This window comes from Phalacrocorax carbo, chromosome 2 (genome assembly GCF_963921805.1).
Source record: "Phalacrocorax carbo chromosome 2, bPhaCar2.1, whole genome shotgun sequence".
Classification (NCBI taxonomy): Eukaryota; Metazoa; Chordata; class Aves; order Suliformes; family Phalacrocoracidae; genus Phalacrocorax; species Phalacrocorax carbo.
In genome coordinates this window covers 91,931,338-92,075,516 of record NC_087514.1, presented here as the reverse complement: position 1 = coordinate 92,075,516, position 144,179 = coordinate 91,931,338, and the positions used below count along the sequence as shown (strand labels likewise).

The 144,179-nt window shown below is 41.4% G+C and overlaps 3 protein-coding genes across 4 annotated transcripts in view; 1 reads left to right on the top strand and 2 right to left on the bottom strand.

The window, feature by feature from the left end:
• Window positions 1-32,171: 32,171 nt before the first annotated feature.
• Window positions 32,172-104,813, bottom strand: MYLK4 (myosin light chain kinase family member 4). Its single transcript, XM_064443489.1, has 15 exons — window positions 104,438-104,813; window positions 100,660-100,918; window positions 54,279-54,345; window positions 53,330-53,795; window positions 52,461-52,480; window positions 49,600-49,705; window positions 48,665-48,758; window positions 47,409-47,518; window positions 46,147-46,288; window positions 43,700-43,770; window positions 42,826-42,954; window positions 42,148-42,300; window positions 41,235-41,307; window positions 39,569-39,638; window positions 32,172-37,293 (listed from the first exon to the last, which is right to left on the bottom strand). Exons 2-14 carry the CDS (start codon window positions 100,822-100,824, stop codon window positions 39,597-39,599), a joined length of 1,638 nt encoding a protein of 545 aa, XP_064299559.1. The 5' UTR covers window positions 100,825-100,918; window positions 104,438-104,813; the 3' UTR covers window positions 32,172-37,293; window positions 39,569-39,596.
• On the top strand, window positions 104,610-131,946 carry WRNIP1 (WRN helicase interacting protein 1). Its single transcript, XM_064443488.1, has 7 exons — window positions 104,610-105,417; window positions 114,667-114,858; window positions 115,839-116,083; window positions 122,822-123,051; window positions 128,146-128,301; window positions 130,613-130,692; window positions 131,168-131,946. The coding sequence occupies exons 1-7, from the start codon at window positions 104,665-104,667 to the stop codon at window positions 131,441-131,443; spliced, it is 1,932 nt and encodes a 643-aa protein (XP_064299558.1). The 5' UTR covers window positions 104,610-104,664; the 3' UTR covers window positions 131,444-131,946.
• Window positions 131,947-141,132: 9,186 nt separating this feature from the next.
• LOC104051524 (leukocyte elastase inhibitor) overlaps window positions 141,133-144,179 on the bottom strand; it is an 8,160-nt gene continuing 5,113 nt past the window's right edge. For both annotated transcript variants that reach the window (XM_064443484.1, XM_064443485.1), the window contains exons 5-7: window positions 143,638-143,780; window positions 142,737-142,904; window positions 141,133-141,980 (exon numbers count right to left, since the gene is read on the bottom strand). In XM_064443484.1, the coding sequence (XP_064299554.1) occupies window positions 141,579-141,980; window positions 142,737-142,904; window positions 143,638-143,780 (713 nt within the window). In that variant the 3' untranslated portion in view covers window positions 141,133-141,578. The remainder of the gene's footprint in view (window positions 141,981-142,736; window positions 142,905-143,637; window positions 143,781-144,179) is intronic.

The window sequence follows — 144,179 nt, the reverse complement described above, 5'->3', positions numbered from 1 at the left end:
CAACAGCCACAGTCTAACAATAAAAGCAAAATATTTAAAGTACCCAGGAAAAAAATCAGATTTAAGCTGGTTGCAATAGATCACAGCCACAGAAAGCACATAGAAGCAGCAAGAATGTCAAAACTGCAGAAGAAACTTACTTTAAAAACAAAGGAGATGAACAAAACAGGTTGGAATAAGTAAAGTCTTTTTTTAGAGGTCCTGGTTTCTAAGCTTTCTTTCTACAAAATCTTGTGGTTTTTGTCTTTTGCTCGTTATAAATCACACAATTCTTATGTGTAATTCTGTAAATTCAGAGCTATAAATATGTATTTTATATTTTGCATAAAATTTTTTGTTTAATAAAATTAAAAATAGATAAAGAAAAAATCTGTTTTAATTTAGTATGTTAGAAAGATGCTGGAAATGGCAGGGTATAGGATAAGAGCAGAAAAAAAAGGCAAACATACTTCTTTATTCTGTGGAGAGATACATGCAGTCAGTAGTATTATCCTGATATTTTTTTAATAGTTTTAATTCCAGGAAGTGCTTAGAAAATTTACTTAAATTTTTTCCCCCAGAAATCCACAGAGGTTTTACTTTTCTTCATTTTTTAAATAGATCTTTACAGTTAACCACAAGCATACTTACTTTTTGAAATAGGATTAGTGTTCAAGTGATTTACAATATTTAAAAGGTGTGAAGTAAATCAAAAGTGAGTTTTGGGAAGAAATGACCCATTTGTACAACACTAGATATATAAAGAGTCAGAATGGAATTGACCTGTGTTTGCCATTCATCTCTTTCTATAGCAAAAGGGCAAGGGATATTTAATATTTCTATATTAGAAAATGATATTACAACAGAAAGTACTCTATTACAAAGCCAACATGTTTTAAGTTATGAAAAAGAACAAAAGGTAGAACGAAATGGATTTGAAAATGTATTTTGTTTCTTTAAGGATGGATATTCTTGGTGCAATCTTGTGGTCTTAGGAATTTCAGGATCTCTCTTTCTCTTTCAGTTTATTGAATTTTCTATTTCCTTTTCTCAGCCCATATAGAATCCATACACAAACTGTGATTCAGTGTGTATTTTGTTTACTGATTGCAGTAGAAAATACCATCCTGTCACTTCTAGAGACATTTATTATAGTGTAGATCCCTCTTTCTTCAAAAGCAGTTGATCTTCACAAATATTTGATTTTCTCCACTGACTTGGATAAGCCGCAAAACCAAACAGCAGTCTTGGTCTCCCGGTTATGTGGGAACATGCTCAGAAACAGTTATTTTGCTGTAGAGCTCCATGAAACAATTCTGCAGACTATCAATAATTTATCTGCTTTATCTCTACGAATAAACTAAATCAGACTACGTTTGGGTGACATTCTGAGCTATTTATGTCCACTTTGCAGGATGGGAAAGACCCACATCTATAACCACCTGAGACACACACCAGGAACCAGAGCATCCCAACCTCACCTATGTTCTTTGTGAAAGGCATGGAAAAGATGTGCAATGAATGTACAATTTTTATTCAGTTCCTAACCATTACCCATGCTTCAGTCCATTCTTCCTGTTGCTTTGACTTAAAAAAATATATGTTGGGTTTTTTTCCTTGCCCTTTTCTTTGCATCCCCTCTCTTCTACCTGTGCTGAAGTTTTACATGAAAGCACCAACCAAAACCGTAGGCTTTCTCTTTGAGTACTGCCAGCTTACCTGGAGTTAACTGGGTATCGGGTGAGAGATTTTTTTTCTACGCTCAGGGACATGTATCATTCAGAGAAGCTGTCGAGGAACACCTATATATTTATCCTGTAAGCTACACCTAAAAGTTTCATTAGTTAGCCTTGGGGCTCTGATTCATGAAGGGCTGGCACAGCTGTTGCAGAAAATAGTCCCTGCATGTTTTCCCTGTCCAATGTATGGGGATGGTTCATGTGAGCAAACCCCTGGCTTGCTGCAATTTTTAGAGAGGCATTAAGAGGCAAAGAGTGATGGTTTACCTTAAAATACCATGTAGTAAAGCACAGCTGTTCAGCAGCTCCCCCACAAGCAGTTTAGCCATCTGCACGGTAAAGGGTGAGCAGGGGTTGCAGCCTCTCCCAGTCCACGTTGTGAGTCAGGGCACAGGCACGTTTATAGATCACAGGTTTTAAAGCCAGAAGCGAACACCGTTGCCATTTGAGCCTGACCCTCTATGTGTGTTATAAGGCACCCTGACTTGCCAGTCTTATTACAGTTAAACAATTACTTTTTTCATTACATTTTGAACCCTTTCCCCCGTAGAAGAAAGTTAAGCAGATCGGGAAAGCTGCTGTTCCCACAAGCGCTTACAGTGAGTTCACAGAGTGAGGCATAGTGCAGGCTGGAGCAGGTCACAGGTGCCGGAGTTTCTTATCATTCCTGAATTCAAACAAAAAAATATTTGCTGATGCTTTTTCATGGCAGTGAGATTTTTCTACTGTTATTTTTGCTTTGTCAAAATGCTACAAAAATTAAGCATATGCAGACCCACAGGGAAAATAATCTGTGAGGTACACAATTTGAAGGAATAAAGAGCCCCTTAAGTTGGGGCCAGTTGTGTCCTGAGTATGGCCAAAGGCACAGCATTTGAGGGGTTAAGGTTGAAAACTGGGATCCTAAGAAGGTTTGGAAGATTTTAAATCCAAACCGGTTCCAGCCAGATACCCACTAACCAGTTTTTTCGAGAGGTGTACAAGAATCTGACTATCATTTTGGGGCAGCCGGAAGAGAAGTAGTGGAATAGTATAACTTGTGCACTATAAACCTGTCTGGGTATTTCTGGCATTATTGTTAAATTAAAGTTATATTAAAATGAAACACTTCACTATTTAGCTTTCTGTCTGCCTGGCAGGTTTTGCTACATAAATCTAGTTAGAGAAAATTGGCCCATTTGAATTGGACATTGGATATGGCATTTCTGCACCATCAAGAAAATGGCTGCACATTTTTTTAATTGTTTCCCTTGCATATAATTTTAAAACAGTCTTACAAAAATGTTTTCCTTGTTTCACTCCCCACTGAATTAAGAATGCACATGAATAGTTGCCAGTTGGCCTAGGCGATAGTCATTCCAGCAGGCAGCAATGAGAAAGTATGAAGTGGTTTTTGAAGAACTACCTTTCTTTGCAAAGGTAGAGTTTGCATAGCTTGAAAGAGATGCTTTTTATTCCCTGCAGACCACTTCTTTCAGCTTGAAAAGAAAGAAGAATTTACTAACCGGTGAACGTAAAGGATAAACATAAGAAGTTTTGCATGTATTACTTCAGATCTGCTTTGCAAGTAAACAAACTTTTGCTCTTTTGTTGAAATTTAAGTGACTTTTATTCTCCAAAGATCTCGACTGTGCATTAAGATAGAAGTCTCTTGTTGCTGTAGGCATGTAAGGTATTTAATTCTTTCCTTGTCCCCTCCATACTCTGCCTTTCTTACAAATACACACGTGCATAAACATTCCCATTATCATACTGATGAATGCCATGTAGTTGCTTGGCTATAGTCCTTTTTCAGGGGGCTGGGGGGTAGTCGCAGTTTCCTGGAAAACATCATCACACTGACATATAAAACGACATTTGAAATATATGGTAAGTAAGGACAACAACCAAAATATTTTATGCTGCCAGCTCATCAGACAAAAGCTGTATGAAAAGGTGAATGTGGCACTTCTGTTCTGTTGCTGGAAGAGAGAGAGGGGGAGTAAATTCCTACTAGGGCTGCATTCACCACTGATGTCTCTAGAGCTGTTCAAAGTGAACTGATAAAGAGACAGCTATTTTATTTCACTGTATCAAAAACAAAAGTCAGTTTTCAAAAGCAAAGTCAAAAAAAGGCTTGTCAGATGGAAAAAAAATTAGGATGACTAGAAGCGGACGCAGTCAGGGTGGTTACATGGTGTGACCGAAGGCACTGGTTTTAGGCTGGGCTGCAGGAGCTCCCTGCCCTGCTCCACCAACCCCCTGCCTGGGGGGCACAGAAGCTCCCTGGAGCCCCTGGGGCCACCGAACAATCACTGGTTTGTTGCAGGGCCTGACTGCCCAGGGCTACCAGGCCCAGCTGGAACAACACTCCTGACTCCCAGAGTGGCCTGGGGAGCTCCTCCACAGGGTAGCGCCGGGCAAACCTACAGGAAGCGTGAATAATTGAAGGTTTTTAGCAAAAAAAAAAAAAAAAAGAAAAGCTTCACAACTAATTTTCCCCTCTGGTGCTCGCTTGACACTTTCAGTTCTAGGGTAGCCCTGAAAGATATCTACACCCTGGGACCAAAGCCTGATCCTGACACCAGCAGAAGAGCAGGGACTTCGGGTAGACTTTTACGAGTCCACATAGGGATATCTCCCTGCTCTGCCCAGCTCCTCACCTGCTGAAGCTGATTTATTTGTAAGCACCGTGATGGGGCACGTGCAGCACCCACAGGGGACACACACCTCTGCCCCAGGGCTCTGTCTTGAGCAAATCAGGGGGTTTGCTCAGGAGCTCCCAGCCTGTGATAGAGGCACCATCGGTTTGGTCCATCTTTCATGAAGCCCCACATGGTAGTTGCAAGAGCTCCCAAATAAATGCCAGGGAAACCTAGAAAAGACACCTTTTATAAGAATCTTTTCACATTTCTACTTTTGAGGATTTGGTTTCTTTCAGCATGCTCTGGACTGTATCATCTGGCAAGAGCTGGCTTTATCTAGATCTAATTGTTTTCTCAATTAAGCCTAGAGAGAGAGATTTTCCCTCTTGGATTACTAAGCTCATTTTAAGAAGATAATTTAGTGGCTTAATTTAGTGACTTTAAAATTAAATTTTAACTTCATTTCTTCCCCCCTTGCTGAGGCACGTAATGAATAAGTTGCCTCCTGGGAGGGGTAAATTTCGCTCCTGTTTTTCCTTAGTGGAGAAGACACTGGGGAGGAAGGAAGTAAGAGGTGAGTTGAAAAAAATTGGTCTTTTTATGTTTGCTTCCTAATTCAGAGAATTAAGACTAGGCTAAGAAAAATACAGGTTAATTTTGACACCCCAGCATGTAATCAAAAGTAAGATTATCCTGCTGCCACCAGGCTTTTCTACCCAAATCAAACTGTGAGGAATAAAAGAAATGGAGAAGGTACCTTTTATTATTCTTGGAAACATAGCACCTGTGCCCACTTTTAACATTAAATTGGGTAGACTGAGGTGTGGGTAGCAAGTTTCTCTTTCCTGGCTTTGCTTGTGAAGGCAGAGGGGATATGAAGGGCCAGGTGAAGGGGCCGATTTGCTTGTTCCCAGCCACACCAGTGGCCTCCAAATGCAGAATAACAACACTGGCTAGCTGTCTCAGGCTGTTTAGTTTTACCTCTCCCCTCTTTAGGTCCTGACTCCTGTTCCCCCCACACTGAACCCTTCCTCCATCCCTTTCCACCACCCTCAGCACTGCCAGCTGCCCAGCAAGCCCCCGTACAGCAGCCAACAGAGAGGTCCCGACCACATCATCCCCACCAGTGCAGAGTCGTCCCATGGGCTGTCCTCATATAAATTCTGCTTCTCCAGACAAGCCTAGTCTGTAGTCATTCAAAGTTAATAATTTCACTGGGATTTGCACAATGTCATGGCAGTTTCCAGTCTGGAGATGCTGCTAAGTGCCCAAATCTTGTGCTAATCTCCTCTGCGACAGATGGTTTTTAATGTTTCTGAAAATCAGGATTGGGGGGGGGGGCACAGGTCTGGAGGAGCAAGCAAAGAGAGCAGCAGGGCCGTCCATCCGCCACTTCTTCACAGAAGGAGTGAAGTTTTAAGGAGATTTATACTACTATAAGTTACTTTTCTGGATCCTATTCAGATCACCTTTCTTATGCTTTACACAGAAAAATCTGTTGACTGCAGCTGAGATCAATGTGAACTTTGTCTTACGGGATGTTAGAAATATTGAATAGGGCCTTTTGTTCCCATATTCATTTTTATTTTTCATACAGTGACACTTCATAAGCAAATGACAATACAGTTTAAGAAAAAACTGATGAAGGATTAACATGCAAAAAAATCTGTCAACATCTGTTAAAGAATGGCAATTAAATTAAGAAAACTAGCACCTGAGGGTTGAAATGAAGTGATGTGGTTCTACTAGTACTGCTGTCAAAGGACTGGAAAACACTTAAGTGGCAGCTATATTGTAAAGCATGTATATTGACCTCCAAATTTGTAATCTAGAAGATATATGTTTGTTGCGCAATGATAATTTTTTTGGTAATGTTATTCAGAAAGTGCAGATGATATATTTTTTTCCTTACCTGAATCTCTATACGTATTTTTAAAACATTAAGACTACTAATATTGCCTGCCTTACAGAATTATTAGCAATTACGTCTTCCTAAGAAACTTTACCTTTTAAAGACATGCCTCATCACATATCCATTTATTTCTCTCTCTCCATCGTACACAAAAGTTACTTTTCACATCCTTTTCATCCCTCCCATGCACAACCCCTCACTTGTACCTCACACATCGAGGTAAAGAACAACAGAGAAACAGCAAAGCAGACTTTTTCCTGATGTCAAGAGTAAAAAGCATTTTTAAAACTGTCTCTAAGGAATGTAATTGAATTTATCATTTAATGTCCTAATATTTTAGAAATAAAGGCATTAAAATTACTCATATTTAAACACAAACATTATTTCACATTTGAGTACCAACTGAAATTATTTATGTTTTCTAGAGACCTTTTCCTGAAAACCTGGGTAATTCACAATTAAACCTTTCAGTAGTTAATAAATTTTTTTTTTACTAAGAAAAAAAAGTAATTGCCCCAACAAAAATCTGTGCAACTGTTCCTTCATAATTCTGTTTGTCAGTCTTGCCTGATCCTAGTGAGGACCAGTTGTACTTTATGCCTAGGCGTGCTTCTACAAATGACACCTGTAAACACAAAAGATGATAGGCTTTAAAATTGAAAGTCTAATGCTCTGTGCTAATTCATTGTTTAAGCTGAGCCTGTTTGCGCACAGAAAAAAGCAGGCAAAGAAAACACATCTCTGGTGTAACTCTGCAAAAGAGCCCCCAAGATAATTCTGCCCCGTAAGTACGGCCGTTGAGCCAGTAGTGGTGGGTTCAGAGGCGCAGTGAGGCCGCTGAAATGCTTTTCAAATATTTTTACAAGAAAGGGAGAGATTTGTCCTTGAGAATTCTACATGCCTTGTGGAGGGCTCATAAATAAACAGCTTTCAGGATAATGTTTCACACTTCAGCTAACTCGAGAAAGGAGAATATGTTACTCCAACAACATCTAAGGAAAAGAGTTCTTCACAGAGCCTCGTAAAATACAGAAGTGATTTCTGTCAAGCTTTGCCTCCATATGACCGTGTTTCCTTCGGTGTGAATTAATTACCTGTATGCTTCGGTCTCTCCCTAGTCACATACAAACCTATGATTTTATCCCTGAGTTTTCAGTATTTGCTGGTTCCACCCTCACCCCCCTCCCAGAGTTTTTCTCAAAATCCTCAACGCTTCTTTTCTGTTTTTTGTGCTTGGTTTGGTTTTTGTTGGTTTTAGAGGTTTGTGTTTTTTTAAACATTTCCTGTTTCTCTTGATTTTGAATTCGCAGCTCCATCAGAATAAGAGAATATGCACCGTAGTCACAGATCGCACATACATCTGTTCCCACGGGGCATGAACAATAATATAAGGATCAAAAAGGTCCTTGCTCATTAACTTATAGTTTAAGCAGTAGTTTACAGGGAACAGTACAGAAAATACCTACTGCGAAAATTGCCAATTGCCTGCTTAGGTTTTAATTTTGTCCAAGGTATTTAGTCTATTCTGTTACAACAGAAAAAGGTTTTTTGTCTCACCTTGCTATATAATTTAAGAAACTGCTGTGCCGCAGGTGACGATCCCTTTCAGTGTACTGTGGGTCTCTGCTCAGGGGTCTGAGCTACAACTTCTGAGTGACTTCTATCAACTTTATCAGATTTTAAATCAGGTTTAAATTATGAGCGCTGTGTTTTTCTTTGCTGCATACTGCTGCTTCTAGTGGGGTTTCTTGACAGCTTCTCAGCTCCTAATTCAGGCTACTTGTGAAACACAGAGGAGTGTGCTGTAGGGATCAACCGGCCGTTCTTTTCCCGAAAGATGAGAATCAACAAAAACCATGAATATTTCTTACCAAAACCAAATGTTTCGTCTAAGAGCAAGAGAAGTCCGCAGCAAATAAATGTGACAACATGTTGTTTTGTCTTGCTGCTTCTGTTCTGCTGCTTCTAGTTTTACCTTCCGGAATTTAAAATCTGTTCAAACTGTGCTGTTCCTTTCCTGTGCCTGTGTTGTAGGATGATAACTGCATATTACAAACAGCTGCTCACTTCTTTACATTAAGTTATAAATTGTTGATTCATATCTGTGTTAGTGCAGATATAGAAATCCTAATTAACATGTAGCCATAAAGCTATTTGATTTTTCACGTCATTGGTAAAAACTGAATAATTTTTTCATCATTTTCACCTTATCCTGCAAATAATATTTTTCCACCCTATTGAGATCAAAATTTCAATGTGAACCAAATATTTTATTCAAGGCATTTCAGGTGCTGGATTGCCTTGCCAATTAAAATTTAATTTCAGTAAATCATATATTGAAATTTTATTTTCAGAAGTAAAACTGAGCAGTTTTAGTTTGAGAGTGTCAAATCAGTATTGTGAAGCTCTCTCACATTCTGTGGAAGAGCTTTTTTTTTCCCCAGTCAAGATCCTTCACCAAAATCAGGAAACAGACCAAACGGGATCTGGACCATGGCCACAGCAAGTACTTTTAAGCTGTGGTTAAACCTTCCTGCAGGATTTTTTGCACACCCACCCCTATAATTTTGAGTGCTGGTGACCTGAAAGAGGGATATTTGATGGAAAAAAATGTGTTAAATTGAAGAATAAAATTGATTAAACCAGTGGCAACTCACAGGGACAGAGCAGGGCTTCACAGCGATGACCCCAATGACAGTGAAGTTTAAAAAGAGAATTGGGGCTTTTCAGTAACTTGTCACTAGCAGCATGCCTGGCTGTTTTCTAAATGAGGGCTATATATCCAAATGCCATTTTAGAGCAGGGATAAGGTTGCTTACGAGCATGAGTCTGCAGGAAATTTTGGAAAGCCTGCCTGAAGCTCCTTTTCTCCCTTAACCCATGGCCGGAATGCAGAGGAGGGAGAGGGGTGATGGGGGGCTGTTGCAGTGGCGGATGCTGCTGTCCTTTACCTCAAGGTAGGGCGAAGGACCGCCGGTGTGGTGGTGGCCTCGGCTGGCTGGCTGACCTCCCCCTGACTTGGGGCAGGCAGAAACAGAAAGATTTTGTGCTCCGGCAGAGCTGGGCCTTCCCGTGACCCAGGCAAAACCCTCCAGCCGCTTTCCCACAACGCCGCGCCGAAGCCTGGCTGCAGCTCTCCGTTTATTTTTTCAGGTGAGTAGAGGCTGTATCAAGTACTGGTTTCTCAGTTGCTTTTAATTAGGCTTCTGGAAGCCGCTCTTTCATCTCGGGTGAAGCCTGCGTCACTTCGCTCCAGCTATTTTCGGTCCTAAAGCCGTGGGTTTGCTTTCATGCGGCTAATTGAAGGCACACGGGAAAGCAGAAAAGGGCTAATCCCAACGATTTGAGATATTTTACGGTCAGGATAAAACCACACGTTTTTTAGCTGCAGAGAACCACTTTCTAAATTTTAACCTCCCAACCACTTCCCTGAGGGGAGAGGGGGCGGTTCATGGGAGAAACTGGCTGTAATGACACGAGATCCCCACGGGGTCCCGCATGCTGCACAGGAAGGTCGAGCAGGTGATGGAGACCTGATGAGATATAATAGCCTTTGTTTCTAAACTCCTGCCCTTCTCATCAGGTCCTCCTTATCTCCCAGGTACGCAGGTGAAGAAAGCTGGGGGAAGTCCAACAAATTGCTAACTAAACTTTCAAGGTGCTGTGCAGGGGTGTTCAAGGCGTGTGACTGCCATTAACATCAGCTGGACTCCTGCGATGGGAATTACCTTTGTGGGTTTGAAAATGAAGTGATAAAAGGTATTTCTCCAGCTTACAGGAGACATTCATACTTACTGTCCAAGTTTACAGCTACAACAGCTGTGTCATGTGTGGCCATGGCATCCATTAACCTGTCCTGCTCAAATCTGCTGTATGACCACATTGCCTTGGCACGCAACAGGACTTCAGCCCTCTGTGGCTGCTGTGTGGTGTGGTGTGTTGCTCTCTGTGTGTGTGGCTTGCTGGCACTCCCACGTGCACACCCAGCTGCTCCCTCAGACTGCATCCATGCTGCAGCTCCCGGGGACTCCTCTGCTGCTGAAGAGCTGCATGTAGCACACTTTTGTGGACAGCCATCATTAACAAGACACCTTATCATCTCTGCGTTTCTGAACACTTGAAGAAATAAATCACTGTAATGACAGCTTTGGAGCTATGCTTATAGACACATATGCTTTAGAGGCAACAGGGTGAAAGCTGGTACAAATTTGCTTAAATGCATGGACTGTGTATGAGTTTATATCTGTTGTGAACCCAGCCCAGTCTGATACACCTGACATACCTTCTTACACCAACAACCATTTACAATCAGAGTCTGTTACCCCACGCTCATTTTCTCAATAGTGCCACTGAACTATATAAGGGCTTTTGACAAGTGTTTCTTCTATAACATCAGTGTCTGACACTTAATAACTGGCATTTTTTATTATACGTCGAGGCAGATAACCCACAGCAATATTCTCATACTGATTTTAAAACATATATATTTAATGTACATATACACACACACACATATAAAAAAAATATGCATACCAGTTTGCAATCATCTGTTCCTGAACATGTAGCAATATGTTTTGTGTAGTGGTTGGATGACCAGCACAAGCAATTACAAGCAGAAATCCCTCCATCCCAAAAGATGACAGTGCTACAAATTGCCACAAAAGGTTGAAGAAACAGCCATTTTCTGCCCTGGCTGTTCCACAGCTCTTTGCTGGCTTTTGTCTTTCATATTGCTGGATTCATGTTTTCCTTTTCTGGCTAGCTGGTGCGTTGACAACAGATCAAGCATGTAAGCAGCATTGAGGAAGTGTGATGAGGAAGTACATGAAAGATCATGTACTGCTATGCTGGGCTGTGTGAAGGGCTCCAAGTCTGGGCACTTTTCTTCCTCTGACACTTCATAGACCTATAGGAAATCAGGAAATAGTCAAGCTTATGTTCACTGAACCTTGATTAAGTTATCTAGATTAATGGACAAAGTTTTGCTGCACCCCGTATGTTCCATAGGACAAACTTTTCCTCTCCAGAATATGTGTGCAGCCTCTTGACTCATGGTGCTCTATGCCTGTACCTGGGGGGGAGAACACAGTTCTCTGCTTGGGCGTTGGTGGTGGGAATACCCGCAGAGTGATGGCTGTGCTCCAGGTTAACAAAACCAGCACAACCCCAAAGGCTTGTGATCCAAAGGATGCAAACAGGTGGAAGGTGCTGGGTAGAAAGATAGCAAGAAGGCAGAAGGGTTAGAGTAATAGCAGCACAGTGCTCTCCTTTTGGTCTCTTTTTTCTTCTTTTGAACAATAAATTACCTAAAAAATGCATTTGTGGGACAGGCTTTTTGCAAATTTGGAACAAAAAATAACATGCTTACAGGAAGATTTTAAATTGCTGAAGGAATGTTTCTTGGTAGTCTTCTAAAGCAATAACTTTTGGGAAGCCAAACCTCTCTGAAGCCTGAAGTGATACTATGACTTCTCATTCTGAAGTGACATTTTTCACTTCACAGGCAAGCTGCAGCTTCTAAAGCATTTTAAAAGGATTAAGTAATTTGAAACAGAAAATAAATAATTCCTGTCTTTTTGCATTTCAAGAAAATATTAAAAAATCTGCTTTGGTTTAACCAAATGTTTTTTCGTCTGATACTTCTGCTCAGCAACTGAACTGAAAACTCACTATTCATCCAGTCCCTATACAGGCAATTGCAGTTTGAAAATGGGAAAGGTTACATAAATTATGCTCAACAGTCCTTCTACTTAATTATTTGCTGGCTATTTTCTTGTAGCTTCGAAGCATAAGTGGCTCTCAAAGCAGGATTTGAATGACATGAAGGTATAGGGCTAGCTTACAGTGGTTATGGGCTCATATTTTGCATATGGAGCCATTATTCCAACTAATAGATCACCACCAAGAGAAGCCATTTAAAATATCTTTATGGCCTATATCCTGACAGGGAAGGAGTTGTAAAAAGGTCATAAACTGTGCCAAGAAGCATAAAAAGAAGGTGGTGTTCTGCATTACAAGAAATGCAAGATAAGGTACTTGCACGTTCCAGGCATGGTGGGTGGGTGGGCAGGGGGCCTAACAATATCCAGATGGGCCCCAGAGCACAGGCTGGAGGTAGGCTCTGTGGAGCCAACCCTTTTTGTCTGCCGTTTCTTATCCACATCACTACCTCCTCGTCCCTGAGTTTCAGTCTTTGCCTTTCGTAGCCTGCCTTCTCTTTAGCCCTTGCTGGGCTTGCTGCCGTGTGTCCCTGCAACCTCCTTCCTTCAGTGCCTGGGCTTCTCCTTTGCCTTTCCCAACTAGCCAGGAGGTTGTACCCTATAAGGCTTTGCTCCGCTGGCCATGCTATGCTACAAAAGAGATCACAAACCCCCTCTTCAGCCCCATCAGAGCAGGTGCCTGCTATCTCAGGGGTTGCTTCAGGGGTGGCACAGGGGTAGAGAAAGCCAAACAGGTGGGCTGGTTCTGCAGGAGTTTCCAGCTGTTGGTCTTGTCCCCTGACAGCAGAGAGGTTGGGGTTTTGGTAACTGTCTAAGTCCTGTACCTATGCCCTCTCCCAGTTCCCCCATGGAGCTTCCAATGAAAACAGTGTGGCAGCTGGTTCCTGAGTGGGGTTTGTCTGCTTTTGCACCACTACAGATTTCCAGGCAGGACACACTTATGTCCCCACAGGACTTAGCCCTTGTGCATAATGCCTCGTGCATTCCTGCTTTGAATTTTGCTCTATCTCTTTCAAGAAGAATCTCAATTTTGAGTTTCTAAGCTGACTAGTATTTGGACATTTTGAGAAAGCTTCAGTGCCCTTAAAATTATTTCTTTCTTTTCCTGAAAGAATATGCTTTTTCCAGTCTTCTTAACTAAATCTACCTATGGAAACTGCAAAGGGACAGATCCCCATTTATGCTGCGACTTTTTTACCTGATGCTGCCAGTTTAGACAGACCGTATGCTGAGTAAGTTGGGTCCCAGGCTCTTTTGAGATATTACAACCGTGCAAAAGAACATTAGTGTAAATAAGAAACAGGCTGTTATGAGCAAATGTTTGGGTATTAATTCAGTCTTTACTTTGGCAAAAATCTCCCATTGCCTTCAATGAGAATTTCCGTACATGAGAACGGAGCAAATGCTATAAGCTAGTTTTTATAACCTTTGTACGTATTTGTGAGCACTTATGCAGATGCTTAGTCACACTGGGATGAATGCTGTGAGTAACTGCTCACCTATCTTGCTGTAGCTTGCACAGTCCACTTCTGAATAAATCCCATGAAGACCTTTGACTCAGAAGGAATGATATGTCCATGCTTGGAAGGCTCGGGGCTTCCCTGTCAAATTCAGTCTTCTATAGATAGTAACAGCAGATCTCTGATTGTAGCTGTGCTTGCATAACTCCTGCAACTGAGATTCACTGAATCCAAAGTGGCAGAGTCAGTGTTATGCCATGATTTGCCGGCATATCACATGTTAACCCTCTCCTGGGGGAGTCACAAAGCTGCTGGTGTTAAATAATCACTCCCTTTCAGTCTCTTCACTTGCATCGCTTCTTGCCAGACTCCAGTAGAGATGACTTATCCAGCACTGAACTCTGCAGGAGAGCATGGGTCTCAATACCTACATTTGTTTCTGACAGACCTCAGCCAATGTGCCCCTCTTTTCAAGCAAGAGGGAAAAACATACTTTACAATTTCTAGCTCTGCTCCCTGCTATGCCATCTTATGAGCTCTTTGTCTGACCTATATATTATATAGCTATCATACTTATGTAATGACTTTACTGAAGCCAGGGACAGAGGAAGCTAATCCAGGGATTTAGGTTCCTTACGGTAAGGGATCACCTGGAGCCTCTCCTTCCACTTGCAGCAGAGGTGGCCAGAAAACTCCCTCACTCCTGTAAAGGTGGGCATTGCAGCCAGAGTGGGACTGGAGATGAGGATGGGTTCATTTTGGCCACTACTGGAATTGTTGCTGGCACTGAGGATTTCGCTTTGCATGATAAGGCCCCTGGTGAAGTCCTGGGACTCAATCTCCTAAGGCTCTGCCTGAGGAAAACACACTGGTTTCAATTTCAGTAGGCTCCAGAGGCTTAAATAACCCAAGAGTGCCTAAAGCCCTTGCTCAGCTACCCTCTAATTCTAGAGGTGTGTGAAGTCCTTTGTCATGTGTTTACAACACTGTCATCTTCTAGCCACCCAAAGCTGAGGCTTTTAGACAGTCTCAGCATTGTTTACCTCTCTCATTTACCATTCTGGGTTGCAAAGCAAGTCCTCCACACCTGGGGTTTGCCATCATGCACAGAAAACTTGTCCCTTGCCCGTTTCACTTGTGAAGTTGATCTTGGACACTCCAGCTGGGTTGGTGCCTACAGAAAACACAGCCAAGGAAGGTGGTACCCCCTCACCGTCTTCCCCCAAAAAGGATGGAAAGGTTAAAGCACTCACTGTGGATCTGGGAGACCCTGGTTCAGATCTTTCCTCTCTCTGCAGTAATTTGAACCTGCATAAATAGCCAGTGTGCCAGAGAGAAAGAGAGTGATAATGTCACAGGCCACACACAAAGCCTCCCCTTGGGATGAATGATGCAGATCTCCATATTCCCACATAAATGCCCTGACTTCCAGACGTCACCTTCTCAAGTCTGGTGAAGAGTTATTACCAACAAAGTGAAACATCTTCAGTGGTGGGAAAGGCCCAACCTGGGATACCATATACAGCCTGGTCATGGCTCACATGCACCTACACTGGAAGTAGATGTGCATTCAGACGCCCTCAAACAGAAATAAGAATTAAGCCAAGATCTGACACACTCCAGAGTACTTTTCAGTGATCCCATCAGTGCCTCAAGGCCATGGCTGGGTAATTTATCACAACATTTAGTGTTAAAGATGCCTGTAAAAGCCTTGTAACAAATGCCATAACACCCTACAGACAAGAGTGCTTACTGGCCATTGACTACCTAAAAAGCAAGTAGGGACTACCACCCTTACCAGCTGTAAGAAAGGCCTGGCTTAGGTGATTATGGCCAGAGCTATAAATCTCAAACTGATGCACATGGTCTCCTAAAATTGCATGAAACATAAATGTCACTGTCCTGAACACTATGGCAAGGAAATAGTTTGGGGGATTTTTTTGAGGGTCCTTGGGGTGTGCTGGGATAAAAGAGGCAAAAACAATTTCTGCAGTGTCCTCTTATAGGAGCGGAATGATGAAGCAGAAAGGTAGAGCCATGCACATTTCTGATCCTCTTCAAATTTTCCTCTTTTGTAAATACGATGCCAGAGTCACCATTACCGCAGTTTGAGTCTGCTGGGCATGCCTATGCAGAGGTCCTCACACAGGCTGTTTGTGTCCCATGTAGATACATCTAGCTATATCCATTTTGTGTGAGCATCCAGCATCTCCCGGTGAGGGTCAGATATAAATGCAGCTATAATCCTTCTTAGTTATGTGGAAAACCCTGGAGTTCAAGGGGGTTTGTGCAGTAATGAAGGGTATGTATGTGTGTATACAAAACCCTTTTAAAGGTATAATCCTTTCGCAAATGGGCATTTTCCAGTAAGTGTGTTGTGAGGGTAGGCAATGCTCAAGTGATGCTAAAGAGGACAATCTCATTTTTATTTTTGGACCTTGGTATGATAGATTTCAACCTCCTTAATGCTTAAAATACAGAGTGTAGTTTTTTAGTATGACATAATTTCACAGATTAATGCAAAATGACAACCAAACCCCCATGACAGAAAAGCTAACCAAGGGGTGAACTTCCCCAAACTGAAATCCTAAGGCTTGGGATTTTTCACATGTAATATTACTTCTAAAGAGCTTTTGTGTTTTCTCTGTTCACTGCCTCTGGTAAGTTAGGCAGCTCACAGCAAGCAAGAAAGGTTCTTGGCTTCTCTGGACTAATTACCAGCTGCGAGTTTTAACCTCAGAATCCTTTAATTTTCTTTAACTGTCGTGGCTTAAGCCCAGCCAGCAACTAAGCACCACACAGCCACTCACTCACTGCCCTGCCTCACTGGGATGGGGGAGGGAATCAGAAGAGTAAAAGTGAGAGAACTTGTGGGTTGAGATAAAGGCAGTTTAACAGGTAAAGCAAAATCTGTGTGCACAAGCAAAGCAAAGCAAGGAATTCATTCACTCCTTCCCATGGGCAGGCAGGTGTTCAGCCATCTCCAGGAAAGCAGGGCTCCATCACACGTGACAATTACCTGGGAAGAAAAATGCCATCACCCCTTTCTTCTTCCCCCAGCTTTATATGCTAAGCATGATGTCATATGGTATGGAATATCCCTCTGGTCAGCTGGGGTCAGCTGTCCCAGTGGTGTCCCCTCCCAGCTTCCTGTGCACCCCCATCTGGCTCACCGCTGGGTGGGGTGAGAAGCAGAAAAGGCCTTGACTCTGTGTAAGCCCTGCTCAGCAGCAACTAAAACATCCCTGTGTTATCAACACTGTTTCCAGGTAAAATCCAAAACAAAATCCTATTCTAGCTACTATGAAGACAATCTGCCCCAGCTAAAACTAGCACATAACCATGGTATCTTCAGAGCAAGAAGACTGTGTCAACAAGGGAAGAATTGAGATTTTATTTACTTTTCATGCCATGTCCACTTACCCAGCTTTCTAAAGATCTTACTTTTAGACAAGACTCCCTGGAACACGGCCTGAGGGACTTCAGTCAATGAAAAGAGGGATCAAGCAAATGTTGAGAATGACCTTCAGGACTGATCCACTGAGTCACAAGACATAGTTGCATCGGTGACTACATTTGCGCTCTCCAGATAGAAGTATACTCCTTTACAACAAGATATGGGAGGGAACAAAGGAAGCAAGTCTTTGTCCCTGCCTTCATACACGCACATGATTCTTGAAGAGGGTCCTTGTGTCAAATAGATATATGTATAAAACAGCACCCTAGCATACAGTATTGCCAAGGCAATGCAATCAGAGGCCCTGCAAAGTTAGATTGTGGATGAGCAGTAAACAGTATGTTACATTGCTTGGACATGGAGAGTTAATCTAATGACTCATCAATAATTTGTGCCTACTTTTTATTCCTGATAACATTTCTAAGATGTCATACAGCTCCAGAAGAATGACGTGGTCTCTTCAGGGTCTTAAATCACCAACAGGGGTTCTAGGTTCAGGCTAGAAGACCAAACTGCTGCTTCAGTTATATCCGGAACTGGAGGAAGTGGCAGCGAACAGAGGGCAGAATTTGATTTTTCAGAATCGTTGTTATTAATAATATCTCAGAAGCCAGCAACAGCTTAGTTTGTTTTTTTTTTTAGATCCAACATTGAAGCTAGAGCAGATCTTCTATTTGTTAAACAGTAAAATTAATGTCATGTTTATTTCAGTTTTCAGAGTACAAAGGCAGAGTACAGTTGTGCTGTCCAAATTCTTAGAAATGTGTTTTTTCTTTTACTGTCACCCCAGTCCATTAAGTAATAGTTTTCAGGCAGATAGCATTCTGTTCTGCTAAATACTTTGGTCATTATCTCAGCTCTAAGAGCAGCATTGGCTTCAACCTTTGGTTATAGACTGCTCTTTACTGCTTACGTGTTGTAGAAATATAATTTGCTCTGTTCCCTTGATAAATAGTTTTCTGTAGTTTTGTCCCCTTGCATTTTAACGTTTTGCTACAGAGTTAGCAGAAATGACTGAGGAAGGAACATTTCTTCAGAGCTTCTTATGTGATGATTGGGAAAATAAGCATTCACACATTGCCAAGTTTGGAAGGTAAGGAGAGAAAGGGCATGTTTTGGGCAAGCTCCTTTGGCAGGATGGGGATGTTTTGTGGTAAACTGTCATTCTAATCTGAGGTATTTTAGACCAGACAACTACAGCTGCTGTCAAAAAGAAAAGCTCCTCATTTCTGCTGATCTTGCAACTTTGGATAACGTGTGTATTTGCTGCTGCCAGTAAAGCAAAGGGTTCTTCCAGAGGGCACTGCTGATCTAAAGGGCAAAGCTATATATAATATTTTTTGGTATACCATGATATGTTGGTCCTAAGGGAACTCAAGCATCCAGGAAAGATTGAAGTTAGAAACGTGGGTGGAAGCTTTGCAGCCCACAGATATTTCTAAATCCAAACGACATCCTGAGGAAGTGAGTCTGGAAAGGGACTTTCTCAGGCTGTATTCTTTCCCAGCTATTAACAGTGTTATGTGCTTCACAGCACCATTCATGCACCAGAAACACAACTGCTTATCAGAGACGAATACTATTTAATCTATTAAGGAATTCAGCCTTTGGATTAATGCATGGCATGCTGCTGATACTCCCTCTCCAAACATAATGTATTGCAGCCATAAATGGTGAAATTAGGCATGACAGATTGAGACTTGCCCTCTAACTGCCTGCCAGACAGGTTTGAGTTTTGCGTAGCCACCCACACCGAAAAGAGTGTCCTTGGCCCCTCAGACGTTTTAAGTCCAGTTGGAGCAGACACATCTTTAAAGATGATGTCTATTTGCAAGAGGTACTGGTCAAATCCGGGCACTTGTAATGAGATACGTAAATATATAAGGAAGATGTTTTTGCAGTGTCCTGTGTGAGCACTTTATGCACTTATTTTCTGAAATTTTGACCCAAGCCTATGTTACTAGAAATTGGGCAGCCCCAAATACATGACAATAAGCTAGTTGGAGTAATAACATTTCCTTCATTTGACACTTAGGTGAAAATTTCTTTGGGACTCTCTTTCTTTAGACCTCCCCAGTCTGTCCACATTACAACATCTCTGGTTTTGTTCCAGATATCCTAAAAGCAAGGCCATTTACTGTTTCTGTACATTACTGTTTCATCTCTCTTCCCACCAGGGAGACAATTGAATAGGTGAAAGAAATAAAATGAGGGAAAAGGCAAAAAATAGTAGCTGCAGCAAAATGAGTGATGAAACATAAATACTGTTTTTTAAAAATGCTTTGTCAGAAAAGGCTTTATAGCAATGCAGTTCAAGCCTGCAAAGGGCTGGACTGCTGGGGAGGTCATGGCTTTGTAATCTGATGGCAGTTCTGTCATGGGAGACCTCCTAGTGAAGAGGTACCAGCACCATACAGACCTACAGGCATGCATGCATGCACACATGTATACACACACATCCTGCGACTCAGCTGGCATTACCCGGCACCATGGGAACACCTCGGCTGGCGTGCATTTTACCTGGAAGTCTTGCAATGATTTCTTATTGCCATTTCTTGAGTTTATGGCACCCTTATGGCACAGAATTAGTTCTGTTTTACAGATTAAGAGATACAGAGCCAGTAGGCCTCATGAATTAGGGTCAGGTTAGAATAAAAGGGCTAGGTTGATAGGGCCAAATATAGAGAGGTACTCAGGCAACTACTGAGAAGTTGAGTATTTTTGGAGCCTAGATAACATCTAACTGTCATAATTTACTGTTGACAGCCTCATCAAACAGGCTAAAGACTTAAGAAATGTGAAAAAGAAACTGTTCTTCCCCCATTTTAGAGATCTCCAAAGCTGAGGTGAAGCCCCTCGGAAGGGCAGGTGCTTATACTGCTATGTGTACTTTATTAAGATTTTTTCAGTACTGATATTTTTCACAACAGGGATGTATCTTCAAAGAGAGGACCACCAACTATCTGCAAATGACTTAGTGGCCTGTACAAAAAAAAAAAAAAGTATTTCAGAAACTCTTACAGGTACGGTACAGTTTTTCTGATATTGCAAAGAGAAACGCTGCTATGGAACAATGTCTTGTCATTACAGATCCTATATGACATGCTGCTTACTTGGCTGCTACAGATTTCAAATTTTTCTGTGCACTCTATCGTGTATCTTTTCTAAGGTTATCTGGTTCATTAACCCTTTGCATTCCTTTAGTTGCGTTATTATCCTGCCTGTTGTGGTCCTTCTCCATCTTCCTGTTGTGCTATGGTAACATCTGCTGGTGGAAAAGTTTCTATTACAGTAAATGACCCTCAAATGCCCAACAACAACTAAGCAACTTCTAGAGTCAGTTTAGCAAGCTTCTTTAAAAAAAAGTTCTAGGAAATGCTTTTAGGTGGTGTAGATTTCAAATAAGAAATTAGTTTAGATCATACAAATAAACAAAAGGGGAGGAAGGTCAGTGTGTTCCAGCAGAGGAGCAGAATTTATTTCCTCAGCCTCAAAGTTACAATAATATTCAGGGTTCCAGAGATTTTTCTGATCAAATATTAAAACTCTGCTTTCTACAAAGCAGGGTTGGCAAGTGTTTGTATTTTGCACAGGAGCAAGGCCAGAGAGCTGGGAGAAAGGAGAGTGACATGGTAATGCTGGAGTTGGGTAGCGGGAAAAGAAAATTAATTTATATTGGGATACCTGATTTTCTCTTTCTTACAAATGTGCTGTTGTAGAATGGGATGCTCACAGAAACCAGCTTCTGGATTTCTTACACCTAAAATTCAGAAGTCTGTCTGGTTTAGGACTCAAAGGGCAGCACCTGTGGGAAAGCTTAACATCAATGGATATGTTAAATTATGTAAAAATGGAGGGATCATGACGCTTCCTTCACCAGACCTTATTCCAAGAAAATGACTGCCCTTAGGGACAAACCCATATGGAGAAGTGATTTCTGGCCATTATGCAGACCCCTTCATTAGGCATGGGGTGGCTGGGCTGGAGACCTGCCTCTCCCACCTGTCTTTGCTCAGGCTTCTCTGTCAGCAAGACTGATGTGATGTCACATGGCTCCTTCATACGTCAGCACCTGGGACTCATAATGCAATGAGGATTACTTACTTTCTTCCCTTCTGGATCAGACCCCCCATGCCTCTGGTGCATCTTGAAGTCCCCAGTGGATTATTTCCCACTGTCTCCCTACAAGCTTTGAATGAGACAGAAGAAGAAGGAAACCAGTTTTCTATGTTGCAGAAATGACAAAGGAAACAGCTTTCATATGTGCCATAGGGCTCAGATTGTGAAGACTGATTTGGTGCTATCTCCCAGTCTCAGGTGTGGGTGTTTTTTTAGCAGAGAGGTGAGTTGGGGGAACTCAACAAACTAATCTGAGTTTTCTTTAGTTCAAGCATTTCTTGTCAGGACTTACTGAGAAAAAAATATTAAAAGAGCAAAAGCAGGAAAGGGCCATTTGGCTTATCTTGTTCACTTCCTGAAATCCAAACAAACTTTCAGAAAAATCTGTATCACACCCTATTCATTCACCCTGTTTCCCTGCACTGAGGATGGGAGAGTCTAGACAAATCTGGGCTTTGGGAAACCTTTGGAACTTTTTCTGAAAATACGTTCCAAATATTTTGTTAAAGGCTTCGAACGCGTTGGAAAACACTAGCTGGGGGGTTGAGGGAGGATTTTTGGTTTTATTTATTTGTTTTCACTCTAAGCACCATTGCCAAGAGCACAGGAGAGACAGGCTGGGAGGTCTGTGCCAGCGAGCAATTACTCACACAGGGCAGTCTCGGTGACTTCCTTGGGTCATCATTTGCCAGCAATGACTCAGCCAGTATCACCCAAAGCTAAGAGCCAGCCCCAGATGGATGTGACAGCCCCCCTGGCCCTGCCACACCAGGTGCCTCGGGAGAGCTCCTGCCTTTATACCTCTCACTCCAGGTGCAGGAGCATGTTTTTCCAGGGGCTACCCACCTGGCCTTCCTCTGGCTGTGCCCCGTGGCTCCTCATTCGCTGTGCAGTCCAGTGTGCGGCTCCTCTTTTTGGCAGGAGATTTCTGGCCCCCGGGGTGAGAATCAGCAGCCGCTCCCCAGCTCTCGCAGGTAGTTCATTTCAAATGAGGTGCCTAAAAGCCTGCGTGCATCTGGGCGTATTTAACTAGTGGCTGGCAGTTTCTAGACTAGTGAAAATCCAATTCTTCTTTACAAGTCAGATTAAACAAGAAAGCAGAAGGAAAGGAGCAGCAGAGATATCCACCGCAATACTGGAGAGAGGAATTTCCTCAGAGCATAAGCCCACCTTGTTTCCCTGCTCACTCCTCCAGCCTTCTGCTATGGTTGCCAGCTAATAAATGTATTCCCTTTCTTGAATCCCACCCTTTGCAAGTATTCTGCTGTTTCTCATGTCCTGATGAAAGGAATGCTCCAGAAATGGACCAGCCTCTCTGGGCATCCTGGAAAACACATGGCTGCTAACTTTCTGCCATAAAATAGAAGGAAGAGGGGCAGTTGCTTCATTCCATGGAGATTTAATTGACAATTCACTGAGTGAAGTGATGAAAGTCGGAAGCCTTCGTCATAGATTTGACTTCTTAATGTCTTAAGCCTTTCTTGTAAGAACCAGGGAATAGGCATGTTCAATTTGTAGCTGGTTTCATTGCTTTATCTGATCAAACTATTTGCTGAAACACAACAAAAATATATCGGAGGATTTCAGAACACTTTTACTACTTGTATCAACTTTTTAGTTTTATTTTAAACAGTCTGCAAATTCTGATGCTGTAGAACGTTTTTGACCAGCTCCATAAGGCAATAGCAACCTTAGAAAAGCTGTCAGAAAAAATCATGGGGCAATGCTTCTGGAGGACAACTAAGGATTTAAGGGGAAGTGTTACCAAAAAGATAACATGAAGGAAGTTTTGACCGTCTCCCAGCTAATACGAAAATCAACAACCATAACACTACATTGTGAGATCCTGAAGTAGCCTGACTCCTTCTTTTATGTTATTTAGCGGAGGCTGGATGGCTTTGGGAAAAAGTTAGCTCACATGTTCCCCTGGAATACAGGCTGGGCTTTGGGAAAGTGTGGGAAATGCATGTAAATGTAATTCACACACTTCAGCATATCTTACGTTTAGAAGTGGAATAAGAGAGAGTGAAACCAGGGGGGTGAATAGGTTTTGGTGGATCCGTGCTTCTCAGATATCCAAAACCAAGACATCCTGGAGAATTTGTAAGGAATCTCTTTCTCCAATGAAACAAGGACCAATTTCCAGTTTGGCCATGCAAAGTAATAAATTTGGCTAATTGCCTGAAAGTTTTACTTTTTTTATTTTAATGAAAATAACAGATTAAACTGTTAATCAATTAAGCCTCAGGGGCAGCCAAAATTCACATATTGCTGCTAAAATTTGTATTTGATTGAAAAATCCTGTGGTTTGAAGGAGAAAGGAATTTTGTGCCAGTTTTGTGCTGTTCTTTGGATCAGCACTTAATTGTCTCTTCAGGAGAGGCTCTTCTGTGACCTGCCCTATGCCGGGGCAGAGTGGAAGGGGGAGCACAGACCTCCCTGTGTCCCCCCCAGCCCCTCTCCTGGCTCACACCCCACCACTTTTTTCATTAGCAAGCTACAGGGCCCTAGTGGACCATGCCTCATTTCAGAAAGAGGAAGACAAATCCAAGACTCTCAGCCAGTGTACAGGGATTAACGGGCATAAATAGTCCTCGAAATGCCTGGAACTCCACTGACTCCTAAGAAGGAAAAAAAATATATCAAAGCCCCAGCCCATCCTCTAAATTGCAACACCAGCCCAGAACTTATTTAAAATTTCAAATGTGTGCTCCTCATGTTTAAAAAGAGGTCTTTTGCTGAGAAAAAAATATAGGTGTTTTTCACTGATTACATCTTGTAATATATTCTTGACAGGAACAGAGATTGGATCATAAAACAGAGCAGTCCAATACAAACTGTGGTCTCACAAAATCCAAATCCCTAAATATTGTACCATGGGCCTTTCTGCTTTCCTGGCCAACAATGCCTTTAAATGGACTAGCTTCCAAATGCCCTTCATCTGGTAACAGGTTTGGTCAGGCAAATCTCACTGAATACCACAGAGACAGAGGTGCCTTTTGATAGTTAAAAAAAGGGAGGGTGGGGGAAGAGGGACAAAACCAGTTTTTGAAAGTTGGCAGAGCCAATCTGCCCCCTTCTGTAGACTACCACTTTTCACATCTGAGCCAGTCCTGTTGCACAGATATGACCAACCAAAAAAGGTGAGGCTGGTAGAGCCTTAACTTTGGCATAAAGGGAGACGTTGGTGTTATGTTTTGCTGTTTTCTTTGGTTTCTTTGTTAAGCGGGTGGGGTTTTTTTGTTCCCCCTAGTCTGAGCTCCAGTGATCCATCCATCTCTAAATGTTGACAATTTAACCTGATACAAATCCCCCTGCCTAGCTTTCTGTCTTTTCCATTTTCAGTTCAGATTTCCCTTATGGACTTGCAATTCCCTCTCAGGTCATTAATATTCTTTGCTGGCAAATCCCTCTCGATGTATGGAGCAAGAGCGCTTGCCACCGACTGATCTTCCTTCACCTCTTACTTTCAATAAGGAATGCAACCTCAGCTGCCTCTCGGCATTTCCGGCTCCTATTTTTCTACCCCTGTCGTTCACAGTTGCGTAAGGACCACTTTAGCTCAGTTATCAAGGCTCTTCATTTCTGCTCACTCATTGCTGATGTTTGCCTGTACCTTCATTTTTCTAGAGCGTTGGCGGACAGGAGGCAAGACAGACTCAGGCAGCTGAGCACGGTTTTTTTCTGACTATCCAGGATGTGGCATAAGCCAAGAAAGTTCCCCCTCCTTTTTAAGAAATAAGGACAAGGGAAAAAAAAATAAAGAAGAAGCAGCAATCAAGTCTCAAGACCAATTTAAGCACAATGAATGGGTCTTTGTTCTCTAGGGCAGGGTTTGCATTTATATTTGCTGTGTTAGCCACGGTCATGATTTAATTGCACATCTTAATGACTTTTGGTGTTTCCCTTAAAGACTCAGAAGCTGGAATCAAGGGAGTTCAGATGGCCCTTTGCATTCATTCACAGCAAAAGGTAAACCTTCACTTTTGCAACAAAGAGGAAGAAATTTCTCCCCAAAAGGCTCCAAAACCCAAAGGAAAATAAAAGGAAATTGACATCTGTTGTTTTTAAGAAGTCTCAGGATCTTTAAGCCATTCTCAGGACTTTGGAAGGCACGATGCTTTGATACTCAAAATTGACAATGCTGCCTTTATGTTGAGTGCCTCACCACACATGAGTTTCTTCAAGAGACTAAGAGTGAGGACTCCCTCCATCTGCTTCATCAGGCCTTTCAGCTTGTTTCTTATTCTCTTGGTTCAAGTAGTGGCAAAGAGAGAAGACACTGCCCATCTCGCCTTCACTGCCTTTTGAGATTGCCCATCCCTCATGCCTTTGCTAGTTAGACACTCATGTCATCTCATCACTTACAAGAAAGCTGGTGTCAGCATATGCTGTACAGTGTGGAGCTGTTTTCTTATTTAAAAGGGAACACATGACCACAGGGTTGGGGTTCACAGGATAATGTGGCCAATGGCCGATCCCTCACTGTCCTGGGGTGAGAACCTTCCCTGCAAACCAACACAACCAAAGGCCTGACCCCATCTAGCAAAATCACCAGTAGCATTGCCATAACTTCAGCAGTGATCACCGTGGCAGGAAGCAGAGTGTGAGTGGGATGATCTGTGTCGTCTGCCTTCTACTATCTGGTTTTGCCTATTTTTAACAAACTGCTTTCTGCAACTTTTGCCTTTCTCTACCCATTTTATCCCCCAAATGACTAACAGATTTGTCACTGACAGACTGGGCTGCTGGGGCTCACATTAACTTTTCTAAAGTGAGCTAGCCACATTCCCTGTCTATGCTGGGGACTTGTGCAGGCAGCATGAGCTGCAGCAGGGATAAGCACCAGAGACTCAAGTTGAAGCTCTTTCACAAAACGTGACTGGTCCACCAGGCTGCAGCCGAGCTGGCTGTAGACATGAGGAGCTTCACCCAGCCCCTGGCTCTTTGTTGTCTTCCCTTTGCCAGAGCTGCTTTTGTGAGAGTTTATTAGCTGATCTCAGATTGTGTGAGATGGCTTAGCAACGATCTACCACCTGAGCTCAGTTTTTGCTTGGGAGAGGCCGGGGAACATGCACACTAGAGGTGAAGTAGCACACGTGAGTGGCAGGGTTTTGTGGCAATATTGGTGGGTGGTGGCTGGCAGCGGGGGATGTAGCCTGTTTAGATAGGACTCAAGAGGAGATGTGTGACCAAGCCCAAAAGAGGAGTGAAGTCTGGTCAAGCCACATTGCACCTCTACTCTCCTTGCTGCCTTTGGCTTGCTTGTCTGCTTGGTTTGTAAACTGTGCGGGCAAGGGACTCTTGCTTAGCTATGGGTTGGAAGATTAAAATGTGTGATAGCAGATGAATTTGCTCTCAGTTCTTTTAGACCTTACTTTAAAACATTCCGCTAAATCCTCAAGAGTATTTTCTTCCTCACTGGCAAATATGATACTGCTGGAGTGCCTCACTCCTGCCCCTATCACCATCATGTGCTTACAGTGAGCAAGATTTCTGACTTTTCTTAAGGCTGGATTATTTTTACCTTGCTCCCATACTACCTGTGGATGTCTTCTTTCCCTTGACCCTCACAAACAAGGCCTTTCTTGATTTATGCCGTATTTCCATATTTCCATAAAAGGTCTCCTCTGTTGACCCTACCAGTTTCTTTGGAATTTAAGCTTTGACCAAAGAATATATAGCTCTAGCCATATGTGGCTGGGCTGAAAATCTTTGGGCTGACCTGAAACACTCTTGTCACATGGGTTCTTCAGCTGATACACAGAGAGAGGGCAAGGCCACTCGCAGCAAACTGACATTATTTCTGGAGCCCAGTGGCTGCTACTTACATGTCAATATTGTTAACCAGATGCCAGACGAATGCAGGTCCTGCTCGTAGACTGGGAACTTTGGTCCTGGTAACAGTGAAAGCCAGGCACTAGGAACTTGCAGGTCGTAGCCTGACGTTAGTGACCTAATGACCCGTGAGACTAATGGTGATCAAGAGAGTGGAATCAGGCAACAGGGGAATGAATAGGAAGGACTCTATGCTCCTGTTATACCTGACACTGAGGTGACATATTCTGGTACACTGGTACAGATTCTGGTAGAGCACCTACAGTATAAGAATGGCCTTGGAAAACCAACATACACATACAAAAGAGACTCATGAGAATGATCCAAACTTTTTGGGATGAAAGCTAGGAAGGAGCAACCCTGCTTATCTTAAAGAGGAGGTCAAGGGGGAGCTTGGACAGTCAGTCTAGAAGTATTTTGGTGAGGAGGAGACATTTGCTAGAAGGAATTTGTCAGCCTGGGAAATGTAAAGCAAGAGACTGGCTAGAAGGTGAACAAAATCAAATGTGCTATAGTTCAAAAAGAAATTAATTTTGTCATCTAATGTACTGAAGATCAGACAAGGCCATCACAGAGGTCTTCTCTGACCATATAATTTCTGATTCTGTTTTACAAATAACCATCCACCTTTCGTACAAATAGAGAAAGAGATAATATGTGGAACTTGATACCTCCATTCTTATCCTTTCTCTCAGGGTAGCAACAGGAATTCTGACTTCTGAGCAAAGGCAGAACAGGTGTTTTAGTACACAAAGAACCAACCCTGGTTGTTTGCCTAAGTTGCCTAATGCCCTCACATCCCATTCAAGCCAGTAGAAGAGCCTTCATCATCTCACTTGATGTGTTTAACTTCCTACAGAATATCTTTCTCAACATACAAACCATACGGTGTGGAGATTTCTATTTATAACAGGAGTTTGCAATTTTTTTCATGCTTTTCTACTCATGCCAGCTGATTTACATGCAAAGCCTAAATCACATCTATTCTCTGTGTTCGGCAGAGGACCTCAAAGAGTGCTGCTGCTAAAGGGAGAATGGTGTCAAATGGTGGTAAGTAAGAAGCACTCCCAGCTCCACGATTCATTTCCCCGCATTCGCCTTGGCCAGTCTCCACATTGCACAAACTATCTGACCCTTTTCTGACATTGTACCTCAGGCACTTCCCTGGGTCCTCCTACTCGTGCTAAGGACAGGCTCCATGCAGGGAGAGGTTAAAAGTTGTATTTAGCACAGTTTGTGCCTGAAAATAAAGGACTGTTATACCAGTCAGAGATATTCTAAAGGTCATCCACCTCCACATGCACGGGCTGTCAAGGTGGTCCCTAACTGGGGTTTGGAAGTGCCACAACACTACATACCCCAGCCGGCACTGGCATTTCTGTATGTAACTACTTTCCAAAGCAGCCCCTCGACAAAGAGATGGAAGTGACCATTTTATTAACTAAGAAACAACAATGCTGACCTCTCGTGGCCATACTAGCCGTTTGCAGCAAGGTATCACAAGTGGCATCTTTGTGCATCGCCTGTACACAGCTACCAGGCGCTGCTGGGTACCAGCAGGACTGAGGCTTCCTGGCCCTGGGGAGGAGGCATGAAGGGAACCAGCACCTGACCCAAACACCAGCTCTTGAGGTGCTCCTCATAATGGGGGCATCACCTTCCCATTGCTACCAGCTCCACTCCAGTGGTACTGACTAGACTGCTAATTTTGGCCCCAGCTCAGGAAGGCATGCACAGTCAGGACCCAACTTGCTGATATTGCATGGAAATCAAACTGGCTGCACACATTTGCCTGCCTGCTGAACAGCGACCTATCTGAAGGAGCGTGATTAGGGAGCATGGCCAAGGGCTGCTGAAGCTGAACGTATGATTGCAATGCAACAGCAATAGCAGGAAAAGCATTGGTACAAGAGGTTGTAATGAGATAAAATTCTACCATGAGTTGATGTAAAATACATTACAGAAATTTTCTTGGTCATTTTTATGTGGCAGTGCCACCCAAAAAACCAAACTGCAGCTTTTTGTGTCATACCGTGTTTTTAATCCATTTCTGAACTTTGCTTTATTCTCGACCTACTAATGCCTGTGGGACTAAGCCTAACATTTCAAGCCCTCTGAATAGCTCTTAAACAGCCCTTTCACTGGGAATAAAAAACAAGCAAACAAACAAACAGAAACCCAGAAAGACAATTAGAAATCTTCTTCCAGTCCCTGAAACATGGGCATCTGCAGAAATTAAGAACAGAGAGATGAAAGCTTCTCACAACCCACCTGACAAAGCAGAGGGGTACCAAGTAACAGGCAACATGGTGCAGCAGTGGGGACACCCAGTTGCCACAACAAGGCCATCACATTTTAACAAGGCAAGACCCTGTCACATGGCTCTAAATCATCTCCGACCCCTGAGGCCACAGAGTCTGAAATGAGGTTGGTATGTCCAAGGACTTGTCTCTGATTCAGAGCTGGGGATCTTGGTACTGTCTCTGTGAAAGTACTTGTGTTTCTGAAGGACCAAGGTCACCTCAAAGGTCACTTACCATGACCTGTTTTCAGTGGTCAGATGTCACACCTTGCATATATTATGGAGATAGCCAAGGATAAGAGTTTATGAAGCAGTGGCTGGACACCTAAAGCAAAGAGAGGAGGTACATTTGAATTAGCTGGTAAGGAGTGGACAGCTCTGGAAAAGGACAACTTTCACCTTCCTCTCCCTGATTTCTGCCACAGTCATGGCCCTGTGTCCACAATGGACAATACATTGTGCCCTGCAGACGGCTTTGCGTCTGATTTGTTGGTGGCAGTGAAGATGTTCATCATGCACAATGGCGAAGGGTGCAAGGTGGGAGCCTGAGGGCAGACGCAGACAGCTCAGCACAGGAGTGGCGCTGCTGCACCCAGGAGAGCCCGAAAACTGTGACTCTGGAGCAAACCCTCCAGCACTGCCTCCCTCGGCAGTTAGTCCCATCACCAGCGGTGGGGACAGACCCCCGCGCACTGCACCCCCTGCCAAACCTTTCATTGATTTAGGATCTGGTCCAAAGAGGGTAAAGGTGCTCCTCGCTTTCTGCAAGCTTTATTGCAGGCCCTCGAATGGTACAGCTCTGGGCTGTGAGAGCTTGGTCCTGCCCGTGGCCAGGCACCCTCGCTTCTTGCTGCAGCCACCCAGAGCCGAGGGGGGTCTGGCCTCTCGCCCCCATATACATTGCCAGCCTGCGCTCCAAGTACAAGATGGCTTAGCTCCTGGATGAATACCTGCTGTATGCAAGAGATGTGAGTCACTCCTGATGAAGTGCTTCCCCCCCCCCACTTTTTTGGATGAGGAGGCTTCAAAAGAGGAATTTGGAAATCTCCAGTCCCTTTCCAAAAGCTTTCATTAAAACAGCCCATAAAAGCAGTCTCTGGAAACTTTAGGAGGCCTTTAAGAAAAAAAAAATTAAAAATAAAATTCAGTTTTATTGAACAAATGGGCAGCACTGAAAATATTCAGAAAATTAAAATTAATTTGAAAATAATTAAAAATAAGAGAAGCTTAGTGTACGTTTCCAAGTTCTGGGTAATATTAAAGTAGCATTAAAAAATTGCAAAGGAAATTTACTGTGAGCAGGTGTTTGAAATAATTGGGGGAGAAAAAGGGTTGACTATTAATTAATGAAGAATTATGAGTGTCCCTTGTTGGATTTTTTTCCTGTAGTCAACATATTTTTAACCACATGAACTTAGCGAACACATTTTAGAAGTGTGGAGTTGCTTTACAGACACATAGAGGGAGCTGAGTGTTATTTTATCCCCATTTATTTTATTTTCGCCAGTGGCATGCATTTAGCAGGAGCTGTTGAGAGGACTGAGGTACTATGGCAAAGTCTTCCTCATCAGCTATAAAGCACAGACGCTAATATATTCAGGACAAAAACTCCTACGCCAGGATCAAAGGCACTGAAAACTAAACCACAGCGACTGGCTTCAAGAAAGGCAAATGAAGAGCAAATGTATGAGGCCTGGTCATGCATAGGAGTGAATTCTGGGGTTTCACCCTAAAAGATTTTTGTACACCTACTGAACTGGTCAGGGTCCCGGACAGACACGTGCTGGAGCCGGAGCAGAGGCTCGAGGTGTGCCTGGGGACTGTGCTGTTCCCAGCAGCGCAGTGTTGCTACCAGCGCTGATCACATCAGGGACCCCGCTAGAAGACATCTTTCAGGAGAAAGGGGAAACAAAGCCTTTGTGTGAAGGCTACACAGCCTGCTAATTTGGGAGGGAAATCTCTCACCTACTTGCATAGGAAGGACGCCAAGAAAGAGTCTTTGCCTGGGCTCACCGGCATGGTGCTGTGGAAATGATTGGTGGTCTCGGGGCTGTCTTGAGCGGGTGTAAAGAGGCAGCAGCGGCATGTCCTGCATTTGGCTGTTGTAAAATTTTTCTCTGGCCCTTTCCCCTCCTCCAGCCCCCAAGTCCTGCCAGCCAGGTTGCAATGGCTTTGCTCCATGTTGGCCAGGAGCACTGAGCTCCCCGGGGAATGAGTGTAACTCTTGGGTGATTTAACTTAAAGCTTAATCAGGAAGGAGTCCTGTTGTACAGTTAGATCTTACACCTGCAAATCTCACGTTTGGCAAATACAGTCTGATAGTAAATGGGAGCCTTGCAGCGTAAGGAGACAAAGTTGCTCCTCAAGCACGGTGAATGTCTCAAGTGCCGCAACCAGAGTTGTGGATAAACCACGCAGAAAAAGTGCTACTTGCTGAATATAGGCCAGTGCCAGTCGGAGGCTGCCTCCTGCTTTCTCACCCTGTAACTTCTTCCTCAATTTTTGCTCTTGCTCTTCATTTTTTCTCTAGGTTGATTTAACTCTGCAGGAAACATTCCTTCTGATTTCAGGCTGGTTTATTAGTCAGTGAACTCCTAGATGGGTTAGGTTAAAGTGTGTTCCCCAGACAGCAATACTGAATAACAAGCCCACAGTCCAAGTGTGACAATGTAGGGAGGAAAGAGTGACACCAGGTCCTTTGAGCGACCGAGCACAAGAAATTTGAGTAATCTCTTCTTCCTCCCCAGTGACCTGGTCTAAGGACTAGCAGCAAGATGGCAGTTGAGAGCACCTCAAGTCCTAGTTATTTGCAGAGAGAGCTGAGTCTTTCTTACAAGGGGTGAGTGGAGGCTGTGAGCCTGAGCAAACCTTCGACTTAGGTATATTTGTTTCAGTGGAAATTACTCTTCTTTCATCTTCATGCATCTCGAGACAGCAGCTGGGAAAAAGGCCATGTTTCTTTCGATTACTTACTAGTATAAACGACAGGCACATTAAATACAACAAACAAAAACCCTGGAGTAAACAAAATCAGCATTTATTCCTCAGTCATCTTTTTACAAGATTGCTTCATGTTTTTCACAAAAGAACACATACCAGAGATACATGAGTTAATCAACAAAACCAGATATGCAAGCCGAAGTGATATAGTACATGAAAATCCACGTGCTTCATAATTTAGTTCTCACATGCCTGTTGTCTAAATTTAAGAGAAGTTGCTGTGGGGTACACAAACATTAGTTCTACTGCACCAAAATGTGATCACTAACTCTACCGACACAGCTAAACACTATATTTACAAAGCGTTACCTCTACCAGACTTCATCTAAGATTTGAAACAGGTAGTTAGTTGTTCAGGTACCAAGCCTTCATGGAAGGTGAAAACATCTAAAGTCCCTAAATGGATTCATGCAGTGTTTAGTTTTATTCACATAAGACACAAGGACAAGTATCTATCAGTGACGACAAAAGTAGTACATGAAGATGCAGCATCCTCCTGGAAGGAGTTTGGAGCTTCGGTGCTCGTTCATTCATCACTGCTGTGGGTTTGACACTAAGCAACACTTCAATCGCTTTCACATATTGAGAGCCCACAAGCTAAGAACTGCCCTGCTCACTGGTGGGGCCAGGGGAAGGAGGTGGGATGTGTTCAGGTCCCCATCAGCGGAGAAGAGCTGACAAACACCTGCTTTTCTCACAACTTCTGCTGGTGGGGACCATTTGCTGAAAGAGGCCGTCAGTGATTTGTAACGTCAGCATTAAATTGAACATGCTGAAATACCTTGACTCTTATTGCAACGGTTTAACCACTGCAGAAAAATTGTATCTTGAGATTCCTTGAAAAAAGTATCTTGAGATTCCTTAACTGTTAAAAAATTAAGGTTCTTTTTATTTTTACTGGTCAGGACTGGTGCAATAGATTTTTTTGGCAGGAAGAGGGGGGTTAAACTGGGTTTTTTGTGCTACTCACATCACAAAAGGTGGCGCAAGCACTTCCCTTATTTAATTCTGTGGACCTGCACTGTTATTCCTGGTTGGAATCAAGTTATAGCAGAATTTAGCTTAGGCTTTAACTTTTTCCAGCTTCTGACATTAGAAGGAATATGAAAAAGAAGTTAAGAAGTAGCTTCTGTTGTAATCTCCAGAGTGGATTATCACAGATTGCCAACCGCTTATGCCGTGAGGGCATTCAGGGGAGTGACTGGCTGCAGGTGCTCGCAGACATGGATATGAGAGTATCAACATCTTTCTGCAGTAAAGGTTTTTACCCACTTCATAGTCTCCGGGATGTTCAACACATAAAAAAGAGTTGGAAAGCCACTAGTGTCCCACTTCCAGCAAAACAAATTTGCTTCTAATCCCGATGCTAATGTTAGACTACTCTAGTAGATCTTTGGCAAAACTCTCTGAGATTTTCTCTAGCTGAATCTTTCCGCTGCACCTATAGAAATGGGAATAACAGCATCCTAATTCTTATAAGTGCCAGGTGACAGCTGTCTTTCAGTGCCTGACAAGTAAAGTCATGCTGTCCTGAGTACAGTTACATCCGAGACCCTGGGAAAATCTGTCAGTCACAGAGCGCCTTCAACTTCCAGGTCGTCTGTGCAGAACAGCCCCTATGTAACATTACTGCTAAAGCTGCCTTTCCGAACAGAAAGCCACTGCCTTTTTGCAGTCCAACAGGGAGTCTGTATGCAAACCTGGGGGTCAAATCACCACTTAGTATAAATCACTATGTTCCCATAATACGGCCTTTAATTTTCACATGTCAGGAAGAATACAATGGTGTACACAGACCAAATACTGCATCTTCACACTTCATCCCTTCCACGACAACCGATGTCTCTATATCACTCCTGTAGTACCTGCAGCCATCTCTGGCTGTCTGTGGGTATACAGCTAAATGGAGTAACAACAGCTAGTACAGAGTCTTTCACACCCAAACCTGCTCTCAAGCACAGTAATTCATGGTTTCTAAATGCAATCGCTTAAATCAATATGCAACAGAAATGATAATAAGCAAACTCACATAGATGCGGTTGACTTATGAGAACCTAGTCAACTTACTATTACCTAGTAGAAAATAAATAATATTGTGTCAAAACAATAATTTAATACAGCATTCTCTAGCTATTAGTCATTAGAGAACATATTTAAGGAAAATGGAACCAAAACCAAACTTGCACACACGCGCGCACACACACACACAAAACAGCATGCTGCTCAAAGTGCAATGAGACAGAATTAAAAAGCCACTAAAAAGAAGCTGTGTCGCATTATTATTTAACTAAAATTACAATATCCAGAAAAGATACAAACACCTCTGGAGACATTTTTCTCAGGCACATCACTATACATGTGATAACTGCACAACAGAATAATTTTTTTACCCTTGATAATGATAATGATCTCGGTAACGTGCCTCCCTTTTGACTTGGTGCTGCAGAGCTAGAGTCTATGTGGCAAAACTAAGAAGTACACTTGGGATTTTTCCCTCCTCCGCTGGACACCTGCAGGCCCACGCGTGTGCTGGGCACCAAATGGCGCCTTCAGTCACTGTACAGACTTGCTCACCCCGACTTCCTCCAGCTGTCCCCACCTCAACATCATCCCCCACTACAGGAGTGTTCCAAGGATGAAACAGTTGAGCAGTTTACAGATAAGACTGAAGAGTGTGACCATCATTATCCATGTTAGTGGGAATGAAAGTTAAATCCCTTGAGTATATTAACACACTGCCCTATTGCACAAGCAAGGGGCTAGTGAGGCACCCCCTCTTCAACTCATGCCTTCTGGAAAGGCCTAGCCTCCCAAAGCGTGTGACATATGTCAAGCTCTTCCACCCTCCCTAGTAATTCACATGTACACATTTCTTGCAGAGCGCTGTACCAATGAACTCTGTGGATGTGTGTAACAGAGGCCACTTTCTCCTACAGCTCCTGGAGGGTTTGTGGCTGACTCAGAGGGACACACTCTAACACAGGGCTGATCTTCATGCCACTAAGCTGTTAATTACTACTCAGATGTATATATCCACAAATGATAAATCCTCTTAGTTCAACTGAGCAACAAAGCAGATAAGACTGTAGTCACACTGTTATTTCAGTATAGTTAATAAGATTCAAAATGACATGCAATTTATTCATACCCATGTAAAATCTACCACAGGAAAACAAAACCCCTAACCCAATCCTACAATACTGGCACTAAAGTGCATGATGAGATCTCGTCATTCCAAAGTGGTCTGCTGCATTTTAGTCTGATCATTGAGTTGTTTACTGCACAAAAGACTACAATGTCTTGAAGGCAGTCAGAACAGGACTGGGAACTCCAGCCCTTACAGAAAGGTAGCTTTTCTATTTATTTTGCACAGGCAAACATAAATAGTGACTAAAAATAAACAGCCCGGTTCCTATCTAAAAGTCATATGCTCGTTTTCTTGCTTTGTGACTGCTTAGCCTTTTCCCAAAGAAACTTCCATTTCTGGTAGTCAAAGTCTAATTGAGTTATGACTACAGATAAGGATTTGAAGGTGGCAGTGCTCTACATGGTATCATAGTTACATGGTGAGTCACTGTGTGATAGTAATAATGGGTCTCATGTATTTGCAACAGCAAGTACAACACATCAGTATTTCTTAGATTTCACAGCTGTAAGAAGCCCTATCCATTTACAGGAGCAGCCTTAAGTGATCTACTAACAATGGCTTTAAAACATTGGATCAAACTAGCTGTAGAGAATGTCATGGCCATGATGTCCCATTAATGGGCCCCTTTATTTCAATATGAACGGTATCCAGAAAGGACAAAGGTATGAAAAACAATTAATTGGGTGGTGGTGAATAATACCATTTTGTCTTTATGTTGATCCCCTTAAAAAAAGACACAATTTAAATATAAATACATATGAAACGTATAGATAAATATATAGAGATAGCTATGTTAATATGTAGGTTGATCAGAACTGCATTGATCAAAGAAAACCTAATGGCACCACTATATGTCAGCATCATTGAAGAAAATACTCACTGTGCTTTGCATTTATGTAGTTCTGAAACCAAGCAGTCAGAAAGCCATATACAGCAGGGAGTAAGTCTCATTATTTTAACCTTACAGCCTAGGCAACTAAGACTCAGATTCACTTAATAACGAGCCATACTCAAACAATCTCAAGTAAAGAATTCAGCTGTTCTGACTCCCAGTTTTTAATCTAGTTATGAATCAGAAAGCCTTGGGAGCAAGATAAGAAAGGAAAACTTTGGAAAACAGAGGATTTTCACTTGGGCCTGTACCCAGAGGTTATGAGCAGGGGACTGACTCTTCTCTTTGCGAATGGTCTTAATCAGTCCTATTAGCATTAAACAAATTAGCTGCTGTAAAATCACCCTCTGTTAAAATAAGCCTGAATTACACTTGCATATCAGAGAACAGAGTCTGCATGGGTACCAGTGAATAGTGCCTTGTTTTCTTTCTTCTTTAATTAATCCAAGTGTGTTTAAAGCAAACAGTAATTCATCAGGCTAAAAAGTCCTAAAATGTATCATATCATGATTGCAGCAAATTCACCTACGTGCAAGGAAAGCTTCATTTCTCACTTCCACTGGTGTTACATTAACATGGTTTTAACTTTCATTGAGCTAATCCTTAGCTCATTTTAGAGTGACAGGAAAAACAAACTTCAAATCTTCTACATAAGGCAGCTTTAAATTGGCTGCATTTTTTTTTTAATTATTTGACTCCACTGACAAAGCAACCTTGGCTACACAGTGACAGACTGCCTTCTGGGCTGAGATGAGAAACAGTCAATTTAACCTGATAATCTGAACCTTAAGGAGCCTTTGATAAGTAAATGAGGATGCAAGACGAGATAAAGAAAAGTTAATTATGAATCCAAGCTAATGTAGCACTCCCAGATGTGGAGAACATGGTGCTCCAGAAGAAACACCTTCCTGCAACCTGGAGAAATATTTTCCTTCTTTCAACAGCTGAATAGAGAAGAAGCAGTCAGCAATGCTGGGACTTGTCCTGCAGCTAAAGTGCTGTTGGTCCATTTAGTAGAAGTCTTACTCACGGCAGGGGGGTAAAGCACCAAGACTGCTGATATTTTCAAATCTCTTAGCAGCAGTAACCACACAGCAGCTTTTCTGCAAAATAAACAAAACTAATTCAGCAGTATACTTTTTCTATTTGGTTAAGTGTTCTAGGACAACCACGTGGTGGTTTCTTTGTGCACAAGGAAAAGAAAGCAGCACTGAAGCTTCTTGCTTACAAAGGGTTCTTGCAGCCACCCTATTTGTGAGATGTTTTATACAATATTAAAAAGACAAGGCCTCTTTGTTAAGTGGAGAATTGGTCCTGAAGGTCTCTCTTGAAATGCAGCTACTCTGCTTTTTTGCCTCTCTTGTCATACAGATCACAGCATGAAAAGGCACGCTGCAAACCTCTCCATTTATTTGTGTTACCACTGCAAGCATTTATAATGCCAGGTCTAAATCAACTGGCACTTGAGTGTATTATTTTGGGTTAAATGTGGTAACCATACTACTTGCCTGATAAAAATAGCTGAAGGGATTCTTTAAAAACAAAGCTCTGCTATGACTTTAGATCCACTCATTAAGTAAACTCAAATAAACTCCAACAAGAAAAACACAGGCAGAGGAAATAACACTGCAAAAGCCAAAACCAGGTTTTCCTGCAGGTTAGATCATGGGTAGGTTACTATGTTACAAAGCTATAAAAAGTTTATTTAAAAATAATTTTGACTGCTGTTGGACAGTCAATTTATCTCAAAGTTGATTTTGGTTGTAATAGAAAATTGTGTAATATGGTGCTTCCTGCATTAGAGAGGGAGAGTTTTCATCATTTGGTTCCTGTGCAATTAGTGGCTTGAAATGGGAAATACAGATAAAAACACTAGTCCTGTAACAGGTCAGGAAAACCTGTTTAGAAAACTACTACATAGAAGCAAGTAGGTGAGTGGACCAAAGCTTCATGTAACCTCCCCAGCACTAGTGAAGTGGTTGTGAATGCTAAGGATCACAAAGAGGTATTCATTCCCACTGGATTCCCACTACAGAAGTTGATGCTGAGACATTACCGTATCTGGAAGTTATGTGGCTTCAGAGAGCAAGTAGAATATAATAATGGTACCTTAGCCCTCACTGACCTCCAGTGTACCATGGAAAGGCAGCTTCAAGTCCCCAGGATACCTCATAAAAAGATCATTAACTTCTGTGTTACTACAGTACGCTGTATAAAATCTGTTCTAATTTTACTTAGTCAAAACAGAACAAAAATTTCAACCTCTCACAATACCCTCCTTTTAACATGTTTCTGGACAAAAGCTGTTGCAAACAAAACCCAGTACATCACTTGCGCTACCAAGCAGATGATGCATGACGGCGGCATTAAAAACTTGCTTGTGGTGAAAAGTGGACTATTATTTTGGCATCCTGGTTGTTACTCATGACGCACAACTAAGAGGAAGTGGTTTTACAGTGTGTGTGTTCTCAGCCTCATTCACATCTTGACCCTCCACTGAGTTTTGCCCAGAGATGCCCCCAGAACCTCTGAGTGGTTCCCATGGTCCTTCAACAGAGGCAGCAGTTTCTGCGGCAGTTGGCAAATGGGGCTGTGGGAATTGGTGTACTGGTTTATGGAGATACTGTACCGCCTGAGGTAGCCTGATTTCAAAGTGGCTGAGTGAGTATGCTTTGGTCAAAGACCAGAGACAGAACATGAGAGCAGACTCGAGTCTCCCTGATCCCCAGGGAAGGCAAGCAAGCCAGCTTGAGAACCACTAATGAAGTGTTTGTTAATGGAAGGGCAAAAACAGGGAGACAGAAAAAAAGGACAGAGATGCTCTGTCAAAATTGGGTTTGGGTTGCTACAGGCTAAAAGGGCAGAGAAGTGCCCTGTCAGAACTGGGTCCTCGAAAGTGTGGAGCAGCTTCTTTTAGGGGACACCTCACTTTTTTTTCACTATAGTGCGTGGAACTGCCCTGAGGGTCTGGCCCGTGCCTTTGCTAAAAAGTAATTACTTTTCATATTTCTACCCTTTTTAAACCATATTCCTAACCACAGCATGAAAACCTGAAAGCTTTCAACACTGAAAAATTATTGGGTGAAATCCTGCCCCATGAGAGCCAGTGGGAGCATAACTATTCCCTCTAAATTGGCCAGGGTTTGCAGCACATATGGCTTCATATATATGATTTTTTTTTCACATTGCTGTGACTTGGTATAAGTGATAGGGCCAGTTTACATTTTGAACGCTTTCCAAACAACAGCAGGGATGGTGGTGGTGAATGAGTTTGGACCGTGCACTTTGGACTACACAAGGTTTTCAGCCGCCCACTGATCCCTTCTGCAGGGGCTACAATACTTATGTCTGAAGAAACACTTGGGACCCAAAACAAACCTTCTGTTTGGCAGCTCTTTCAGAGAGGTTATTGAACCGGAGGTGCTTGGGACACACCTTTAGCCTTCTTCTAGGGGAAAAGAAAAACAAAAAAAGAAAGAAAGATGACATTATTGGGGCATTAACTGAAGATCAGTCACATCTTATCTCTAGTTAAGGTGAAGGCAGAACACCACAACATCAGCATATTTAGTGAAGCTATTTTTGTAAAGCACAAGAAATATGAATAACAAATACGAGGGAGGAGGAGCTACAAAGGACAACATGAGCTGTAAGGTTTCTATTAGGGTAGGGTTTCCCCAGAAGAAAATTGGCGATAGGAAGCAGCACAGCAGGTAAGCAGCCCATGCTCTTGTAGCATCTGGAAAAGGCAGTCTGTTCCCTGGTTTGCAGAACCAGAGCTTCACTAGAGCCCAATTAATGGAGTAAAATTTTATCCTATGAAACCCTCTAAAGAGATACTTACCTCTGACAAACTCTTTTATTTTTACTGCGTATGCACACTTATAAATCGTCTAATAACCTCATGGGCATTGATGTTCTGGGAGATTATAATGAAAACTAAATTTCAATGAAAATTATAATAATTTATTTGACTGTTATTATTTCCCATTTTATACTACTTCTTGTTATCCTACTTTGTATAACAGGAACATCTCACAAGGACAGAGCTGTCAGGACACTACTCAGTCCATCCTGCCCAGAACCCACACCATCTCATCAGCAGCACTGCTACTGCCTTCTTATCATTAGAACCTTTGCTCTTATTTTAATAAGATTATTTTATTAATTAATAATATGGTCTCTTAATTCTTAATGACGGCTGCAGTTCAAACAGCACCTTGACATATACATCCTAAGCAATACAGCAGTCATTTTATTTAACATAGACGTGATTTGCCTGCAAAGGAGGAAGTGAATATTGCACTTCAAATGCTGTAAAAATTCTGAACCCTGCTTAAAATTATCCCCTCGGGAACCAGTGATTCACAAAGTGGACTCACTGAGATTCAGCCAACGGCAAGCTCATCAACAGTGTGAATCTTCCAAACTCACTGACTACTTAACAGAGGAATATTCAAAACGATCTAAAAATCTTGTTGACCCTCCAGTTCAGCCCAGTGGAACTGTTCGTGTGAACATACAACTGCTGCTTTTGTGACGGCCACTAAGCTGGCTACCCTCGAAGGGCAAGAAGGTGCTTAAGTACAAAGATGTGCACTGGCTGAGGTTCCAGGCTCTGCTGGGAAAGGCATCCCGTGGGAAGAGGTAGGATGAAATTCAGCACTTACATGGGACTTCAGGAGAGCCTGAAAGTGTTTTCAAAGCAGGAAGCAGAACCATCCCCAGCTGGAAAACTCTTTTCATATGGTAATTCAGTGCTCATTTTGTAAATAGTCTCACTTTGCTAAGAAATGGATCCACTCTGCAACACACAGCAACTTATTTCTTCCCAGACATGCAAAATCTGATGAGCAAGTGTGAGCATGCAAATTATAACAGCTAAATACAAGCTAAGGGACACACATGGTTCACAGCAGCAAGAAATACAGCAGCAAGGAGGACTCAAAAGCAGATAAGAAAAATGTCAAAGCAAATAGTGAAGTGACAACACAAGAAGGCAACAGCAGATCTATAATGCACAAGGGTATTTAAATTTAGGGACCTGGAGTCTGCAGTGGAGCTTGTGGTCTGATAACCATGGATGTTTTAAGGCAGCAGTTGCACTTATTCTCCAGCTAAAGGAAAATAAGAATGCTTTTAAGTGTTTTTCCTAGAATCCGACAATCCAACAATTATCTCCTACAGGACATGTGTTCTGCTATCATGAAATGCTGTCATTTCAGGACACTATGCCAGATGGCAGCTAATCCATTAAATTAAGCTTGGTTTCACAGCAAAAATACTTTCAGGTGACTTCAGATCATTTTATGGACATAATGAACAACATCAATGAAGTGGCATTAAGATATTCTAACTGGACATGACAGAATCACAGAATGGTAGGGGTTGGAAGGGACCTCTGGAGATCATCTTGTCCAACCCCCCTGCTTGAGCAGGCACACCCAGAGCAGGGGGCAGAAGAACGTCTCCAGGTGGGTTTTGAATGTCTCCAGGGAAGGAGACTCCACACCCTCCCTGGGCAGCCTGTGCCACTGCTCTGGCACCCTCACAGGAAAGAAGTTTTTTCTCATGTTTAAGTGGAACTTCCTGTGTTCCAGTTTGTGCTCATTGCCCCTTGTCCTGTCATTGGGCACCACTGAAAAAAGCCTAGTCCCATCGTCCTGACACCCACCCTTTAGATATTTATAGGTATTGATGAAATCCCCCCTCAGTCATCCCTTCTCCAGGCTGAACAACCCCAAGTCTCTCAGCCTTTCCTCATAAGGGAGATGCTCCAGCCCCCTGATCATCTTGGTAGCTCTCTGCTGGACTTGCTCAAGGAGTTCCCTGTCCTTCTTAAACTAACATAAAACACTTTGGTAAGTCATGATAGTTCTGCAATGAAGCAGTACAATTGCCACAACTGTGACATAATGGCATGGAACATACATTTCAAAGACACAGGGATTATATACCATTTTTCCTTGATGAGAAGCTTTGAGATGAAATCTTTGGCCTGATCAGAAACACCTTGAAATTCTTCATCTTCAAAATCCCAGCTACAGGACAGGATATTGTTGAGGGTCTCATTGTCATCATCACCCAAAAAAGGAGACAATCCACTGAGGCTAAAGTAAAAAAACCAAAATGTTCAATCCTCCTATCTTTTCCCATTCCTCTACACACGATCTCCAGTGTGCCACCTATGATTGTTCTGTTACTCCTGGCCTAATTTGCAACATGTTGTTCTGTAAGAAAATCTCTAGACCATTCTCATTCTCTATTCTATTTACATGTTTATATAATCACCCTTCTTCCCTAACAAACCAAGCATGACTGTCTTTCATGGTAGGTCATATTTTCTAGACCTCTGACCACTCTTGCACATACCTACTGGGAACTTACCATGCAGCCTACCTTATTCTGGAAGTGTGATATTCAAACGCCCATGAGAAATGCGCAGTAAAACAAAGACAGAAGTTCACGGTGATTGGAAAAGGGCAGAGATTACTGAATATGGAATTTGGAAAGAAGCCTACATTTTCTATTTCAGGTACAGATTTTGTCAGCCTTCCAGTATAACAACAAATTTGGATGACTGACACAGTTCAACCTAGAAACAGCTTACAAAGCAGAGACTGAATCCTACTTACAGCATATAAGCGATTACTCCTATGCTCCACATGTCTGTAGGAAAGGAGACAAACTCATAATTCACAACTTCAGGAGCAAGAAACTCTGGAGTCCCAAAGTTAACTCGAAGTTTTTCCCTGGGCTTATATCTAGGAAATGGAAACATTAACAGAGAACATCAATTATAGCTCTAATTAAAGTTGTATCATAAGTTGTTTAGCACTTAGAGGGATTTCAGAAGCATACAGGAAATTCAGTAGGAAAACAAGGACAGACAGAGATACAAAGCAAAAATAAATATACCCATATATAGAATGAAAAATGTTTGCAAGCTTTATATCATACTTCAGGGCAAAATCCAACTGCTACACAAAGGAAGACATTCAGTTTTCAAGGACCCCTTGGAGCAGCTGTTATCATCCTTTTGGGACTTCTCCATATCATAGGTATGGAATTTTTAACCAGTAAATCCTTCACTGAGGTTATGGTACCTAATTAAACTGGAAAGTGATATAGCATGGGATATATTGTAACAGCCCTTGATGGTCTCTTACACTCTCTTTTTAAGAATCTTGTAACATCGGAGACGAAATGCCAGGCAAGATGTGCCACTGGTTTTGTCCATTTTAGCTGTTCCAATCTACTTATGTGCATGCTTAGTCAGAATCAGCCCTCCTTCAACCTTGTACGTGAAAAAAGGCTTCAGAATAAATCTTTTTTACTCAGCTCCAAACATTCTTTTTTAAAAGATATCCCTGGTTAAGAGAGACACATTAAATTTGTCCGAAGAACAGTAGGAGACCATTATATAGCTAATACGTCATTGTAGAGATGTAATACTTCTTTTCATTGTTTCCCAATTAATTTACAATTAGCAACAACACACGCATGTACCTTCTTGCCAATCCAAAATCTATAATTTTTATTTGATTTGCTGCTCGGTTCACACAGAGGATATTCTCAGGCTGCCAAGAGAAACCAAAAAACACTTTAATGAGAAACAAGTATGAAAACCTGGTCTTTTAGCAAACTCCAGGGATGAAAACGCTAAAAACACAGCAATCATCTCACAAGCACCTTTGCTTTCCTCCTTGTTCAGATTTCTCTGCATGGGTACCCCCAACCCCCCCAACCCCCCACCCCCCACCCCCCCCACGCAGCTATCACACACCAGTTGGTGTCGTGTTTTCTATGCCTGCATCTGCTTTTTCTTCTCCTTGGCCTTTCAATTTGACATAAGGCAGCAGTCAGATAAAGAGCTCATTAGGGGGAGTGGGACAGAGAATGCAGACTTCCAAAGAGGGATCTCAGGATGCTGGCACTGTGATTTTACAGACCTTAATCAACTGACATCGATTTTTTTTAATCTAATTTGTTGGGCTTTGAAGTTTATCTTACAACTTTAAGTTTCTGAGTTCATGAATGTTCTGGCAGTAACTGATTGAACACTGATATATTAAGCTAGTCACATCAACTTTATGCTCTTCTCAGACAATTTTAGCAAAAGGTAGGATTCACAGGTTAAATCCCTCTGGATTTTCATAGGGCCAAATGCTGTTCTTCACTTCCCTGGCAGGAATCCATTAACTTCCTAGAACTACTCCAAATTCATACAGAAGGGACTGAGAACAGGATTTGGCCAATTGTCTTTGAAACGTAAATACCTGAAATACAGCCTCACATTCACTGCCAGCAGTTTTATAGCTACTCCATCTTGTTGCTCATTCAGTCTTCTTTGAAACAAAACAGCCCTCAACACTTAAAACATTAGTTAACCTTTGTCACCGTTACTAATTTATTTTACATGTAGGACTTTTAAACACCATATGTCCATAGTTTCTGAGGTCCTGGATGATTACGATGAGAATGGTTTTCTTTCAGTTTCAAGCTTTCTTCCCCAAACTCATTTGTTACTGACAGCAATCTATGAACAAGCAAAACAGAAGGGAGAAGCCATAGCTGGCAAGCACGTGAAAAGAGGTCTCTGGGAAGAATTTCTTGGATTGTATATGTATTTTTTTGTCAACAGTTTGACCTCATGTTAGAACTGTGCCATCTCCAAGAACATAATTAATGTGTCCCAAAGAACCACGTGAACTTCTGCTTGACAGGTTTCTGGGTAACTGGGTGTTTATAAAAAAAGAGAAAAGTGAGCCTGGTCATTGATTAGCAACTAAAGCTGGTCCCAACAGGCATCTGCTCATTTGCTTAACCACTGCAATAATATATACGCGAACAACATTAAAGGTGTACTATATTAACTCAGTTATCACAAGCCAAAAACAGCAGCCATAATAAAAATCTCACCAAAGAGAAAACTGTCTTGTGCGCTTTTTGTTTCTTTTTGCTTTGTTGCAAAGCTCAGGGATCACTAGGAAGCTTTATAGCCAGTCACAAAACTAAAGACATCATCCCATTTTATTCCTGCACTAAACAGAGGTAAGGAACAAGTCTATTATTTTATAAAAACTTGGGTTAAAGGAAAAAGAGCCAGCTCAAATGTACAGTCTAATGAAAAATACCTTTATAAGAAATGTTTCCTAAGGGGTGTCAGTTAACCATTAGCAACCAACCACAGTAAGAATATGCAGTTGGTGGATCTGCTTTTAAAAAGAAGCGAGGGGACTTTTTCCCTACGTAGTTGAATAGTTCAGATAACTAGGTAGGTATGTGGCAGAGAATCTGCCACCATTCTCTAGGCTTTCAGCTGCACTAGCAGCTATTGCCTAACCCAGCACAGACATACAGTATCTGTTACATCAGCCACTGACTGTTTTTATTTCTTTAATTTTAGCAAGTATATTTTAATGTATTTTCCCTTAAGCTGGCTATCTGTTGATGCCTTTTCATGATGACATCAGTGTAGAGTAGTCCTCAGAAAGATGTGCAAGGTTTCCACTGATCCTGAATGACCCTTGAATTTAGTTCCACTCACTCATGCCTCGGTTTCTGCGTGGTAAAAAAAATGGGATAACTGCTACCCCATAGCTGATGTGTGAAACAGAGGTCTTGTGCAGTTGAATTAAATAATATTTTCACAATATCTTGAGATCCAAATATCAAAATTGAAAATAGCAAGATATTTGTAGTTAGCTGCTGGCTTTCTGTAAAATCTGCCTGTGGAAAATTCAAGCGCTAGGAGGCTTGATGACATATGACCACAATTCTCAGCTAATTTACTTACTCCTGTAGTAATAAGTAAATACACATTGGTCTAAGGGAAGCAGAATAAAGCCCCTTGTTTTTTCTGCGATGGGAATCTGCTAAGCTGTAGGGCTTATCATTAAGAAGAAGAGTTTCCACAGCTGTCGTTGCACAAAACATACACCTCAATTCTCTACCTTGAGATCCAAATGAAGAATGTACATTTGGTGCATGTACTGAATTCCCTCGCAGATCTGTTTTATGAACAAGATAGTATCCATCTCTGTCAAATTGCAGTTTTCGTCAATAATTCGGTCAAATAACTCTCCTCCTTCCACACTGATGAGAGAAAGACAATAAAGTGATGACCAAGTCCAAGACAAATCCCATGCAGTTAGAGTAATACAGAATTTATGCTATTGACTATTTTGATCATTCACAGTCAAGTTCAGTAAGGTGGGTCTACAATATGAGCTTGCACACTGATCTGAACTTTCAAAGAACTGGGTTCTCATGCATACTGGCCTGAATGTCTTTAAGGTCTGAGAGTCCAGTTTCCCATCCATTGATAAGTATGAAAGTCTTGAAATTTGAACCTTTTGCTGTCTTGAGTCACCATTAATGAAACCCCATGGAAAACCAAGACAACATGCTGGAGAATCTGCATTTAAATCCACAATCTCCTCTCTTCAGAGTTTAAGAGGGACATTATCTAAAATTTCAATTTGAAACTATCTAAAGTCAACAAAAATGATTTCTTAATTTCTTATCACATTTCAGATTGCCTCCAGCTTACACATTCGTAGCTACACAGGTATTTACGTTTTGTGATATGCTAATCAGGTAGACCAAATTCAGAGGACTATCTGAGAATGTCCAGAATAGCAAAACTCACCTAACTTTGAACCTTCTGCCATGAATTTCAATGTTTTAGTTATGCTCCTTTTGGCTTCCTTAAGACAACATCTGCTTAACTTGACTTTAAGGCAGCTATTTTGTGCCTAAATGGCCTGATAACCCAGCATAAAACAACAGGTTTATCCATCCAGGCACCCAGTATAAAGATTAGGCACACCACCTCCTACCACTGGCTCATCTTTGGTGTAATATGTCTTCTCATTTGCCTCACAAAACTGGAGATATTCTGAGAGGTCTGTTTCTTGGCTGACACAAATTGAAATTTGAAATTAAAGAGAAGACATATAACATAGCCCTACCTTCAAATGGAGCATACCTGGCTTTACAGCACCAGGAATGTGGCACATCACTGGAAAAAATGCTTAAAAGGCTGCATGGGAAAAATTTTAAATTCCATTTGTTTTTGCTCCTGAGAACATCTTCCACATTTTCTTTCCACCTCTAAGAAGCTCTATTTCTAATTTCAGGAGAAAGTAAGGGGAAATGGACAATTCTAGCAAAAGTGGTAAAGACAAAATGGGAAAGAAAAGAACAGACTTACTATTCCATGACTAGTACAATGTCATTTTTTGATTCAAAAGCATCGTATAGCTGGATGAGGTTCACGTGATTCAGCTGGTTCATGACATTGATTTCATTCTTTACTTCATCCTGTAAAGAGTCATGAGTATTGTTACAGAAGCCTTTTCTCTAAGAAAGATACATGAAACAGGACATAGTTTGAACCAGACATCTACATTATCTTCATGCGTTCACTCATGCAACCAAACGCAGGGTTTTGCTTTGATTGCTCCTGCAGTGGTAGATGTCAAGACTATAGGAGCTACTAGACTGAACTCAGAGCTTGAGTGGGGGACTGCTTCAGTAATAAGCTATTTGGGGGGAAAAGGAAGGGGAGAGCCTACATGGACAAGTGGCGGGTTCACACGGAAGTAAAGAAAATGAGGAGCAGCAGAATAGGACTTTGCTCAACCAGCTATAGGTATACAAAATCAAGCTGTGTAAGAAAAGTCCAGGACAGATCTAAAAACCTCCCTTCACAGTCAGGGGAGAGAGAAACTGGTACCTCTATTCAGCCCAACTATTTTAGACATCCAGTTTAGGATGGGCTGAATCATTCTCTGGTGGCACCACTCTCTCTCCATAAGGGGATTCTTGGTGATCAGCTTGGCCACAGCTATACCTTAGCAACCCCAGGTAGCTGAGACAAATCCCACCCTTGAATGCCATTACTGACACCACTGTCACATAAAGGATGATATACATGTCTGTCTTGTGAAAGCAAGCCCCAGATAGCCATGAGGTTTGCAAAACAGGCCAGACTAATTCTTCTCATCTGTATTTGTGTTGATGTCAGGAGCCCAGATCATGCCTGTTATCAGCATCCCTCACAGTGACATCAAGTCATTGCAAAAAAAGCCTACAGTATGCTTGGGAGGGAATACACTATGTCACAGGCCTGACAAATGTTTTTACTGTTAAAGAAAACACTAACAGAGTTAATGGAAGAAAGCAGAAAAGGAATGCCAAAGAAACAGAAAGTGCTGAAAGGAAAGTTGGAAAATGAAGATATTTTTAAAAGGGAGAGAGAAAACACAAAAAGAGGGCTTTGATGAGTTAACAAAAGTTCTGGAGGAGAAGGGAAATAGAACTGGAGCCAAGGGTAGGCCAGAAGGTGTGTGTGGTAGTCCTGTGAGGATGATGGCCTGTGAGCCACTTGGCCATGGTCTGTTGTGCAGCTGAAGAACAGTGTGGTATCCATTGGGGAACAAAAGACTAATATCACACTCTACCAACCTTCTGTTTAGGACCTTTCGCTTTTATAATTTTGGCTGCTAGCTTGAGACCTGTTGCTTTCTCTTCACATTTGTGCACTTGACCAAATCGCCCTCTAGGGAAAAAAGGAGGGAAAAAAAATCATCCAGTGGTACTGGCGTCAGCCCTGAATGTAAACTAAGTTATAAACAACAGAAATTATCCTGTCCCTACTGTGTTCTATTTCAGTTGCTCTATTGCTGCTATTTTGTTGTGTAGATTAGACTTGCTGCTACTCATTTAGGCACACCAAAATCACACGCTGTCCTAGCTGGTATTATCTCACTTGTATGATTCACTATACTCACCTCATAACATGCAATGACTAATCCCAGGGAAGTAAGGATAGTAAGTCACCTATGTGCACACTCTGCTCCTCTCCATCTCATCATTCTTCTCCAAGGGAGGGTTATGATTTCATGATGGAACAAAGCCTCACCTAAGATCATGCTGCTGTCAAAAATGACAATATCACTCTCTCCTAAGCAATGTCAGCATGAGAGATCAAGTAATTGCATGGCCTGTCAGATTAGCCTGCTGCTTTATCTGAAAACATGCATTTTCAGGGATGGGACCCACTGAAAGAAGACTACAACATGTCTCTACATCCTGCTGGCTGCAATGTGAGGTAAAGTGTTAGAGCATCCTAGGAACCCTGTCATAAAGCCTGAGGTCAGCTGGCTGAACTAGAACACCACCAAATCAAGCCAAGTCTGCTGGTGCCAAACTTTAAGCCAAAATTCACTCACACAGTATAAAGTCAGCCTCCTGTTTTCATCCCTCCCTAAAGCAATGTTAGAGCTTAGGCTTTCATGACTTCAGCTCTAGTGGGGCATGTTGCTTCTATTCACCTCCCAGTGTGCTTGGCTGTAAATTTGTGCCTTGCTTTCCATGTTGATTGCGTTCACCTGACTTACCCTCCCAGGATTTCATTCTCGCTGACATTATAATAACTGCTGATCCCCACCCTTTTTGCTGAGACAATCCGGTGATCAAATGGTGCTGGTGGAGTAGGACTATCATCTACAAAAGACAAAACAGACAGATAGCATGAGTGGTCACATGCAGTGCTTGTCTATCTCGTATTTTAGTCCCTCTTTTCCCCAGATAAGCTCATTTAAGAACTGAATACACCTCCTGTAAATTTTATAGAGAGGTCTTTCTCTGTTATTTAAGAAGGGTTTTATTCCAGAAGCTCTGGCTCAGAGAACAGGGTGATGTTGAGAAGCTACACTACTAAGACAAGGACTCCTTTAAGTTAGCATCTTCTGCACAACAGTAGCAAGAGGCAAAGTGAAGACCACTACACTAAACCAGCATAGCTTCATGCCCACGAAGGGCCTCAGCAATTTGTTTGGAAGGAATTCAGCTTTTTCTGATTTTTTTTTCCCCCTCAGGGACTGTTGGTAGTTGAGTGTGTACTGTAACTCTCCAGTGGGGTAGGAAGAGAGACTGAGCTCTCCTCTAGGCCCAGGAAAAAGAGGCTATTTAACAGCTTTTTCTGTTCATAGTGAAGAATCCCCTTCTTTACTGATTGACACAACTCGTCATTCTCCACAGTGTGGTCATCACCTTTAAAAATCACATTTAGAGCTTGTGCACATGAGGGAGTTTCACCCTGGCAGGCAGCACCTGGCATTTCCAGTATGGCTCAGGAACCGGTGTGGTAGGACACATGGTAACTGTCACGTGCTGCTCTGAAGAATATCTGTCCTTAAAAAAAGATGGCAGATAAAAGGTAAAGAGGGGCACAGAGAAGGGATGCGTTCCCAACATCACATTGTAGCAGCTATGGAGTTTCGCCACAAATGCAGGTCTCTGGTATTATTGTCCATACCTCCACACGCGGGACCATTCTGCCATCCTGATGTCAAAATCCCTGCTGGAGACCAGCCCTGCATGCCTAATTTCTCTTTGGATTTTTTGCAGGGTGTTGCGACTTCAATTTCATACCCACGTTCTTTTTCATTTGATTGATATTCCCGAGAGTGACCTTTGGCTGACCAAAGTGACAAATACTTCTTCAACTGGTTGGGAGGGCTAGAGCCCCAGCATTTCAACATGAGCTCTCTGGTTTGGAATGCCGGCTCCCTTTTGTGTGAGGTTTGTTGAGCAATTTTAAAACCGTTCATTACTCCAGTGAAAATGATTAAAAACACAAACAACAACAAAAAAAAGCCATGACAGCATGTAGCTGGCAGGAACACTTTGGTCATTAATGTAGCAGTAGATTGTCCTTATTCACAGTGAATGTCCATTTTTCCAGGACACCAGCTGTGTACCTAGATTTTTTTTTTTTTTTTTTTTTTTTTGACAGTGTTAATAACTTACATGGTCAGGAAGTTAGTTCATGGTCAAGGAATTGTGAAAAGCTGGGGCTTCTGGAAATTTGCCACCTACTTGGGATTCTGCAGAGTTTGAGCTGCACGTCCTTATGTATGGGCCTTTGCATGTTACCAAGACCCACAAAATGCTAAGAAAACCTCTACCCTAAAGGCAGAATTTGATGGTAACGACACAAACTCTGAGGACCCCAGGATGTAAATGACAGAAAAAAATGTCTTTCTGAAAGCTCAGCTCCCAGATGTCACCAAACTTTGGGCAAGGAAGTGTTCTTTTAAAGAGGCCAGAGTGACTCTTAAAAACTATGCCTAAGTTTTAGCCTTCCAGATTTTCCCAATGACAGACGCTCTATTTTTCTTTTCCTGAGCACTAGAAGGGATTTCTCCCTATTCAAGAACAACCTCCCATTACAGATCAAAGATGCTCCAAGAAAGACTCTCTACCTTACTGTCATCCCTAACAATCTGCTACAGCTCAGTACAGGCTATGGAGTTTAAAGTTTTAGTACGCTACCTCCTATTTCCTGCTACAAAAGCCTAGCACAAACATTTAATAAATGTTTCCCTTTCCCACTCTCCCCCCATTCCCAAAGCAAAGAAATTGATTCTGAGTCCTATGCATGCATGCACACACGTATATCTTCAAATCCTTCAGGCCATCCTCTCATGTACCAGCATTTCCTATGCAGGAATAGGCACTGAAATTCTCAAGCTAGAGGCCTAACATTAGAAACAACACCATCAGCATCAGTCAGGCTTCCACACAAAAATCTGTATTTCTTTATTTTTATATGCTGCAGTTGTCCTCACTTCAGATTGCAATGGCAGGAATATGAGCAAGCTGGTTTTGCAGGCTACATTCAGAGCGTTGCAGATTCTGTGTTAACACACGTTCTCAGCAATTCCACAGGTCAACCAATTTTGCCACACATGAAATAATTTCTCCCACCACTTTATACTTAGGAGTTTTAGCTCTGATGTTAAAACAAGACGGAAAGAGGATAGTATTAGTGGAGTAGTGGCAGAAGCAAATTAGTTGCAACTAATTTCTGTCAGAACAGAAGCCTCTAAAATGGAAGCAAACAGAACCGTGTTATTTCCCATCAGCTTCCGATGTGGTCCATGAACAACTGCTTCCCATCAGAGCTATTGCGCACACCTTCTCCCCCTACTAGTTACGATCATTAAATCATTCTCTTTTACAGATGCCTCTCTCTGATCATCAGTGTAATACCAGTGGAATCAAAGGCTTTGCCTTTAGGAATACTTCCTGCAAGAGCTTTTTTCAGTTTTACATATTGCATCACTTTCTGCATCTAGCCTGCTCTTTTTGTTGTCATCTTTGATTAGGCCTTCATCATTTACTCGATGCTTACTGCTACCACTATGCTCAAATTGGCAGGTCTGCTCAGTGACTGAACTATAATTTCCTGTACCTTTTCCGCAGCCTTTACACCTGCAAGGACAAAACATGGAATTAGAGCAGGGTACACTTAAACCAGAGCAAATTTAGAAACATAGGTGAAAAATGCCTACACATATATTGCATTCAAATAACATTAGGTTATTTTGCTTCTTGGTGTAAACTGTTTTAATATTCACTTTGGGAAATGAAAATTACCCCTAAGTTAATTATGACAGCAAAATGTTTCTCCATTACTGAAATCCACACCTGAGTTCTTCTAAGTTTAACATTCGCCTCTCAATCTCACCTTTAAAGCAATGGGACAGCATTGGGATTTCACTCTGTTCATATAGGTTCCTCAGAGCTTAAACTGATTTTATCCCTGAAGGGCTATATATCAATGCAGCAAAAAAAGTATTACAGTAAACTAATTTATCAGTTTAATTGCCTGGGCAAAGCTTCACAGTTTCATGTTAACACTTCTAAAAAGTTACTACATTTTGCAGTAGCTGAATTCCCAATCAGTACATGGCCTAATCTAACCTTACTTTGCTTATAGGTTATATGATGCTTCAGTTTATAAACATAACAATGAAGGAATTTTCCTCAGAGATGAAGAATAGCCTAACATAATTCCTATGTTCCTCATCTATTACCCAAGTAAACAGCCAAAGCACACTGCTAGTACCGTGTATGGTAGATTGTTTGCCTGTATTTTTTAAGGGTACAATTTTAGCTTAGAGCTCAGATCAGAGAGGTAAACTCATTTTACACTTCTATATTGGGCTGGATTTTCACCAATATTTATATTAACCTGCCACTTTGACTTGAAACTTGAACTACACATTTTTCTAAAGCATGGGTCTCTTAAGAATGTGCAGCCTGAGCATCAGACCTTACCTTCCCTCTGGTGCCTCTTGATCATGGCTTTGTCCTGCCTCATCTTCGTTCTGCAAAGGAGCTGGTGGTTCTTCAACCTCTTTTTCACTCTTATCAGCATTTCCCTTCCCTTCGTTCTCCCTCTCCCCTTGTCTTTCATCTCCAGACACCTGATGTTTCTCCTTCCTCTCCCCATCTCCTGGGGACTTGCTCTCTATCTTCTGCCCAGTTATTCTTTGAGAAGCATCAGCAACAGCATCTTCTTCTTGCGGCTCTTCTGTAGCGAAGGATTTCTGAACAGAGCTTCTCCTGTATTTGTAACAGCTTTTGAAAGCCAAACTTTCTCCTTTCTCCTCTGGCCCTTCAGTATGAAATTTGGGAGGATCCTTTTGAAGCAGAACAGAACTTTCCCTCTCAGCATTTTCCTTGTTGAGCTTATTAACTTTTTCTTCCTTAGAGCAGGACTGGCTCTTCTGGATGGCCCCCTCTGTAAGTAAACAGATTACCAAGGAAGTAATTCTCTGATAGTAACAACATCAAAGTAGCATTGCGCATTTAGCATAACTTCTGTGACATTTTGAACTAGGCACTTGCTTTCTTCTCCCACTTTCAAGGTCAGTGTAAATGTCTCCTAAGCAAGAGCAGACTACTTCTTTAGAACAGGGATATCATGGGTCACAAACTCTTCCTCTCAGACCCAGCACTAGAAGATATTTTCCCACTCAAATTTACCATCAGCCAAGTCAAAGTTAATAATGTCCTCATGCAAAGCACTTTTTTGAGCAGTTTGCCACCATGTGCACAGGCATGTGAAAAACAGGCTGAAGTTGCTTGGGCAATTCTCATTCATGCTGCTGAGTAAACACATAACCCAACCAACTTCACTGGAGCTGCTCAGGAGAGTAATGGCTATGTCTGTGCAGTTGTACCCTTAGGAACTAGAAATTGGTCAGAAAAAAAATACTCTAACCTGTTGAATCCGGTGGCTTCTTCTCTTTTGTTCCCTTCTCATTCAAATGTGACTTTTCTTTGATGACCTGTGAAAAAGGCAATTGATGTATTAGTGTATACAGTGTCATGTTGTATTGTTCCTCATGAAACTGCAGACTGGGTTTTTTTTGTCGAATCCAAGTACTCTGTATTTTTCCTATAAAAGGTGATCCTTATTTTAATCACTACCAAGCTGATCAGATTGGTACCAGTGTAAAGCAAGAGAAATTATCTCAGTTGTCATCAACATCAGTGTTGGCATAAACACAGCCCAGAAAAGATCAGGACTGAGCTTCAGGGACTAAAAGAAAGAAAAAATCCAGAAATGAGCTGTTGCCCTCCACTAGCTTTTGCAGTTAAAAACTAGGTTAGTTAAACCAAAGCTATGAATATTTAATAGTCTAGTAAAATGTTCAGTTACAGTCTTACTGACAGATTTCAAAACATTTTTTGCTGTTAATCAACATCTGGTAACAGCATCTTTAATAATCCAGTAATTTATTACAGGCTGACCAAAACAGTTACCAGGAATCAGAGCGTATAAACCATGTCAGCTTTGTAGCTTTCTCTTATCTACATTTTACAATGTTACAGTGACATCTAGAGGTGCTTTATACCAGGCCAGCTTGTCATAAAAACCCTGCTGTTACCTGTTTACCTTTATGGCTATTTACTCATATTCCAATGCCGTTTGATCAGTGTATTTTTTCATCAGCCACTCCTAGATTTGTAGTAGAACAGTGACCACAGTAAACCATGGTGTCCACTGTTGCTTGGTGCTCCTCTTCCACCTACCTTCTTCCTCTCACAGTACTATGAAACTGGCACTATCGTTATTAGTAGTAGATCCACAGGGTGTAAAAAATGCAGATACCTCCAAATATTTTCCAGAGAGACTACTTTTGGTCTTTCACCTACCAGATGAAGCAGCGTAATATGTATTTCAACAAAACGTAAAGGGACACTTAATTTTGAGTGTCTTAATCATGCAAGAAATCCCACTGCTTATCCTTATTGTACTCTCGGCGTGAATCAGTCCCATTACTGAACATTTGTTCTGGTAAGCCCTCTGCATTTTTTTATGCTTTATTCTTTTGGTTTTAATTTTATCAGGCTATACAGAAAATAGGCATGAAATTAAAGCACTGTGTATCTGCTATAAACACTGAGTTCAAGGGAAAGGAATCTCCATGAGAAGTAAAAACAGTCGACAACAACTGGATGAAACGGCATGAAAGGATTTCAGCAGGACTTGTTCAGAAAATTTTGATCTGCAAGGGTCAAAGAAACTGTAATATGAGCAAAAGAACTGCAACTGACAACTATTTGGGGTGCAGCTCGTCCCAGGAAGTTGCAAGCTAGAAAATGAAAAAGCAACTATGAATGAAAATGAAAATACAACTAGGTAAGTACCTTTGAAATATAAACTGGAGCCTTGTTCACACAGAACTTAAATATGAATGTCATGATTCCAGATGGATCGCAGAAAATCAAGCAGTGCTCACTCTGGTTTTTTTAATCGTGAAAAGCACTAAAAGAAGTAAGGAAAAGCCTCGGACTTATTCATTCTGCAACGTGACCGCAATTTGTAATGCAGTCGGATTCCTGTAAGTATGTCAACCTCACCATACCGCTGAGGACATCAGCTCTGATCAAATACAGTCAGCTGAGCAAATAAGCAGAGAAACAGCCTCCAAGCTCTTTGATGCATGGGGCCAGATTTCACTTCTGCATTCAGAATTAATTGCAGGCACACAGCGCTTCCGACTGAATATTGCTGTAGTTTGCAGGTGTGAAATACAGAAGCCAGCTTTTGAAAATCGTCTAGCGGAACACTGGATGATGCTGAATAGCTGACACTGCCAGGGTGTTACATAAATTACTACAGTGTTTTTTCAAGCATCATTTCTGATCTCTTAACATTTTAGCAGCAGATGAGGAGCTCATACTAATTTAAGTGAGAAAAAAAGAAAGAATACAAATGAAACATTTATTGGTACCCTTCAGAATCGATAAAAGTAGCTATTTGCAATAAATATAGGGTCAGTAGTGCACTAGAATAAGAAATACAAATATAAGGACTAGATATTGGGCTATTTGTAGACATGAGTAGTCTATACACGAGCATCCCAGTTTTCTCTGTGTTTTGCTTTTGTAGCAACATGTGACTTCAACTTGTCAAATCTTGACCTGGCAATGAAAACACAAACTTTCACTTGTTATTTCTTCCCCATAAAGGGTGGGATTGTGCCATGTTCTCTGGAGCTGGTGGAAATCAATGTGTCCCTCCCAGCTAGCTGCACACCACGGGAGGCACAAAGACCTCCCTGCAGTTTGTCAGGGGTACACACCCTGGCGATGCTGAACCCCAGGCAGTTGAGCCAGCTGCTCTGAGATCCCACAGGCTGTGAGCACCCAAGGCCATCATGCTCTTCTGAAAAACTCATCCAAAAGGTGTGGGTGGTTTGTTAATGACATCCATCCCACCTGACTACTCTTCATAACACTCCTCCTCCTTCAGTCTGTTAGCAGTGTTTTCTTAAGGGTCTGTTTAATCTATTATTTATTTATATATTATTTTTCCTGAATTTCAGTGGCGTGACTTTTTCCAGTCTGTAATTTATAAAATTATAGGAATCAATGTTTCTGAGCGGAAAATATGTCTCCACCTTATTTCTTCCCCTTTCTTTCATTACTTGGATATGCAAAATGAGGTTAATGGCACTACAGTAATTTTCCCTATTCAGACAAGCTGAAAGCTTTCAATGAAGTTTTCATTCTAATTCCTCAGCAGGTTAAATATGAAAGGTTGCATTGTGACCCTGCAAAATATACCAAAGCAAAAAGGTGTCTGTACCTACCCAAGTTGGTATTGTGTCTTCAAAAATACATTTTCCACACTTAAACATATTCTTTCATACAGAGTATTGCTAGACTCTAAGTAATAGAGACAGAATAAAAGTCCACATGATGACAACAGAATAATGTGAGAGGCTAAAACCTCAGTATAGACCAATGGAAAAAAACCCACTTTTGGAAATTATTTAAATTGACTTTAGAAACCTGCAGGAATAAAGCAATAAGCAATTATATATATATTAAAAATATATTTTAGCAGAAATTTCAAATGCAGTGAGAAATTAATGTTTTTTATAGACATCTGACTCCTTTTTAATGAGCTGTACTTAGTGAAATTCCTTCTTTATACTGTAGCAGTCCTACCCTTGGAATGTTTTCCTAGCTAACTTTCAAATTCTTTTTATTCACCTAATAAAACTCTTTGATTTTTTTTTTCCTACTGCAAAAATTTTTGTAATGAATGGCCTCATGAAGCAGCCCCAACTTTTACTTAGAAGTCCTTTATCACCCCATCACATTTCATTTGATGTCAAGACATTTTTCTCAACTTCAATCAGCCAATACCAAAACACAAAACTTTGCATATGCCTAAACCACAATTCTTACTCGGTGCCTCTTTCCCATGTCCTTAAGATACTTTGCAGAGCTTTATTATGGTAAGATATCCTAGGTTCTTGTAAGACCTGATCACCGTCTATTTATCACCATGATTAAGCTACTTGATCTTAGCAACTAATTTATTTCACTAACAGCCAGAAATCAGCCATGGGCTTTGCCACCTGAGCATGGTATTGTGGATGCTCCCAGTATATCCACATCGGTACATGGGAGACTGCATCACATAGGATGGAGACCCTGGGGCAACAGCATGCGTGGTGGTGCTTCCTGTGCTATCCCCAAAAGCTGAAATCCATCCCGTCCTCCCCTTTTGTGTTCCTTTTCAACACACACCCCTTTTTCCTCCCAGTAACATAAAATATTCAGTGAATGTATTTCTGATGCAAACTTATACAAAACTTACACATGGGAATTTTGCTTTTACGAGCAGGCAGTACATCTGCTTCTCTGTTATTATTTTTTGCTACACTACACAAACTTCTGGCACCTTCAGGCAAAGATTTTGACTCTTCCATGATCTTTATAGAGTTCCTTGAACTAGATGAAGAAATCATTCTTCTGTATAAACCAAATACAAGACACAAGTACCTTTTAATCACACACAAAAATAACCTCTGAGCCATGAGAATCATGATTCCCCCACTAGGAAATACAAGAGAATGTCTATGTGACCTGCTGCTTGAAAATACATTGGTAATGAGGTAACAATCTCTGCATGAAGACACATACTAAATACTGAAAAATCCCTTGGAATAACACCATCCTAGGTGAGAAGATGAAGATCAGTGAAGCCAAAGCACTGTCCATTCCCCACTTCAGTTTTCTGACTTCCCACCCACTGCACTGGAGAAGCAGTAGCTGTCCTGTCTCAAATGGATGCTCCCTCCTGCCAGGCTGTTCTTCTCAAAACAAGAAGTCCTGAAGAGTAGAAGAGGCTTTCATGCAACTAGGCTCCTGATGGAGCCCATGGCCTCGAGCATACCATCTGCTACAGTAAAGACACAGCATGTTGCACTAACAGTAACATGTCGCTTTTAAACATCTTTACTTTTGCCTTGAGGTCTAGTCACTGTCATTTAACACAGTCAGCACATGGCATGAGAAGACCTTTGGAAGCAGATTTTTTTAACTCCATTTGATTGGTGTAATTTTAATGCCTCTGGAATATGCAGAGGCCTGTAATAATGCCCAACAAATCTGAGGCCAGCAATCCACCTCCTAAGACCAGGGCATTCAGCATTACCTGGCTTTGACACACGTCCTTTCGCTGCATCTGGGAAATCAAATCAACCTGCTGCTATCACATTTGGGTTTCTCACCTGAACAAATCAGGGGTAATGTCAGGCAAGCACAACCACTGGAGACTCTGGCTGCTTGTCTCAGCAATATATTGGACAGCCTCACACCTACCCCTTCCTATACTGCTCAATGCCCTCGCATGTGTGATGACTTGACAGGGTCCCATGTGCTTCACAGGTGTATGTGTGCCTCATATACACCTGTGCCATAACCCCTAAATTTTCTAGGTGCTATTCTCCACATTTTCCCCATTACCATTAAATGGCTTATCCTCTCAAGAGGGCCCCGCTATTGTCACTGTGTGAGAAAGGAGGAAAAAATCTAGCTTGAAAGCCAAATCAGTGGCAGATCTTTTTAACCGTGGGCATAAACCACCCATCGTTCAAACTACCCAGGCAATTTTTTGCTACAGTATCAGTTATGTAGCCTCATTGTTAAGAGAGTATTTCTCAGCTTTACTAACTTATCTGGGCTAAGCATGCAATGATACGAATGGCAAATATCTTCAGACTTCTTGAACCACCCTTCCTAAACTGCTTTTGGGAAATCACACTGTTGGGAGACTTCGAAAGGGTTATGAACTTCAGAAATCATCCCCTACAGCTTTGATGACTCACGTTGAATTGGACTACACAAAGGCAGGTTTCCTAATAACACACTTCATTTAACAAGACAGGGAAGTAGGCGGAGGGGAAAGACCTGGGATCTCTTTATTTCCCCTTTAAAGCCAGACTTTCTCCTGTGGCACCTCACCATGCAGGCAGCACTCAGTGAATGGAATGTGGTGGGATTCCTCCCAGGCTCTGCTGGGGCTGCTGCCCAGTCACCCATCACCGCTCCTCCTCACTGGTGCACATGTGTGCAAAAGCCAGGGTGCTGCCAGGATGGCACCAAATTAATTGCGTTCCAGAGCAGCTGCCCTTGTCATCAACAGCCAGTGTGGTGGAGACCCTGCATTTAGTTGCAATTGCACTCTCCTACCCGAGGAAGCATTCAAGCATTGTACCCTTCCTATGGGCAGCTGCATCTGACTTCTGATAGGGGCTGAGAGGAGTCCTCACCTGAAAACTGACTAAATGGCTAGGATATCTGATGACAAAAGATGGTTTTTAGATGACTGGAGTGAGAGAATACCTCTTGCCTGAGCAAATCCCTCCTACCACTGCTTCATCTCTTCGAGGAACCTTCTGCTTTTACAGAACTGCTCTCTTACGACCTGCCTTGCCTTGCTCTCCTGCACTTCCCAGTTACCTCTTTGTCCTCATCACGAGGTCTCTCTAGTTTTGCAAAGGAACTGTAATGGATTCCTGAAAAAGTCGCTGTAACATGCAGGCATTAATATCATGCCCATAAGCCATCTGAGGCGGTGTGCAGGTATTTAGAAATCAGCTGTGCCTGCTTTGATTCCACATGTTCCTCAGAGTTGTAGAGACAGCAAAACCACAACAACAACGCCCAGGGCAGGATGCTACCCAGGGAACATTGTAGAGCAGACAGCAACTTCAGAGGCTAAATAAAAGCAAAATTAAACAGCATTCTGAGTTGGAAGGGAATGAAAAACCTCCTATGGCTCTCAGTAAGGGAGAAAATGGGACAAAACAAGGTGAAAATGTCTTGTGTGGAGAAAACATACTGGTTTTATAGACATAGAAAGTCAGAGAGAAAATTATAACCCTTCAGAGAGAAAATTATAACCCTGATACATTATAGCTCACTCAAAAACTGGAATACCTCTACCAAGAACATATTTAGGTAAAGGCATCATTCCTGAGGGGAAGAAGAGCATTCCCAAGTCTAACAGCAGACAAGGGTGCTGACTGGCTGCATTGCCCAAGCAGCAGAAAACCCATCCGCTGAGATTCTGCAAAAAGCCTCTACCCTAAAAACCACCAAGGACGGCAGAAACTCTTGCAGACAGATGAAAAAAAAAAAAAAAAAAAAAAGAACATTAAATAATTCCCACTTATTTGGCTGGAATATGAAAAATTCACAGAACATGGCCAATCTGGAGAGAATTTAAATAATGCATAAGGGACCTGTCAGTATTTGTAGGCAAAACGAAGGAATGAGAAGAATAGTTATAGGCTGAGGCTGAATGGATCTTAAAACACACGTAGCAAACAGCAGTTCCATTGCAGACTCCTGCTAAATAGCCAGTGAGTTGCAATTGCAGTGCGATACCTGCATGGGAGGAACAGAGGGTTCAAACAGAAAGCACAGCTCCTACTGCGGGGGTGTATTTAGTGTGGGAAACAGCCTCAAACTGCTAATAGTTATTAGTCTTACAGCAGACCCTGTAGAAATGGCAGGAGACTGAAGTTACAGCAACCTACAGGCAACTGCAGAAAGTGCAATACTACTTTACGATGGCAGCAAAAGTGATTTTCTGACTCTCCAGGTGAGTATTCACAGGTTAATAGTAAAGAATCTCTAAACTGTTTAATTTGGAGGAAATAAGTCAAGTATTATTTCACTCCCTTTTTTCCTTTTTTTTTTTTTTTTGTAAGTGGAAGGAGTAGGACTGAAAATGGAGTTACAGAGTCATTTTGCAACAGGATTATCACAGACTACTCAAAAAGGTGCATTTGAGGAAAACCTCAAAACTTTTAAAGACTCTTACTGTAGAATTGCTGATTTCCCTGGGTGGTAGTAGTGAGAAAATAAGTTAAAATGACAAGTAATACATGCTACTCCTCTCAGCCATGTGGTGATAGGGTCACGCTGCACTCAGTGGAAAATGGCTGGGAGACATTTGGCAGCACTGACAAAGCATGGAGTGTCTGCAGCCTACACAATATTACAACTCCAACTCAAACCAGAAATAAACTAACCTCCTGTATGAGGCAGTGGAGGTATTTCAGGATGGCAGTAAAAGGCAGGAAAGCAGAAATTTTGCTTCAGAGGAGCGCAAGCCCTATATTTTTGCAGAGCACAAAAAGTCCCTGTGGAGCCTGTGATCTGGAAACTGTTCCAGCTGCTGCTGAAGCCAGAAGAGAGATTACACACCCCAGCTGCTTATCACCCCCTCTTTACCTCTCTCCCATTCCTCCTCTTCCCTCACCATTGTTCTGCCTTTCCCACTGCTCTCTACTTAATCCGGTTCTATAAAGTGAGACAGGAAAAATGAAAAAACAATCCTACAATTAATAAAGCAAAGAGCAGCACCTCTCTAAAGAGGGAAGGATGGGAAAGCAAGTAATTAAGCAGTATGTGAACACAATCCACTCTCTTATCCAGATGTATCCATGGCCACCTATTGCACCACCTACTAGTAATTAAGAATGATTGGATGATTTTCCAGAACCAGGCTGGAGACAGCCAAGTATTTGTCAGACAGCTCAGCCATTAGAGCTAAGAGGTGGCATTTGCTCATTGCTGAGGCAGGGTGGATGACAGGCACATCATCTAAAATATCTGACCATGTCCAGCAGTGCACAAAAGTGGGTACTGATCTTCCAAATTAGCTGTAGTGAATGGATCACTTTGCTCACAGCCATAAGGGAACAGAATAGGACTGTGTATGTCTAAAGTGATTGCAGGGTTGCTCTGTGTTGCCATATGGAGTCCACCTAGGATACAAGAGATGTTGGCCTTACTGCCCAGCAGCCAGCACTTCTGCGGAGTCAGCGTTGTTCAAACTTGTTGTCAGGTGGGGACTATAGACAGTGATAAGGATTGTGTTTACAGAAGCAAGGATTGATTTCTTTGTAATTGGGTAGGTTTGTTCATTGCTATGCCACCAGGTACCAGTGTTACATTTCAGGTGTAAAACTCTACAAGGGTGAGATCCCCTATTTCTCTATTCATTTCCTTTTCTTTTCGCTTTTGTCACAACAATTTAAAACCTCACTTGTAAAACCAGTTTGAATACATGGCAGGCAAAGGCACATGCAACCAACTTCTTAGTGCTTCATGGACCAGTCTTTTCACTAACTGCCCAGAGATGCTGTTCCTACCCCCTCAGGCAGAGGAGAATCTGCCCTGAACGCTGGTAAATGCTGGCTCCTACTATGCTGACAGCCAAGCTCAGTAGTCTCTGCTGAAGGATATCACACCATGTTCTATTATTTTTAATGCAGGGCTGAATCCAAGTCTGTTTTTACTCAAACCCAAGATGACTAAGTGTTTACTAAAGCCAGCTGTTGTTCACAGGATAGCTTGATAATTTTATGATAGTTCTTTACTAATAAATCAAACGCAGAGGGAGGAAGGTAATGACAAGCTAACATATGTATGCTATCTCATAAAACAAACAAAATATTAACAACGTAATAATATCACCAGCATGATTCCAGACATGCTCATGCCGCCTTTCCTGAGCCCTCATGCTAGACAAGCTCCTACTAAGTCCATTCAACATCGCTGAGAGTCTGCCTAAACAAAAATGAATCAGTGAGGGGATTACAAATGGAGCTGCTGTTGGAAAAAGACAGAAACTCCACTTGCCCCTCTCCTCTTTGGGTCTTTGTCAGAATGCTGCCCTGTTTCCATCATGTTCAAGCCCCCTACGCTCCACTTCCAGGCCCTTTGTAGCCCTGAACGCTCCACAGGGACCTGTGACTGCCATCCAGGCTCCCCTCTGGCCTGCTGGGAGTACAACTTCCTCCTCTGACCTGCCCCTTCCACTATACCCACTGGCTCCCACAAACTCACCAGCAAAGCCTGCACAGTCTTCTCCTTTCTCTTACCTTGCATTTCTAGTGCAAAGAGTCTTGCACCTACTCAGGCCTCCAGGAGCTGCCAGTTCATTAACATCCCAGGCCTGATTCAATTTATATTTATAAATAGTGTAGATGAATATGTAATTTCACTGAGACAGGCAGAGCTCTGCCACAAGATGCAGTGGTCGCAGCATTACAGAGATGACCTGTGTGTCTCACTACAATGGGGCTTTTGCAACAGATGTTTTCATTGATGTTTTGAAAAGTAAAAGAAGCCCTAAACTCAGATGCTCAAAATAAGCAATCTTTTCTCATTGAAGTAATGGTACAAAAGAAGAAAACTTCTCTTCTGTTAAAACTCCTTTATTGAAACCAGTCCAACCTGATGTGCAATAAGGGCCTGTAAACACCACTTTTGTTGTCAGTCTTCTTTGTCAGGGCAGCCATTTTTCCCTTCAATTAATGATGCTCTGGAAACAGGGCTGAACATCCTTACATAGTGGCAGATCAGCCAGTTCAGCTGACAGAGCTTTACAAGATGCTCCTCTGCTGCTGCTCAGCACCGACCACTATTTATATAGTTTCGTATGATGGCTCAAATGCTTCCTGCCTACCTGAGAAGTGGGGCTGCCTAAGAGTAACAGAGCTGAAAAGCATCTGGTTTGCTGACCAGACCAGTCTGAGTAATATTGGGTGCTTCTTTTTTCAAGGAATGTCATTTCCAATAATACCTTCACATGCTGTCTTTCCTGCTCAAAAACTTTTGAAAAACAAACTCAAGAATTACTCTTTAAATGTATCAGAAAGTAAAGTCTGTATGTGACTTCTTTGAAGAAGAAAAAAAAACAAGCTGAGAAGAATATGAAAGGCAACCTTTTTGGTTCACTGTAGGTTAATTAAATATAGACATACTTTGTCAGAAGAAATTCTTTAATTTTCTAACACTACTTCTTTACCAAACAAAGAATAGTTAAACTACCATAGAAGAGTTTATTATAATCAATGGAAACTTTCAAAAGATTTTTGTGTTCTTTTAATCTGACCTGTACAAACACAATGGAACTCCCATTACAGTGGCACAGGCATTTTTTCCCCTGAGGAAGTTTACACAAGCCACAGCTCCAGTTACAGTAACCCTACCTCAGATCCCAGTTTAGCATTGTGTCCCTCCCCACCCCCCAATGTCAGCCGAAATACCAGACTGGAACAGTACACTTAAGTTGTTCTTTGAAATAATGGACATACATATATGTACCTGACCCAAGAAGGATTTTTACCAGTTTCACTAAGCTCTAGACCTCACTGCATATAACATGACTGCTGCAACTTGATTCCCCAAGATAATTATAAATCCAAAGAAGATCACGGTAAAATGTATGGCCAGGACCCAAGCCTCCCGAAGGCTGTGTCAATCTTTGTCACATATGACAGAGACCCCTAATTATGTTTTACAACTGTAAAGAAATCATTAGGGAAAAAAATCAGATATTTATAACTCAGTAGATTTTCTATATCTTTTCCATTGAAACCTGCTCAGTTTGTTCTAATACTTTTCATTTTTAGACCATTTTGGTTGTTTTCCCTTAGATGTTAATGAAATGAAAAAGCTAAGCATATAACAGAACATATCTGTAGCTTGCAATGATTCCTGACAAGATGAAACACAAACCTGAGCTCACCTTTTCACTTTTCTTCTTGAGCAGGGCATTAGCTGCTCCCTCCGAGAAAATGTGCATTCTAAAAAGGTGTCCAGCTTCTTTTTTATAATCACCTGCCTTGCAAAGTTTACGTTTTTGAACATGGTGTTTCGCACTTGAATTATGAGTTACTAATGTCTTAACCTTCTCAACCAGAGGCCCTACAAGCTTCTGTAATCCAGAAACACTTTGTTCCAGTCCATCTAGTCTTTTAACCTGCCGCTCTGCGTTCCTGTTTATATCAGAAAAAGATTTTTCCATTTTAAGACAAAGCCTCTTCATTTCATTACTTCTCAGATTTTTGTTTCTTTCCATCCTTGATCCACGTTTAGATGTTTCCACCTTTACAATCTCAGTGTCTTTTTGAATGCAACAGATTTCTTGGGAAACGCTGTTAAGCTTCTTAAGGACGTTGTCCTGCAGAGTCAACAGTTTATCTATTTTCTGTTCAAGGGAGGCAAACTTCATATCCACGATGTTAAAAGTTTCAGATGTGCTGATATCACTGCTTGCAACATGAAGAATTTGGGGGGGTTCCATTCCACTATCAGGCCCTTGGCTTTGCAAAGCATTTGGATCGAATATTTTGGCCAAGTTGTTGACCATAGACATAGAAGAGTTCTGCCTGCTGGATGTGGTCATTTTGCTGGTTTGGGTAGGGGAAGGAAATGCTCTGATGATCAGCTGCTTGAGGACAATATCAGTTGCAAAGACTTCCCATCCAGACTGCTCAGATATACAGCCAAGTTTGGCAACTCCAGCTCAACTAATTTATAAACTACTCTCATATATTTGACTAAAACAGGAGAAAGAGAGACCCAAATTATTTAGGGAAAAAATGTCGTTCTTTGACCCTTTCTTTTTATATCTATATCTATCTGTTTCCAAATGAAGTGAATATAGAGATGCACATTCTAAATGCACTCGGTTCAGTGACATCAGCCCTAGCCGGGACTGAACTATTTGCACTCCAATGGAATTTGACAGCAAAAAGGCTATGCGATACGTGAGAAGTCTCCACGGGTAGAGACACTTTGGCAGTGCTGTTGTTGCTTTTCAAAAGCCTAGTATGTAATGTGATCCCTGCTCTGAAGAGAATAAGGGTCCTTACAGGGACCTTAAACGTGGCTGCTTGAAATTACTACGTCTCAATGTGAGCTTTTCACATGAAAACCTCTATTGCTTGAAAAGCCTGTTATGTCAGGCAGGAAGTCTATTACAGAGTTGTTAAAAAACAAATATATTAAAAGAAAGTAAAAGAAGAAGGAGACACTGGAATGCAGATATTTGAAAAATTCAGAGCCCCTTTCTCTACCCTATATTTCAGCTACCACACAGTATAGCTCTTTATACATAAGCAATTCTCTTCATAGCCAGTATCTTTACTTCCATATTTATTGAGACTGTACTAATTTGTCACAAATGAAGAGTCTCTTGTTTTATTATGATCTGGTCATACAAATTCCAAAACACAAAGTTTGATGGACTCAGTTCTTTGTTTTGTTTGCCTGCCAGTAATGTCTCAAAACCAGTGATTTGTATTCATAACTCAAACAGTTTGTTGAAGTTTTGCTTTTGCAAAAGGCCTTCATTTCTTTCAGAAAGACAACACTGCAGAAAGAAGAAACACCATGACTGGGAACAGGATTCCCCTAGGTGTAGGTCTGAACTGTTGAACATTTTTCATGTTGGTTAGAAAAATAAAAACAGAATTAAAAAGAAAGAACAAAACCAGAACTCCTCGTCTCAAGTCAACTATATTTCACACGAGCAAGAAGCAAATCAATATGGATCACCTTGATGGAGAAAGGCTGCCTCTGAAATACAAAGAACAAATGACCGTCGTATATTGACCACACATAGGTCAGTCTGCGCTTGTGCCATACCTCTTACAGAAATCAACACAGAAAGTCAGCCAGCTGGTTGTAAAATGCTGCTCTACTCAAAGGATCATGAGCTTCTTTTGTGATCCCAGTGAACTATTTCTTTTGCCAACCTCAGTTTCTGCACCCTTTAAATAGGGAGTGTGAGGGACAATTAGGTAAAGAACACAGCGAGTTCTGAATATGTAACACGCTAAACAGCTTTTCAAAATTACATCTGTTCACCAAATGAAGAACACGAAAGGCCTTCTCTTTATATTTATGTGCCAAAGGTATCTTTTAGAGTCAATCGCAGCTGAAATTTTCAAAAGTTTCTAAAGGTGTTCTCCCACAGGCATTTATGAATCAACATGTAGTCAGTGTTGATAAGCTAATTCAAGAGCTCGTCCTCTGGTTACCACAGGTTAATAAAGGAAAAAAAGTTCCTAGGTACATTTGTCACCTTCTGAGAGCAGTGTGTTACTGTGAGTGAAAGGCGAACTGTGCCCATGCATGACCCTAAAACATGGATTGAAATCTCGTCTTTACATAACAGACATTACCAAGAGGTGACCACCATGTGTTATTGTGCATAGCATATTCACTGAGCAGACTGACAAGGTTAAATGACTTAAAAATAGGAAACAGGATAGTAAAAAAAAAAAGACAGGGACTTTAGGGATCCGTATTTCATTGAAAGAATAATATACAGGACAGCAGTTAAAAAAAGAAAAGAATACTGAAGCAAAGAACATCACGTCGGTTCCAGCAGAGAGCAGTTATGTTTGAACCCCTTTGTCTTCTTCATCTCTGTTAGAAACATAAACTAAACCCTCCTGACAGTTTCACATCTGCAGAAGACCCTGTTAGACACAAACTTCCAGGAGAGGTGTTTGCATGTCTGTAAAACGGCCAGGTTTGAAGAGCCATTTATCTTGGATGAAACATCCCTGCAGGAGTTCATGGTAAGCTTCCCCCCCGTCCCTCACACCCCCTCACAAAAAAAAGGTTAAAGGTTTATGAGACCTTGCCACCCATCCAGCTAGGACTCCTGCTCTGGGGGATTTCATAGGCAAAGCCTGTCAGCCACAAGGATCCTCTCCAAAAGGAATATATTTTGTAAAAGCAAGGAAATACTAAAAAAAAAACCAGGACATACAGATAATAATGGTAAAATCATGTGTTATATTGGCACACACAGCCACATATGTTAAACATTTAAATCTCTCCTAACAGTTGCCCAGGGAAACGTTATGTGAAATACCTCAAACCAATACTATAAACACTAATAAAAATTTTAAGCTCTGTGAGGTAAGATCCTATTATCAACTATCATCTGTAAAGTCTTATTGATTGAATATTATGCCATGACATACAAAAATGTCAGACACTTTTAAAATATAGAAAGTAAACTATAAAAATGCTTCATTAGAACCTCATCACCATGTATTAGCAGCTCTGATGAAGCTGAAGTAGAAGAAAGAACTGTTGTGTAGTGGCTAGAGAACAGGAATAAATGAAATTAAAGCATCAGCTTGCTTTCTGGGCTCAGAAAGCTCCTGCCAGTAACTTCTTCACAGCTGGGAATCTGTGGTCCCTGCCTGTTGCTCTGTAAACTGGAAATAATCTCACATATTCAGATACCTTTCAAGAGTTCAGCGAGGAGGAGTTACTTAAGGGAAAGTCTTCTGTAAAAAATAGTATTATTTAAAGTATTTGAACATTTCTTTCTTTGTGGGGTGGATTATTACCAGAGCTGCTTTATGAAATTCAATAATATTATATGTAAATAAATTGAGATATTTTTCATACCCAAATACCTGAAGGCACTTTTCCTAGTCACTGAAATAATCTCTTAACAGCTCTACCTATCATTAATGCACAAAATAAGCCCATATAACAGCTTTCCTATTTTCATCATCTCAAATTTTAGTGATGACTGCTCATTGGATTTGCCCAGCACCAAAACTGCTAAAAAGTCTGTTGCAGATTAAGGGTATGAGCTGCAGCAGTGGTTACCCTTTATGAATTGAAAATAAAGAAACGCAACAAACAAAAATACTGTAGAAAGAAAACAATTCCGCTAGTTTTGAAGATGACACAATTCCCCGTATGCCTAACTTTGCCTAATAATATATTTCAGAATATTAACACTAGGCCTCTTCACCATGGTGGTGACGGTATCAGCCCAGAGGCTGACACTGAACCCTGGGAATTTTTGCACACAGGTGTAACAAACATTTGCACTATCAACTGTGAAAACGGATGGTTTTTAATAATCTGCCAAAAGAGTTTTATTTCTTCCATACAATTGCCTCTCTGTTGATGTTGAATTCTTTTAAGTGGCTTTTATATAAAAAATTAACCTGCCTTTCTTTTTTATTTCAAGTTCAGTTGCAAAAGGCCTTATGAAAGCAGCATGTGTAATTTTCAAAGTATAGAGGCATCTAAAATTTGGAGGAAATAGCAACGAAGTGGCAATGGATAAGATGCTGCTAGCGTGACTTTCATGTTTCTAACATGTCTGCAGACATGATACAAGATGCCTGTAAGAGATGTGATAAAACTTCATGCTTTGTATAGACGTAGATAAAGAGGCTAAAGGTGGAGATTGGACAGACTAGAGTCAAGTCTTCCTTTTGCTTTCTCTCTTGAACTCAAACTGTGGCTAGTGTTAGTTCCTCTGCGCACACAAATATGGAAAGCTGGCTAGCATTAGGAAATTGTCACAGACAAGTCTGTTTGCTACCCCAGCTCTGTTAGCTGTCTGCTTCTGAACAGCGAGCCTCTGGTTCAGAGATGCCCAGATCAAGCTTTTTGCATGTTCTGACCCAAAGCCTGTCACGGAAAGGAGGACCTCAAGTTCCACAGCATTTCAATGTCAGTCTCACAGGTATTAGAGAAAAACATCTTTTAAAAATCATCATAGCTCAAAATATCCAAACAGATTCTAATCAGTAAAAAGATGTAATACTTGCTTTTTTAAATTTCATGTGATAACTTATCAGGCAAAGAAAGCCTGCTTTCTATTCTAAAAAGTTGTTAATTTTGTTTTCACCAAGTTTGGTCCTCTGAAAGTATTGCTGAGATGTTAACTACCCTGCCTTTCCTTATCTTCTTCTACTGGACCCACATTAAAATGAGTTTTCCTCCCCCATCCGGCTTTTTTAGCCTGAGTCTTTTCAATTTAGTTCAGTTCAGTTCAGTTCTTCATATTTCCTAACCATTAAAGGCCCAGAAAAAGCACCTTGTAAATTTATGGCTGCTGGCATCAAACATTATAAACAAGACCACAAGTGGAGACGTTTGAGTCGCAGAGTCTCATTCCAACTTTCCTGAGCTGTAAGCCGTGTACTGGGATATGCCCCATTTTGTGGAAGGCTGCTGTCACTGAATCTTATCTGGAGAACACGGTACCATGTTCTTCAATCTCAAGCTGTTCTAGATGAGATATCTCCAAAACTCTTAAGTCAGGTTTGTTATTTTTCTGCTGTGGAGGCTTGGGGTGTTTTTTCCCCAGAAATAATATGGTGCTGCCTCCATGCATGAGTTTGCAGCACGTGTATGACACATGCTCCACATTCCAGCCATTGCTTACTCACGTAGAAGCTGCACATGTTCTCCTGACATTTCTGTACCTACATCCTGGCAAGGATCAGGTTTGCATAGGGCATATATTAAGGGCAGGGAGGGAAGTGTGAACAATTAGCTCTGACTTACAAGTGGTAATTTAGACCAGGCCACTGTGATCCCCATCTTCAGAAAAAGAGACATTATAAAAAAGCCTCCCTCAATCACTCAGAGATGCATTACATGAAATTTTATGCAATCTAAGTAGGATTGGATAGGGCATGATGTATTTCAAGTTATATCCATACTGAATCTTCCTGCACATTTATTACTAGAATAGTTGGAAGATCTGGAGGGAAGTTGACTGTCTTTATGCAGCTAATAGACAATGTGGAGCAAAGACAGTTCTTGAACTTGTATGGAAGTTTGTCTCATATATTGAGCTTATTCTTAAAAACTCCCAGCACTGGAGCTTTCATAACTTCTCTAAGCAACCTGCTGCAGTGCTGATAATTTTTTCTGTTGCAGAGTTTTCCTAAAGCATAATCTAAATTTCCCTTGGTGCAACTGAAGTTGATTTCTTTTTGTCCTAGCAATAGATGACAAGAACAGTTTAATCCCTTCTTTGCAGATACCTTTTATATATTTGAAGTATATTATTGCATCTCTCTCTCAGTACTCTCTCAAGTATATAGTCATATTGCACACAAAAATATATTACAATTTTCTAGAAGTGGTCAGTATTGAGAAAAATCTTTCCGGAATATATTTCTGAAGAGGTTGCCTTCCTATATGAAAAGAAATTGAAGATACTCTGTCTGTGAACATAGATTAAATTCCTTTGTGAAGATGGTACAAGTCAACACAATTTGCTGTATCCCAGAAAACAATGTAAGATTTGGCTTTCCTTTGAACATACTGATTTCCTCTTCTATTTAAAAAAATGCTCAAATCCCTAAAATAAAATCTCATCAATTCATATACACCAGGAGTCAACTTTTCAGAAGCTCAGATAATAAAATACCGGCTTATATTTTAATTATTTAAATTAAGAGCTTTGCAAGATTAGCCTTATCTACCGCTCTCTTACTTTTCTGCTGATTTTTCATTAGTTTTTATTCCTTTCAGTGTCTGTTTCGTGCCTTATATTTTCCTGCCCTATATATCTGGAACTTCCATGTTCCTCTTCGTTCCTTAAAAATTTATTCTCTCCGGCAATCTTGACCACCTTCCTGTCTTCAGCTTTTATCCTATGGTTGATCTGTATTCATCCACTTAATGAAAACTCAGTCATAAACTAAGAAAGGACAGGGAATATATGTTAGCCTACTTTTATGACGTTCTAGTTCAAATTCTTCATTCTAATGCTGTATCTCTAACAAATAAGTAAAAAAAAAAAATCTTTTTCTGAAACTCTGCTGGAGAGAGATGCAGATTTTGTTCTCTGATTGGCCATAGAGATACACATTTTGAGCTGGACTGGCCATAGGACCTAGTAGAGAAGTTCCAATAATATCTTTTATGTCTGAATCTATTACGTTTTACAGATAAATCATGTCTCTGTATTTTTCCTCATTGTGATAGTGGTCATAAACTGTAGACAACCCTAGCAAAGAAGGCTGCCTCCTTTATTCATTTGCAAATAAGGTGTTTTGAGAAGACCTTTATAACATTTACAGAATATTTCTGTAGAAATCTCAGTTAGATTGAAATCTTAATAAGCATCAAAAGCGAAACAGCTTTAGACTTCGTGGAATAGGAGAGCCACTATCTAAAATATTGAAGGATCGCTATATGCTAGTCACGAAGCAGAGAAAGTACTTTAGACAGTAGTGCTCAAGTGAGAGGTAAAGCATGTCTGCTCTTTCTCTAGTACACAACAACAGCTCCCTGAGAAACAATATAAGCTTACAGCTGCTCTGCTCTGAAACAGATTAGAAAGCAAGCATGAAAGCTATGAACCAGATTCAGAAAGTCATGCTGTTTACTGAAAGCTCACAGATGTCCGTGATGGTAGAACAGAAAACCCATTCTCTTCCCCCTCCTCTCCTTCCTCCCACCTTTCCCAACTGAAAAAGATACATCAACATGGATCAGGAAATTTATCCAAAACGATACATTTCTACAATCGGCGGTCATGTTGGACTCTTTCACCATGGGGGCTGAAATAACTGTATGTCTAAGATTAAGTGACATACTGTGTCATAAGTGATATACCTTTATGGCTCCCCTGGGGTCTGCCCAAAACACTAGTCTGGAACTCTGCTTAAGGTCAGAAAAGGAAACAGCTTTATACAGGGCAGAGGCATACAGCAAGAAACGTCTGGCACTGAACTTCATGAGGTAGGACTAGGGAATTTACTGCCCCACAGGGCTCTCTGTATACAACTACTCTACAACCTGTTAATTAATTATGAATTCTGACTTCCTTTACTATAATGACCCTGGTAACTAAGTATCCTGGAGATACCCTAGTGATAAATGATGAGAGCAAGTCCCTGAAACAACCTACAGAGAGATCCCAGTTAAAGTTCAGTCATCAATCTGCAGGTGCCACGTACTGGCCTTTTAGATATACTACCACCTTCCAATTTTGAGCCTTCTGTAAGCGTTCATATGACCACTTTTTGCAGAAAAAAAAATGTTAATTGAGCTGTATATCTCTCTGTAGAAAATATCTAGATCTCTGAAGATGAAGATTATAATGGAAGACACTGTCCATGTTCTGGGAGTGATACTCCTTGTACTCTGGAGCTCTGCAGATCTCTCATGTGGAAAAGCATTTCCAGAGGAGAGGTAATTCACTGCAAGTTGCATGGTGCAGCATTTATCCAGGTCAAGCACAGCTCTCACACACGGTGTCCTGCTGTTAACAGGTTTCTTTGGGTGAATAAGAACTGCACGGCACATAAAAAAGCCACCATACTCAGCATCTGTCTGCTTAACAGATGACACTGAAGTTCAAAGCACTTCACCATCAAAGTGCACGATGTTCTTTTGCTGAGGGTTGGTCTCCACCATCATCATCTCCTGCTGTCAAGATATCACATCAAGAGTTTCACCTCTGCTTAGCTGTCCCCAATTTACCGTACTAAAAACAAAACAAACCTCAAACCCCAGAGTTTCTTAAGACTGAAAAATACTGTGTGATAAATTACCCATTAATAGCCTAAAACTCTATTTCCAGGAAGCCTGTTTAAAGGAAAATTCCTGACTTTCTGAGGCTAAAGCAGAGGTGTCATAACTCTGAAACAGAGCAATGAAAGAAGTACTGTCTCCAGGTGCAGCAGGAGCTGTACCTCATTTCATCTGCTGGGTAGACTGGTTAAAATCTTTGGTTGCAATCCAAAACTTTCTGGCAGCTAGCATCCTGTATTAAAATTTATAAACCACGAAAGGCCTTTTCTAACAAAAAAGTTAATTCAGGATGGATAGGCTGAAAAGACTTGAAAGGGACAGTCATCAGAAGTGGTTATATGGAAAATTGGATGTAAGTAACACCTTTCGCTCCATCAGAACATACTAAAAATATAGTAAATGTAATTTCAGTGAGAAAGGGAAACTGTATTGATTAAAAGATCTTTTAAAGAGCTGTGGAGAAGAGCTCCAAAGCTGCCTGGCCTGTTGGGAGGTAGAAGTTTTACAAAGGATGTTTTATCTTCAGAAGACACATACTGATAGCTCAGCTTCCTTCAAGCTGCAAAACCTACCTACTGTCCAGCCCATGATATCAGAGCTTTGGTCAGAAACAGTGGACATCTGCTGCCGTGGCTGCCCACTCAACGGGCGGCATCAATAGAAAGAGCAGTTGAGATCCAGGTGTGTCCCAGGCTGTCACTCTGTGCTCAGCTAGCTTTATGAAACTAACCTTTAAAAGGTAAACACAATTCTCTCTGGATTCATTATGAGTTAACCTATTTTCTCTGATGTAAGAACATTGCAAAGATAACAACACCCAGGCTAGTGAAGGTCCCAGCGTAGCAACAAGGGCAATGTAGTGCTTTTCTGCTGAATTACTACTGATTCATTTTCACTTGTGGTGGTTTGTTCCCTGCTGCCTTCCACTGTGAGGCCAGCTGTGGGAGTGCAGAAGTGGGAAGGAGGGTTTGGGGATTTTTGCTTGTTTGTTTTTTTTTAAATACCAATAAACACTCTCCACAACTACTATTCGTCTATTTCTGCATCATACACTCACTAAGAAATTAATTTACCCTGCTCCACTGCTAAGGCACTGCACCAAAACCAGGAATCCACTCATTCTGTAGGAGAGCCAGGGCACTGGTTATTTATCCGGGCAGGCTCTGCTATAGCAAACATTTTTTTTTTTACCAGTATGACTGCAACCAGAGTTGGAATTAAACAGACTTTAACTAAGTAAATCAGCACACAAAGCTGCGTGCAGAAAATACCTTGACACATCTCTTCTTCTTGAAAGTCTAGTGTCAAAAAAAGTGAAATAAATGGCACATTCATATTTAGCATGAATGCCAGAATCCAGGACTGTATACGAGAAGAAGGGAAAGCACCATGAGATGCATATACTGTGGACCAGTGTTTTTAGGGAAGGGGTAATTTAAACTGATTTTATTTGTAGGGTTGGCTAATTCTGGTGAATATTTGTTGATATTTTAATAGATTGTAACTTGCGCCTGGCAAGTTTCCATAGCATACCTTTATGCTTTAGGGATGAAGAATTCAAAGGAAGGTGTTACATAAAATTTAACTTCTGAGCTATATTAAAAAGCCCTAAAATCTAGGAAGTTAAGTATTACAGTTTTTCTTCCCTTTGATCTGTTTGTTTTATACCAATACATATAGCCCACTCTGCTCAATTTCATATGACAGAATGAATGGACACGAGGTAAATAAAGGTCACAGAAATCTTCCTCCCTGTCTTCCTGTCCTGCCCAGGGTGCATACACATGCTAATACCATTTTACACTGGTGAATATTCTCAGTATCAGAAATGCCTTTTAGCTACATGTCTTCTTTTATAGCTATTTTCTTCCCCCTAGAGCATTCATTCAAAACGAAACATGGCAAGTTCTCACCCTTTTAGCTGAACTTTGAAAGCCACCACAATCGCCACCTTTTTTTGTCTCCTTTAACCCCCACGTTTCAACTAAATGATCATTCCAGACGCCCAGCCACCCGGCTGTGAAGATTAGCCACATTCAGTGCCCAACCAAAGACATTCGGGAAATGAACAATATCAACAGACATTATAAAGATCTGGTGTGTCATTTCTTCAATTTTCAATTGCCTGAAGAGATCTAAAGGCTGTATGGTAGCTAGCAGGACACTAATATATAAAACAAGCTGAGATTCACCATGTATCTTCTACAGTGAAGCCTTTTTGGTTTAATTTGTCAGGCTTTTACAGTTCAACTTGAAACTTCCAAAAACGAACATCAGTCTTGGCCTTAATGTTGTGAGAAATTTCAAATTAAATTATTCCCAAGAAAAAAACGAAACTTAAAAAGACGTTTCGAGTGTGCTAAATATATTGTTATCACCACTTACACAAAAGCTGGGGAGAGGACTCTTGCTGACACTTACCTGCCTTTGCTAACTAAATAAAAATACACTTAGACCTCACCAACTTCTAAGGCCCTTACACCACAGATTTCATAACGTCTTTTTGTAGCTACATGCAAGCTGCATGGAGCTTGCTTTCCTAGAGTCTACTGAGTCAAGGGAGGACCTTCTTTGCAGACGCAGGGAGACTGGGCAGGATTTACCTTGCAGACGCTTCTCCCACGTTCAAGAGCCTGCAGTGGCACTGGCAGATGCACCCCTGCGCAGTGACATCTTTTCTCCCATGCTTTCACTTCTCTCTATGACACCCTTCAGGCAGTCTAGAATAGGTAAAGAACGTGTTTAAATGGAGCAAAGTGAGTAATGCAAGGAAGGACGCACTCAGTGGGAAGAAAGAAAAGAAATAAAACTCCTGGGAATCAAGCTGTTGTGAACAGGCTCCTGTTTACCACCCAGGAGGGTCCCAATAAACCCAGTATGTGACCAGATGTTAGGACAGTCCATAAGAACTGGGGAAGAAACTCTGAGGCTGCCATTTTTCAACTTCTCAGTGCTTTTCTTTGGAAGCAGTGTTCCTTAAGGCAGGCCAGGAGTAAAAGAACAGCTGCATCATTCAGTAAAGAAGATGAGCTGTTTTTATTTCATAGAAATGCTGCAGGGAAACTGCTTTCAGAGGTCAGTTTGGGCATCTGGTGAGCACAATGACTCAGAAGACACACAGCTGGATTACAGCACCTATAACTGAAACACTATTTCCCTACCTTAATGTGCAGGCTAAGTAAAATCTTATAAGATTTAAAGTACTTGGCCTTTGGGCCAACTGGCTAAGCAAAAAGAGCACTTCCTTTGGCCAGCTATAGCTTTTCCCGGACAGAAGTTTCTTTTCATAGAAATTTTATCAACATGTAACGCTGGATAAGTCTGCAGTTTGAATAAACAATAAAGTACACTAGGGTTACAGAAGTTGGCTAAATAAAACAGAGTCTGGCATTACCGACTCATTAATATTCCACTGCTGAAACAGTGTGTTTCAGCCTGTAAATGCTAAGGAATTACTTTTTTTTTTCTTTTTAGGAAAAAATATTTTATTCATGCTATGCTGCCTGCTGAGAATCCTCACTTCCATACCACACTGTATCCCTTACACAATTGCAGTCCTATCTCTTAAACCCCTCATTTCATACATCTACCACGGTTTTCTCTTTTTTTTTTTCTTCCAGAAAGTGTGAGGCAGTCTTCCATTAGGCTTTGAAGAACTCCAGTAGTCAGCATTATTAAACTAGAGTCCAGAATGAAAGCCTTGCGTTAACAGAATGGCTTAAGGATAGGTTAAACTAGCTCACAAGTGTCTAAAGCCAGATATTTTTTTCCCAGCAAGTACAGAAGGACCAAACCAATGGACTCAATCTGCCTACTCGAGCTCAGCAGTTATATCACTACTTTGCCAAAATGCACACATTGTGCTTTCCTGTTGTCACCTGCTCCAAATTAAAATTCAGTTACAGTGCACACCTGCAGGCTACTGAAGTGGAGGATTTAAGCCTTTGCTAGGTCCATGCGGTGGGATTCAGTGTTAGTTTTATGAGGAGTTTAAGCTGAAGATACCAGAACTGAAGCATGATCCATTTAGGAAGGAACTTCCAGACAGGCAGCCAGAACAGGTGCAAGGCAACCTTTGCTGAGAGTAGTCATGTTTCAGTGTGCTTCACTGTCTGATATTGTTACGTGCATCCAGAAGCATTTCTGACTGTTCTTTGAAAAGTCTTTGGGGAAAAGTTTTGCCTTCTATTCGTACTTACTTTTGAACTTCTGAAGTGCCTGCTTGAATGTTCAGGTAAAACCAAGTGCACTGCTATGCTATAGTAGTGGAAACACTTCACAAGCTGAAGGGCGGTCATCCTCTGAACAGCTCATAAGGGACACCAGGTGCATGTACTGGTAAACAGGCCTAGTTTCCAAGTGAAGCAGGTGGTCAGAGCAAGCACTGCCCTCAGGACAGCCTCAGTGCTCTCCTAGAAACTTGCCCAGCAAAAAGGAAGACAGGTGAAGAGTTTCTACCCTTACCTTTCCCACTTGCCCCATGTTGCTGGCCCAATTGCTAACTAAATTTCTTATCCTACCTGAGAACAGAAAAGGGGGTGACGATGTTTAGCCAGCATGGTCTGCTTGCACCTGTAACTTCCCTGTGCTTCTGCATAATGGGGACTATAGTCTATCTCTAACTTTGTTAAAATCCAAAGAAACAGGGAACAGAAATGTTAGGACTCTTGCTGCATTGTACAGCTGACCACAGTGAACATCTTGTGTTACGCAGTAGTATAACATTTAATAAAACCTCATAAATAGGAAACTCTAACCTGAAAAAACAGCAGTATTAAGAAATATTATAGCTATGCAATGTAAGAAAACTAACATTCCCTAAAAGCCAGATCTTTTGCGTTTCCTGATGTGTTTCCAGGCTAAATTGTTACCTTTTTTTTTTTTGTATTTTAAAATGGTAAACTTAACATTGCTTAGAATAAGTTTGTTGCATTTATGATAATGAAAGATCAGATCTGGATTCCTGAGCATCTAGTGACTCTGCTTCTGGGACAGGGAAACACGAGAAGAGCAGCCTTGTTATGAAACAAACTCTCCTCTTACCTCAAAGGCCCTCTCCTCTCTTCCCCTGACCTATCCTCATCTGCTCACTTCTTCTATTTACAGAACTCCATTAATGTTACTCGCTCTAATTTAATCACAAGTTTTTGGGCTCCATACAGAAACTGCCTGGCTGATTTCCATGGCCTCTGCCCTGTGGAAGGACAGAGCGGAGGATCAAAATGGTCCCTTCTCTCTTCACACAGCTTATGTTATAGGCCTTTTTTTCATTTAAATTGTAATATCTTTGGGATCACAGATACTAGTCATACCCTTTTCCTAGATGAAGGGAAAGCATAGGTAGATAGAGCCCTACTCATACTACTGTCTGGCTTTCCTCTCCTCCTCAGCAGGATAGCCAGCAATTGGTACCATTACACTGGTTAAAGCTGGATATAAACACAAGGAAAATTAAGTTACAGAACCTCTAAAACTCATAAGTCTAACTCTAGTCATCTAAAAGATGCTCAGACTAAGGTAAATATCCTCTACAGTCAAGGGAAAGAAAAAGTGAGCGATGTCTACAGGACAGTTCAACCCCATGTTACAATGGAGGCCAAATGGGAAGAAGTGTCCCTGGTGGTACTGCTCTGCCTCCTGACTAAAGGAGGAGCTCAGCTTCGATAAGACACCTAACTTTTCAAGGGCTATGGGCAGAGAAGGCTAATCTCACCTTTTGCCCACACTTCAAAAATGGTTACAACTATGCTTAGGAAACAGTCCATCTTCATCACAGAAACTTGAAATACTGCTTTCAGCATCATTTAAATTATGTCTGCTCTTGTCCTGGGCAAGAGCCAGTCCTGTAGCCCTGCTATTTCTGCACCATCAAGGTATGCTCTAATGAGAGAGAATAATAAACCAGCCTATTCTTGTCTCAAAACATTAAGTAGTGGGTCTTTGATTTTGTGAGAAGACATAGCAGATCATATTTTCATTATGACTCTACCAATGTTTCTCTCATGTTTGTTGCTTGGAGAAATGGCATCAGCAAGAATCATGGATTAGACTTTGTCCTAAGAGTATGAAATGTATGACTGATCAGAAATCCCAAATTATTTCCTCACTCTGCCTACACAACACAGATGAACATTGCAAAAGGTTTTATTCTTCTCAAAATATCTGACTTTCACTCTTTGGAAAGGCAATTTTCACAAGCTGGAAAAAATCCACACTCTTTGGAAAGGTAGGGCAATTTCACACAGCAATCTCACTTTGTAATTAGGCCATGCTGTTTGGTTTCTTTTTAGTCTGCTCAGCTGGTTTTATGGTCTCATAAAAGAGTTTGCTCCTCTCTCGCTTCCTCCCTTTTTTCTTTTTGTATTTTTAAAAGAAATATGCTGTTACTAACTAACGCTTTTGCCTTAATCGCAGTACCCACTGAAAAGTCATACATATGCCTTTACATACAATAGTATCATGGCTCTAGAAAATCATGATTGCTGTGACAAGATGAATGGTGAATGACTGACTGCCACTTCTCCCAGTGCAAGAGGAAGGAGACTCAACACAAGTATTGCACATCAGTTTCAAATGAGAAACAAGATTCTCACACTAATTACTCGTCGTGGAACTTACTGCCACAGGATACTGTGGGGGCGATGGAGTAAATGGAAAGATAAAAAGGCACTGGGCAAAATTACAAAGGATAGCTTCATCAGTGGCAATAGTAAAGATGTAGCTTCTGGCCATGGGCTGCTGTCTGAATGTCTGAAGCTAAGAGGGTCTCACTGGGAAAGAATCTCACCTCATATTACCCAATTTTAGATACTGCGACTAGCCATCTGCAGCTGGGATGCTGGCTGACCTCTAAATCCAGAATATTCATATGAAAATCCCTGCTTAATCACTTGTAATCCTTTCTTTCTGCCACTAGAACATAGTGGGGATATTCATTACTTCTAGGTCTGTCCTACATAACAGCATGGAAGATTTTGGGCTCTTTGGCTTATCTCCCATCCTGCTTGCACCTGGAAACATTTGGAAGCCTTGCCATGACCTCACTCACCTTTCTGCCCATGGGATTGAATTTCATGACTGGTGCTTTTTTTTTTTAATCTAAATTTTTCATCTGACAATATGGAAAATGAATTGTGATTACCAGGAGTGCAAGCCTCTATTCTCTAACCAATTCATATGATCCAGTGCGAGAATTAAAAATAGTTGTCACTGGAGCTAACCAAAGAGTTTTGAAACAAAACACTGGAATGTGTTGGAAAATGATGGCTCATGAAAACAGAAGACTTTGATAGACACATGACGATGTGCTACTTCCAAATAAAATTAACTGAGGAAGAAGGCAAAGCAATGTTTGCAACCCTACTGGAATGAAGCATGTCTATTTTTGCTTATTGCAGCCCCCTCTTCAAGAGCACAAAATTATTACAATGAAACTGAAAACCTTATGAAAGGAGTCAGATTATACATTTCTTTGCAAACTAATTTCAACTAGCTTGGTTAGTCAAAGGCTTTGTTAGCTTCTGAAAACCTACTGACCAAACCGAAGTATACCTATTGTGAAACAGAATCAACTAAATCAACCAAATTTGACTTAAAAAGATGACTGTACATGAAGCTGGGGGTAGCTATATTTGGTTTTGTTTTAAATGCTAGTCTGTGTTGAACACAGCATACAGAGTTAAGGCAGAGCATGAAACTCTGACAACAGATATAACTGTTGGGATCTGCACCGGTTTTCTCATATTTCTTCTTTCTTTCATCCTTTTACCCCTGCATTACTATTTCTTGTCATTTTCCTTATAAGATATGGTTTCTTAACATCATGCTTTGGCCACAGTATCCACAGAGTAGAGCCAAATCCTTTAATTCTTTAGTTTTGTTGTACTAGCTGTTTCAAATTTACTTTCAGTGGTAAACATGCCACAATGGGGAACATCACCATATATCAAGTAGCTGTGATCAGGCAGATCAGGTACCAGTAATTTTCCTAATGAAGATCCAGTGTCAGAGATCAAGCACGAAGGATCAGATGTCTGCATTGCCACCATCCAGAATCAAGTGTCATGGATCAGGACTGTAATTGCAAGGAATGAAGTGTTACGTGTGGTGGAGCGGAGAGCAGATACTGCCCTGGACCTCAGGGGGGCAACTGTGTCTCCGTAGCTTCGCCACTGGGCGTCGAGGATACACACAGCAAAGGCAAAGATGGTTACAGGATTGTTCTCTTGGGTGAGTCCAACGGCTCACCTTGCCAAACACTGATTTGGTCATCTAGGCATGCCTCTGGGCAAGCAGTACCTGCAATATTGCACATGCAGTTAATCTTTTTAGACACTGCTAGTCATGCATTTGACTTGCTGCTCAATATACAAATACTTACACGTTTTTTAAGAAACGTGCCCTGAATGCATGTAGTGACAAGGGAACATCCCAAACTTGCTTAGCAGTGCTCCTGAAGGGAGCTGAAGGGGTATGATTTCTTGAAAGGGTCCAATTTGGATCTTAATGACTTGTCAGTACCCTCTGCTCCTCTTGAGCACATTATCCCTACACCCAGTGCTTTCAGGCTTAGCTGAAACTGGGAACTGAAGTGGAACATGAAGAAAAGAAAAAGAATTGGAAGAAAAAAAAATCTCCAATTGTTTTTAATATTAAAAAATGAAAATATTTTTTCTCATTTGGTTTATGCTTCAGGTTTTTGAGATAAGGGAAAATATCAAGGAACTAAGGTGAAGTCTCTGCTCAGTACCCATTGGGTCTGCATCCCCTTAAGCAAGTTGCGTAACACTTTTCTGACTCAGTTTCTCCATTTTTTCAAATGGGGATAATAAGACAGCAGCATCATTCGGAGGACTCATCAGACGTTTTGAGAGTTTGAGGTTGGAAGGAGGCATCAGGCCACAAAAATGCAAAGAACTGTTATGTTGATAGCTATCCACAGGAGCATCTGTAACTGTCATGGATGTAATCAGAGCTGGAGTGGAGTGCATATGCATCACAGTAACAGAAAGGACAATTATGCCTCTTCTGAGTAATAGCAGTTAAAGCAAGCAATCCATTTTAACTTTTCCACCTTCTGAAGGAGTGGTCACATGATTGCTTAGTGCTACAGGAAAAATAATCCATAGACACAAAGCCATGAGTAACAGCTGAAGGGACATGATTTCTTGAAATGGTCCAACTTGAATATCAAGGACCTGTTAGCCATCTGCTTATCTTGAACACATTACCACTGTGCTCAGGTCACTGTTCGGAGGCACTTTCTGCAAAGCTGTTGATTCTTGTAACCTGGGTGTTTAGATGTGACAGAACACCCAGCAGCAGGATGCTCCCTGCCTCACACTAACTCCACGCACAGCATCTCATAGGCTCTCGAAGTATGAAGAAACTTTCAAAGAATTGTTGACTTATTCCATGTGCTAATACTGTATATGTGATGATTAAGTAGGGAGCTGCTGGTATGCTCTAAATTCACACCATTTCAGCACACTAACGTGCACTCTCCTGCTTGAACAGACTAATCCCAATCAAGGAAAAATTTCACTGGACAGTGGACAGTGAGGGAGCATGACACAAAACAAACAATTTACCTGAACCTTGAATACCTTGTTCTGTTGTGGGGTACAATAATTTACATGTCGCAATAGGGACTTAGAAGTGTGCTTTAATATGAATAAATAATGCAATTTGCTTCTCTGAGGTTTCTTGGGCTTTCAGGGCTCATTAGAAATTGCAGAGGCAGAGTTAAACCTACTTGCAAAGTAAAAGGTTTCAGTCTGCTTCTTTAGTGCTGCAGTCCCCCTCACAGCACTGCAAGTTAGTCTGCTCAAGCTCAGGACAGAACACTTGAGCACAATTGTTTTAAAACTTAGTTTATTTTTAAATACTCAACAGAAGAATATGAGGCAACAAAATACAAAAGAGAAAGAGACGGGTAGATTGAAAGAAAAATAAATTAAAAAATCAATTTAGATCTTCCACCTTCCTCTCTCTTCCCACCTTACCTCCCCAGTCTATAGGTAGATGTTATAATCATTTGAAACATGAAACCCTGCATATGTCTTTAAACTGGAAAGTGTTTCAGTGGCTTGCATCCCAGCTTTGCTTCATCCAAGGTGAGATAGATGAAAGTCTCTAAGGAAGGCATCAGAAGTGCCTTGTACAGTGATATTGTTCTCTCCTTATCAAGACACTGATCATCTGGAGGCACAAATCTTGTTCTGCCTTGCTTCACCTTCAGCTGGAAAATAAGGTTGGTGGATGCAAGCAGTTTTAATATTTGTTTTCATGTTAACATACAAAGACACAGATCTGTAGATTTTAGGATATGATGAGCACTTTATAATCATGTATTCTCATTAGCTTGCATTAGTTTCTAAAAACTATCTTGTGATGTCAAGATGCCTACCACTGCTGAACCAAAAAAGGAAACACCATTGTCCTCAGGAAACACTCCTGGAAAGTACTGACACAAGTAGGTTCACGTAGAACACCCAAAACTATGGTTTGAAGCTATGACACATTTTGATAGTGCTTGGTATTAAGTCCTTGGAATATGAGCACCTGTAAATCCCATCTATTATTAGTGGGGATAAAGGGATATGCCTGGAGCCATTTAAGGAGCAGAAACAATTGGAGAGAGGTGGACTTGTTATAGTTAACATTCATATCACTGAACACCATGTTTAGAAAGTCTCCTAAGCCCACAAGACTCATCGCCATCTGCAGGTACTTCAGTTCCAGCTAGCCTTGATATAGATGGTTTATAAGCCAGCACAGAGGAGCCAGCTACAGCCATTCCACCACTACATTTCATGTCACAAGTCTGAATCTTTGTCACTCCAACACCTGCTGTGCTGCTGACAACTAGAGTCTTCTAACTTTTCAAGCTGCTCTGAGACCATCAGCATCTCTTCAGAGGTCCACAGTCTCTCAGAGGGGCATGAAACCTAATGTCTGTGTTCCACTGCCCAGAGATTACTGGCGAAACCTTACAGGATGAGCAGCACATGCCTGTCACTGCAGAACCAGCCGTGGCTACATCTATCACCAGTTCTTCACCTCAACTCCAATATGAGCCCTGGTTTTTTGTCAGCCTGGAAAATCAAACGAATGGGCTATTCTTATAGGTGTTTATTCCACAGCTATTAGAAGTATGCACTCAATCTCCAGGCATTTGCAGAGCTCACAAGGAGCAGGCTACCGACAGATTCCCAGGAAGTTAACTGGCTCCTTGCCAGTGTGGCACCCAAGCACCCTATCTCCTAGGACTTGAATACTCCTTTCTACAAGCATAGTTGCCCCCTTGCAGCCCAGAGTAAGGAAAGCAGAAATGTCGTCAAGAAGGACTACACCCCCTTTTCTTTTACAAGGACAACAGGATCTTTCACTCCCAGGCACTGTGGTTGTGGCGAAGGTATGGAAAGCCTCTCCAAAGGAAATTCAACAGCACCCAACTGATGCCTTTGGGAAGGATTTATGACACAGCCAGCCCAAGCACAGTTTGCAGAATAATGTTTCATGCTTCATCCTTCAGTGGGCTGCTCTGCTGTGTTGTTTAATTGCTTAGTTTGTTTTCCAAATTTTAGCCCATTTCAAGCAGGATAAGGTACTCTATTCCAACAGTCTCTCAAATACCATCCCAAAGAAAGTCCATGAGAATTAAAGACCCATTATAACCAGCAAAACCTGGTTCAGAAAGTCAGCAAACAAGACTTCTTTTGCAAATTTTGAAACCAGGTTTTTCTTTTTCTCTACCTAGATATTCCCAGGAAAAGAAAACTCCCATTATAAGCTTGTTGGCAACTCAGAATACGTCCACTCAAGTCACGCACATGTGAATTTACATTCACAGCAGCTGGCTGAGCTCTGATGATTTCTGATTCCTTGCATGTCTACCACAGAGCACATTTACTTGGTATATGATGTGTAAAAGAATGAAAATCATCTGGGAAAGGCAAGTGATTCCTGTATCATATTAACCCCCAAAAATTTCCTCCCCACCCCTATAAAACCACAAATGACCTGACATTTTGACTGCTCTTTGTAGAATCCAGCTCCATTTTCATTCCTGAAGATAGCTCTCTATTTTCTCCAGGGAAAGGTCAGTAATGTTAAGAAATGGAAGTAAAGAATGCTAACCACTTGACGGCAGTCAGGCTAATCTGTGCTGCATACAGTTCAGAAGCCAGCGTAGGCAAAGACAAATATTCTTCAAATAAAAAGTGCTATGAAGGACTCTAAAGTATAAAGGTATGTTCTGCCTTGTAGAACATGGGAATATCTTCCCTCCACCCCCAGTGCTGTATTCCAGCATCACCAATGCCAAAAATCTGCTCTTTCATACTACTTGTGGGGTCTGGGCTATCCAGATGGCTAAACCATTGCAGGACCAACCCTCAACATAGAACAGTGAAGAAGCCAGCTTAAGTGGAATGGAAAAAGTCCTCAATGAACCACATATGACAGACTTTGTAAATATATGGGAAAACCAGAAAGGCAGATGTGGAAGGAGCTGAAAAAAAGTTGTGAGCACGGAGAAGACTACAGAAAATAAGACTGCTGAGGGGAGGAAGGCCAGAACTGATCTCACAATATTATACCAGGAAACACATAGTCAGCAAAGCTTCATACAAGTCATACGCAATATGGCTCCAGTATGACTATTGTAAACTATTGTCAATCCAAAAATCAAGAAGATCCTCAGAGAAGAAAGAGCTGAATGAAGAAAAATTCAAGATTGTTTTAAAAAGCAACAACAGAAAGAAGGCTCAAACCATGATAAATAAATCTGAATGTAATATGCTTTATAAGACTGAAACCTGCATCAGCTAAGCCCTCCAAGGAATGACTTTCAGACAAAATTGAGATATTAGCTATGTCATTCTTCCAGAAAGGTTTTTCACCACTGGAGGTCACTGTAAACTGTACTTGCTCTTTATCAGTCCCTCAAAAGAAAAAAAAAATATACTGTACGCAAGGTATGTAGGATCAACATTTTGGGGAGTGACAGAACTGAAATATCACTTGCAGAGTATTTGATGAACACCTGTGGCTAATCAGTGAGGACTCCTCTTTGCTGAGGACAGACTTATTCTTGTTCCAACTTATTCCAAGCAGAGCAATCAGCAGACTGCTGAGAGTTTAGGCATGTGCCTCTGTATGCAAAGGGACCAGTTTTGCATTAGTCAGCCTACCTTTCTTGCCAGTCTTGCAGACGCTCTTCATGAACACCAGCAAGCTAACAACAGGTAAGGTGATGGGGACACAATGGGAAACCTACTATTGCAGCTCATAAAAATCATGGGTTTTGTTGTTTGTTTTTTTTTAAACCAATGTAGGATTATCTGCATTAGGTTGTCTAAAAAAAGACAAATGTTTGGCAGCAGTTCCTAACAAAAACACAAGCCTGCTAGGTTTGAAGGTTTACATCCTATGTAATCCATAGATCACAGTTAATCTGAATGCAATTTTCTTCTTTCTTTTCATTGCATTCAGATAACCATTATGCGGAACAATCTTTCAAACAATTTCTAGCCCACCCCATTCCATCAGATAGCAGTGCATATATACTACACACTACAGATTTTCAACTGATGCTCAGACAGTAAAGGGACAGTAGTCCAAGTGCCTGTCTCCCACATTGTGGGAGTCCTACTGATATGAATATCAGAAGGAACAGCTGATGTTCACAAAACAGAGATGCTGGGTCACTTTCAGGGAAAATAAGTATGAAAGCACTGCAAAAGAATAAAGAGAGATGAAACCAGCTAGTTCCCAATGGCTTAAAAAAAAAAAACAAAAAAACCACAGCTCCATAAACCAAAGAATTTACATTTCAGGGATAAAACTGAAACTCCCATTTGACCACAATTCTGACGATGAATCAGTGGAAGCTGGGCATGTTTTATCTGAAATGCACATTTTATTTACGGAAATTCCACTTTTTGGTGGGGAGATGGAATCATCCTAATGCAGGCTTCTTTATTTTCTGCTCAGTGAAACACGGCAGACCAATTCTTGGATTGTGTCAACCAGAATAACTCCAAAGGAGTTTGGACTGGTTTGATCTAAATGGAGAACTTCTGTAAAAGAGAAGCAGTCCAGGGCTCTGACAATTCAAAAAGAAATTAAAAAGAGGCCAGCCTTTCTTTGCTCCTCTGATTTATCTTTTAGCTTTCCCTTTATTCTTTTGCACCTTAACCTACTTCAAGGAATCAGCAACAGAAGGCTTATCACACAATCCACAGTACAGCAAAATCCTAACAAATACCAAACCCTGGAGCATGAAGCTTGAAAAAAATATCCTCTGATGTGATTAAAGCACTACACTGGTCAAACAAATATTACCAACAAAGACAAGTTCACTGAACAATAACTTCATTGCTTTGTTGTGCCAATCTCCTTTTGTTTTTATTTACACATAGAATATGAGCTCCTTGAAAGAGTAATTGCCTTTTTACTGTATGCTCAGACAACCTCAATGTAAATAAATACATAATACTTAACAACCCTGATTTAACAAAGCATTTCAGCACATGCTTAACTTCATGCATGTGAATAGACTCACTGTAAACAATGTGTAATCCAAGACCACCCACATGGTGAAATATCTCCAGCCATACATTCTAGCATGCCATTTTAGCTCACTAGAAGGTATAAAATGTCAGCTTTCCACTGGAACAAAGAGTACTTGCTTGTTTGCAACTATAACCAACTAACAGATAGCAGTACTTTAAATGTCTTCCATATTTCAGAAAGCTACCCTTTAGTTTCATCTAGAATCATAGATTTATGCAATCATTAAGGTTGGAAAAGGCCTCTAAGATCACCAACTCCAACCATCAATCCAACACCCCCATGCCTCCTGAACCATTCCCTGAAGTGCCATGTCTGCACACTTTTTGAACACCTCCAGGGATGGTGACTCCACCACCTCTCTGGGCAGCCTGTTCCAATGCCTGACCACACTTTCAGTTAAGACATTTTTCCTAATATCCAAACTAAACCTCCCCTGATGCAACTGGAGGCCATTTCCTCTCATCCTACCACTAATAACTTGGGAGAAAAGACCAACACCTGTCCTGCTACAACCTTCTTTCAGGTAGTTGTAGAGAGCAATAAAGTCTCCCCCCTCAGCCTCCTCTCCTCCAGGCTAAACAACCCCCATTCCCTCAGCTGCTCTTCATAGGACTTGTTCTCCAGACCCTTCACGAGCTTTGCTGCCGTTCTCTGGACACACTCCAGCACCTCAATGGCCTTCTTGTAGTGAGGGGCCCAAAACTGAACACAGGACTCGAGGTGCGGCCTCACCGGTGCCGAGTGCAGGGGCAGGATCACTTCCCTCATCCTGCTGGCCACACTGTTCCTGATACAAGCCAGGATGCTGCTGGCCTTCTTGGCTGCCTGAGCACACTGCTGGCTCACGTTCAGCCACTGTTGACTAGCATCCCCCCGGTCCTTTTCTGCCAGGCAGCTTTCCAGCCACTCCTCGGGTTCTTTCTAATACTGAACAACTCTTTTGGACTACAGTGGGGTACCACAAAGACCAAAGGAAGCATACCCGTTATAAGCTGTGAAGAAAAAAACCAGGACAGATATTTGGATAAACATATGCTCCGAAGCAGTGTTTTGGGATTTTTTTTTCTATAAAATGTTTATTTGGCATAAACCTGAGTGTTTCATTTGACACTTAAATTAATTCCCATTCCAAATTCGTGTTCATAACATCTGTACATAAGACAACAGGCATGCACTTTTCTTCTTGGTCTTCCTTGTATTGATGGGTCCCTATATATCATCATGATTTCCAAGCTAAAACGCAAAATGCAGTTTCTAAAGTCAAATGTAAGTGAAAGATAATGTGGGTTTTTAAGAGTCTAAGTTTTCTCTGGTGTCTGCTGAAGATTTTGGAAAACCATTCCTAGTTCCAGACACTGCACACATTAAGAGTGTGATTCCAGATGCAAGAGATCCTGGGAACTATGGGAGCCTTGGCAGATCTGGAAATAGAGCTTAAATCATTATTGCCCACCCATACTCTTTCAATTAAGCATTCCACCGGTTTTGGAACCCAGGGGTAGCTACGAAGCCAATTTTCTCTACCACAGTCACATGATGCCGAATGGAGATGACTGAGGAATTTGGGGGGGGCGGAGGTGTGGGGGAGTGTGTGTGAGATCTCCCACACACTTGGCAAATGCTAGCTAATAACATGAAGGCTTTTCATACAACATGTGTCAGAGAATACAATCCCATATATAAGAAACAGGTGTGATAAGGAAGACATGTCTTTCATTGCAAGGGGGTCTCGCTGCGGTAGCAGTATGCCTCGGGCCCCGGAATGGAAGTCAGAAAGTCTGTTTATAGCTCTACTTCTGTCATAGATCTGCCGGGTGACCGTGGGTGCTTCTTTCCATCCCTCTGAACCCCTGCTTCTCCATACACAGTTTTGTAACCACCCACCTACTTAGTCTGTCAAGTCTCTGATATGACAACTGTCGCTCAGTTACAGTGTCCATAAATAATCTCTAATCCAGTGAAACTTTGTATAGCCTGAGGACATAAAGAGCAAATGCCCATCCTGAACTGGCCTCCTGAACTATCCAACCATGCATGAAATTACTGCTGATGAAGCAGGGGGACTACATACAGCACAGGCATAAGCCAGGAATAGTACAAAGAGGCATCACACAAGCTCTCTTTGCAAGTCACATACTAGCCCTCATAAACATTTTGAATCAATCTATTGGCAATATTCTGGCAAAGACAGAAAATATTTCATGAGGATTCTTTAAGAAGATCATTAAATAAAATCTGTTCGACTTGTTAGGAATTCCAGCCATTAACTCCTAGCTAAAGATGTTCGTGCTTATTCTCTGGAATAGCTGCCTAATAAATGTAAACAATTTTTAATAAGTGACTTAGAGTTAAATTTACAACTTATATTTGTTATTCAACATTATAATGAAGATTTGTAATACACACTTTATTATGCAGCATCACGTGTACAACGTGTTCTCCCTACAGCAAGGAAAGCACTGTAAATACCATGTTTAATGAACCCAGCAACTAACATGATGGGAGAGGTAGTAGTTGTATGTAGAATCAGGACAATGAAGAGAAAATGCCTTCAAAAACCTGGGCAATTTAAGTATTTGGATAAATTTGTACCTATGCGCGTGTGTCTATTTTAAGAGGCAGTGAGTTATTCTACAACTAAAAATGAAGTGCATACACAACAGAGTTTAAAGATATAGATCTTGGATGTAGTGTTGGAAAGCTGCAGCCAGGAGCCAGATCTGCCTTTTAGCAGCTAGAATACTGTCTGGAAAGAAGGACAGGTTAGAGGATTAGACGTGACAAAAATAAAAATACCTCTTTATAGAAACATAATAGTTTTAGCCAGTTTGTCTGAGTCATTTGTCCTAATCTTCTGAATACTGTTCATTCTTTCATTTTAGCACTGCTATATGGACCTATGTTTAGATCCTCCAACTCTTTAGATGCCCTCTCAAGCAAGCTACATTTCCATACTGTACATTTCCATTCTTATAGAATAGGTTTCTTATGAAACCATAATAAAGCCCTGTTAACATATGAGTTGGAAGAAATAAACAGGGTAGGTATGAATAGGAGACCTAGGACGTCTCTGGGATAGTTTAAAACATGCAGGACCAAGAAGCTTTAGGCAATTTCTCCTGATTTATAACTACCAAACGTGGGTCTACCATGAATTTCAGAAAGACAGCAGAAAGTGTTTGGTTTGATAAAAGCAACAATTCTCTTGGTGAATATGTCCTTTAAAATGTAGTGATGATATTAAGGGCTGTGGCACCATCAAAGGTCAACAGAAAATCATGCTGCACCTTGTTGTCTCGCTGCCAATAGTTAAGATTAAAGGCTGTCATTTTCTCCTATCGTCTTCAACTACAGTCACTATTTAAGATATGAGATCAACTAGACATGCTTATAACTAGATAGGGTAATAGCCGAAATTAAACCTATCTGCCCACGTATCTGCTCCATCACTCTTTAGTCCAGGCGTGGAGTCAGGGAGAGCTTGTGTACCAGTATGTCTGCTTAGTTAGCCTTGAAGACAGGGAACTATGGAAAAATACTCCCTCTTCTCTTTTTAGTATCAATAACGAACTCCTTTACATGTATTCTGACAACATCCTGTGTGCTTTCTTTAGCATAAGGTCATATTATAGAGCCTCATTTTCATTTCTCTAAGGAATTTAATTTGTAAATGTCAATCAAGCACTTAAAAGTACTTGCCCACATAGTACTTAAAAACAAAAATCCTCCCTTACACAACTATACAACACATGCCTAACAACCAGTTATTTTTTCAGTATAAGCCATTAAGGGATTTGTTTAACTCAGGATTGAAAAATAAACCACTTTCAGCAAACACAGAAGGACCAAACACCAGGAAATATATTGGATTGTCCATATAAGAGTAAAAATGAAGATACTCAACTCCTCAAAATGCTCATTACACGTGAGGTTTCCGTTCGACGTGACAGAAGAGCGACCTCTCCTATGCAAGGGCCCTTGTTTGGAATCCTAACACTGCACTCAGCACTGGAAAGTCACTTTTACTGCACCGTGACTTCTGCTAAACGTGTCCACTAGACATTGCACAAGGGTGCCAGAAGAGAAAGGTCACAGGGACAGTCTGCATCCATCTCCCTGCACTGCCGTGTATATTACAAATTGGCTGGGTAGGTAACCTGTAATGAGACACCTTTGAATGGTCATGGCCAAATGAATTATTTGCTAAGCCATGCATCTAAGGTCAAAGAGGAGTTAAGGGAAGGAGGTATTTTTCTAAACAGACAAGATTCAACATTTTTTACACTGAAATAAGTATCTATGCCTTTGCTGTATCAAAACTGATCTAATTTTCATATGTTTTAATAGTCACATATTCCAAGTGTTATGACAAACCTCTCGCCATGGTATTCACAGGATCTAAATAAAAATCAAGGAGAATGAACTGGGGGGGAAGGAGTGAATTGCAAGTAAATGAACGCCAGAAAAATAAAGAAAATGTCTAGAAGCTGCTACAGATTTTTGAAGTATTTGATCCCGGACCAAATGGTGTGCAGGACCTTTGCAAAGTAATCCGCATTCATTAAATGGCTGGGATCCAGTAGGCTGAGGGTTCGGAGGCATGGCTCCCCTCAGATCTCGGCATATAGCTATGTAAAGAGGATACTAGACAGAGAGTCAGCAATTTCATTTCCATATCACAGATGTCTCTGCACGGATGTCACTGGCTGAGAGCATGACCTGAGGAGACTCTTCTTCCACCTATGTAACCTGTTTCTCTTTTTACTTCTCCCTTATCCAGCTGTTCAGACAATGAATTCTGTGGAGTGGATCCAAACTGTACTGTGCCTCACACAATATCAGTTAGGGTCTCTGCTTGCTCATAATAACACAAAATTACCAAAGGCCCTTTACAACCCACTGAACAGATACAGGCTTAACAGAAGTTCAGTTACTTGCCACCAACAGTAGTATTCTGCTGTAGCATTACGTACAGAAAGAAAATGGATTTACTGAAAGTTACTTCTTATAGCTCTAAATTTTCTTTCTTGATTAATGCTGATTCGAGGAAGAAGCAACATGACCAAAGGGTAGCACTGTTCCCTCACACTCCCTTAGGAAGCCAAACTCACATCTTCTCCAGAACCACAGAAAAGTGAGCAAGACCCATAGAGCTCTTTAGATCCTATTCCCCTTCTCTCCACACTTTGGGAGTTCAGGGACAGTACCATTCTCAAATATGAACTCTGGTACAGATCACCAGACCTTCTGATCACACGAGCCATGTGTCCAAACTTTCACAGCTCTGAGAGCCACTGAACACACATCAGCATGAAGAGGAACAAGGGAGCTCTAGGAACAGTTTACTTGCAGTAGACAACAATGCTTCTCTAGAAAGAGAGGGGGAAGGATGTGTCTGGAATGGACATGCCATGGGGTGCTGAGATGACACAGCAATCTTGGTCTCAGGCTGCTGTTGGCGCATTTCCTCCCAAAGCTAAGGACTCAGATTACCCAGGAGTCCCTGCACGAGCACAGCCTGCTGCCAGTCCCTGGCAAGGACACTTGCCGTGCTCTTGAAATGTTTCTGAGTTCGTGCCGCCTTCCTATGTGTGAGGACTTATGAGACAGCCTGGGAAACTCGCACTTCATGAGAGACATTCTAACTCAAAAGAACAAACATAACTTATGTGCAGAGCAACCTCAAAAAGAAATGTCTGACAGATGTCACCACTCCAAATTTCAAAAGTGGGTTCACAACATGTGCAACAAAACTGGCAAAGAGCTGACAGTCACTGACATGCAAAATTCAGGAAAAAAAATACTTTAGTGCAGATAAGGACTGGAAAGCAATCACTGGTAGTCTTAACACAGGGTATTTTCAAATCTTTTTTCTTTGCAATGCAATGGATATAGTTCTCTTGCTAACAAATACCATTTAATACACTGGCCTCGGGTCTTAAAAACTGGAAAATAAATTGACAGTAGGAAAACAGTGGAAGTGTAATAAAATTAGGACAGAGGAACCTCTTCTTCCTTACAAACTACAATTCATCCAAGAAAAACTGCAAAATCTTAGTGAGTTAGGCATAAACAAAAGAGTGGATCTTTTTTCAAGTTCATCTGTGAGTGCTGTAGTAGCTTCAGACTGGATCAGAAAAAAAATGCAAACCACCAACCACAGACTTGATTTTTATTTGCCAGTAAATCTAGAGGAAACCACTCTCTATAAAGAACAGAGTACTAGTATGTTTTTTACATATATATTAATTATCTTCTCTTTACTACTCTTGTTTGACTGTTTTGCGAAAAATGGACAATTCTAAACTGTTAGCAGTTTCAGTAATTGAATGTGACTGAACTTTACACCCAACAGAGCTGCATATCAGGGACAACGTTCTCCTTGACGGTATGGTACTGAACGGTTAGTTCTTCCTCTTCTAACAAGTTGGTTAAAGAACGAACTTAAAGATCATTACTTAAAGCGAATGTTTACAAAAAAATATCATTCAGTAACTGACACTACCAAATTAATTAACAACATGAATAAAGACATTTCTAATATGTTTTTACTTTTTGAGTGTCCCCTTAGTTTTTCCTTTCTCTATATTTATCCATGCATATATGTCATAGAAGCAGAATCAGTATAAATGGAAACCTTAGTAAAATCTGTCTGGTTTGCTTTTATTGAGAAAAATATTAGTACAAATTTCTGAAAGAACAGTTTTTCTGATGGATTAGAGGACATTCATATAATAAGCTTCTTAGGTCATAATCGAAGAGTATACAAAAAATCCTACAATTTTTTTTTCATTCTTCAATTTCTTTATTAATCCCTTAATTGTGAGTGCTGATATGTGTAGTTAATATTTAAATTATTTACCTTATCACTGTTCTGCAAGCCTTTCACACAGTGTGTGAAAAACTGTTATATATTCAAAGTAAGTCATGGCTCTTTGGCTAATAGTACTAGAAGAATATGCAAGTGTGAGGTTGCAGCCTTTTCAGATCTCAAACCTTTGACATGAAATCAGTTTTGAGATTCTGCAGGTGGATCTCTTCACAGAAAGAAAGAAAAGCTTCATTTGCAGCAAGCTAATTAAAATCCTAAGCATTCTGGCAATCTAAGTCTTTAGAGCTACTTTAGGACAAGTGTCTTCCTTTTTGCCTTTCTAAACTCATGCACTTTTCTTTAAGCAATGTTCCCTGTTAAGAATTCTTCTAAAAGCTCTTGAGTTAAAACATGACACGTTATCACAGCCCTGAATTACCTTCTGGAAAATCACAGCAAACGTAGGTACTATCTTTGACTGCAACATCTAGTGATGTTATAACTAGTGATGCTACTTCTTTGGGGAGATAATGCTACGTTCACTTGACAACAGGAGAATAACGGGCATGAGCCGTGCTGAGGATCTCCAAGTCCCACAACAAGAAGGGCTGGCAACCTTGCTCCCACTATGGTGAAAGATGGTAACCTTGAGGCAGTCCCTTGTACTGCACCCAGTAGAGGTCACTAGAGGATGCATCATGTTTTAACGGCAAGAAAAAGCATTCCAACAGCAAGGGGAGAGAGGCACCTTCCTGAAAAGCATATCAACTGTCTAGGATCTACCGCCAAAGAGACTCTTGTAAAAGAGAGAAATATGTGCCGCTCTGTGAAAGAACCGATTGATTTAACTGGCTACATCTGAACACAAGCAGCATTCATCCAGTTAAAAAAATATCAATACTGATCAGTGAAATGTATCTAACATTGAAAGTAGATCTACTACCTGTGCACTTCCAGATGCAGGGATCTCTTTCTTTCTTCCACAGCTTAACACAGTCCACAAGGTGTGACGGAGATATGAAGCCAAAAGGCAGAAACTACCTGCAATCCAGGCAAAACTTCTTCGCAGGGGTAGATTCATCCCCTTATTTTTAATCAGCTGATTAACCTGGATCTCCTGCTGTAGCAGATGCAGTTTGGCAGGCACCCTCAAAACCCTCCCCAGCTCTGTAAGTACCACCTAGCTAGGCAAGGCTCAGACAAGCAGCAGGATCCTCTCTCACACTTCAACATATTCCCTGAACCTACAAGGAAAAGGAGAGATGGCTCACTGACAAGTGTGAAACAGGTGCAGGGATCTACATGAGATGTGTATTAGAGGGACTTGAAAGGCAATTACTCTGACACCCCAGAACTTCTCAAATGAAAGCAAAAATTTAGCACAATCCCTTTGCAGTTAGAGTTCAGGCCACTGGTCATCTTTTTTCCCTTTTATTAGGCAAGAAATGGAAAAAAAATACCCAAGGGGCAAAATTCAAGACAATCACTTAAAACGTGTCATGGTGCACATGCACAGGAAGCCACGGCTTTACTCTCTGCAGTCCTTTTTGTTCCTGTGCTTGCAGTCTGTCTACATTGCTCCCATATCCAAACCACCACCACAAGGGAAGTGGGTCCTAGCTGTCTCCCCATCTCATATCCAGCATCTGCTCACCTGCCAACCCTCAAGTCCTTGATCCAAAGGATGGAGGTGCCCAATCATTTCAACCACATGGATGTGAGACTTTCAATATCATCAAGGTAACTCCTTTCCCCTAAAACTTCCAGAAACAGAGAGATTGTCTCTGCTGAATTTTCCCAAGCAATTCACTGTGATGCAAAATCTGCATGGAAAATTTTGGCTTGAGCAGCCAAAACCTGGGAAATTTTTAAACAACTGAAAACAGTATCTTAAAATTGGAAATGGTACGCAACTTCAGTAAAAAATCGTGCTACCAGCTCTATTATAAGCCCAGGGAAGCTGTTGTACTTCTAGAGATAGAAAACTAAAAATATGAGGAACGAAGTGTGTCATCGTTTATTGTCTTATATATAAGGATATAAGGATTGTGAAGGATAAATACATAGGGTCTTTGGTCTATATATAAGGAAGGAATCCTTATATATACGGATTATACATCTTCTGCGCAACAGGTGCCCATAATTACAGAGAGCTAACAGTCATGAAGCAGTAAGTAAATTAAGCAGTAAGAAGAAACTGCCATTTCTTCTCCACTTGTGCATGTATGTATTAGTGTCCTAATTTCAGATAGTGATTCAAAATCTAAGAATTTGAATTGCATTCTCGTACCCATCGTTTACCAGGTAAGAGCTGGAAGGAAGAGACTACCCATTTGCTGACCAACAGCATGCAGCTTTGGCTGGGCCATCAGTAGGTGGGGAACGTAGAGCAGACTGGAAGCTAATGCAGCTGGATAAATTGCGCAGTAGTTTCACAATCAATTTACCTTTGCATAAACTGGTGCTATTGTCAAAAGAGGTGGTTCTACCTTCCCACAGCTGCTTGTTGCTGCTCTGTGCCACCCCCTCCCTTGGACCAGAACAAAGCCTGGTGTGGCTGTTCTGTGCAATAGGTCAAGGACAAATCTGGATTTTTCTTCTTTTGTGTGATTTTTTTTTTTTTTAATCTGGTTCTCACACACAAAAAGCATGTCCTATAAAACAAGATGTCATTCACTTGTTAATGTACCACCTGAAGCAAAACTTTGTGTTCATTCCTGAAGACAAAACTTAGCCGAGACACAAAGCCATGTGCTGCCAACTGTACAAATGGGGGACATTCTGACCACATGCAAAACTGGTGAGTTATTTTGAGTCATCCTCTCCAAGAGCAAACGGTCCTGGTGGACAGCTGGTGTGGCAAAGAGTGCCATCTAGAGGACTGAAACACCACAGCTTGTTCACGGCACCAAGACATACATTACACTGTGAAGTCATTATTCGTAATTGATGGTCAACAATTGCTGGGTTTGCTTTCCATAGTTGTTTTTTAACGGGTCTGGAAAGTCTTTTTTTTTTTTTTTTCCTTAAATTAGGGTTTGTTTGGGGGTATTGTGTGAGAATATACTGTACCAAAAGATGACATTTGTGTTTGCTTATTTTATAAAAAATATATCTAGAAAAATAGTTGGCTTGAGGAAGGAGGTAATTTTCTTCTGTAATTATAATCAGTTAGTCTCAGAATAATTATTTCTTCCAGCAAGTACAGAGTTTGACCACTCTCTTTTAGATGGTCTCTTGAGTTCTAATGCACTTCCATTGAAGCTAATAGATGCTTTGTCACTGCTTCCAAAGGGAGCAGGACATCATCCACAGAAATTGCGTACATATGCCCACAAGCATACACATGTAAATGCGTACACCTGAGCAAAGTTCACTGCATTTCATGCCAGCACAATCTTCTTTTCATCCTCTCCTGATCAGTATAATAAAACTGTTCTTCAGGCAAGCAGACAAAGCTAAGACCTCTCAAAGGAAAGTCTTGGTTTTTCTTTTATCAACACTAACAGCATAGCTAGGGCCCAATTCTGTATCCCATTGAGAAATTGAAAAAAATGTGTGAAACTTAAGTTTTGCAATTAAATTCTAAGCTTGTAAAAGCTTAGAAGAAATATAACTGATGTTTATGTATCTGGAAACCTCACTTCAGTGAGGTATATTACCAGAGTTCAGCTGGACTGCCTTTCACCTTTGAAGTCTTGTCCCCAGGGGACTGATGAGCTAAAATGGGAACACGGAGCTATTTCTCCAGCTTGCAACTAGCCACCAGCTGTTCATCTTCTAAACCTATTCCTTTCTCTCCTACTGCACCTCCAAACTCTCCCTGCCTTTTCTCACAGCATTCCTAACAAAAAGCCAGTTCCAACTATTAGACTGAAGAAGCAAACATCAAGAGTTTTTGCAGCAAAAAGTGGTGGAAAATCCCGCTACCTCAGCTACTTTCTGCAATTCGTCATCAAAGAAAGACACATTAACACAGGCAAAACAGCTCGCATACCCATTTTCTTGACCTTAAAGGGACAAAACTCAAACAAAAAGCTACATGGCAGCAACAGCAGTGCTACTTTCTCACCTGCGCAAGTTGTGATTTTCATACTGGAGGACACCTTTCTTAAAAGAGCTAATAACATCCTCCAAATCCTGACCACCCATATGATTTTTTTTTAATTCTCATTTTCACTGTAACACTAAATGAAACTCTCTAAAATAAACACATTCTAATTATGTGAGACATGCTTTGTTTGTTTTAATATACGGATCATTTTCTTTCTCTACAAAGTAAAAACTGTAATAGCTTACTGAAGACTGGAATAATTTTGTACAAAAGTGACCCAGCAGATTAAGAAATACCAAAAATTCAGCTTCTTGAGTTGTGAATACAAACGAAACCATCGTGAAATTTACTTTATACCTATATTCCAGGTTATCATCTGAATGAAAAAATATACAGAACACTTGCAAAACTGCTCTACCATATCAGCACAATCAGCACACAAACAGCCACAGCACAAATTTTTCAAGTCTTTTCACAAAATGGTGTGTAAAATGAATTTCTCATTGCAGTATTGCAAGCACGTTTTCTTTGTTCTTGTCTAAATGACTTGTCAATAAAATACTGGTTCCTCTAGACTCTCCCATAGGAAAAAACATAATACAAGGAAATGCACTGTTATTTCTGAACACATTTTGGCTGATCACAGAGTCATCTTCCTGCCAGAGACCCCATACTATGATGCCCAGCACCATTCTTACTGGAGACAGGTACAGCAGAGAGACACTGGACAGCACTCGACCCTGCAAGCATGGCATGCAACATGTATCCATGCCCATGCCCTGCTCCCCCAGTGTTAATAGGGAGCAAAGGACAGAACTTCCTCAGTTCCTGTAGGAAATCTGCTCTTTCCATGGGATTCATCCAGTCCGCACTGACTCCAGAGCTGTTAGATAAGACAAAGGCTTTCAAAACAAAATCCATCATTACCTTCTGATTTTGAAGAGCTGCAGAACAACACAACTTCTTCACAACTTCTGAATATAAGTCCAGCTGTAAATAAACCCCAGAATAAAGCCACACGTGCTTGCTTCTATGAATCCAAAAGATTAAAAGATGCTGACCAGTCTCCCACAGCTGCAATACATTTTCACAGATGATAATGAAAAATTCAACTCTACTCGGAAACACACATAATAAACTCTTTAACTAGCTGAAAGAAGAAAGGGACAGTGTTTTGGGAAGACAAAATTAATTGTGCAGTTAGTTTGTTACCTTTTCATCTTCTGCTGCAGGATCCGATTCACTGAATTTTTCTTCCTGAAAGCTTCTAGTCCTCCCCATTTTTGCCATGCTCTGAAAAAAGGCTGTTTTTTCCAATCTGTTGCCATTGCACCGTGTATTGATCTCTTCCAGCCTGTTAATCTTAAGCAGCTTCATACTATGCCCGCTTAATATACTGTCTGTTTTTCTCTCCACCTTAGATTCATAAACCAATGAACATGCGTAACTTCTGATTTCTCTTCCTTCTTGGCTGTACAAAAGAAAGACAAACAAGAAGCATCAGCATTATTCATACATTTTAGCTTAGAGAAGTGCCATTGTTGCAATTATTTTATATTTCAACTCTCTCTCATACTTTCTGAACCAATACACAACTACAGTGTTAACAGCACTAGATGTTCACAGAGGCCATTCTACCTACTCACCTACATTCAACACCAGGTAAGTCAAGCAGGCTACAAGACCAATGTAATTTAATTTGTTCATAGAAACTATTTAGCTCTATCAAATCAATACATATTGCTGCTGCTTGCAGACTTTGCTTATAGGTCATTTCCCGCTTTTTCACCACTTCAGTGGTTCCCTGTGGCTAAATGTGTTCCCCTTCTCTCTGCCGCATTTCCAGCAAGTTGGCATGTGAGGACCCTGTTATTAAGTCCATTAAGATTTTAGATATTAAACAAAGTGCTTTAGGCCTGAACACAGTCCTTCCCTCTCTTGTCACTATCCTATACCACGGAAATGGGTAATTGCCAAAATGGTGGTGATTTCAGGCCCTCTGTTGAAGGCTGCAAAAAAGCATAGTCCTCAGCTGGGTTCCTTCCCTCTGTAGGCCCTCACTTTGTGCCTAGTACTTACGACATAGGATCATCGAGGTTTGTCTGATGGTAAGATTGGCTGGCAAGTTATTGTAAGTCAAGCTGTTAGTTTTGATTGTCTGTAGAAGGGCTTTTATTCCACAGTAAGGTAGTGGGTTCCCCCCCCCCCCACCCCGTAAGTAATCACTTGGTTACACTTGGAAAATATGTCCTTTTGCACAACTAATTTTACAAGAGTAAGAGAAACTACTCTAACATTTCATTTGGCAACTGTGTGTAGGCCCAGGAAATAGGGGACTAAAATGTCTTCATTGCTATTATTGCAACCCTTCCTTCACTGTACTGGAAACCCAGCTACAAAAGCACGGCACTAATGCTTTAGCTCTAGAAAGCTGAATCTGTTCAATCTCATTACACAGCTCATGGTTTTCATTTTAACTTGCATAAATACCATAAACTATATGGCGTAATTAAGAATGTATATACAACCTTAGAGTCATTAGCAGCACAGAGAAACAGCTTTCAGTGTACCAACCAGAGACCCAATTAAATCAGTTATTTTTACCTGAACACCTTCCAACAGAAAAAGTTCCTCACTGTGTTTTGACCCCACATCTGTGCACATGCAACAGATGAGATGTACACCTACATCAACTAACTGCACTGCCCATAGTTAGCCTTCCAACCTTTTCCCAGATGCAAAAGATGCCACATGCTATCACGTCTGACACAGGAGGTGGCTTGCTAGTGGTGACATTTATAGATGATGGACAGCAAAGGACAGTGCAAGCTTGCAGCTGGCAAATGAGCCTTCCAGAGAGACTCCTGCTATCACATTAGTGCATCCCTAGAGCTTGCTTTTCATATGTGAGATGCAGGGACACTAGCATGGGACTGTAAGACATTCATCACCTGAAGAAGTCGTGCACCCAGTATGTAAAAATACTGGGTCTTCTGCTTCTAGCCTCTATCACCAGATCTCATGGCTCTGACATCCCTTTTCCATCACCTTCAGGTGAAAGGACACTACGAGGATTTTCTTGCCCCGTTTCTCAAGAGCTGCGTTCTTGAGTCTTCCTAAATGCACTGACAATTGCAGCTGACATACCACAGTATAACCTTTCAGCCATTATTCTACGGATCCTTTGATCTACTCCACACCAAGGGGTGATGCAACATACTCCAAAGCTGTCAGAAAAAACAGATAATGTTTCCAGATGCCCTCCCATTGCCTCCATGTCTCCAGCTACTCAAATCCTACAGTACTGTAGAGCAACCTGGCTGTGAAGACTACTTCTGGCCTGACATGACTGCAACCAGGGAAAGTTGATTCAGGCTCTCCATAGCTCTTCAAAGAGCACATCATGCCCCAGGTGATGATCACCAAATGTGGCCATGTATTTAATGAGAATGGCATGTCCTACTGAAAGAACATGTTGTTCCTTCAAGCTGACGAACGAGTCAGTTATCTGGGAAAATATTAATGGGATAGCAAGCCTGAAGGTATTACTGGGCTCGGTTACCAAGCAGAGACTAGGATTGAGTGCCAAAGTGATTGCCCTCTCCTCCATTATTACCTTAGTATATCCCTGAAACAATAAGCTAAACAATGGAGAGTTTCTAAGATGCACATAGTGAAATTTGTTTGCAGCTGCCTCTTCCACAGCTATCCCACCCTGGTCATGTGCCACTGAGCAACGGGAGGGTACGGCCTTCCATCTTATTAAAAAGAAAAAAAATATTTCAAGTGGGTATTGAGCTCCCTTTCCCCCAGAGTGAAAACTTTCCCCCCATCATTGACATTCCCCAACTTTGGCCTGGAAGACTCTTTCTTCTGGGTTGTGTTCAGCAAACCAATATCTCACTTTAAGCAAAATAGCTTGCTTGCTTCATGAACCACATCTTCATTTACATGCTGAGAAACACACACGTCATAAAAAACCAGAAACTTGCCCAGCTGTATCAGGGGTTATATACCTACAGCCCTAATGCTTTTTCTGCCCAATAGCAGAAAATAAATAAATTTGCACAATGTAAACAATAAAGTAAGAAAATTTGCACAATAAACTTATAAACAATAGAGTAAATGTTTATAAAACTGGTTAGAAATAGAAACAGGCAGGCAAACACTTATCAGTCAAAAAGAAGAACCCACAAACAACCCCTTTTTCTTTCACCATCTGTTTTAAGATCGTAACTCCTTCAGCCAGAACTAGGTTTACATGATGGGCCGTAAAGCACTTCTCTGAAAACTCAGTCCTTTGGCCTCCATCTTCAGTTCAAATAAAAAGTTTATTTCTGACCTGTTGGCCATTTGCAAACCAGCCATTTTCAAAATTTCAGCCTGGGGACAGGTACCGTTAGCCAGCAGCCAGACTTGTTTACCTCCCAGTACATCCTGACATTAGGTTGACCTGAATTTTAAAACCTGGGAACGATTATGTAACGGTATATAATTAAACCTAAATATATAATTTAAGAAAGAAAACAAGATGTAATATGGAAAGAATTACCAGTGGGTCAAGTTCAGGTGGTAAATTAAGATGCAAATGGCACCGCTTACTATGCTTTTCTTTCAAATACAACCTGCCCAGCATTCAGCTTAATACAAGAGATTTATTTTCTTTAATAAAACCAAAAATTTATTGGAATTAATTGCTAGCTCTTCAACTGAGAATGAAGTTTTCACATATTTCAACAAACAACCAGGCAGACGCCCAAACACTCAGACCTTGACAATATTGATGAGCATGAGCATGACCCTGAAGTAGCTCCTCAGTGCTTCAGGCCGTTCGAACAGGGCCCATGCGGCCTTGCTCTTCTCCCACCCGCTCCCCAGGCTTGGCCACACAGCCCCAGCAGGCTGGAAACCTGCACACCACAAACCCGCCAGTGCTAACCCTTCGCTGCCCCGGCATCGCAGCCTGCGAGACCACAGACACACTGCATACCCCAAATAGATTTTTCAACATCTTCTGTCAAGGTGGAAAAACAGTAGCGCGGGTTACACACACACAACCGAGGGCGGGCCAGTGGGCCTCTGTCCCTGAGGACTCTGCCCCGCAATGCCTCGGGAGTGCAGGCGCACAGGGCACGCTCCCCTCCCATGTTGGCACCAGCCTACAGGGACCCCTCCGTAGGCCTCCACAGCGCGGAGGGCGCTGAGGGCTCGGTGGGGATGCCGTCCCCTTCTTTCCCCGCCACGAAGCCAGCGAGGCTCCCTGCGCGGCGGGAAAACGGCGCCTGCCTCCCCCCGCTGCTAGGGGCGGGGGGCGGGGAGCGGGGCCGGCCCGACTACAGCTCCCGAAGGGCTGCAGGCGCTGACGGCCGCTGGCCTCGCTTCCTGCCCCAGCCTCGCCTCACGGGCCGCCCGCGGCGGGAGCCGATGGAGGGCGCCGAGGAGGAGGTGGCGGCGCTGGTGCAGTGTCCCGTGTGCCTGTGGCAGCTCCCGGGCGCGCACATCAACTCGCACCTGGACCGGTGCTTGCAGGCCACGGAGGGCGAGGTGGAGCCGGGCTCGTCGCCCCCCAGCAAGCGGCCGCGCCTCCCCACCGCCCCCCCACCGGGGAGCCAGGGGCAGGGGAAGCCGGAGGAGGCCTGCCCGGCCGCCAGCCCCCCCGTCTTCTCCCTCTTCCACAAGGGCCGCGCCGGCGGGCAGAGCCTGGGAGCCCCCGGCAGGAGGAGCGGGGCGGGGCGGGAGGAGGCCGCGGCGAAGGCGGAGGATGGAGGCTCGGCAGCGGCGGCGGGCAGCGGGGCGAGCCTGGCGCAGAAGCTGGAAGGGAAGCCCTTGGCCGAGCGGCTGCGGCCGGACACGCTGGGGGATTACGTGGGGCAGGAGCGGGTGCTGGGAGCCCAGACCCTCCTGCGGTCCCTGCTGGAGTCCCACGAAATCCCCTCCCTCATCCTCTGGGGGCCACCGGGCTGCGGCAAGGTGAGTGGCGCCGCTGGGCCCCGCCGCCGCTGGGCCCCGCCGCCGCTGCTCCCGCCCGGCGGGGCCCCGGCGGCGGGCGGCTCTCCCGGCCGCGGGAGGCGGCCATTAGCGACCCGGCAGAGGTTCGCACCGTGCAGCTCGGGTCGGATGTTCAGGCCCTTCTCCGTTTCACGTGGCTTTCGAGGCTGATGCACCTCAAGCGTGGGATCTGTTTATTTTTTTGAACTCTTTTTTTTTTTTCCTGTCGTCTTGGCTTCTTCTGTGATGTCTTTATGATGGCTGATGCTTGCAAGTTTTAATTTGGATCACAAAACCACAACCTACCTCCTGAATAAAATAGAAGCATCTCAACCCCACCAACCCTACTCCCAGCATTTTGCACTTGGGCTACAGATGCCCTCTTGGTTTCACATAATTTAGACTTGGTAGAATTCCAAAGCCATTAAACAAGCTGAGAAGCTTAAAAACAGGCACAAAATAGAACCTGTAAAAATGGCTAGGAAATGGGGTGAAATACTTGCAGATTAATAGTGGAGTGTTTGGCTTAGCTCTCAAATGCAGGCCCCTGACAGAAGGCAGCTCAGGTGTGGAAAGGAGATAACATTGTGGCCAGGCACTCACTAACCTACAAACCCTCTGAAACTGATTAGTCTTTGCAGGATCTGACTGTGGCATGCTCTTGTTTTGCCTCTTGTTAAGATACCACGGGTTGACCCTGGTGAGTCCCAAAAAGCACTGTAATTACAGTACAGCAGGGAAGGGATCCATAACTGTATGAGGGAAGGGCCAAATTTATGCCTCAGGTGTGGTCAAGAGGGAGCCCTCAAAAGATCTTGCCTTCATTTGTCCTTTTTCTCTGTATTCCCGATTTGGGGAGGGGGGGGAGAGGTGGGGTGTGAAGTTAAGCAAGGAAAATAATGGTTATCTCTGTAAGTCTAATGTTGCACAGCACTAAGTTCTGCATATTTTATATGTAGGTAGATATCTTGGTTATGTGTGTGGGAGATCTGGGATAGGGAAAACAATCACTAATGAATTAATGCTAGCAGAGAAGTTAAGCTCAGAGCAGCAGCTTGCTCTTCTCAGCATGCTTGAAGAGAAAAAGAAACTTGATATATATGGTATTTGAATAATAATGCCAGTTAATCACAGTTAATAAGGAGCAGGTATCAGAATAATTGAGAGATTAATACTGTTAGCAATGATGCAAGGGGGTTAGGCTAAATAACATACACCTGAAAAGAACCAGCTGGTGAACTTAATTTAATTGCCACTTAAAATAACCAGGTAGTATCTGAAAGAGAGATATCCAAGGAGGTGAGATAAGGGCTGGTTCTAAAAACTCATTAAAGGGTAGGTGGATTGACTGAAGCAAGATGGCCAGAGAGAGATGTGGACTTGAGTTCTTTAATAAATAGGACTCCACCTTATTGAATGGGTAACATGTTTAGGGGCCTGCTTTTGTATTCATACTCTTCTGCCTTTGGTTTCTTGTTACCTGTGTCAACAGTGTCTGTTTGCTTCTTCTTGAAGCCCTTTTTCCTTAGAAAAAAATACTGTTACAAATACAGTGATAAAGCAAAAGCTGCATATAGTCTCTGGAAATGAGAATTGTCTTCAGTGGCCTTTGGGCTGTGATCTCATGCGCCCACCTGGTTGTTTTTTTTTTGACTATGGAAATGATTTTTCATGAGCTTGTGACAAGCTTACACTTGTGTTTCCGGTCTTCCTTAGGAACCTTCTTTGGTACTAAGACTCTCTTTGAATAACAGGGGATCTGTTTTATACTTGTGATTACACAGCCTTCGTTCTCCTTTCTCATGACCCATCGTTCTCATCAATATACCTTATGCAGAGTTGTATTTAGTGAGCTTGCTTCTCACAGAGTTTAAATTCTGTTTGTCAGTCATCTGGCCTGCCTCAAGATTGTGCTTTTTGCCTTGTCAAGGAACAGTTCCACAATTTATCTGTTACGTTTTTGTCTCTCCAAGTACTTAAGCTGTTGGGTAACTCATCTCCTTTCTAGTTTACTCCTTCTCAACAACCACTTTTGAGGCTGAATGCTTTCAGCTGGCTCTTGATGGACCATCCTGGCTGAACCAGAAATTCCTACTGCAAAAAGTTGAACTTTTCCCTTCACACATGCTTATGAATATTTCTGGGATGGTGCTAGATTATAGTTTCATCTCAATCCTTCGTCCCTATAATTCATATTGTCTGTCTCAGGCAAATGGCTGAAAGTTTTGTCCTTTACTTGGGTATATTTTATTAAATTCCTGTCCTTAGAAATTTAATGTGCAAGGCAAAATAGTCCCCCTAAAGATGGAAAAAGAAGTCTGTGGTTGCCTGCCTGCCTCATTCACTTACTATTTGGTTGTACGTATATAACATCTCTAAGAAAACATTTTGCAAGGAGGTAACCTGAAACAGGTGGAGGATGGACAGATTAAAAGTAAGCCTATTTCTCTTTTTTGTGAAGAATCATGTAACTCAGTGCTTGAAACTTGAAAAGACCTTATGATGGAGAAATAAGTGTTCTCATTGCCTCGGGACCTAGTTGGACTGATAATCAAAACAAGTACAGTCTTTTCCAGTGGGGACAAAATTAAGGAATGTGCATTATGGAGCTTCAGAATTATCAAGCCCACATGCTAAGCTCTGCCCATCAAAGAAAATAGCCTTATATTAGAGGGTAGGTGCTAAAATAGGAGTATACTTAGATATGTTGATCTAAATTCAGAAGTGCTGTGTAAGATAGTCATAGACTCATAAAACCTCTTCACACTCCTGCTACCCATGGAATCTGTTTATTGCAGCCCATCTATGCTTTCTTCCATTTCTATAGTGACATGCCATGCTAATTGATACTTCTTTTGAAAAGGGTAGAGCAGGACTAGTAAAAAAAACAACAACTGGAGATGGAATTAATCCTTGGGGCCAAATTTCAAATTAATTTATGTATTATTTGTCAGTATGGACCTTTATGAGAAGTAGTAATTCAACAGACCTTTTCTAAGCAGGAAGAGAATAATCTTAGCTATTAAACTGCTAGAAATGCAGTATTTCGTATTGTAGGTCAAGAGTACTTTTGGAGACTTTTTATCATGAAAGTAATAAAGCTAGGTACCCGAGTAAAAATATATGTGCTTTGTACTGCTCTGCCCAAGTAGAATTCAGCCTCAGCTGCACTTGAATGTTCAAGGAATTGAAAAGACAAAATCGGGGTACTTCTGTTATGAGTTTATTTTCTTTTGAGTTTCCATCTGTACTGAGTCTTCTTATTTTAAGGGGGCATGATCTCTGTACTTTTAATTTGTCATCCTAATTTCTTAGGAAGCCGAGGTGCTCTAGGTGGAAAGGCTTTGACTCTGTTATTGTTTTTACCTTTGTCACTCTTAAGCGTTGAACACAACCTATGTTCTGCTTTTAAGAAGCTGACCAGACACAGGCCAGAAGAAGAAACACTGCCTCAAAGAGATGACGTGGTTATTAACTTAGGACAGTTAGCTTGTTCATCCTGACTACGCAGATTTTTTTAAAGCCTGTATGAATCCTAGTGTAATCCGAGTAAGCTGTACTATGATTTATGACACCTTAATGCAGGGATTTAGATTTTTGCTTGTCTGCCATGGGGCACCAATTTTAGTAAAGAGTTAGCGGGGGGACACAGCGTAACTTGAGCACTGAATAATTTTGCAGCCACAGATACTGTTTAAGGCTTATAAACCTGAACATTCTGTATTTAAATACAGTAAACATTCCCTCTTATGCCTGCTGTTTAACAAGAAAAAATGTAGACAACAAGTGTCTGGAACCTGCTCCCTACAAAAGATCAGACAAGGAACACTCGTGTGATTTTCTGGGGTCCATATTTGCAATCTAGTGCTAAGATAAAATATGCCATGTTGGTATGAATCCAAAATATTTAAAACCTCAGTACGTTCAGTCTTTGAGGTTTCTATCAAATCTCCACTGAGTTTATATTCTATTTCTAGGACTCCCTTGTATTCCTTTTCTTTGTTTTTATTCGTGACTTCGCTATGTGGCACATCGAAACACAGACAGCAAGTCCAATTTACATATTTTGCTCCCTGCGTATTTATTGTCCCTTCCCTCCAGCGTTTTCTGTTTTGCTAATTCAAGTGATTACCTAAATGGTTATTTGATTACTTGAGTGTATTTCATCTTTTCTTATTCATACTGCTTGGGACCTGATTTGAACTGTTAGAAGTAATGAGTTCTTTTGATTGATAACCATGAGTGTTTTAACTAAAAATGCATAATGTCTTTTACAGTAGAGTAGACTGGAAGTCCCAAACAACTCTGAAAAATGAGTTTGTCTTTGCAGTTGCCTGGGAGAAGTCTTTCAGTACAGTGCGCTTGATTTTACTTACACCAGTCTAAATCAGGAATAACTTGGGGAAGCTCTCTAGGAAGAAAAAACTGGAAGAGAAAATATGATTGTATTTGCAAAGCAGATGGACTATAAGGAGACAAATCTGGATGCAGCAAATGGAGGCACAGCTCCATTTCAGTAAACATTATGCCGTGACCTTGCCTCTGTTTATGCTTCATCGGACTTGGATTCTGGAAGTGCTGTAAACCACACGCTGTGGTGGTTGTTCAGTGACACCTTACTCCTCCAGTAGCCTCACAGTGGGCTATTTGGGGTGTGAGGAACCAAACAAGATGGGTAAGAATAGCATCTGCCCTTATATAAAAGCCAACTGCTGCCACTTTTGATTGCGTTTATCTCTGTAGACAGTGCCCCTGGGCCATGTTGATCTGCTATCCTGCCAGTTTGCTTTAGACGTAGCCTGGCTTACCTCCTGTGATGCAGTGTGGTAGCTTGGGGTCAGCTCAGCAGTGTTGTGTAGGACAGACCACAGTTTTTTAAGCTGCATCCCAGGGAACTGCTCCCCTGTCTGGCATCCAAGGATGCTGGCCCTGTTGGTGTCTCACCTAGGGCACTGAAGCTGAGCGTGGCCTTTCCTAACTGCTTGTCAACCACAGTATGGCCTTGCTGTCCTCAAAGGGAGGATTGAGGGTGAGGAGAGGCTGTTGATGGCAGCACCATGTAAGTAAAGATACGGAAATTCTGGCCAGAATAAAGGAAGAGGCAAAAATACAGGGAAAGTCATGCTCAGAGGGCAGCAAAAAAAAAGCAGGATGCCGTTTTGGAACTCTGATAACATAGTTTAGACTCTGCAAGTCTATAGGTGTAGCTAGCCTATCGGGCTTGTGTTTTGCACTAGGCTGTCAGTGTTTCATCATCCGTGCCACAAACATAATTCATACTGTGGTTTGCTCTGGAACAAACCAGGAAAGTCACTTGGTGGGGAAGCCTAGATGCCAAATAGACTATCCCTGCTCAGGAACAATCTATGCTTTGCTGCAGCCTATACACTAGTGCAGATCTGTGCCAGATCTGCTTTGGTCACCTAAACATGGCCTAGCAGGCCATACAACCTTCCAGACTTGTTGGAAGAAGCACGTATGCTGGAAGGGCCCATCCAGGTACACGGAGACCTCTTGTACCTTCAAGTGTAGTATGAATGTCAGCTCCTCGTGAAAAGGCTGTAAGAGAGCTAGGCAGTAACACCACTCTTTAATCCTGGAAGGGGCTTTGGTGAGCTAATGCAGTGGGCATAGTTTAATAGCCTGGTAAAGAGGTGCAAAAATAAAAAGACCCATTACTTTTAAGCGGGTAATGTTAGTCATTGAACATCAGCATCAATAGGACAGGTTTGTGCTTGCTTTTTACTATATTCTTCCAGCCATGGGTGTGAGGCTGTATTGATTAGGGGCAGCACAGCGAATAGGGAAATAAGTTAAACTCAAGAAGAGAGTTGCCCAGTCAAGGAAACTTGTGGAGATACAGAAAAGTCATGTCTTCTAGTACAAACATCCAGCTAACCAGAATAGCAATTCCTATTGACTTATCTACTCTGACAGTGAGTGGTGTGTGGAGCCAGGCATACTTTGTGGGTTACTTTTATGTCATCTGTAACTCCTGTCAAAGCCTGAAAGAGCTGGTAGCATAGTTGCTGGGAGTGGGCTTGTTTGGCTGGTTTTTTTTGTTTGGTTGGTGGGTTTTCGTATATCTTGCATGGTTGCAGCCTTTGGGAAAGGTTATTCTCATTTGGGCTGACATGAAGAAATTTGCAGGACGGTGGAGGAGAGTTTCAGTAGTTCAGTGTTTGTTCTGTGTGTAATGGATGTGGAATTAAGCGACCACAGGCTCAAGGTTTAAGTGTTATTCATTGGTGAGTAATGGTTCATGAGTTAGTTTCTTGGTGGATATGTTTCCATGTTTCAGAACAGCTCCTTAAGATGGCACTTCTTTAGCCCGGCTGAACAGGTAAGTCAGAGGGGTCTTGCGGTTTTCAGCATAAAGCTTGAGGTGATAGGTGTGAGTTTGGACAGTTTGGTGGGATAATGGAAGAGAACTAAAAATTATTTCTGGAAGGGGCAAGGAAATTACACTGTGAGCTTTGTAAGGTGTAATTTTTAGTGAAGCGAGCAGGAGGTTAGTTTGCAGGATCACTCCTATTCTCATTGATATAAATACCATTTAATTTACAGGAGACAATACTTCTGCTCCTCCCCATAAGGAGAAAACATGATCTAAAGAAGAAACGCCTGTATAATAAAAGGAGCAGAGTATCAACTTGTTTAGATTTCCTCTTCCTGCTTGTTATGCTGGTTCTGATACAGACATATTCATTCATATTAAATGGCAACATCAGTGTCACTGTTTTGAAAGACTTTTTTTCTAATGTAAGAATCAAACCTACCACAAAATTTATTTCAGATAATGAAAGATATTCAGTGTGTTTTCTTCTGCCTTCCATATTGGATTTTAAATTTTCTTCTTATCCCTCAAATACATTGCCCCTGAATTTAGAGGGAGAATATAGGGGGTTAGCTTACTAGTTGCAGTTCTGTGCTGGTACCTTCATACTTAGGCTCCCCTGCTTAAGGTAAGGCTCCACCGGGTTATATATTTGCTAGTTATAACCTGATAGTAACAAAGGGAGAAAGCAGTGTAGCATGTTACTGACCTTTGCTTGAGATGGTAGGAGAAAAAACAGCATAAGAAAACTGAGGTCATGGGAAGTAACAGGCTTTCAGAGGAATGGGGAAAGTTTAACCTGTATATGATGGGCAGTTTGACTTGCTAAGTGATTGATTGTGCAGAACAGAAGGAAGAGGCCGTGAACGTGCCTGTCCATGTCAAGCACTGCTTTTGAAAGGCAATGTATGTTATTCTTAATACAACCTTTGTTGACCCAGAAGTTGGCAGAGCGGGAGAGGTACATGCTGGCTGAGAGCTGTGCAGCAGTTTTCGAGTAGATTCTTGATCTAATAATAACCTTTAAACACATCTCTTTGTATTTTTCTTTCCTAAATTAGGGGTAGAAATATGGTCTCCTGTGCATGTGTTTAAAAACAATTCCTCACTGCTTTTTTTCTAAACAACGGAACTATCTGTGACTTGGTGAATGAGGGCCAGGATGCTTTATGAGCTACCAGTTCAAGTGGTAGCCACTTGATTCTGCCCACCACCACTTTTATACTTTTAGAGAAGGAAGAAGTACTTCTTTACTTTTTCATTTGATGTATTGTGGCTTTCCATGCTTTCAGTGATTTTTTTTTTTTTTTTTTAATGCATGGGTACATCCTCTGAAGGTACGTTCTGAATCAAGGCTGTTTTGCAAGGAAACACCAACTTTGGTTTTATCTTGTTAGCTTAGTTTCAAAGATAATTTCACCCTTTTTTTTTTTTTTTGTTTCCTAGATCTTTCTGATTTCTGTAGGTTTTACTGCAAGCACTTTCCAGCATGTCTTTCCAGCCTTGTCTTCTGCAGCAATACGAGGAGTGGAGGGGCTGGTGCTTTGAGCTCCAGGTGGTGAGAGAGGATCTGACAAGGGATGCGAGTCTTGTATCAGGACATGAAATTACACCTCTTCTGAAGAAAATCAGGAAGCCCTTTCTAAAACTAAAGCAAGAATAAATAATGATACATCCTCCCCTTTCCCACCTTGGGCTGGTTGCCATTTCAGGGATGAGGAGGTCCATTCGAGAGACAGGGCAGTGAGTGAAGTCATGCCAACACCACTGGTAGCCATGTGGTAGGTGGTTGCTTCTACAGCCTCCCTGCAAGAGGATTGGGTTGGCAGCACCTGCTGCTTTAACCTCAGTACTCAGGGTATCTTTTGAAGCAGTTTTGGCAGCACCTGTCCCTCTCCTCATCATCTGCAGCTCTCCTGTCTTCAATCTCCTTGGCCTCCTTCTTTAATAGGAGAGTGAGCTCAGTGGAAGAATCACCTGTTTTTCTCTAGCAGTACTTTGAGAGATACACTCTGTGACATGCAGATACACCTGTCTTTACCAAGGGTTGTGAAGGGAAGTCTGAAAATTATGCCTGTGATGTGTTCAGGTGTACTGAGTCTGCCAGGGGGTAGTACCGGAGGTTGCTTCTGTGCTTTGGTAGGCTCAGTGAAATTTCCTATAAATAAATTCTGATTTGAAGGAGTTGTCTATAAAGAAAGAAAAACAACACAGCTGCTCACTAAAAGCAGCCAACAGTTCAGTCAGCTGTCTTTTACTTCCCTGGGCTAGCCCTTGGTTACTGTTGGCAATTTAGATCTAGAGAGTTACATTTTCATAAGTATACATAACATTTTTCAGTATTAACATTCTCATGCTTTTGTAGGGAACTGCTTTCTGGTTAATTTCATTTTTATGTTCAGTGGGAATAGAAAAGGCTCTCATTAACAACATTGTAGCTTTTTATTTCTTAAATGTCCTTGCACTGTAAACGCTCTTGCAGTTGTCTTGGGGTAGTCCAGCTCTTTATCCAGTAACATACTCTACAAAATTACTGCACAACAAATTTCAGTCAGTGCATCTTCTGTGACAGAAATGTATTTGGGAAAGAGTTCTTCTGTGGTAGAGGAGACAGCTGTCATTGCTGGCCATTTCAGTATTGCAGCTGAACAGGTCTGGTACATAAAAGTGCAAGCATTAGAAATGCAGCAGTGGAATTGGCAGCTACCTCTAGCAGGAAGTTTTTAAGTCTTCTGTGTGCTAGAATAGCATGAACCAGAATACCTTACTCTGTAAACTGTCAACGCTGTCCCTATGTCCAGAATATATAGCTTGTTCTTTACATATTTCCTTCAAATGAGTACTTTCTGTGTCCAAAACGATTTTTACAAAGCTTTTTTCTATTGCCGTTTCAGACTACGCTGGCACACATCATAGCCAACAGCAGCAAAAAGAACGGCACGAGGTTTGTGACACTGTCGGCCACAAGTGCCAAGACAGATGATGTTCGAGATGTCATCAGCCAAGCCCAGAATGAAAAAAGACTCTTCAAGAGAAAAACCATCCTCTTTATTGATGAGATCCATCGTTTCAATAAATCTCAGCAGGTACTGTGCTATGCTGCTTTTTGGAAAAAGCCTTTGTCAGCACTTCTGTAAAAGTTCCCACTTTGCCTTAAGACGATAGCTTACTTGGAGCTTTTGATTTTAATGTTAATGTGTTTAGTAGATGAATTAGGGAAAAACTTGAAGATTAAATTCCATAACTAACTTCCAATCAATGTTTAATTACTGTGATTCAAAGATTTAAATAAAAGTCTGATCTATACTTAGAGTTGACTTATGTGACGGGCTTTATATGACACTTTTCTGAGATTTTATTTCTGCAAAGTCATGTTAGTAATGTTTGCTGTACATGTCTTAATTTCAGCCTCCTCCCCAGGGGTAGCATTCTGCATTACCTTTGAAAAGGTCTGGAATGTGGATGTGCCTAGGGTGTTTGTTTGGTTTAATGTTGACGCTCTTCTCTGTGAGAAGAGACCATAGTATCACTGGGGGAAAAAGGAGACCGTAGTCATACCATGCAAAGCTTTAATTCTGTACTACAGGTTGCAGTTTCTATAGCCAACCATATTCCAATCTTCCTATAGTTTTCTGAGACATTGTATAGAATTACGTGAGGAACTGTAGCCCTAAAGATTGGTTCAAAGAGTATTTAGAAGTAGCCTCACTATTTGTTACATTTGATAAGGCAATTTTGTGACATCTTATGTTTGCCAAGCAATAAACCAAAGTCACATAAATAAACTAAAAATTTCTGTAGTTTTGACACTGTTTCTGTTCAGCTGGTAGGTTTATTCTCAGTGCAAGCACAGGTTATTAAGTTGAACATCCCATAATGTGCTGTGTGCGTGAAATTAAATCATTTAGATAGCTGAGCAAATGAGCTGCCTGTCAGTGAGGTTATTTGTCATATCAACATGGAACTGAAAGACTTAAAAGACACAAAAAATATAGCCTACTCACATGGGATGTTTCAGGTTGTCGTTGATTGAGGTCAACTTTTTCTGCTTCCCTCCCATCCTCAGGACACTTTCCTTCCTCACGTCGAGTGTGGGACCGTGACCCTGATAGGAGCAACCACAGAAAACCCTTCTTTCCAAGTCAATGCCGCCCTTCTGAGCCGGTGTCGGGTGATCGTCCTGGAGAAGCTCTCGGTTGAAGCGATGGAGGCGATTCTTATGCGGGCCGTCAGGTCTTTAGGGGTCCAGGTTCTGGGCCAGGGTGACCAGCACAGCGGGTCTGCAACTGGCAGCAGCAGTGAGAGCTTGGAGTGAGTACTTTATGGGCTGCAGGGTGTTAACGCACACAGCCCGAGGAATTGACTGCATGCCAGGGAGAGAATGAAGCAGTTGGTGGGTGGGAAGAGAAACCCTAGCCACTTCTGATAGTAAAGAAAAAAAGTGGCAGCATATGGCAGGGGCAGGGGGTGACAGGAGAGAGAGAATTTAAAGCACTGGCTCCCTCCATCCAAAACATAATCTCACAGTCTGGATTAGGAGAGGGAGTTTGATACTTGGATCTGTAGCTCCTGACTCACCCTCCCAGGACATTTAAATCCATTCTGCTGCTGAGCATTTGCTGTGGAAGCCTGTAATTGGGTCTTTGTCATGTCCTAATGTTGTTACTTCTTGTTACTGGTTGTAAAAGCATCATGTTACCATTAAGTGGTGGACAGGGCATCCCCTCTTAAGTTAGTTTGGAAGTGCCTGACAAAAGTTTGTTGTTTTCAGAAATTTTTTTTTAATAAGATCAAGGAGGATACTACTGTTCTTTAGTTACAGGAGAATTGCTGTGGTATGTTTTATGGTATGCTGCGGGGAAAGGGGGCTGTTGCTAATAGATGTGTGCTAATAGGGGTGTTAATAGATTGTTTTAAGGTAGACTTTGTTTTTCTCTGCTCCTTGTTGTCCAAGCCAGATAGATTCACATTAAACATTTGAGAGTTTTGGAAAAAAACGAGGTCCAGGTTTGCACATAAGGGATGTTATCTGCCCTCTGAAATGGCTAGCTGGCAAAAAAATTAATGCTTGGTACTGCGCTACTTTCATGCAAGTTATTAAAATTCCTTCGTGTTGATGCTTGTCTGTACTCCTAGTAATTCGCAGCGTATTGACATGGTGGTAATTGGGCAGGCACTCTGTATGAAATAATCGAGAGGGAATCCGCTTTGTCCTTTAGGTTTATAACAAAAAGTAAGCACTAAGAATCACTAACCTGAACACTGAGGTCAAGGCACGGAGGGAAAGCATTCCGTTTTTATTTTTAGGGTACCCTGCCTCATGGTTTACTCATTTGTAGCTTTTATATATTGTAGTAATGTGAATTTTAGAAGAGAGGGCAGTACTGCATGTCAGCTTTAATATAATGGCACAGCTGTGGTTGTGGCTACACCCTGACTGGGGTTTGGAGACTTTCCTTTCTGTACAGGATTAAAGTACAAGGCATAGTTTCAGCTGCAGTTGTTTGGGTTTGGGTTTCGCTAGACTATCCATATCTGTAACCTTCCGTTAGCTATGGATGATTTAAACAGCACGGTGTGGTGCTTCATTAAGCTGAAAGAAGCATGGCAGGCAGACTGTCAGACTAGCAGTTTCAGAAATCTACCCATGGAGAGAGAGGGCGCCACTCCAGTGGCCAGTGTGGGAGCCAAGCATTTGAAAAGAAAAATGGGGTTCAGAATTTAGGAGCGATTGTTGCAGTTTTGTGTTAAATCTTTCATGTCTTTCCTGCCACTATCTGGTTCTGGTCTGTAGTTGATACATACTGTTGCTGGTGAGTTTGGCTTTTTATAAGTCATCCTGTCCCTTGCTGTGGTTCTGGTTTAGCTCTCCATGTTAATTCCTTCTTCTTACTTCTCTGTCCATACTATTTCTGCTCCTTCATTTCCTTTCCACCTAATACTCTGCAGGAGCAGCTGTGATTCATCTTTTAGCTCTTCACCTCCCTGCCTCTATGAAGCAGGTCTGTCATTAGATGCAGGCAGGCTCAGTGTTCATGCTGTCCTGAGGAATAAATAAAAGTCACCAATTACAGTTGAATTGGTTGTTCACTGTTCTCGCCTTTGTTCCAGAGTTGGAAAAGGAATTGTAAGGCAGCATGTCCCCAAATGTGGGGTGTGCCCGCTTTGAAAATGCTGCAGAGATCTAGCCAGAAGGCACAAGAGGTGCGTATGTTGACTTTTGGATTTCGTTTCCCATGTAAGTCCCCCTTCCCAAACCACGGAAGTGTTGTGTGAAGTCTTGCATGCGCTGCTTGGCCTCAGTTTGTCAGATGGTCTTGGTATTGCATCACTTGTCTGTCATGATGGCTGACCTACATGAGATTTTGAAGAGGATGATTCTTTGTGGTCTCTCCTATTACCTTGAGGAATAAGGTGAAGGTGAATCTTCCTTAGTCTCTGCAGGCATCTTCTGTGCTCAACGGGCAATGCAGCCATCACTGAGTGATGCAGTAGGTTTCATTTTCTCTGCGCTCCATACACATACAGCAGTCATCAAAAGGAAAGTGTGCTCTACCCAGATCTGTTTCCTTAAATTTTTGTGATCACTTTTTCTAATCTTGCTTCCACCATTGCTGCAGGTTTCTGATAAGGCTAGGTCACCTGCCTTCTCTTTCATCCCGCTGTGGCCTTTTCTTGCTGTAAAGCTGAAATGTAACTAGCAGGAGGTATTACTTACTTTGGTATCTTTTTCTTTGTTATATCATCATGCTCATAAAGCTTCTTTGACAGTTAATATATTAGTTACTGGATTTCTTTAGGATAAAATGTGCTTTGTGTTATATTGTCATCAGCTTTGCTGCGTCAGATTGTTCCTCTTAAAGCCTGCAGTAGATTGAGCTGGAAGACAGGGGAATATGAAAGGAAGAAACATACGGAGAAGAAAAGTATGGAGAAGTCAATGTTAAAGACTCTTTATATTGCTGAAGCTTTACTTGTGCTTTCTGCATTTTATGCTGTCTCAGAATTAGCACAAAGTGTTCCAGGGGCACCCTGATACACTACACTTGTGGTGTGTCAGTGATGGAGGAAATGAAATTCTTCCTGGCCTTTTACCGTTCAAGTGCTGCCCTCAGAGTGGTATCTCTAATTGAAGTCAGACAGTAACCTGGGTGGTGGATTAATGTATTTGAAGTTAGATAGCATGGAAGGCGCACAGCTGAGGGAAACAAAAGGATCCCCAGTTTCCTGGTGGCAAGCCCAGACATCACGCAGTTCAGCTTGTTAGTGGCTGTATTACAAGTACTGACAAGTTTTGCATTCACTGGTTTGTAAATCACAGTGTTGAAGATGGGCTTCCTTTGGCTCTTCAGTGTTCAATACCTTTTAAAATTTATTCCCTTTTTGGAACATCCACCCAATTTCCTTGCAGGAAATAGAGTTGCTGGGATGAGAGGCAACATTCAAAGGCAATGCTGAAAGGCAGTAAGCAATGCATATCATACTGCAGTATTTCAGATGAAGTACTTTATTTGCCTGTAAAAGTGTTGCAATCTGTCAAGTAGTCAGTGTAGTGAGAGTAATTGCACTGAGAAAGTAAGAAAGTACTGATTTATATGTGAAAGAAGCAATAAGTACTTTATCTCATGTTCTGCTCAATTATTTTCAAATCTTTCATCATACAGGTTCTCCTTGTTTGGACTTCCTTGTGTTTACTCTCTGATACTGCTTACACCCCCTTGCCATTGGATCAAATGCTGTGGTGTTGTACAGGTTTTATGGGTAGTTTATCATATGTTTTGTACTGGTTCTTGGCACGAACTGTCTTGAGGGTATGGAGATAAGGAGGAATTGGAAGAAGGATTTATTATTCTGTAGTGGTAGCTTTCCATTCCTGAAGCTAGTGTATCACCTTCAGCTCAGTGAGTGATGGATCCTGGGGCGTCCCTTTTGGCTTGTTTGTTTTTGTCTCCAAGTGTCATCGATTACAAGGTACCAACATTGAGCACTGGCATCCAGTGGGTGTTCAGTGTTAATTCTGGAGAGTGAAAAAGAGATGAGATTGCCCATCTGCAAGAGGATCAGGAGCTTGGGAAGAGGTCAGAAAGCATGGGAGTTATTCTGCTTTGCAGTACTAGGGTGTGCAGAAGTCGGGTAAAGTGGAAGAGTGTAGGGCACTTGAGCTTCTGAAGACAGGATGGGCTTAAAAATGTAAAATATAGCAAGTGTCTTTTGGAAGCCATTTTGAAATAATTGCCTTCCTGATTTTGAAATTAGGCCCCTGCCTAATGAAGTTAAATCATAAAAAAAAAAAAGGAATTTAAGATTTTCATTACTCAGAAAAAAATAACTGAATTCAGTTATTCAGAGTATAAAATACTATTTTGAAATAATGAGTGTGAATGGAGCTGAGATTATAGAATAGGGAAGCATTATGTTATTTTCAATCAGTGATTGTCATCAATATGCTGTGCAAACAGATCGTATGTGGAAATTTTCTCTGTTTATTCTTGTTCTTTATCATATTCTGTATGTCATGCTATTGTTGTAGACCTGGACTGGATCAGCCTAATATATAATACATTATTTGGAGTGGAATTTCTGTTACCAATATGTAGTAACTTGGATTTCACCGTGAAAGTGGAAAAGACCTTTGCTTGTAACCAGATTTTCCGTACTTCCTTGTTCATATTTGTTTCAATTCCTGTAATACTAATTGCTTGTTTTGAGTCAACAGGGCACTTAGAGTCCTGTAGTGAAACTGGAGAGACAGGAATACAGCTCGGCCTTCTTGCCCAGATTCTAATTAGCAAATAAATGGCAAAAGTGCTCAGAGGCCTCAGCTTTCTTTGAGACAGACTGTTCTTAGCTTCTTGCAAGGGTAGTATCTGCCTCTTACGGCTCCCAACACTTGCCCTCCACTTGCAGTTGCTGAGTGCAGTTGTGGGTATCAGTGTGAGGAGGCCTCAAAAGCATGATGTTCTCTGCAAACAGCAGGCAAAGAGCTTAGTCCTTGCAGGTGAAACCTTCTCTTCAGTCGGCCCTGCTGGTGTATCCAAAGTGTCTTCTCAGCGTGCAGCGTATTTGGTTTTGTTCCCTGTTGATGGAGGTATTAGCAGCATGACATCTGTGTGTAGTGCCTGCTGGGTTTTTAAAAATAGCTTTTGCTTTCTTTGCTGGCTTCTTTCACAGCATATAATAAAATCTGGTGCCCATCTGTGGTGCTGAGGGGTGACCGTTGCTCCCTGATTTTCAAGGAATGTGATGCATGAGATACTTTACTTAGTAAGTCCCTGTGCTGTTATAGTCTGCTTCCCCATTCAAACACGAAGAAGGTGTTTGAAACGCCTTGGAGAAAGTGCAGTTATTTTGGAGCTCCACTGTGTATGCGTGTTAATTTTTTTTTCTAGCTTTATCAAATACATGAGAGATAAGGAGATGGAAATAAAAATATGACAAGATGCATGTGTGTGTATAGATAGATATATATTTTCCCACAGGATGTGATTCCTGCTGCCTATTCTCTGCAGCATGGGTTATGGCCCTTGAACACATTTGTCAGCCTTCACTTGCCGTGCTGTGGATTAAGATTGCAGCTCTACAAGCTTTGCCCTCTCATGTGCGGGCACGAGAGGGCTCAAACACTGACTGTTGAATTTTTTCCAGCTCCTACTCTATTTTTCTTTCGTGTGACAAGTGCAAAGTAAGTTTGCAAGGAGGAAGATGAGGCAACTAATGAAGATTAGTGGAGATGTGTGTCTGGGAACCCTGGCATTGCTTTTTTGTACACCACTGGTAATAACAGCAATACATTTTTCTGGTGAATGAAGTGCAGGGCTGTTGTGAATCCTTAATTATTTGGTGCACAAGGGCTTCATAAGAAATTGCCTCTCACGCCAAGCTCTGTGCATTAATTCCCACTGATAACATGTCACTCTTGATTTTCAGTCCAGAAATGGGTAATTTCAGTCGAGAAATGGGTAATTAAGGGCCACTGCTTATGCCATGTTTTAACTCCACTAGCTGCTGTTCCCAAATCAAATCAGTTATACCCTCTGCCTGGCGATCACCTTAGCCATTACCTTGTCCACATAACTAAGAATAGAGGGTCAAATCCTCAACAGTGTGCATATGAAATATGCAGAGGCGAGTTGGTTCGCATGTGCCCCGACAGTGGGGACTGCAGCCCAACAGATGAAAACCTGGAGAAAGAGCTGGAGGACTTTGTTGCTTTCCCAGGTTTTTCATGGACCTGCTGTGAGATCTCAGTAGATCTGTTGCTGCATTTCTCAAATCTTCCCATCTTGTTCATTTAGATTGTGTGTTCACTAGAGTTTGGCCTTTTTCATGTGTTTCTATAGTCCTAGCACACTTGGAGTAGTAGATGGCAAGAACAGTGACTTGCATGCACTGGGATGCTGTTTCTTTCTAGTAAGATAATTTTTTTTGTACCCGAGTGCCTAACTTGTAATACCTGTTACAACTTTAAAAAAGAATGTAGGATGCATATATGTTTTACAGTGTAAACAATCCTGCCAATTGTTCCTTTTAAAAGAACATTTGATAGCAGCTCTTAGTGTTCGTAAGAAGTTTAAAACCTCAGGCTAATTACTTTATACCTCACTATATTCTTTCATATGCATTTGGATAGCTTCCTGCCTTTTCATTGTCCTTCCAACAAGGAATTTGAAGTGCTAGCTATGAAATGCTGATGGAATAAAACCTTATAAAGTTTAACTGGCTGTGCCAGAATTGTACTTTTGCATAACCCTAATCCTAGTTTCCATTGAACTTAATAAAATGAGTAAAAATCAGGGGGTTAAGATGAGAGCTCATGCCCTGCGTTTTTCATGTGCAATTATATTTAACGCGCACTGGGGCAGGAGGAGGAGGGGTCAGGTTCCACACTCTTCTCCCAGGCTCTGCAATGCTTAATCATGACAGAAAGAGTTAAGAACAATACTGAAACCCAGCTGCCTCTCAAACTTTGTAAACAAATGGCATCTCTAGGATAATACTCAAGGAGAGGAGTGGGATGGGGGCTAACAGTGTATGGTTATTCTGTTGCAGATTCCCGGTGTGCATAGAGGAGAAAGCTCTAAATACCCTCGCCTACCTTTGCGACGGTGATGCAAGGACTGGACTGAATGGGCTTCAGTTAGCAGTTCAGGCCAGATTAGCAGTGGGTAAGACCACTCCTTTGAATATTACCGAAGGTGGTTCTGCAGATGGCATTCTGATAACAGAAGAGCATATAAAGGAAGGGCTACAGCGATCTCACATCCTGTATGACCGAGCAGGTGAGTACCTGATACAGTTTATGAGGTGCAGTGTTCTCAAGAGCTGATAGCCTGTATAATTTCTGTTTCTTCTGCCCCTTTTATAGCAGTTGCTCTGGTGAAACACTGATTGCACTGAAATATGGCCTAAAAATTACTTTTCCTTTACATTATAGCAGGCTCACCCAGAAATTCCATCTAAACAGGGTTTTTTCTTACCACTTAGGACGTGTAGGTTAGCTGAGAGACATATTTGCTGCCCTGTGAACAGTTGCATGGGGAAATTGTTTATTCTTTAAGATTTTTAGAATATTATCTTCTAATTGGTTTGCAGCGTGAAAAGGGAGAAGTATTTTTATAAGGAGATTTGTTCTTGAAGGTTGGAAATCTTCCATTGCACTTTTACTCCTTTGAAAGTCTTGGAAACGTTCACATTGACAGCAATATGTTATGTGAAAATGTAAGCAGTTTGCTTTATTTTTAGGGTTGCTTTTTATGGTAATAAATTTTGTGATTTGCTTAGGGCAGGTCACACGAATCTAATTGCATTTAAGGCTTCCTAATGTGATAACCACTCTTGCTAAATTTGTGACTTGGCAATGTTAAGGAATCACAATAGCTGGCCACTGTACCATTTTAGGTGACGGGGTTAAAAATCAAAGAGTGAATATTAGAGATTAGGTGAATCCCCTTGAACGCATATGCTCATTCTTCAGCAACACTTGAATCGCTGTGCAGCATAGTATCAGTTATGCCAAGCAGTATTTGGAGAACTGGTTCATTTTTGTTTTGCCACTGTATCTGGCTTGCTGAATTGACTGTTACTACTCAAAACCTGTGATGAGAGATTTCTTGAGGTTGTTTGTAACGCGTATGCCTGCTTTTGCAGCCTTCTTGCTCTAAAGAGGAGATGGCTCATTGTCGGGAAAAAGTCAGCAGGGCAGATAGTGGTATGATGGCAGCTGAGAAGTCGAGGGTAGGCAGGTGGAGGGAGAAGAAAAATTTAATGGGGTCTGTGGCAGGAAGAAGTCATGATTAGGAGGAAGCGGAAAATCTGACCAGTTTACTGATGTGAGTCTCCTGCGCCATGTAGTTCCCTTGTGTGTTTGCTGTCGCCTTGTGGCCACTGTCATGCAGAATTCTTGGCTGTGTCCATTGCTCCCAGCCTTCGTATCCCGATTTGCTCTGTTAGAGACGGCAGAGAGTGCCGCTGCCTGAGGCTTGCATCAAGTCTAGGTAGCATGTGTCAGCCCCTTCTCCGTGACAGAAATCCTTCAAGCTCTGTGTAGGGTGGTTGGTTTGGGTTTTTTTGTCAGAGATTTTCAGAGAGGGGTGAGAGCGGTGAAAATTCTGTTTTTCCTGAGTGTACGAATGCCAAAGAGCCCGCCACAGATATTGTGACAGTAGCAGGTTGCCCAAATACATGCCTTTACAAAATTTTTCTCTTCTGTGGAGTAGACTCTGTTGACCACTCTTGTCCATAGTAGAGATAGCTGTTTGTCCTTTTATGTGCAAAGGGCTTCTGGATAGAGGCTACCTTATAAATAAAGATATTTTAGTAGTAGGTTTAGGTAGTACTTTTTGAATCACAGCTGCTGTAGTGGAGTCTACAATCCTCTAATATATAAAGTGCAGGGACATGATGCTGTCTAATCACGATAGCAACAGCATAGATTTGAGTGTAGTGTGTTCATGTAGAAAGCACCAAATAATTGATTCGTGTTCAGAGTTGTGTAAATACAGAATTTTGATTTTACATCATTATTTATTTTTGGTCACCTACGAAATTTGCCAACTATATGTACTTGTACATTGTTTTATGTACTTTCACCAAGTAGTCTAGGAAGGAAATTATTCGTAATCCAGTCATTCAGCTATTGTTCTGATCTGTGTGCAGACACGTAGAGGCAAGACCTTTGTGCAGATAATCTATGCGTTTTAGCTGGAAGGACAAAGACACAGCTCTAGTCAAATTTCACTGCCAGCGGCTGCCTGCAGCCCTTTCCATGTGAGACGAAACAAACTAGTCATATTTTAGCTTTTACTTGCAGTTTTTAAAATTCTGATTTTTGGAGAAAATGATGCAGCAAACAAATTAATTAAAGTGTAACTGCAGATGGACAGCAAACAGATTTTTTAAAAATAGAGTTGTATTGTTTCTTCTCCTCTTATGTATTGTGTCCTTCTGCTAACACTGATTTAATAGCAAATACCAAAGATAAATATCCGAATAATTGCAGGGTTTTGTCTCACTGTCAATGTGGTAACATAACTTCAGTTATGGTTAAAGACTAGAAATGTGTTAAGCTGAAGTTAATTTATTCTGTAATCTGGAACACAGTTGTTCCTTCCCCTTCTATGGAGGAGGAAAGAGAGGGTGTCTCACACCGTAATGTTTTTTGCCTGCTTTATTGTTTTCTGCTGGACCAAAATCAGAAGTCTTTTGTCCATGCTGTTGCTCTAGCTTTAGTTCCAAGGCTTTCTTCTGTCCTTTACTGGTGAGCAGTTGACATTTACCTTTGGCTAAGACAGAAGATAATGTGAGATGGGGACTGTGATTTTACTTTTGCCCACTACCTTATAAATAGGGATTGCTTAAGAAGTCCAGATATCAGTTATGGTCAGTGAATGAGGCCTTTTCCCTGTCTTCTACCAATAAGACTTTAGATAAATCAACTTTTTAAATTAGATGGAAAATTCTTCATGAGCACATAAAGCAATTTAGGGGCATAAATCAACAAGATTTATGCATCTGTATACATTAGACACTAGAAAATCATGTTGTCCACAACCCCTTGTGTAGTAACCAGTTTCTCTTTGGAAGGGTAGTTGCCTCTGTGGAAACTGCATAGAGCAAATGTATTTTGATTCCAAAAACTCTAAAGTTTTGGTTTCAAGACACATCCAGGATGCAGAACAGCAATGATAGATAACCTGGCATGTGTCTGTCTCTCAGCTGAATTGGTAAGGCCAAAATTTATGTGTTGGCTAACCAGCCTGAGACACAGACCTAGTAAACAAAGGTCTGTAAAAAGCTGTCTAATTATTTTAAACTGCTTCTGGTATCTCACACGGAGTACATATAAACTGTATTTTTTAAAAAGAATCATAAAACCTCTGTCCATGTAACTGTATTTTGCCTTTAATTGAAACTGCATTTAAATTACAACTGCACTGTTTTTCTGAAGAAGTCAAGTCTGGTGTACAAGTATTGTCATTATGTTAATGACTCGGTCACCAATATTTAACTTTGAGGGAGAAGATAAAGGAGAAAACTGTCCGCTTTCTCAGCCTCATACTCTGAAGTGCCCTGCAGGTATGTATCTCCAGTCCCATCCGATCTGCTGGATTCCTTTTGCCTCTCCAGCTGGTATCCCCAAGTATGACACTTTACAGTAGCCCAAACAGTGTGTAAAAGCACTCCAGCAAAAAAATCTGGGCGAGTGCAACCTCTGGAGATATTTAAAGGCTGTCTTCCTTACTTTTAAGAGACCAAGAGACGCCTCTTGCAAGAGGGCGATGCAAGTTCAGCTGCTTGGGTTTATTGCTACTAACTCAAGTGTTATGACGGAGCATGGACGCGCTGTTTGTGTTGGCATGAGTAATGACTGCATACCACAGGGCTCTTTGTGTGGAGTCCTAGCAAAAATAGCTGTCTGCTGGCTTGCGTGCGCCAGCAGTGCTTGTGTTGAATTCCCCACAGAACTGCACTGCAGCGTGAGTAGCGATGCAGGAAGAAGGACCCAGTGTCTGACCTGGGAGGTGGAGGTCCTGCTGGCTATGAAAGGAGCAATTTCAGTGGTATGGGGACTTTGGTTTTCAGACTCATACATGCGGCCTTTTATTTTGCACGGCCTGCAAGTGATGGTGATGTGTTCTGATACGGCCCTCAGGCTGTAAATCCTTTTAGCCATAGGAAGAAGAGAAATACTAACAGATGGCTGTGCATGCAGCCAGTTGCCTTTATAATACACACTTAGGTGTGAGCCAAGGAATGCCAGGCCCTTTAAAAAATAAAAAAGGCAGATTATGTGGAAAGTTTCACAACAATACTGCAGCAAAATACTCAGGATTTTGATTAAAAGAAATGCATAAGAATCAAAACCAGCTGCACAAAGAGTAATTGCAAGCAGGAAGGGTCTCATTCAGTGTTCGTAATGTTTTTAGCTGTAGCCCGAAAAGGTCTGTGGAATGGCTTTGTTTCTCCTTGGATGCAATGTCTAATCTTATATTAAACTTCAATGTTAAAAAAATATTCCTTGTAATTCTTTCAGTCTTCCCGCTCCTTACTTAGCAGTCTGGCATTTCAGGTTTTATTCGTGATTGTTTTTTGCTTCAGCTGCTTACAGTTTTCAGGACCCTTCGGTAGCACAGGTGTCCACAACTGAACTCAGCATTTCTTAGGGGTTTTCAGGACCCTTCCGGTAGCACAGGTGTCCACAACTGAACTCAGCATTTCTTAGGGGTTTGCCAGCATTGTGTGCTGTGATCCTATTTCCTCCAGATTGTGTAATGTGCCATCATTTGTATATCCACAGCAACGTTTCCTTTTTTTTCCCTATATAATACAGTAAACTCGTGTTTGATTTACTGCACGCTTTACTTTCAAGTTTTAGTTGATGTGAAAGTTCTTTTTCTAAAATATCACCAGTGTATAGTACTGGATTTCTCTGATTCTTCTGTTGTCTTCTCAGAGCTGTGCACGTGTCCAAAGGCAATGGTCAGGGGTTTGTATGTGCTCATACTTTACTCTTTGTCAATTAGGAGATATTTTCCTAACTGCTTAAAATATCTGTATTTTTTTTCTTTTGAAGGAAAGGTTGTTAGGGTACGAAAACCAAATTGTTTGCCTTGCAATTTTTAAAAAATGCCCCCCTTTTCTTCTGCAGTTGTTCTGTTATGCTTATGTAGTTAGTGGACTGATCCATGTGGCAACGCATGAAGATGTTGAAAACATTAATGAACATCATAATCACATATACATAGACAGAACTTGAAAAAGCAGGTTATGTTTACCTGCTGTGATCTGGTAAAATATATTCTGTTCCATTAAATGCAATTCACTTAATTTCCTCCTAAAAGCCTCGTGTATCTCTTCTCCCCCATTCTAAATAGGAGAGGAACATTACAATTGCATCTCTGCCCTGCATAAGTCTATGAGAGGCTCAGATGAAAACGCTTCCCTTTACTGGCTTGCTCGAATGCTTGAAGGTGGTGAGGATCCACTCTATGTGGCAAGGAGGCTGGTGAGGTTTGCAAGTGAAGATATAGGTAAGTATTTGCAGTATTTCATGTTGGAATATTATGTTGAATGAAGATCTGCCAGACTTCTGGCTTCCAAAAATTGGTGTTTGAGAAAACAACTAACCCCAAAACTGCTATATGCAAAATAGGTACAAAATTCTTAAAAGCTCCACATCCAACAAAAACTTGGTATATGTAGAGACTTACTTGTGGTGTCATTGTGATGATTACCTATTGCAGGAGAAACATATTTTTGAGGTCAGGTTTTGGCAGTGTATTAAAATGGGTTCTTTTAAACTCTGGTGATTAATGGTCACCAGTAAATTTGTGTCACAGAGAATGTGTATTTCAGAGATGTCTGGTTTTTTTAATTACTCTGGAAGGTGAATGCCTACCCTGACTTGCAAACCTCAGATTTCATTGCTGGCTCCTAGTTGTAAGGCATCTTGATTCTCACAGGCTGCCTGCTGCAATTCCTTCAGTTGTCGCAAGCGGGGCACCCAGTACATGTCTCGGTGATTGGTGGCACAGCTTGTCTGGAGACATCTTGTAAAGTGCGAGGTAATTTAGCACAACAGCTTGTACTGCACGCATGAGAAATGATGGTCATTTCCAGCTTGCTTCTAGAAAAGGAGTCTTTTAAAACTTTACTATTTGTTTTAATAAAACAAATAACACTGAAAGCATTTCCTGTGACTCTCTGTGCCTCTCTGACTCTCTGTGCCTATGAAGAGCTACTCGCCCCAGTACAAAACCAAACCATGAGAAGCCAAGCAACCAGATGCCCTGCCTGCTCAGTAAGGTCCACCATAGTGAACTAAGAAAAAGGCAAAAATGAGTCAGTGCGGCCATGCCCATGAGTCATGCGGCCATCAGAGAGACCCTAGCGCGAATAATAAAAATATATCTCTATAATGATAGAACATTTTCTGCCGTTTGCAAACATCCTATTTGTAACAGCATTAGTTACTGATTCTTAAAGCCTGCGTGGACCATCAAGGAAGAACAAACATTTGATTTCTGGCCAGGTAACAATTTTTACTGCCTCTCTGAGCAATGCAGCTGTAGTAAAACAGCAGCCTTTGCTAGCAAGATGGGCCCATGCTCATCTGGGACTTGTGTGATCAGTCAATACTGGACCATAGGTTATGCCATCAACTCCATTTCCTGCAGTGAGACTATTTAGCTATTGCACTCTTCAGATTCTGTACCAGGGTAAGCCTACCAAGTTCTTCTGACAATTTTGCAAGACTGGAATAATCTGTCTAAGTAATGTTTGGATCCTGAAAATGATGTTCAGAGTTCACTGCACTTTCTTGCAGCGTGTTAACTCAAGGTCTTTCTGTATTTTGTGCCAGCCTCACTAAGGGATGTGCACAGAATTAAAAAAAAAAAAGAAAAGAAAAAAAAAGCCCTGAAACTTGCATGTTGCATTTTCCCCACTACTGATGCAATATTTCTCCAGGAGCATCCCCAGCTTTTTCTTGAAACTCTATACTTCAGTGAACTATATCTCTCATGAGGAAAGGCTGAGAGACTGGGTTTGTTCAGCCTGGACAAGAGAAGACTGAGGGGGGGATCTCATCAGTACTTATAAATACCTGAAGGGTGGGTGTCAAGAAGATGGGGCCAGACTCTCTTCAGTGGTGCCCAACAACAGGACAAGGGGCAATGGGCACAAGTTCGAACACAGGAAGTTCCACCTGAATATGAGAAAAGACTTCTTTCCTGTGAGGGTGCCAGAGCAGTGGCACAGGCTGCCCAGGGAGGTTGTGGAGTCTCCTTCCCTGGAGACATTCAAAACCCGTTCCTCTGCCCCCTGCTCTGGGTGTGCCTGCTCAAGCAGGGGGGTTGGACGAGATGATCTCCAGAGGTCCCTTCCAATCCCCAGCATTCTGTGTGTGATTCTGTGTGACTTATCCAAAGAGGTGCAGCAACACTTTTAGCACATATGTGATGGGTGAAGAGTTATGAGATCTGGGGAAACTATGTCTATATAGCAGTATTTCCCCATTTCTTTCTCAGTTCCAAAAAGTGAATCATATACAGGCAGCTACTGCTCAGGCTGCCACCGTGTGGCAACACATTCAGTCTGAAAATCGTACCCATGATTTAGACCTTTCTTTTGCAGGAGGGAAGGGGACAGAAGAAAGCAAGCTGTGGATGGAGGCAGTATATCTAATGTACTGCAAAGTAGTGTACCAGAAGTTCCAACATCTGAGAAGGCAACTTTGAAATATGCATGGATAACCTTCCATCTTACAGGAGGGGGGAAAAAAAGAGACAGTAACTAAAGTAAATTGACTTTAACCTGCTTTTATCTGATCCCTTTTTATAGGGCTGGCAGATCCTTTGGCTTTAACGCAAGCAGTTGCTGCTTATCAAGGCTGTCACTTTATTGGAATGCCAGAATGTGAGGTAAAGGCTTCATTAATTCACTGATCTGAAAGTACTAGAAACGGTAAAACTTATCTGTAACTACAAAAAGAAACAGAGACTGCAAATTTAGTTACTTAGTCATTCAGGATGTCCCTTATTTGGCAAGGAAGAGAACATCGTATCTCTTAAAATGGCATTATTTGAAGTAAAATTCACTCCATAATTGTCGTTAAATGTGGTACATGAACTAATGTCATTTTGCTCTGTCCATTTTTTTCTCTCTGTTATAAATAAAATGATATATTCTGATATTCTATAGTAGTGATTCCTTTCTAGTAGTGAAAATCGTGAAAAGCTGGGTTGTTGCTAAATAATAATATTCGTACTACAGTAGTGGGCAGAGGTCAGTTTAAAAACATAATCCCTGTCACGCCACACGAACAACCTGAATAACAGACCTTTTCCTAAACAGCTTAAAAGAAGTAATCTAACATTTCCCTTCTCTTGTTTCCAGGTCATTCTAGCACAATGTGTAGTGTACTTTGCCAGAGCACCAAAGTCCATAGAGGTATACAGGGCATATGGCAATGTCAAAGAATGTCTGAGAAAGCACAGAGGACCTCTGCCGCCTGTTCCACTGCACCTGAGAAATGCCCCAACAAGGCTCATGAAGAACTTGGGCTATGGTAAAGGCTATAAATATAACCCCATGTACAAGGAACCTGTAGAGCAGGACTACCTACCAGAAGAGTTGAAAGGAACAGACTTTTTCAAGGAACAAAGAACGTGACCACCTTGCTCAGAATGGGTTTTGATTTTATGACTTATATACTTGTTCTCGGATGGAAATTTCCCTCACAGTTTCAGCTATTACTGTGGTTGAAAGTTTTAAGCCACCGAGCCTTTCAGACACTTTCTTATCCTCCTGGTTTTACTGTTGTTATTCAGGAGGTGTTTTGTAAAGAACAGTAGTTGGGCAATGTAGAATTGCAAAAATAAGCTTTATCAATATAGTGCTGTCACCCTCTGGTTCAAACGAAATGGAGGAGAAATGAGAGAGTTGTATGTCTGGCTCTTGCTGTGAGACAAGGAGTATCACTGTGCTGCGTTTTAAAATCAGTATCTATTTCAGATTTTGAGAAGGCTTATTTTCCACAAAAATAGTAAATTGTATCCCCTCTGCTAAAATACGGTAAAAAAAATATAATTACAGTGTAATTCTTGCTGTTACGATGTTCCAGAGACTGATTTTGTACAACATTTATTGAACCAATAAAGTTGTTAAAAATAGTGTCTAGGCATTTTTTTAAGTATTCTCAAGACAGCAGTGTGGTTTTCAAAGTTTGAGGTTCCTTTAACTTTATCACCCTTACATTCCAGAGCAAGTTCAAATCATTTTGGAAGTCAAATAGTCATGAAAATAGCTGAATTATGTTCATTTTTGAAGTTGTATCACTTAAAATTTTTGTTGTGTGATGACATTTTGGGAAGTGCTTTAGGAAGGGAGATTCCTGGTAGTGAAACACGCTCATATATTTCCAGTTGTGGTTCAGGAATTCCAATAGCCTTGAATTGGAAAGTGGAGAGACACAAATTGGCTTCCTGCTTTTATAATAAGAGAGTTTGGCTTCCTCTTCCTACTGAAAACATATCCACATCCAAGATGGCGGATGACTGAACATTTCAGTAAGTGGAATGTATGGTCATGGCAGCGTCCCCGATGTTGTCAACATTCCTTCACGTAAGTGCTGATTATTTTTCTTCTCCTCAGTCCTTCTTAAGTGTGCAGTGGTCCAGCGTGCTGAAAAGCCAGCAACTGCCTAAAGAGCATATGACTGTGCTAACTAGCAGTTGGGTAGCAGAAGAGGGACCGTGTTTGGCTAGAATTACAGCAGATAATTAGCAAAGATGATTTTCATTACTGAAATGCTGAGGAGCCACTGGGGCAACTGTCCGCACTTGTCAGTGTGCTGTGACGTAGTCTGGCCACCAGTGATGCAGATGTGTGTCTTGGCTGAAAATTACCACCTGCGCAGTAGCACAGCACAGTCACAGCTGGGTTTGCTTGGTAACTACTCAGGATTTGTGCTTGCTACGTTCCCCATATACCTTTGTTACTGGTCCTATACTGGTTACCCAATGGGCTTCAGGGATTCCTGTCCTGATCTTGCTTAGTTCATGAAGTGTGATGAGGTCAAAACTTGGTGCTTTATGTAGAGCTTCTGATCTTTTTGCTGTTCAGCTAAGAATGCTATGGTCCTGCTAAAAGAAGCAGGTGGCTCTGCTGACTTCCCTGCAAGGTGCCAGAAGGCTACTAACTCTCCTCCAAAACAGCTACTCACCACAGTTTGGTGTTTGGTTTTTTGTTTGGTTTTTTTTGTTTTGTTTTGTTTTTAATAATACTGAATCATTTGGCTTTTTTCTGATGTGTTGGCTGAACAATGACTGGTGCTTCACTGCACATTTACAGTATTGCATTTAACAGTTTTTTTTAAAAAAAACTTGTATCCAGCTACCTAATTACATTTGTAAATAAATATCTCATTTTTGGGCAAAGGATGAAAACTGGTTTGCACTAAAGCCATACCGAGCTCTTTGCAGCTGTAGGTGTGATACAACCCAGCCACCTGCTGGTCAGCTACCTGGTATACAGCAGTTACAGGCAGGTATTTCTTGACAGCAGGGGTGTTTGGTACTGTAGGGAGCTTAGATGAGAGGGGATGCCACAGCTGCGCAGCCAGAGCTCGTTCAGAGCAACTGCCACAGACCAGGAGGTCTGTGGTCCGAGGATGTGGCTCAAAGTCAGGAAGCCAACTTTAACTTGCCTGAAGCAGGAAATTCAGCTGATTACTCTTCATGTTTCAATACGGATTGCTGGATGTTGGCGTTGATCAAAGGATTTCAATATACAACCTGCAAAACCTTATGCTAATAGTCCATGAAGAAACTTTCTGATCATTGTCTTCTCTTGACCAAAGGGTATTTGTATTGGAGATTAGTTTTGCTGTGAGGCTCCCAGCTTGGGAGTCGTCTTATTAAGCTCTTCTGCACGACAAAAATGTAGGACTTAAGCCAAGGATTGTGGTGTAACTGAAATGTTTCAGAAATTAAACTGATTGCAAGACTGCGTACTGTTAGAGGGTTTGAGTCAGATTCTTTAAATGTTTCTATGTGTTCTCCTTCCTCAAATAAGTACCCATAGTCTTCACAGCAGGATGGTTTAGGAGGGCAGGAGCTACTTCTCTGCGTTTGTGTCTGCCCTTCGAAGATATGTAGACAGATGGGAACAGAGGTGAAAACATGGATTATTTTAATCCAAAATACTAATGGAAAAATTACTTGTGCTATCAACCAATGTTCATTTTAATTCTGAAAACAGAGTTGATGTAAATACTTCTTTAAATGGCCCATGATTTGCAAGCTGAGCCCAGCTTGCAAAACAAATCAAATCAATGGATTGTTTTTTTGTCATACAGGTGTGCAAGAGTTGGTGTGCTTCCCTTTGACCCAACCAGCAGTTAGAAGCAGTCTGAAGTATTTTTCCATTCTTATTTTCTTCTACTAGCAAAAAGAATGGGATAACCTCACCAGACTTCTTTAACTTTGCTAGTACCTGCTCATGCTCAAATCTAATTCACTATAGAGTTTTACCCAAGGGAAGCCCCAGGCTGTCGTTTCTTGCCCACAGTTGACAGAAATCTTTACTCAAAGCCTTAACGTTCTGTTTACAGCTCTTCTAGTTATTTAAGACTTGATCAAATTGCCCTTGTTACAACAAATGTCTCCCAGAGTTGCACAGAAGTTTTGCAGAACGATAATTGTGTGTTTCGCCTCATACGCCTCTGCAATACCCTCTGTTCTGGAGCAGCTCGGTGTATTCAAGGTGGACCTCTGTGGTGGTCTGCACTCAGCAAAGACTTGGTGGGGTTTAGCTATTAGAGTCTATCGGCCAAAAAAGTCTGTGGCTACAGAGGCTACAGCCAGTCCAGCTGTGCAGAGATTATTATTTTCTCTGTAGTATCTCCTCTGAGTTGGTTGCAGGCCACTGCAAAATTGCAGAGAGAGTCTCTCCTGCGTTCTTAGCGCTCCCATGATGGTCCTGCCTCTGTCCTGCAGTGAAAGTGCAGAGGAAGAAGGCTGGCATTGCTGAGCTTGTGGCTGAAGTGAGGAAAATTAACATGTGCTGCTGCATGGAGAGAGTGGAAGTAAGGCCCTAAGAAAGCGGGTAAGACCAAGTAATTTAAAAGCAGTTATTGCCTGTAGCTGTTTTTCCCCTTAAAAGTGGCCTAAAAATTTCTGCATCAAAAGCAAGAGCTGGAGGTGAGAGGAAACTGCAACAATGCTGTTTAGTCTGTGCAACAAATACCTTGGGTTTCCAGTGGAAGATGCTCTAGAGGTGATACTTACGCATTCTCTGTAATTCAGTATGGATTGTGGTTCAAGCCAATACAGATTTTTCTGCCCTGGTCTGAATAAACTGTGGTTCTGCCTTCGTACATATTGAGTCTGTACTCCTTTCTCCCACCACTGGCCTCTAAGCACTTGTGCATCATCCACATAGAGCTATACTGCAAGTTTTCTCTGACTTGGCAGTCCTCCTGCTATTTGGAAGGAGACAAAGACCCATAGTTCTATGGAGAGCCAGGGTCTTTTCCTCATCTACCGCCCTCACGCCTCCATCTACAACGTGTCGCATGACACACAAATATTATTCTATAATATACTGTGACGTTAAGGAAAAGGGGTAAGGGATCTGTTCTCCACACTCCCCTACTGATGATGAGGCTATGCCTCTTCATGGACCAAATTGCAAATTTCCTAAAAACTGCAGGAAAAAAATATTTAGGTCAGATATATCATGAAGATAATAAATGAAGTATTCTGTACTAATAGATAAGGTATGACTTAAATGGGTATGTGGGGATGGAGATGTAGTCATTGTCTTTCCTGTAACTTTACAGACAAGTTATGCAACAATAGAAGTTGCAGAAGATTGTTATATTAAGTACCCACAAAGGATCATTCCTTATTCCTCATTACAGAGACAATACCATAACTGTAAACCATTAACTGTCATCTGGTAAGTCTCTCAGCTGTCTAGCAGGGACATTGTGTTTTATCTGGGAAAAAACAATTTTGACGGGTGAAATCATAATATGACTAAATATTTTTTTTTAATTAATAATTAGTGTGTCTGTCCCATAATAAAGATTAACTGGCTTTAGGGGAAAAAAGCAGATGAGGACCTTCAGGGTAGTACTAGAATCATGAAATACATGGCACCAAAAATTGTTCTTGAAGGGGAAGAATTTCTCTCACTTTGTAAAACTTTTCCACAACCTTTCATGATACGGTGTATGAAAGCCAGAAGATGATTACTCATGGAGCTCTGAGATTAAAAGCAAAGTGACTGACCAGGGTCATACATGTACTAATGCAAGAAGTAAGGCTCTCCATATCTGTGAGGGCTTAGATATAACCATTTACATCTGCGGCATGCATATGAGAAGTCATTGTCTAGAACAGAGGCTATATTGCTTAGTTATAACCCATTAGTGGGCTGTAATTATTTTTTCAGGACCAGTTTAACCCCAGATTTACTTACTAACAAACACTGAAGACAGTAACAAAAACATGGGTTTATTTTGCATTGCTGGGCTAGTATTTGGAGGGCATGAAGTGTCGCTATTTAAGTCAGATATTAGAGGACATTCCTGGTGTGTGCTTATGGAGTATGCTAGGCAGGGGATTTAGTGATGAAGAATACCAGCAAAGTGTGAAGACAGGTTTAGAATTACAAGCAAGACATCTCAGACTCTTATTCTTGGCAATGTTAGCTTTTATATATTGCAAGAAAATGAAACTACCAAGATAATTCGCTGTAAAATATGTCACAACTATTCTCTTCTGGGGTTGGACACACATTGTCAAAGGTTTTGGTCAACAGCTGCCCTGACTTGTCTAAACAGTGGGTGATAAAACTGGTGTTGGGCTCGGTGTCCCTCCGCAGCATCTGGTGAGGCCCGGAGGCTGACAATACTGATAGGTTTTGAAGCTTTGACCAAAGAGTCTTTCTAAAGACAAGCACATCTTTTGACAAGCTACATTTATGTGAATTTGCATGTTTGTCTTTTTATCCCATCATTCACTTGTTTTTGGTGTTTGGTTGGAACTTTCCTGTTGCTTGAATTAACGCAGTAATTAATTAGGTTAGTATTTTTATCCTGCTAGTCCTCTGGAAGGCAAGATGTGGTCGTGATAGGGTCACCCTGAAAAGTTAATGGATTTTAATGGATAATGCTGATGTACTGGTGTATTTATTTATCTTCAGAGTGTAGAGCTTTAAGGAAATACCAAATATGGCAGTCACACCAAAAAAATGGGGATGAGATTTGGATCCCATCAGGTGACAGTTGTTTCCACTGTAAGGAGCACCATTCAAATCCACCATACCACAATCTCTTTTTCTGTTGTGTAAGTTGTTCCACAAAGAAGTAACATAGGCCATGAGAAAGGCCACGGCATAACCCATGTTGGGGAATTCAATACATATGAGAAACAACTTGTACTAATATATTTCTCCCAGTAGTAACATACCGATGTCAAAGATATGGATGGCAAGACCAGAACCAGCCATTAAACAATGGCCCCAGTTAATTCCATTGCAGTTTTTTAGAAAATATCTGATGAATATTGTTTCCATTATTTAGCTAGTTGGACTCTCACAGAAAAAAAAAAACCTGGATGATATAGCTGGGCAGGAGTTGTCCAGGCTTCTGTACTAAATATTTATGTGAAGCGATGACTTCTATTTAGTTTTCTTGTACTGTTTTCCATGCACAAAGGGTTTAAATCCTCATTTAACCTCTGGGCTGCATTTTTTTCCCTTCTCCATGAGTGTTTTCTCTTGTATTGAGAGAAATGTTCTTGGCCAAAATGACTGTCTGTCGTTTTCTGTTATATGACTTAAAAATAAAAGTGACTATACAAGCTGGTTGACTGAAGTTCTGTTTCACCTCAAGGTACAATATTTTCTGGCTGATGTGATGAATTCATCATCTGAATTGCCAGCAGCCACTGGGCATGTTCAGTGTGTTTCCAGACAGCTTGCGCTCTCCAGGATTTTGGCTGTGGTTTTTGTCTGTTGTCATTAAGTAGTCAGGGACGGCATGGGCCCCTTAATGACTATGGATAAGAATATGTATTTAGTTGGTACCATATGATGACATGACAGAGCTAGACAGGTTCGCTACAGTAAAAACAAACAAACAAAAATCCCAAAAGCCAGTTTCTGATTTCAATTGCGCCTTTTTATCTCAGTAAGTTTCAAGTGAATTGCACTGGTCTTTTTCCTGTCTAATGAAACCATATTAAAAAATCAAGGCAGATATCTCTCTCCAAGACATCTGGGGACTTGATCAGGTTTACGTACTTTACTGGGATTTTGATAATACATAAAATACATAAAAACATTTAACAGCGAAAGTAGTATTAAACATGCTCTGGGTTAACCCATCTATGTAGAGTTATCTCTACACCAAGAAAGATGACTTAAGACCCAGAGATAATTGCCCTCCTTATCCACACTGTGGTATTTACTTTCTAGGAAGAGCAACTCAAACTATGAATCAGATAGAAAGCAGCCAAACGGTGGTGGTAGGTGGTGTTTTTTTCTTTTTAAATTAGTGAAATCAAAGGGCCATTGTAAAGCGTCTAGGTAAGAAGTATTACAAGGTCTGGCTTACTCATCACATCACTCTGAGCTTTAGATTGTTATAAAGCCTGGTCTGCTTAGGAGAGGCCAAATGAAGACTGAAGTCCATTTGCTGTAACCCTCTCTTCAACTGCAAGAAACCCACATGTTGTCTTCTCATACCGGCAGCCTGTTGCAAATTGGTTTTGAACTGGGAAGCTCATGCTCAAGTACTTAATGGTCCCCTCCTAGGAAATTTAACTGCAGCCAGCCTGACTTACTAATCTTGCAGTCTCCTAGATTGATATAAACAATTTACATATGGAAAGTATTTTCTGTATATTTTTTTGTGTGGATTTATGACTGCTACTTAGCTATAAGACTAAGGCTAGACTCCCAATTTTATATTCAGTCTTCTGATGTGACATTCTCTCATCTTGTATGTTGAATCTTTAACTCATTAAAACTACTGTTTCTTCCTTGGTCTTCAGCTCAAGATTCACATACTGAAAAATTACCAAGCGTTGAATGCAGTGAGACCTGTGTTCTTTCAGTAGTTCTAAAAAAAAAAAAGTCCTTTGCATGAGCTAGTTGAAGCAGCATTTTATTTTTCAGAAATGCAAATATAGTTGGCATTCCACTTTTCCCTGTTGGAATCAGCCCTTGTCAGTCACTTGTTCTGACGGGAGCACATGAAAAAAGTATTAAGGAAAAACACCCACCACAGTCTTATTGCGGGACACGATGGGAGGGCAATATTTGCTAGTAGGTTTGCTGGGTTTTTTAAAACAGTTGAATGTGAAGCAAATGATGCTGGCTTTATTGAGATTCTCGTCGCTGAGATTTTATTTTGTACATGCTGTCTGTAGCAAACCAAATGTGTCTCAATATAATAGTTCACTTTCTGAATACTGAGACCAAAGTAATGAAGAAATACATGAGTCTCCTCATAAAGCTGTGCTGATTTGTACTATTATAAAATGTTTTATCTTTCCTCTAATCACATGGTAATTACAGCCCTAAAAGCCTTCAGACATCATGTACCTTGTATGCATTGACTAAGTTTAAGCATATAAAGATAAGGACGTAATTACAACACAGTTTTTGAGCCTTACTTAGTCAAAACCCATCTATGGCAGCTGCAGCTTTATTTACCAAAAGGCTGAAGATGAAGGCCCAGAACCCCAGAATGAATTAAACATCAAACCATTCCAAATTTGTACATGGGCTTTGTGCTAGTATTTTTTTTTTTCACTTCTTTGCAAAGCATTGGTTTTTTCAAAGCATTCAGCATAGAAAGGGTTATGTTCACATCTGCACGCTGCAATACATGCTCTCCTTTACAAATTTACCAGGGCCTTTGCAACTGAGGTATTGCTAACACAGGGAAACATCTTTACTAATGCGCAGACCAAGTGCTTGTGTCATTTCATACAAACCGTTACTCTCTCCCTGTTCCCTGTGGGAGCCAGCAGCTGGGGTCATTGCGCTTACAGGGGAAGCCGATGGTTCACGCAATCATCTCTCCTACTGAGTAATCTGTTTTTCAGTATTTTTACCTACTCTGAACAGGCCAAGGACTTCATACAGCTGATCACACCTGCTGCACCAGTGGTTTTCTCTGGAGCTAGCCTTCAGGTAGACAGTTATTTTTGTACTCTGAAATACTAAATTGTGTGCAGAAATTTCCATTTTGAACACAAATTTAAGAAAAAGACTTTGCTTAAAGACAAGATTAATATACAGTTCACAATTACAGAAATCATTGTGCTCAGTTAGAGCTGAGGTTGTACAGGTAAATGCGAGCAGTACCCAAGATATAAAAATACAAACAAATAACCTCCAGAAGTGAACAAAAAACACTAATAGTACGTAATTCCGGTGGCCCCCAGGCATAAGGCTGTTATACAGTATAAAAGATTTGTGTATGAAGAGGTCGTAGAAGTCAGCTCAGTAAGTGTTGAATCCTTGTACATAAAGAGACGTATCAGGTATTTGTTGCAGATAATACACTTTCCTCTGGGAAGCTGAAGTTTTGCAGAGGATCACATAGGTTCTGGCCAGAACCTAATGTCACACTGAAAGCTTCTGAACTTGCACAAAGGCACCCATTAGCTTAAAGCACCTGAAACCTCTAAGCCCTGAGACATTTTCACATTTTCAATAACAAAAATAGCACCAGATTATAAGTGTTAAAAATCCTCTTTAAATATGCCACCTAAAGTTGTTATTCATTTCTTCTCCTCCTCCTCATCCAAAAGCTGTATTGGAAGTTTTCAGGTTAATGACTGGATGGGGTTTCTTTTGTTTAAATAGCTTAATCCTGTCTCTATTAATAGATGTCTAAACAAATGTTATCTGACCTTCTATTTCACAACAAAACTGGGTAAAGTCAGCTGTTCAGGAACATGCCTTTTGGTGCCTAGAAGTATTTTATTAAGATATCTTTTGAAAAGCAAGTCTTTAGGGGAGAAGTAGCTTTGCAAGAACATCCTAGTATACATACATAGGTAATGACTGTTATCACAACAGGGGGCTGTCAACACAGAGAAACCCATGCAAAGATGAATACAGGGTGATCCAGTGCTTTAAAAGACACAAGTTTCTTCCAAGAGTATTTCTAGTTCTACTCCAATTTCAAAAGATTTCTTCTGCCTACAGTTTAGATTTTCCTAGTATCATGGTTCAGCCCCAGTCAGCAACCCAGCACCACGCAGCTGCTTGCTCACTCCCCCACGGTGGGATGGGAGGAGAATCAGAAGAGTAAAAGTGAGGAAACTCATGGGTTGAGATAAAGACAGTTTAATAGGTAAAGCAAAAGCTGTGCACACAAGCAAAGGAATTCATTCACTACTTCCCATGGGCAGGCAGGTGTTCAGCCATCTCTAGGAAAGCAGGGCTCCATCACGCGTAACGGTTCCTTGGGAAGACAAACACCATTGCTCCAAATGCACCCCCCCCTTCCTTCTTCTTCCCCCAGCTTTATATACTGAGCATGACATCATATGGTATGGGATATCCCTCTGGCCAGTTTGGGTCAGCTGTCCCAGCTGTGTCCTCTCCCAGCTTCCTGTGCACCCACCAGAGCATGGGAAGCTGAAAAAGTCCTTGCCTAGTGTAAGCACTACTTAGCAACAACTAAAACATCTCTGCATTATCGACACTGTTTCCAGCACAAAACCGCAAATCATTGACTACAGCAAGAACTGGTCTGCAAATGTCACGTTCTCCTTTATGGAGAAGCATATCTGCCAAAGAAAAGTATGCTTCGCGTTGGATTGTGGCGAATAAAAAAAAGAAAAGGATGGTCAGCATTGAAATCCTCTTCTATAACCATGCAGAGCATACCAATGCCAGCAGTGGCAGCTGCAGCTTCCGTGCCTTCCTCATTCACTTCTACAAAAGCCTTGTGGACAATTTTAGAGAGAAAGAGGTCACGTGCCCCTGACATTCCTGACAAGTCAGCCTTGCCACTATCAAATAAATCCAACAAGCCCATAGCGGCTAAATCTGATTTAAGGTCGTAGCTTTCCTCTAGTGTAAACTTTGGCAAATGCACATGAACATCAGTGAAATACAGATGCTCTGGACCTGTCCATTCCTGGAGCTTCTCTAAGGTAAGCTGCTCTTCCAGCTAGAATTAAAAACACAGAGATCATTACATATCACCAGTGTAGAAATATTTCATTTTCAGTAACATTTACAAGGCTTTATAGAGCACTATACAACTTATAAAGCAACTATACAAAAATGACCATACCCACATCTTTGATAGCTCCACGTAAATCAAACAAATGATATTAAAATTAATGGAGTTGGTTTTTACTTTACAAAGTAATGCAGACTTTTGCTTCTTGCCGCAACGTACAGAAGGGAAAAACATGCACTGATAGCAACTAAACCCAGTCATTCTTACTGTTTAATCTAACTAAATGGAATTCCTTTAACTATTTTTAATTAAAACAAGTAGTAAAAATAATCACCAGAGAGCTTGAAGAAGCTGATGTGTTCCTGATCGTTTGATGGAAAACAGTCTCACTACTTTAAGGCTAAGCAAATAAAAACTTTCCAAGGTAATGAAAGAAAAGTTCTGTCATTAAAAACAAATAAGCAAGGCATGTTAACTCTCATAGTTAACTTTGTTTTCGCAGTCTCGTTCATGGTTCAGTTCAGCAAGCCAAAGGACACATGAACACAATCTACAAAACCAGAACACAATTTCTCTTCCTGATGCAGCACGTTCACGTATTCTTTACAGCAGTGCTAGTAGAACACTGTCTAAAAATATGCTTGGTAGATATGGGGCTGTGAGAACATGGGTTCATTAAGGCTTTAATTTTGAATGACTGAACTCATCCATTAAATAACTGCATTAGCTTAGATGGGTCACCTTCTGCAGTCCCGTGGAGTCATCTTCAATGTCATCAGGTAACAGGATGATCATACTAAGTTCTCTTCCATCATAAGGCAGCTCTAAAACACGGATCTTCACTTCAGAGATATACCCAAAACTAAATTTGTTTTTCTGATACATCATTTTCACTGTCTGTCTTTCATTCTGGATGGATAAAAAGTACCAAAAGTAACAGTTAAGAAAATACTAACTTAACAAACTGGTAGGAAACAAGTAGGTTAAAAATTGCATTCTTGCAAAAAATCTTCCTCTGTTACAGCAGGTGATCGTAAAACTGCCTTCGTCAAATTCCAGACTGCCTGTTTAACAACAGCTTCTTCTGAAGGCATAATGAGTTTGTGGATTTGGTCCTCCTTTGACTTCTATAGCACGGTTCTTGCAGAAACTGAAAAAATTGTTGTTCTAGCCCCCAAAATAATGTTAAAAGTCAACAACAATCAACTCTGTTCAGCATACAGCAGATGACTGTATACAGTATCTTGTAAAGCTGTTAACAAGCAGCATATAGAACATGAAAATGGCGCTTAACCAAATGTGCCATCATTTCAATATTGCTTACCTAGCATCACACACAGGCACAGCTCATAGCAGCTAAAACTGCTAGCAGAGAGAAACTCTGCTAGGCACAGGCAGGGTCCTAATCCTCACCCGAGAATTGTCTCTGATACTATTCCATTAAGTGAGAGAACAAATAGCTTGCTGAACAGTGAAAAATACTAAAATCAATAAAAATCCCTTTGGGTGAACTGAAAACATTCATGCAGGACTTTCTAATTTTTTTTTGTAATAATTTTATCTGTAAGCAAAGCTTCACTTTAACATCTATATTATTTGACCTTTTTGTTAGACATATACTACCAAGATGTATCTGTATTACCTTATTCAACCGAAATGGCATGTCAGTGGTGTTGGCTGCTTCAAATTTCTCTGCCCAGTTCCCTTTGAAGTAAACAGCATTCACCAGTACGAGCCTGGTCATGTTATCAAATGAGCTTTCAGACAGCAGATGAGGGATTTTACCTTCAGAGGGAGCAGAAAAAAAAAGTCACAACAAAATCTTCTAATATGTTGATAGCATATAAAACATACATGAAGAAACTGACGCCACAGAAATACTACAAATATAAAACTCTAGTCCATCCCTGTAATCAAGCGTGTTTCAGTACCTCTCTACTTCATCATCCTTTAATAGGACACACTACTATAACTTTTGATATACAGTTATTTGGTGAAAATTTAATATTTTTAGCTTAAACTGTCACATGACTTATCATACAAGAACTAGAAAACACCCACATGTAGGATTAGTGGATTTAGAAATCTAGAAATACATACACAATACGGACGGGGACCGTCTAAACCAAATTCCCCTACTCATGAGTATAAACCTATGTTTAGGCATCTCTCCGGCACTCGTCA

Coding starts and splice junctions, on each gene's coding strand:
- MYLK4 (XM_064443489.1), bottom strand. CDS start 100,824: ATGAAGCTGCTTAAGATTAACAGGCTGGAAGAGATCAATACACGGTGC. Junction 52,481..53,329: donor CAAGAGGCACCAGAGGGAAG/GTAAGGTCTGAT, acceptor TTGTCCTTGCAG/GTGTAAAGGCTGCGGAAAAG. Junction 48,759..49,599: donor GAGAATGAAATCCTGGGAGG/GTAAGTCAGGTG, acceptor TTTTTTCCCTAG/AGGGCGATTTGGTCAAGTGC.
- WRNIP1 (XM_064443488.1), top strand. CDS start 104,665: ATGCCGTCCCCTTCTTTCCCCGCCACGAAGCCAGCGAGGCTCCCTGCG. Junction 105,418..114,666: donor GGCCACCGGGCTGCGGCAAG/GTGAGTGGCGCC, acceptor TTGCCGTTTCAG/ACTACGCTGGCACACATCAT. Junction 123,052..128,145: donor CATCCTGTATGACCGAGCAG/GTGAGTACCTGA, acceptor CATTCTAAATAG/GAGAGGAACATTACAATTGC.